This window comes from Cyprinodon tularosa, unplaced genomic scaffold (genome assembly GCF_016077235.1).
Source record: "Cyprinodon tularosa strain WSP-4 unplaced genomic scaffold, ASM1607723v1 ctg71, whole genome shotgun sequence".
Classification (NCBI taxonomy): domain Eukaryota; kingdom Metazoa; phylum Chordata; class Actinopteri; order Cyprinodontiformes; family Cyprinodontidae; genus Cyprinodon; species Cyprinodon tularosa.
This window is the reverse complement of record NW_024039463.1, coordinates 848,588-954,133: the sequence shown is the minus strand read 5'-3', so window position 1 is coordinate 954,133 and position 105,546 is coordinate 848,588. Positions and strand designations below refer to the sequence as shown.

General features: G+C 38.1%; 4 protein-coding genes across 12 annotated transcripts; all 4 read right to left on the bottom strand.

The window, feature by feature from the left end:
• Window positions 1–326: 326 nt before the first annotated feature.
• On the bottom strand, window positions 327–23,968 carry LOC119772378 (high-affinity choline transporter 1-like). Its single transcript, XM_038268759.1, has 9 exons — window positions 23,598–23,968; window positions 14,128–14,318; window positions 13,908–14,021; window positions 12,519–12,674; window positions 12,162–12,310; window positions 5,907–6,053; window positions 4,791–4,944; window positions 1,420–1,637; window positions 327–1,339 (listed from the first exon to the last, which is right to left on the bottom strand). Exons 2-9 carry the CDS (start codon window positions 14,309–14,311, stop codon window positions 821–823), a joined length of 1,641 nt encoding a protein of 546 aa, XP_038124687.1. The 5' UTR covers window positions 14,312–14,318; window positions 23,598–23,968; the 3' UTR covers window positions 327–820.
• Window positions 23,969–28,240: 4,272 nt separating this feature from the next.
• Window positions 28,241–66,905, bottom strand: cers3b (ceramide synthase 3b). Of its 8 annotated transcripts, none has more exons than XM_038268762.1 (13): window positions 66,830–66,900; window positions 66,627–66,701; window positions 66,049–66,094; window positions 64,009–64,185; window positions 63,719–63,836; window positions 60,841–60,959; window positions 60,692–60,749; window positions 59,855–59,905; window positions 59,675–59,767; window positions 59,373–59,501; window positions 57,602–57,708; window positions 57,364–57,517; window positions 56,994–57,272 (listed from the first exon to the last, which is right to left on the bottom strand). In XM_038268762.1, the coding sequence occupies exons 4-13, from the start codon at window positions 64,179–64,181 to the stop codon at window positions 57,144–57,146; spliced, it is 1,131 nt and encodes a 376-aa protein (XP_038124690.1). In that variant the 5' UTR covers window positions 64,182–64,185; window positions 66,049–66,094; window positions 66,627–66,701; window positions 66,830–66,900; the 3' UTR covers window positions 56,994–57,143. The 8 variants fall into 8 exon arrangements, with proteins under 8 accessions (XP_038124688.1, XP_038124690.1, XP_038124692.1 ...); XM_038268764.1 differs by having other exon boundaries at window positions 66,049–66,122; window positions 66,830–66,868; XM_038268763.1 differs by having other exon boundaries at window positions 66,049–66,122; window positions 66,627–66,866.
• On the bottom strand, window positions 49,412–56,845 carry cfap161 (cilia and flagella associated protein 161). The gene is made up of 8 exons (XM_038268768.1): window positions 56,491–56,845; window positions 54,471–54,560; window positions 54,173–54,390; window positions 54,010–54,091; window positions 51,254–51,289; window positions 51,042–51,164; window positions 50,871–50,944; window positions 49,412–49,609 (listed from the first exon to the last, which is right to left on the bottom strand). Exons 1-8 carry the CDS (start codon window positions 56,560–56,562, stop codon window positions 49,441–49,443), a joined length of 864 nt encoding a protein of 287 aa, XP_038124696.1. The 5' UTR covers window positions 56,563–56,845; the 3' UTR covers window positions 49,412–49,440.
• Window positions 66,906–70,133: 3,228 nt separating the features above from the next.
• LOC119772342 (anoctamin-1-like) lies at window positions 70,134–105,287 on the bottom strand. 2 transcript variants are annotated; one of them, XM_038268699.1, is made up of 29 exons: window positions 105,169–105,287; window positions 101,573–101,685; window positions 99,413–99,582; window positions 98,988–99,293; window positions 96,559–96,654; window positions 96,028–96,200; window positions 95,777–95,831; window positions 94,554–94,605; window positions 93,757–93,812; window positions 93,407–93,454; window positions 93,186–93,250; window positions 92,736–92,870; window positions 92,477–92,637; window positions 90,698–90,780; window positions 89,961–89,972; window positions 89,364–89,438; window positions 89,209–89,265; window positions 88,654–88,728; window positions 87,785–87,986; window positions 87,415–87,526; window positions 87,258–87,315; window positions 84,206–84,306; window positions 83,735–83,898; window positions 83,476–83,628; window positions 83,248–83,300; window positions 80,481–80,659; window positions 80,180–80,285; window positions 71,036–71,582; window positions 70,134–70,946 (listed from the first exon to the last, which is right to left on the bottom strand). In XM_038268699.1, exons 3-29 carry the CDS (start codon window positions 99,539–99,541, stop codon window positions 70,303–70,305), a joined length of 3,897 nt encoding a protein of 1,298 aa, XP_038124627.1. In that variant the 5' UTR covers window positions 99,542–99,582; window positions 101,573–101,685; window positions 105,169–105,287; the 3' UTR covers window positions 70,134–70,302. The 2 variants fall into 2 exon arrangements, with proteins under 2 accessions (XP_038124627.1, XP_038124626.1); XM_038268698.1 differs by lacking the exon at window positions 101,573–101,685 and having other exon boundaries at window positions 70,303–70,946; window positions 105,169–105,262.
• Between the last annotated feature and the right edge of the window lie 259 nt (window positions 105,288–105,546).

Here is a 105,546-nt window from a genome sequence, read left to right as displayed (position 1 = left end):
TATTTTTTCCTCAAAAGAAATGTTATCTTTTTTATTATATTTAACAGAGAAATGTAATAAAAATTTTTTTGTCATTGTCTATTATATTATTAAAAGAGTCAGTTTTTCTAAAATTATATCCATATGTTTGTATGATTTAAGCGTCAGTGGGACCTCTTCAGTTGTGAAATATTTATTTAACTATTATCTTTGCTAGTCATTTTTTGGCAAACATAAATTTTTTTTACTAATATATCTTATTTGTGTTATTATTAACTAACTGTAAAATACCTAATTGGATCTGGTACAAACTTGCCGGAGGCCACAAAAAGAGACTTGGGAAAAGGTTCATGTTTCAGCAGCACCGTGGCCCTTTATGCACAATCAAGCAACATCAGAAAAGACAGGTCAGGTTCATAGACGGACTCTGTGAAGTCTGACCAACCTTAAACTAGATTAACTGGAAACACAAATAGACAAATGTGGAATGAAATTAACATAAATGCATATCAAAATTTAAGAAATTTTATTTCATTTCAATAAAAGTAAAAAAAAAAGTATAATTTCTTTCTACTTCACAATTACCGGTATATACTACTTTAAAAGCCTAATTCAAACACTGAAGTTTGTGATTTTAATTTACGGAAAAAAATATTAAAGATATGAATACTTTTACCATGCATTGTGAAATATAAATTGGAACCATCCAGTCTTCAAATTGGTAATACAATTTTTCTTTAAAAAATCCGACCAATAATGGAGCTGCCTTGACTAATCAAAAAATACTAGTCAAAAACTGTGCGTAATTAGTTTAACTCTTTGGGTTGTAATGATATTTAGCTTAAAATTTAGTATTGAAAGCTTGGCTTGTTTCCAAACAAGGTTCAGATTCTTTGTCATCCTCCTCTGTCTCATTCTTCTTTTCAAAAAACTGCAAAAGGTCCCAGGACTCAGGGACAAGTTGACGATCAAAGATCTGGTCCAGCAGCCATGATACTATTACAGTGCTTATCAGAGAAGCCAACATGGCTACAGTTCTGTAAGGAAAGTACTGTATGATCCGATTATTCTCCTCCCTCCATCCAGGGTACCGGAGCAGAGGAGGGATCCCTAGAACGGGCTCGCCGCTCAGTCCACGGAGCAACAAACCCACCACGAAGCCAGTAATAGCTCCATATGTGTTTGCACGTTGGAAGTGCAGAACACAGACCAGCTGGGGGAAAATCACACAGTAGAGGAGATCTCCGCTTAGGATCCAGAGAGTGGCCACGCTCTTATCCTCAAAAGCCAGACCTGTTCCAGCCAGGCCCACAAGCAGCACACTAATACGAATCACCCACTGTAGTTCCCTTTCTGAGGCCTGCAGAGGAGGAAGGACAAGCAGATAATAAAAACTGAGTATCTCTGTATAAGATTGGATCAAACTATGCTTCCACACACCTTTTTCCTCAAAGTTGTCTTGTATATGTTTTGTGTAAACATAGATGCTGATGAAAGCAGCACAGAGTCCATGGAGGACATAACAGCTGCAGCCACAGAACCAATGCCTAACACTGCCACCCAGGTGGGTGTGAGGTGCTGCAGAGCCAGAGGCAGGATCTTCCCTGCATCTCCGCGTTCAAACGGAGGAGGGAGACCGTAATCAGTCTGGTTCCAGTCTTAGGGAAAAGAAGGGGGGGGGGGTTACACAGTTGAAACAAGATATTTTCATACACTGTATGGAAACACTTTATATATTTTTTATTTTCTTACTGTCCAGCCTGAAATAAAAGAAAAACGTTCATGTCTTAGGTTAGTTGGTTTATTGGTAGCTCATTTGTTAATCCTGTGTTATGAAGAATGAAACAGCTACTGATTTTATCCCTACCCACTTTTCTATGCCTTACCAGTCTGCTCTATATCTTGTCAGTATTCAAAGCAATTACTTTACTCAGTTACACCAGGATGGGGCCACTAAGCATGTATTTGTTGATTTGTCTTTTTTCTGTGCTGTGCACAAAGGATGAACACAATATCAATAACAACTCCCAATAAACTCCCAGAGGGGCTCATTTTTGTGATTAAAAGTGTGTATCAGGTTTACATGTGAATGTTCATGCAGCTATTGGGAGACAGGGTGGTGCAAGAGCCCCATGGCCAACTAACCTCTCCACTGAACCAGCGCCACTGGGACTAGCTATTCAGATAGGAGCTATTGGCCGGGCTTTAACTTTATGTATTCTTTTTATCTCACAGACTTGAACACTGACTCAGAGTTCATCTGCCTAGCCATGTTTCACTTTTAGATTAAGCAACTAGAGTAGCTACTACTGCAACTAACCTCCCACTTTTCTCTCACATAGAAAGTTTCTGATAATTGCATCTGTGTTACTGTTGTGTGTCTGTTCTGACTGTTTAAACCCCAGTTGGTAGCAGGAGAAGGCCGTTCACTTTGACCCTGGTTTTTCTGTGGAGGTTTCTTCCTGTTAAATGGTAGTTTCCTCCCCACTGTCACTATATGTATTATTAGAATGTGGGATTGTTGCAGATTTAACAACACAATGCCAGCTACTTTGGACAGGTATTACATACATGTTCATCCAGGAGGATTGAAATTTGTGCCTTGATGCAAACTGTTAGGTTTCCTTAGATAGAAAATGCTTATCCAGTCTAAGTTAAAGGGAGAATGCCAGTAAATTCTTAAAATTATTTTATTTGTTTTTAAAACTCTTAATGGCCTTTCCCCTCCTTATCTGTCTGAGCTGTTGCATTCTTACACACCATCCCGTTCCCTCAGGTCAGCTGATCAGTTGCTTCTGAGAGTCCCAAAGACAAAATGCAAGCTCAGCTGGAATGATCTGCCTCTGAGCATAAGACATGCCTCTTCTCTTGCTGTTTTTAAGTCCCTTCTTAAGACTCATCTTTTTTCTTAGGCTTTTGGCACAATTTGAGAGGTTTTACTTTGTTTCATTCTCTTTGCATACTAATATGGATTTTACACTCGGTTTTTTTCTATTTCATAATTTTATTGTATTTTATGATTGTGTACAGCACTTTGGTCCTGTCCGGTGCATAAAGTGCTTCAAATAATAAAGTTGGTATGGTATGGTATGTTAAAGCTACAGTGTGTAATAATTACAGGGATATAAAGTCAGAAATTTAATATATTATACATAACTATGTTATTTATCATCATCTACGAGCTCAGCCTCTTAACCTTAATATTTGCGTTGCCTTAGAATTCGTTATTTATAATTACATAGGAGCGGGTCTCGCAGCCATGGAGGCAGACATCTTTGCGCTACGGCAGCGCAGAGGCAACAAACTAGCGATTGCGAGATCTCCCATTACATTCGAAAATAACTACGGCAAGTTGAGAGAGATTAACTGAGACGGAACTGAACAGTAGATGGCAGTATTATGCCTGAGAAGCGTTTAGTCTGCCTGAAACCAAAGAAGAAGAAGAAGCAGGTATACTGCGCCTCAGTAACAAGAAAGGTGAACAAGGCGGCAGGCGTGAGTGACTTTGCAAACTGTTTGGCACTGTTTGGCCAAACATCAGACGAATGGAGGATCATGCCTACTCTGTATCACAAGCGTGACAAGAAACGACAAAAAACACGGATCAACATTGGCACGGCATTTACACGATGGAAGTCACTGATGGAGGAAAAAGGTTTTCAAAGTGACGCTCAAGTTGCCAGTTTTCTCTTGGACAGGTAATTAATCCTACACACACAATCGTCTAATATCACTGCAGTTTTTGGAGTACAGGATGCTCAGACCTGTCTAAAACAATAACATGCTGCGTGATGATGCTGTTACTCTCCAGTATACTTATTCAGCAACTTCCCTGACGTTTCACAGGTAATGATTCAGTAATTTTCTGTAAAATAATTTTCTGGATATATATCTCGGTTACTTCTCTCCGGCTCCTTTGGAGATCTTCAAGCCTTTCCTCCTCTGCTCTAGTCACCCCTCTGGCACCCCTCCCTCGCCTGGCCCTAGCTGCACGCCCTGCCCTCTTCCTCTCCCTCTTCCTCGCCCTCTTCCTCGCCTTGTAACCCCTGTGCCACAAACAAGACTTGGACTCTGTAAACGGGGAATATATATTCTTCCAGCGAACACAATCTCGCTGTTAAACTAATGACTACAATTACTTCGTCTGTTTATATCACCATGCAAAGCAGCTCACCAAAACGTCACAACGACATAGAAAAAATAACGGGTATATTTATTATCTAAAGTCTACATGAAATCTATACCCTACACAGACTAATGAAATACTATCTGTAAAATTATCTATGTAAACAAACCTCATCACTTGAGAAGGTAGGTGATGCGGACGTCGTGGAAGACATTTTGTCCCGTAACTCGCCGTACTGTTGGGGGGGAGAAGCGGTGGGGGGGGGGGGGGGGGGGGGGGGGGGCGTTCATGTTGCTGCAGTCTGCAGTCTGACCGCTAGATGTCGCTGAAAATTACACACTGTAGCTTTAAGAAACTTTTTTTATTTTATTAAAATTTAGAAGAAATTACTAAGGGAATCCTAACTGACCGGTGGTGTGAAAAATTGATTTTGATTTAATATCAGACAGAGCAAAAAGGTTTATGTCTATTTAAACAGTGTATGTAAATATCTGGTTTTAGATGCCTGTGGACAAACATGTCATGGGAATACAATATGTTTTTTTTATTTTTTTTTTTACAACTTTATTATCTTAGGAATTTAGGAATGAAGCAAAACCGTGTCATGCTTCATAGTGTACCTTGGTCTTTGCATCACAGTGTAAAAGACAGTCATCTTATTTAATGTGAGGGTGTGAGAGGTTACCTGCAGCCGCAGCCATGACACCAATAACAACGGAGGGGATTCCTGTAATGAAAACAGTCCCTGCAGCAGCAAAACAGGTTATCTGAGCCTGAGCAGATGAGGCTGCAGAGAGGATTCTTTGGTAAAGGGATTGATATGAAAGTCCCCCTAAAGCCTGCAATAAACACAGAACAAGAGTAGGATACTCAGATTACTTCACAGTTGTTAAACAGACAGATATCACTTCATCTAATGAACTGCGTCTAAATATAAACTCAATATCTGTACTCTGGAACAGGCACTGCAGAAGTGATCAGCTGAGGATTTAAAGGACAGCGAGGGAAGACTGCTGTCACCTCAAATTTGAAAATAGCTGCACAACACAAAAGCAAGCCCACTTAGAGTGATGCACACCACCAGTGCCTATATTTGCAAGAAAGTCTGCCTGTTTTAAGAATTGATCACACAGACGCAGCTCTATAAAAAAGATTCACATTTGTAACACTGTGAATAAATTACAGGGAAAAAAAGAACTGGTTCTTCTATGCAGTTGTTTTATCTATTCATTTTGCATCATATACAATAAGTCTATTCTAGCTCAACTGCTCTGCTCCCATTGTCATACTTTTATGCATTTTATTTGTCATTGGAAAAAATTTAATTTAATGCTACCGTATATTAAAAATGATTAAATTCCACGATGACCAGTGCAGGTTCAGGAATTTAGTGCTTGGTATTATACAAGTACTATCAGACATTTTTTGAGTGCCCTTTGAGATTATGATCTCAAAGGGCACAATTACTAATTGAAAAAATGTTGTTTCATTAACGACGTTCTATGTTCTATGTAGCGTCTATCTAATTCATTCACTTTGGGAATAAAAAAAAATAAATAAAAAATTTTGATAAAAGGGTCCCATAACAAACTAACCAGCCTGATTTCCAAAACACAATAATTTTGAACCCCAACATAAAGATTGAAACCGATACATTTCCTTTAAAATTTCACTACTTTATAAGCACTACCATTCATATTCATATTAAGTGTCTATAACAGAAAAAGTAATATATATATATATATATATATATATTTTTTTTTTTTTCTCCGTTTATGTCAAGTTTATTTATTTATTTTACCAGCAGCAGGAACTCATCCACCCATTTTCCAGAATCAGCCATGTCCAGGTGTCCTATCCAAGCATGTTCATGTGAGCCGTTGAGTGGGAGTGTGTGGGAGATGGCAGTAACAGCTGGACTAAGCACCATAAATGGAACACAGAGCCACTGAAAGAGAGAAATCACAGTCTTAACAAAAATCCTTTTCAGATTGGTGCAAGCTTATGGATTTGGGAATAACTTACTTATACTTGATTCCTTCTCTTCCTATAGTCTTACTCATAACTGACCCAATAGTCTATGTTGACTTATCTTTACTCCGCTTAATTGTTTCAAGGTTTTAAGAAGAGTAACTTCATTGAACAATATTTGCATTTGCAGCTTTATTTAACTGTTGGATATGATTTTTAAATAGTTTTACATGTTATATTTTTAATTAGCATCATTTTACTTCTGTATTGAATTGCTTTTTATATTAGTTTTACATTAATACTTCCAGTATTTAAATGCTATGTGTATTAGTATTTAATTTGTATTTGATTACACATCCTATTATCAGTAATTTTGTTTTTTAAGGCATCTTAACTACACTTTATATACCCTACTACTAACTTCTGTTGTGTGCCTTGTGTCTCATCATCTTCACACAGTATGTTTACTGAATCCATCTAACAAGAATCAAATCTGCTAACAACAAATCAAAAATCTGTTTAATCTTGCATATCTATTTCATGGTCCACTGTTGGGCATATGTGTTCTAAAAACACCTATGAATTTATGTGGTCTAATAGAAAGACTGAGACATTGGGCAGTTAGCCCAATCAGTTTACAGTATTGCCCTGTTCATAAGCAATTCAATAAAATGTACTTTAAAACTAAATTATCTTTCAAGACAACAGAATCAGTGTTTCCAGTTGTGTAAAGTTTCTAGTTCAGCAGCTTTCAAGCATCAAGTTGTTTTGGGCCAAGAAGATTACAGGTACAGGGAAGATCAAAGGTAGGGATTTGTACTGTACATTTGCATCTCATTTACATGGCTACATGGACAGAGGGAGCCTTCTGCTCTCATTATTTGATTCATGAGGCAGTGAAGAGGAACTTAAAAAAATGTTTAGAAAACTAATTTTACTATAACTACAGCAGCCTATGGGATTTTGGATGGAGACTTTAACCATATAGAAATAAAGCTGTCCTCCCCAAACTCCTCAAATATATAGTTTGTGACCTAAGAGTTCAGTATACTAGACAAGCTATTATGTAATACTCCAGTAGAGTGCAAGGCTGAAGCAGCTTGTTACTTTTGAATGTCAGATCATAGCTCTGAGGACCTGTTCCCTACCAAAAAACCTCTGATCTGCAGAAACAAGATTAGGGCTGGGTAAAAAAAATCGATTTACTCGATATTGAATCGATTCCTTTATATTTTTGCAAAATCGATGTCTAGGGAATGAGATCGATTAGTTTTATAGTGACCCACGTAACGTTCACATTCAAATAATCAGGAAAGATGCACTCAAGATTACTTCAAGCCAGATAGCTGCAAATATAGCCAATAGGTTGACTGAAGACATTAACAAATTGGGGCTGACCAGAAAACACTCTGTAGTTGTTACAGACAACGCTGCAAATATGGTTTGTGCATTGAAGATAATGCAACTCAGGAATGTGTGCTGTGTAACGTCTGCTCGCTCGGGTGAGGCTTCACTTTTTCACTTTTCACAAACAAGTTTGCACTTATGAGACAGCTTTGTTCACATCTAATGTTTAAACTGTCTGATTTACAAGTTTGCACTTTGTGTTTAATGTGACAGGAGAAAACAAAATACATGAGTATTTTGAAACACAGTTGAACCACTTTCATTATTGTAAAAACAGTTTGAATCGAAATTAATCGATTTAGAACTGTATGAACTGTGGGAAAGTCTTGAATCAAATCGATTCATATCTTTGCCGAAAAAACCCAGCCCAAACCAATATGCCACTGAAACCCTTCATGCTTTAACCAGAGAGCCCCACTCAGCCTTATAGGATTACATTAAGCACATATACTCTAGTGTGTTAAAAGAAGATGGAAATCTTGAGGAATGCACATCTGCTCTGTCCTAACTTTGGGTCTGATGCTCTTCTAGCAACTGAGACATTTGTTTTGTTTTCTAACTAGAAACCATGGGTAGACAGCACAGTGTGGTCCTTCTTTAAAAGGACATAGCACACAGTTTAAGAAAAAACTGATATTATAAGCAGCCAGGAATTACCTAGTTTTGCCCACCACCTTACACAGCTCTTTAAGCAACTGAGGGTCTTAAGATCTTCCTCAGGTACAACACTATCCATCCAGACCTGCTGTTCCTTAACTCCATAATCTTGACTTATCTGCACTACAGGTCCTCGACACTGGCACTCAATAGGGTTGTGTTCTCAGCCCTACGTTCTTTACTTGCGTACATGACTACATAGCTACCATATGACAAACAGACTTTGTAGTGTGAGATGACATACACAAAGGAGAAGAGATCCACACTAAATATCGAGGAATAATTTTATCCCACACACAAGTAATATAACATCATCGTTGCAGTGTCTGGAAGCAGCGGCCTGATACATCTCTCGGCAATTCCACCAAATGTGCCACCTAGACGCTACAAACCAGGCCTCAATCCCACATCTTCGACTGCCAGCTCCTGCAGGAGCAATGGTCACAAAACTTTTTTTTCCCGCACTCCTAAATACAGTCACTCTTGAACATTTAAAAAGCTGCACAATCCTTCTATCCAACGTCCTCTCACTGGATACCAAATGGATAATCTCTGACTCAAACTCTCTTCAAAAAAGGAGATAAATAACTGCTGTGCCATCATCCTGACTGAGTCTTGGCTTCATTCATCGATACAGAACAATGCTGTTAGCCTGAACTTAGCAACTCCCTCCTCTTTGGACTTCCTCAGAAATCACTCCACAAACTACAACTGGTCCAGAACTCAGCTGCTCGAATCATAACAAGAACTCCCTCTATCCACCACATCACTCCGGTCCTCCGACAGCTCCACTGGCTCCCCATACAGTTCCGCATTCAATATAAAATTATCATGATGACTTTCAAGGCACTTCACCATCTTGCCCCCCCATATCTGTCAGACCTCCTGCATGTTCCCACCCCCTCCCGTGCTCTTAGATCCTCATCTGCTTTGCACCTGTCTGTCCCCTCCGCCCGTCTCACCACCATGGGGAGCAGAGCATTCAGCCGCTCTGCCCCCCGCCTCTGGAACTCTCTACCACCCCAACGTCGAAATACGGACGCAATTCTCCATTTTAAAATACAACTCAAAACCCATCTGTTCAAGATTGCTTATTCTCTTTAAAAATATCAATTTCACTGTCACAGCCTCTGTATTTTTAAATGTTTTTATAATTATAATTTTTATTTTTTCTGACACTTTTTGTTTTGTACGGTGACCTTGAGTGTCCAGAAAGGCGCCTTTTTAAATAAAATGTATTATTATTATTATTATTATTAGCGGTATGAGTAGAGGAGGTGGGGTTTGTGTCTACATACACACAACTGGTGTAAAATGCTAGATCGGTCGCCAGCTTCTGCTCTCCAGACATCGAGTTTCTGACTGTTAACTACAGACTGTTCTATCTGCCCAGAGAGTTCACTGTGGTTGCCATCACTGCTGTTTATGTCCTCCTTAGTGCTAATACAAAAGAGGCCATGAAGATTCTATACCAGGCTATCACTGAGCTCAAATCTGCACACACAAAGGTTTTTTTCATTATTGCTGGGGATTATTTTTACCAGGCTAACTGGAAGACTGTTCTCCCTCATTTTTACCAACATGGACACTTTGGATTCAGCCTACCAACCCCCACTACCACCTGGGTCATCGGATCATATATCTCTCATGCTAATTCCTGCATAAAGGCCTCAGCTAATCAAGGCAAAGCCAATAGTGAAGGAGGACAGAGTGTTGACTGAGGGAGCCATAGAGAAACTCCAGAACTGTTTTGAACGCCCTGACTGGGACATGTCCTCACAGACATTTTTAACACCTCGCTGGACCAGTCCATGGTGCCAGCATGCTTTAAGTCTGCCACCATCATTCCGGTCACAAAGAAGCCTCAGGTCACCTCACTCAATGACTACTGGCCTGTCACAACGACTCCTGTCATGATGAAGTGCTTGAAAAGGCTGGTTAAAGAAGACATTGTCTGCAGTTTCCCCTCAACATTCAACCCTTTCCACTTTGCTTGACGGAACTAATCTGATGAGGACGCCATCTCCTCTGCTCTTCACCTGAGCCTAGCACACCTGGAGGAGAAGAACACCCATGTGCGGATGCTGTTCCTGCACTTTATTTCAGCTTTCAACACCATCATCCCACAGTATCTGATAGGAAAACTGGAACAGTTGGGCTTCAATACACCCCTCTATAATTGCTAGTCTTCCTGACAAACAGACCTCAGTCACCTCTGACGTCATCACCCTAAGCACAGGCTCCCCTCAGGGCTGCATCCTGAGCCCCCTGCTGTTCACCCTGATGACACATGACTGGGTCCCCAGGTTCACCACCAATCACATTGTGAAGTTGCAGACAACACTACGTTGGTGGGCCTCATCAGAGATGACAACAACCAAGACTACAGAGAGGAGGTGGAGCAGCTGGTGGACTGATCCTGAATGTGGAGAAGATGAAGGAGATCATCGTCGACTTCAGGAAGAACTGGCCTAACCATGCTCCACTGTTCATCAACAGCTCAGCTGTAGAGGTGTGCAGCACCACCAAATTCCTGGGGCTGCACATCACAGTCAACCTCACTTGGACTGTAAACACCACCTCACCGGTCAGAAGGGCACAGAAGTGCTTGTACATCTTGTGGAGGATGAGGAGAGGCCACCTGCCCCCACCCATCCTCATCACCTTCTACAGAAGCACCATAGAGAGTGTTCTGACCAGCTGTCTCACTGTGTGATGTGGAGGCTGCAGCGCCTCAGACCAGAATAAAGTGAAAGGAGTGGTGAGAACAGCAGAGGATCATCTGGGCTCCTGTTCCCTCCATAAAAGACATTTCATCACAGCACTGTGTGTCCTGAGCCCGTAGATAAATAAATGACCCCTTCCACCCCCACCATGGACTGTTATCCCTGCTGTCCTATGGGAAGAGGCTTCGCAACATTCGATGCAGGTCCAGAAGATTCCGCAACAGCTTCTTCCCCAGTGCCAACAGACAGCTGAACTGTTGAGAAAACTCTAAATCATATCTCAGACTCTGCGTCACACTAATTATACCAAACCAAAATTCTGCATATTTGCACCATACATATTTAATGCTCTGAACTTCCATATCAATGCACTTTTTGCACCATGTCTTTTCTTCCACACTGTTTACATTTGATAACTGCTGCACTACATGGACTGAAAATGTTCTGAAAGCTGTAAAACGAAATTTTGTTTTGTATACACTTTGTGTAAACAAAATGACAATAAAAGCTATCTTAGTCTATGTCTAAAGTCTAAGTAAACCCAAGGACGTCATAGTGGATTACATGTCAAATTTATACATTCTTTCTCAGACAAACAAAAACAAGATGAAACACCCTGGCCCATACTCTGGCACAAGCGAGATATAAATGCAACATGATACATTTTGAGGTGCACTTGAAATCTTCAGCAAAAAAATTAGCTTCTGTTGAAGAATAAGCTCTATTTTTTCTATTTTTCCTTTTTCAACTTTCTCTTATGGTGCTATTTTTTGCCTTTGAGGATAAAAAAAAAAAATCTCATTTAACAATGTTTATTTTTTTCTACTAGTCTTTGTAATTTCTGTCTAGTTAGTATGTATGCATCCTGAATTGGGTGTCTTGTGAAAAAAAAGAATCATGGTTTTTAAAATGACAAAGATTCTAGGTCAAATGTGAAATATAATGAATCTTTATGTAAAACTACTCTGGGTAATAAGGCTTTCCCTTTGAGGAGTTACCATATCAAATTCCTTACCCCGAGGTTTTGCCTTACCTACTAAGTCAAAACCTTGACTTCCAAAAACAACGGGAACAGATTGTAGTCATTAGGGGGTGGCACCTTTTCCTGCTTAGTTAGGCATCATGCTTTAATTATTTATAGTTTTGAAATGGTATACTAAACCTTTTTAAGCTTTTCTGTATTTAGGGGTATTCTTTAGTTTTTTGACATATGGTAAAAATGATGAAATGTACAGTTTGAGGTACTACTTAGAGTTTTATACAAATCTAACTAATTGTTTTTTTTTTTTACTTACCAGGCTCACAAATATAAAACATAGCTGGAAAATATCTGTGTATGCAACTGAGTAGAGGCCTCCTAAAAACGTATAGATGATGGAGACAGCTGCTGAGATTATAATGGAAACTGTAGATGATATTCCAAGAATTATACTCATCGTTCCACCTGAAAAAAAGAAATATTTAATTAATGTAATATATTTTTTACAGCTCACCACAAAGTTGAATTTTCTTGTTTATTTGCTTCAAAAATGTTCATTAAACAGGCTTCAGCAGGCTGTTGCCTACGTCACAGAATTACAATAAGAAATTGTTATCTTTTTTCTGAGTTACATTTTACACACCAATGAAAGAGAAAAAAATTATTGATTTACCCAAAGCAGCAAGGATGCAGGCAACCCATAATATATCACTGAACAAAGCAGGAAGCATAATTATTGCAGTGAATATGTTGCCATATCGATTCTGAAATGGGTCCAACATTGTCACGTAACGCTTTGATCTCATAGGTCTTGCAAAGAACAGTCCACCTAAAACAAAACATAAAGAAACCAGATAATGTTTTAAAGTATCACTGCAAACTCTGGTCAAACAGAATTAAAAAGGAGATCTATTTTCTTACAGTGCACTTTAGACCTGTCTTTACCTCCTTCCAGGCCTGCAGTTTGAAAATACAATGCTGGCTGCAATGGGAAAAGTTGTTTCAGCAAACTATCTGGGTTCTGTTAAATATTGATTGATGTAATATCTATGAAACCCTATGTTGCTTTGTTATGAGTTGCCTTTTACTGTGCAATCAAAACATCAACTTTTCAGTCCAACTTTACTTTAATTTTTAACCAACTTCTCTTTTTGAAAATCTTATATTAATTATCATACTTTGATCAATCACTTTATTCTCTTGAACTACATAATTCATTCATGCCACCAAATTGTTTGTTTTTCTTTTTATTTATAACACTTATGCTGCTATAGGCTTAGGCTGCTGAAGGACAAGGGGAGCATTTTTCATTATTTTGCTTTATTATAATCCTATTCTCCAAATATTCATTATTTTTTTATTCAACTTCTAACTAAATGTTCTCTTTGCTTTTTCTCTTTATAGCTACATCTGGCCTGGTGCTATTTTTAGCCGTGACACCATCCAGGAAGGAGACATCAGTTTGGCTACTGCCTTAAAAAACTTAAATGAGTTGGACATGTTTTTAAGTGTTCAGTTTTCTTCTGTCTTTGACATAGCTATTGGCTCAGCTTTTATTGTGACTTTCTGTGTGTGCTCTTGAGCTGAATTGTTTATGTCATTAAATGTTTATGTTTTAATTAAAATCTATTGTGACTCTTTAGCATATGTGTGCAGAGATTTGTTTGACAATATTCATGCTCACATTTATTTTTCCATCTGTTGTCCTAACACACCACCCATTTTGGTTTGTGATCACAGTACAAAATATAACAGAAAGCATTTATTGTAAAGCACAACTTAGTGCATGCAATTCAAAGTGTTATACGTGAATTAGACAATAAAACAGAAAAAAAGCAGAATAAACGCAAATAAAGATAAAAATAAAAAGAGGAGTAAACCTCTTAAAATTAGTTGCAATGGAAAGGCAGATTAAGAGTCCTGAGTTATTATGCATTGAATATCTAAAAACTAAATACACAGGTACCTTTTCTTAAATAGATTGACTTTTTGAATATAAATACAGTACCTATCAGCTGGAGTCATTTTGAAGATAAAAAAACAGATTTGTTAGTTTACTTACCCAACAAAAAATTCATGGCAAATGCTGGGGGCCCCAGAGCCCACACAAGGCCTTGAGTAGGAGTATAAACAGACTCAGCAGTTCCCATAATGTAACCACCACCAACCCATGTTGCTACAAGAAAAGCAGAAAAGAAAAACAAAATAGAAAAATAAAGAAAGGAGGTGCATAGAGAATAGGCAACAGTTACCATTTTCACATTCTAACTCAGAGGCTTTACCTGTCATGGTAAAAATCCCGACCAGAACACTGATGTTGCGGCCACCAATGATAGAAATTTCGCTCTTTGGTCCTGTGCATGTCTTCTCCACCTTTTTGGCTTTATGAGATCCCCAGAATCCAATTGCCAGGATAAACAGGTAAAAAACGATCACAGACACGAGTCCGGGGACATCCACTGTCATGATGACTCTAGAAAAAAGACAGTTGTGCAGCACTTATGATGACATTTTTATATATAAAACGACACAATCTAAAACATTTTGACAACATGAAATTATAATTTACTAAACAATATATCTGTCAGGCAAACAAGAAAAATTTATGCAGCAAGGCAGGGTGAAGATCAAACTAAGTTTTTTTTTTTTTTTTTCCAATGAATCTAGGTCATTACACTGCAAAAAATTGAAATATTTTTTCTTAAAATAAGTGCATTTCTTCTCGAATTGAGGAGATAAATGAGACACTTTTCCAAGGGAACAAGACAATTTACTTTTAAAGGTATACTATGCAACCGGTGTTAATTTTCCAGCGAGGCTCCCCCCAGAGGGCGAAAGTAAAAGTGCACTGTCGTAAATATGCACAGCTGTTCTCCTGGTTTCTCCGTCAAGCCAGGCGCGGTTGTTTTGAGCTTAGCAGACAGGCGAACACAACGAATGACTAATGCTGCGTTCACACCGCAGCTGGCGCGACAGAAGCAGCGAGTTTACATGCAAAGTCAATGGTTGACGCGCGTCAAGTCGCAGCAAAAGGTCGCGCGGCGCGTTTTGAGCAGCAGGCGCAGCACGTCTGAGCAGCTGAAGCAGCGCTTCGAGCGCGTTTAAGCATCTGACGCAGGGAGAGAGACACAGCGCTGATGATCACTCCTCTTAAACAGTTTATTGACGCCTAAATTAACTTAAAATGCAGAAATCTGCCGGCAGAATATGCAGTTTGGATTATTTAGATGAAAAACACCTACCAGCTGCCGCGGTGAACCGCGAGGAGGCGACCCGGCCAGAGGCTGCTGATGAAGGGATCCCTACTGTCGGCGCACCGGTGGTATGTGGGGGTCTGAGCGGCTCCGACAGAAAAAATATTGAAGGCAGGATAATAATCTGAATGAACTGACGGCACTGATTACGTTTTCAGGTGTATTTTCTCACTTAAACACATATTAAAACTACTTTATTCCCACTGATCACAGCAAATATAGCTGCAAGGCAGAGAAAGGATAGTGAAGCTCCGCCCAACGCGCGTCAGACACACTTTTGCACCACGCAGCCAGAACAGCAAAGCTGCTTCAGCCGCGCGTCAGAACTAACTGGTACAAGCAGCAAAAATGAAGCAGCAGACGGGATTTTGCTGCGTCCGATGTGAACGTAGCATAACTGCACAAAGATCGCCACTGTGCTAGCAACGAGTATGCTTTTAACTGGGGGCATGTAGCAGTTCTCGCCGTAAACAAGACTGACTCTCACGAGACTTCTGAGCCTGTGGGTGCGGGTCGGTGCTCCTGCAGTTGCAAGTGCAGTATTTCCCCCACAGACCACCAGGGCGGCTGAGAATACCTTTGTTCAACCTGAAATGACTCATTTAATCATCCATAACGTTATGGAGCACATTAATTAACTGAAAAATGTTGCATAGTGTGCCTTTAAAATAAAAAAAACAAAAAAACAATTGCATTGTCTTATTTTAAGTGCATATCATCAAATTATCTTACTTTAAGAGTAAAAATACTCATTCAATTGGCAGGTCATCTTATTTACTGACTGAAATTAAACACATTATACATATTTTTAGATGATTTTTGCAGTGTAGACTGAAACATCTGTTGGCCGATCATTTTGGCCAACATAAGCATTTTTTTTTTTTGTATTGGAACGGACCAATACGTACTTAGTTTGGCCTATTTATGTGGCCTATTAGGTGCATTCAGCAGCAATGCTTGAGATTATGTGGAGTACATGCATTCCCACTCCCCTCCATTCATCATTAATGTAAATGGGGATGCAAATATACTGTAGCACCATTAGATTGGTGTCAAGATAATGCCTACAAAGATGTACTGGTCGATCTCTAGTCATGAAGTTGGAACTACAAAGTGAAATGTTTATCACTGAGTGGTTCAATAATTTTTACATTGAGAGATTACGTCAACCAGTACAACATCCCTCTACATGTACCATTTCCAATGATGGGAACCTCCTGAAGAAGATATTTACTTCAATCCCCACATGTAATTATGTCAGGTAGATCACTGGTGTTAACCAATACATGTCACTAGATAGAGGTGAATGACTACAGTGTGTCTGAGAGTTATACTTAAAAGTTTGACTGGAAACAGGGAGTTTGTTTGTTCTTTTGAATAATGCATTTGTTACTAAAGTTATCTGCAATCCAAAAATGATATGACTCTTTTTAAAAAACTTTATATTTTCATTAGCTATTTATCATCCCAAAACATGAATTCAAACCCAATCTGAAAGACAGGCTTGTCTAGTTTATTTTCCAACTGTCACCAGTCAAAATCTACTCTTACAAAGCATAGAAACAACAAAAGCAAATACATTAATAATAAATCTTTTTTCATGGACCACAATGCCAAAACATAAAAAAACAGTCTGCTAATTTCTTGTTAAGTGACAAAAATGCAATTCCGGTGTCAAAATATTAGGCAATATTTCTTTGGTTGGTTGGGTAGTGGAAAACATACTTTTTATATAAATGTGGGACAAAACATCATATTAAATCAGGTTATTAGATCCAATTCAATTCAACTCAAAAATATGTTATTAAGGGGAAATTAAATAAATAGATAATTCATAATATTTACTAGTAATCTAATAACAGGCCCATGTTCATGTTGTTTCAGACAGCACCATATAAACACCCAAATCACTCCCTTTACAAAGAAAAATACCTTTATTGCATTCATATCCCAACAGACTTAATGTCCCCCCTGGAAAGATGTAATAAATGCATTGAAATAAATATTCTAGGGAAATTATTTTTTTTTTGGTTAAATCTTATTTCTTACCCCTCTCCTAAGCTGAGCACTCTCCCTAATTTTTCTATTTTCTATAAGACATTTCACTGGGTATTAGAAAGGCTGTAAAACATGCTAACTTTGTGTTATGTGAACATATGGTTTAGATCCTCATCCTGCTGAAAAACCAAATGAACCCTGTGGTGGTTTGTGGATTTTTCGCTCAGCTGCAAGTAAGACATTAGGGCAATGGGTTAGGAACAGTGTCCAGAGAGATTATTACCACAGCAGTGAAGGTTTCAGTTTTAATTTCTCCTCTTTCAGCTGTGGTGTTGATCTTGGATCAAGGCCAAAGAAATGGTAAGAATGTCTTGTCTGCATTGAACCCTTAATACAACTATCACTATTGATGTCCAAGATTGTTTTAGGGTGTCATTGGACAAGCACAACAATAATAGCTACCACTGGCAGCTCTGAGGCAACATTTCCAGGTAATCATCAAAGGCAGGCAGAGAGGGGGTTACTGAGATCTGAACCTTGTGCAAACTAACAGAGAAGATGACCCAAAAACCAATCACCTGCTGAGCACCACCTGCATATTTACTTTTATATTCTAATTTATATACTAATTATATTTGATTGAAGCAAAAGTCTTTATAGATTTTAAGTTATGAAATAGAATCCAGCACTAAATTCAAAATTGTGAGCTCTAGATAGATTGTCCTAGAAAAAAACAACAAACTATAAATGCATTGTCTGCCCTTATTCTGGGTTTTAAGGACTTGTTTTACTTCTGTTGGTAGAATGCATTACCAGGATGGAGCGTGTGTGGTTGGTTGCTGTGGTGCAGAGGTCACTGAGGTAGAAGCGGCTCACCCCAAAACTAGAGGTGTCCCAATACAACTTTTTCATTTTTGATACAATATTGATAGCATAGCATCTCTGTTAGCAAATATGTTGGCAGCTGTTTTGATCACGTTGGCGTTAAAACACAGGGCTGCTAGATAGAAATGCCAGGTCGCACAGAATTATGGAGTGATAAACTGGAGCAGAGTGCTTCTATCGGCTTATTTCTTTAGATGCAAGGCAACATCTTTCGATAAGAGACACAGGATACATAATTCGGCCAATATTTCTAGTCAATACTTGCGTTTTTTTCTTTTATCAGTATCGGCCAATTACTGCATTATCTGTGCAATTACTTAGAGCATTCAGCAGCAGACCTTAATATCATGAAGTTTATTTGTTGATAAATGTTTCCTTTTTGTCAAACTGAGACTGTGTAACATTTTTTTATCACTGTTTTTTCATTATGTGATTTCTGTTATATAAATGGCGGAAGGAAAAGCAGTATGGGCTCTAAGAAACATCCCAAAACAATCTGCTGCACATACTAACAAACTGGTTAGACTGATGTTAAAATAATCAATATCACCATCAGCTTTAAAAACACGTATCAGTCCATCTCTACTTTTGATTCTCACTTTTTAAGTGGTAGTGGACCTAATTCCAAAATCAATATTAGATAAGTGCATCCCTAGCCATAACTGATAAGGAGAGCTACCAAACTGTCAGGAATCCAGTTTGTGTGGTCTGTTATTTTGTGTTTGTCTCTCCCTCCACCAGCAAGTGGCACCCTTTCCTCATTGGTCTTCCCTGCACACCTGGATCTCGTTGGATCATTATCTGGAGGATTACTTAAGCAGTTGACTGTCACTACATCGACGGCAGCGTGTTTGCCAGTTTTGGGAAGTCATCCTGCAAGCTGGATGTGTGGCCTTCTTCCCATGGAAGGATTGTTTGAGTCTCAAACTGAGCAGGGGATTAACCTCCACAAGTTCTGTTCAAGTCCTCCTGGTTTTCCGAGTGACAGTCTGCTCAAAAGCTCCACCGGGTCCAACAAATGTCTACTTGTCCACTCTCTAACGAGTCACTACCTCTGGATCAACCTACACTGATTGGATACAAAGTGAGAGAAGAACCACCCCAAACGTGAGTCCCTTACCAGCGTTATCCTTACGGCATCCAAGATTCCCACAGTACCTGAACTCACCTCTGTGAACTTCCCTCCTCCCTTCCAGTTCTGGTTCACCAGCCCTCTGAGTACCAGATCTAACCCCTCAACCCCTTACCACAGTAAACCCGTTAAACCTTTGCCTTGCTCTCTGAGTGGTTCTCTGCATTTTGGGTCAGATCCTTAAATAAATCAGGACACAAACAGAGGGAATAGAGTCTTGGTTAAGGTGTCGGCGCTCTCTTCAGCAGAAAAAAAGTAAATGATAATTTTTAACTTTGTTCCAAAAAGCACTTGCAGGCAGAAAGTTATAGGATTTGATTATGTTTAAAACCTTTGGTGGGATTCACTGGTTGCCAGGAACCCAATGGTGGTTAACAGCTGTAACAAAAAGTATAAAAGCAGCACTCTATGATATCAATAGGATTTAATATGTTGGCCTTCAACAGCTTATTACATTAAGATGCTTCCTAATCTCTCTGTAGATAAGTGGATTATCTTAAAGCTGACTACAGCTCGTAGCCTAAACCTATCAATTTAATCAATAATAAATACATAGATTTATCTATGGTTATGGAATTTCTGAAAGCAATCATTCCCCATCTCACCATCTGCATTGCCAGTTTCCTATTTCCACAAAAGGAGAGAATGAATCACAGTGGCCATGAGGGCCACACATGTTCCTGTAGGCCTAAAGTTTTTTTTTTTTTTTTTTATAAATCACAACACTTGCATGGAAAGTGACGTATGACAAAGGCCTTGCATGCATATGCAAGCTATTTTTCACTGGTACCAGCTCTATTTGTATTGTCTCTGTTAGTATTAACTCCCTTTGCACAAATGGTTTACCATCACAACTGAGTGGGCTACTGCAGTATATAGGCAGGGTCGTCACAGTAAGGCCACCCTACTGTTCGTTTGTAACCCAGACACAAAGCAACAATGGATGACCTTCTGCAGTTTATGGCTCTTAGTCAGAAGGAGTAAAAAAAGAAGGGCCAAAGAAAGGTGCAGACAGCAAGACAAAGCACTCTGAATAGTATCGAGAGGGGGAAGTAAGATAGCTTTATCAAACTAAGGAATACAAGCTGGAAGACACACAAGGGAAAGCTAATGTTGCCTGCCGGTCTGCTATGCTGGTCATAAAACGCAGTTTTGTGGGTGAAGTCATCTGTTCTTATAAAAAGGCTATGTACAGTGAGCTGTTACATACCACAAGAAACTTCTGTCTCTCATTTATCCTTTAGGATGATGCATTCCACAGAGGGCTTTTGTTTCTGTAGGTAAGCAGATGTCAGCTTTGCTATACCTTATTTGGAAACTATCAGGTGAAAAGATGCTTAGTAGACCTGAATAAAGGACTATAAATAAAAGAGTGATAAAGAAGTATCTAGCAGCCCATTGATCAGTCTAAACCAATGTATGCTGCATCCTCTTCAACCAACATACTGTAATTTCTGTAGGGCTGCAACAACGAATCGATAAAATCGATAAAAATCGACTTTTAAAAGCCTTGGCAACGAATTTCATCATCGATTAGTTGTGTCGCGCGATTATTGCGTCATCTGCCGCGCCGTCATCACTGCCTCTTGACTGAAAGAGGAAGAAAAAAAAATACGGCAGAGCGAGTCAGCGCCGCAGGTGCAGTGTTGCCAACTCCGCGACTTTTCAGACCTCTCCAGCGACTATTTTTCAAAAAAGCGACTACCGACAAATCTGGCGACTTTTTTCGGTGTCACTGGCGGCTTTTGGAGACTCTTACGTGAAAGCATGCATCGTTCCTACTCTGCCGTGGGGCGCCTCCCCCACCCCAACCGCGTTTTCCCGCAGGAGTCCCTCTCAGTCAGAGCCTCAGCGTCCAGACTGCAAATGAAGCGCGCATGCACCGGGATTGACGGCGCAAATTGATCACAATAATTAAAATAGCCTGCGCTTTGTAAAGCGAAAAAAGTGATAACATGCAACTTTTTTCAAAAGAAATTAACATGGCACGGAACCACCATGTTTGTTTGGTTTTAAAGTGGGGAAACGTAACGTTAGTTTCTCAGGTAGCTCATCTGATGCTTTCCTTACCGTGTTAGTAGGTTACAGACAGTGATAAGGTTGGCTACTTATTTTACTTTTAATTTCATTTGAATTAGCTTAAGCAGCGTTTATATTTACTTTATAAATAAATTAACTTGCAAATTATGAGGGCAAGACTTTTAAAGTTTAAATCTTCTGGCAAAGATAAAGTAAAGATGATCCTGCAATTTATGGAAGTAAAGCAGAATAAAATCCAGCAAGATCAGTAATATGTCAATTAATTATATTTGCCACATTCCCATGTAAATATCTGTCTTTGGAGGATGTGTTTTTTAGCACCCCTAGTTCTCTCATTTTTATTCCAAATACAATTTATAATTTGAATCACAGGGCTATTTTTATCTCTATGGTTCAGTATTTTCTCAAGTAGCAACTTTAACTGCTATACTTTCCTGTCTTAAAAGGCAGCCCTCTTCTAGTCTAAAAAAAACTCATTTGTTGAAATGGGGGGGCCTATTGTTTGAACCCCTTAGAGGCTTTTAAAAACAAAAATGTCTTTTTTTGCGCTTTATGAAACAAAGTACCCTATATTTTGTGGATGTACAGCTACATTTCTCATGTAAGTTTGCGTAGTTTTAACACAAACATTTATTTTTCATATTGCACCAGTACAGTTAATGAGCAACCTGTACTTGTGTGCTTGTTTGTTCTGTCTATAATGTTTATTTTGGAATAAAGAGGTTAATATAAAAAATATTTTTTGTCCGATTCATCGATTAATCGAAAAAATAATCGTCCGATTCATCGATTTTTAAAATAATCGTTAGTTGCAGCCCTAAATTTCTGATTAAACTCGTGGAGGGACAAAAAGGTAGGGATTATCCACTGACATCTAGTGTTCCAGCCCTTTTAATTCATCGTACATCAGGGGCACGGATTCCAATAGACAGTGTTATAAACTGTAATAACTTTGACTCAATGGCTCTCTCGCCAAATTAGGTAACTGACAAGAGTCCCAAATACCGAATTAACTCTACAACAGAATGGCTGAAGTAAAAAAAAGAATCAAGATGTATAGTAAATCACTCAAAGCCCAGGGTTAAAAAATTAGCTTCATAAACCAACAGTTCATCTAATGAAACAACTCAAATAAAGTTTAAATGCCTTTTGCAAAGGCAAATGACTAAGTGTGACAAGTTGAGTAATATGTTTGCACTGATCATCACAAATTAATCGCTTCAATTTGCACCTACTTCAGAGTGGAATGAACTGCAGAAAGATTTAGGGTTGGATTTTCTGTTAGTGTATTAAGGTCATTTTAACCCAGTTTATAAATATTGTTTATATTTGCAAATGCTTTCACTAAAATAATATTTTATATTGTTATTTCTATTTAATCTGTTTACCTAAATGAACCATAAATGTAATTTGGTGTGGTGTCTGTAGATTTTTGGATGTTTATGTCTTCCATTTAAAAACAGATTTTAATTCTCACAGATCTATATGGATAAATAAAGGTTACATACATATGACGCCAGCCCTGAAGGATTTCTAAATACATTGCTGCATATATACAATCCAAGTTTTTTTTTTTTTTTTTTTTACACAATAACCTATTATTTTCCGTAAGCAACATTATCTGTGTGGGTCCCATATGAAGTACAACACTCTGGATTACCCATAATTCCAAGTTGTAGTGTAAAAAATAAAATATCCAAATACATTGTTCTTTTAAGATATTTATTGCGGTTTGAAACATATTTTATAAGCGTGTTTTTTACCAACCGTCTAATGAACTATACATAGTTATTAACATAGTAATTAAAAGTACCACTGTATTGGTGTCATGTTTGAACCGCTTACCATGATTTTGAAATTGGGCAAGTGTTGGGGTATAAAAAGGGACCGGTCAGTCATATTAGGTGGGTTTCAAGTGGAATTTTTCGCACCATTACGTCTGCAATCTGACGTCCTAGTACAAAATTGCAAAGCCCCTTAAGCAACTGCAGTCTCTGCTTACCGATAGTTACACCGTTGCTCACTGTATCACAGCCAGGCGGCTAAAGGACGCAGTGTGGCATTATAACAGTGTGCTGACTGCAAGAGGAGGAGGAAGAGGAGGAACGGAAAACTACTGCACGTGGCTTTATGTAAAATAAATAAATAAAAGAGTGTTTTAAAACACGCAATTAATCGGCAGACATTTATAATTAAAAGATTTAAATACGAAAACGCCGCACAATGAAATTATCTTAATTGTGGTTATAATCCAACTCCGCTTCAACGCAACCGCATCCCCAGAGCGAACAATAGCATCACTGCCATTCAGCCGGTTATACATAACCACGATGATACACAACACCAATTCCGGTTGTTTTCTAACTCTTGCGCTGTTTTGTAAAATGTCCGATTCAAAACCATTTAAGCAAAGGCACGTGAAAATATTTGATGTTTAACTTACCCTTCAGCAGAAAGAAAGTATCAGGTATCCCAAATCCTTCCCGTGTAATTGAAGTCGCTCTGCTAAATTATAAAACTGACTGGGCGGGATGAGTTCAGCGCTGCGGTTCCGTTTCTCTTTATAGTCTGCTTCTTACAAAAGCATCATAGTGTTAACCATGGAGTGGCTTAAGTTCAAGGTGTCCCCAATATTTAGTGTTTTCTTTCAAATGTTGCTTGGCGGCACATCAATCGGATAACGGGGCTGATTTGGTGAATGTAGGGAGCGACTATTTAAATAAATAAATAAAAATCGCTGGAATGGAAAGATGATCTGGAAGCAGCAGGTCGGATGCTGCCCTTCTTCAGTTTAGTAACACGGTCTTTTTTTTTTTTTATCTCGTGAGAGTCAAAGAGAAGTACCCACTCAGAGCGATATCGTTTCTCTATGCTACATATTTAACCCTGTGTTACCGTGACTGCGCTGAGCTGAAAATGATGCTTCCTCAAAGCTGACACCACATCCGTGACGTCTATTTTTAAAATAGCTAAATCCTCACAGATATGCCCCTAAGCCGCTACAAATAAAGAAAGAATGTACGCACATTCCATGCAGATAGATAGATAGATAGATAGATAGATAGATAGATAGATAGATAGAGAGATAGACAGACAGACAGACAAGCAAACAGATAAATAGACAGACAGAGCTGAGCTTGAAAGTTTTGATACCCTCCCATTATAGAAAATGATAAATTCATACTAGTAGTTTAAAACTGAAATATCATGTTTTCCAAATTTAAATATATATATATATTATTAGTTTGTCACTTACAAGTTATTTTACCTGCAGCTGATTTTTTCTGTCTTTAAAGGAATTATATTTCAATGTTTAAGCAAAACTGTTGATATAGATAAATGAAATCTAAGTATAAGTCCATTGTCATGAAATAAGTGACTGTTTCCCTTGACTTCAGCAGACAGTTACAATAGACAGTTTTAAGCCTACTTTTAAGGCCAGGCTTAAAACCTTCCTTTTTGATAAAGCTTATAGGTACAGTGGCTCGGGTTATCTTGAGCTATCTCTATAGTTATCCTGTTATAGGCTTAGACTTCTGGAGGACATAGGTATGAAGGACCAACTCTGCCATATTTAAAAATAAATACAGAAATAAATAAATGCTCAATAAATGTATAAGCATACAATTAATTGCCAACAAAAAAGTGAGACATAAATGTATATAACTCTTAATTAGCTTCTTTATTTATTTGCCTTTGTAATATTTACCTTATTTATTTTTCTGTCCTTTATAATCTTCAACTTTATTTTTTAATTACTTATATTTTTAAGTATTTATTTATGTGCATGTTATTATATTTTTGTCTGTTTTATTCTTCCTTTGTATTTTTTTACCTTAGTTATTTCTTCGCCGCTGTTTATTTCTCTCTACCCTTTTTACATTTCTCTCTGCCCTTTTTACATTTCTCTATGCATTTCTATCTCATTATGCAAATGAGGAGGGGGTGTGTCCTAGAGAGTCAACTTCTGCTCATTGGTTGGCTTGGCGGCCCATCTTCTTAACTCACAGAGCTCAGAGTACTAAGTTAAATGTTCTCTTTTCTGTTGCTGTTGTTCAATTAAAGTATGTTTTAAGATCATTTGAGGCGAGAACCTTATACTTTTAAGCATCACCATATGGCCCATTCACAGATTTAATGCATAATTTAAAAGAAAATGTGACGAACTTGAGAGGACCGTGGCAACCAGCGGAGCTCCGAAGTGACGGCAGCCAGACACGGCTATTCCGAGAGAGGGCCGCTGCACCAAAAAATCGCCATCATCACCAGCGATTCTTCACACACGGCTATGCTGAGAGAGGACCGCTGCAGATGGGCTGTGATTAGACCTGGCTGCCGTCAGCTTCGGAGCTCCGCTGGTGCCACGGTCCTCTCAAGTTTGTCACATTTTCTTTTAAATTATGCATTAAATCTGTGAATGGGCCATATGGTGATGCTTAAAAGTTAGTGCTGTCAATCGATTAAATTTTTTAATCGCGATTAATCGCATCAATGCCTGAGTTAACTCGCGATTAATCGCATTTTAATCGCACATTTTTTTCCTGATTGAAAATCATTTAAATACTCTCGATGACATACAAAAAAATACATACAGGCTAGGTTTGTGCCAATGTTCTTTTTTTAAAATGAAAACAGGTCACAGATACTGATTTATGCCATAGAAACATATGGCAAGAAGATGGGGAGGCATGTAGCAAAAAATAACAAATATGTAGCCAAAAAAAAGGCCCTGAAAACAGGCTGATGTAAAAGACAGTCTTTACAGTTAATACAGTCTTTTGAACAAAGACAAGCATTTTACCCTACCGCTATAAAATGCAGTAGAGTTAACATTAGATGTTAATTAACCAAGGTAATAATGAACAATTTTCAATCAATACATCAAAATCAATAGACCGACATCACTAGATGAAGGTAGTCTATGCTCTCTAGAAAGTTACTTTTCAGCCTCTTAACAAAAATGAGAACACACACACACCCACTCACCCACACACAGACACACCCACCCACACACACACACACGCGATACTGACCTGTTGCGTACACAGACGGCAAGAGGGCTGCTACGAGATTCCATTTCACCTCAGTAATCAGTTTTCTCAGCGTATTTCAGGTTGCTACTAGTTACCAGACACTCAACTTGTTTGTTGGTGGTGGGGCTTAAAGAAAAGGCACTAGCGTCACCCAGTGTATGCGCGTCTTTTTCCCTTGAGGAGCTCCGCTCTAGAAGCCTATGAGAAATGCATAGACTGGGGGAAAATAGCCCCGCCTTCCCGCAGGCTGCAGCGGGATGTACTTGGAAAAATTGTACCATAAAACCACATAGCGTTAATCTCACGTTAAAAAAATTATCGCCGTTAAAATGGCCTCGCGTTAACGCGTTAATAACGCGATAATTTTGACAGCACTATTAAAAGTATAAGGTTCTCGCCTCAAATGATCTTAAAACATACTTTAATTGAACAACAGCAACAGAAAAGAGAACATTTAACTTAGTACTCTGAGCTCTGTGAGTTAAGAAGATGGGCCGCCAAGCCAACCAATGAGCAGAAGTTGACTCTCTAGGACACACCCCCTCCTCATTTGCATAATGAGGTAGAAATGCATAGAGAAATGTAAAAAGGGCAGAGAGAAATGTAAAAAGGGCAGAGAGAAATAAACAGCGGCGAAGAAATAACTAAGGTAAAAAAATACAAAGGAAGAATAAAACAGACAAAAATATTATAACATGCACATAAATAAATACTTAAAAATATAAGTAATTAAAAAATAAAGTTGAAGATTATAAAGGACAGAAAAAAAATAGGTAAATATTACAAAGGCAAATAAATAAAGAAGCTAATTAAGAGTTATATACATTTATGTCTCACTTTTTCGTTGGCAATTAATTGTATGCTTATACATTTATTGAGCATTTATTTATTTCTGTATTTATTTTTAAATATGGCAGAGTTGGTCCTTCATACATAGGGACCCCCATTTCATGATTCTGCTTTGTTCTGTCTTTATCCTCCCACTCTGCAGAATCTGTTAGCTCAATCTTTAACGTTATGCTCTCTCTACTTTTTCTCATAGTAGCTTTGCCTCATCTGTTCCTGTTTGGCTGTGACCTCATCCTGGAGAGAAATATCAGCTGTGCTGCTGCCATTAACACCTTTGTTTATAGATGTTGGAGATCTGCCTGTTTTCCAGTGTAGTCCTGTTTCTCTGACTGAGGTTGGCTGGGTGTGCTCTCTTCATCCTCTGACATGGGTGTTGGCTCCAAGCTCGTCTGATTGGCTGTGTGTTTCCTGGCCTTTTACAGCTGCTTTTTGCATCTCTGCTTCTGTCTCCTTGAACCCCAGTTGGCCTCAGCAGATGGCCAGAGGTTGCTGGAGGTTTCTTCCTGTTAAAAGGGAGTTTTTCCTCTCCACTGTCGCTACAAGCATGCTTAGTGTGAGCAATCTTATTCGAGTCAATGCAATCACCTGGTTTTCCATAGATAGAAAACTTTGAATCAATTTGACTGTATGATCTGGTGAACTGCAAAGTGCCTTGAGATGACATGTGTTGTGAATTGTCGCTATATAGATAAACTGAATTGAATTGAAATGTAACTATTGGGTTGTCAGGCTGCACCTCTGCTGCTCTAACAGTCTCCTTACAAAGAATATGAGGAGGTTTAGTTAAGTCTTCAATAGCTACTGTCAAATTAAAGATGGAATGAAAAAAAGATGTTGCAATGGAAGCATGGAGAAATAAGTATATATATAAAAAAAAAAAAAGAAAGAAAGAAAGAAACACAGAAAAAAGTTTTGAAAATATTTATGCAAGATGCTGGTGAAGAATCTCAGCTATCCAGGTCATAGTCATTCCAAAAAAGTAAAAAAAAAACAATCCACTGGACTTTAAGTCCAAGTTTTCCAAGTTTAAGCAAGAAAGCAATCATTATGAAACATACAGGAAAACCATGTAACCTATGAACCTTTTACTATAAACATTTAAATTTTCTTGTTTGTAAGTTTGACAAAATCGCAATTATTTTAGCAGAGTAAGAAACTGAAAAGAAAAAAAAAACTTTTACTCTTTAGATAAAAATCTATATATTAAAAAAAAGAAACAAGTATATTTCAATGAAACAAACACCTTGTTTACTTACACAAGAAGGCATAATTATTTTCTTATGTAATGTAGGGTGTCCTTATATTTACTCTTGTCTTTTTTCTAAATACAATATTTCCTTTGCCAATATCTTGCCTCGTTTCACTGAAATTGTTTAAAGGTACAGTAGCTGTTGTAATTAAAACACTGAGGGATAAACAATTTGAATGATACATAATGGGCTGTAAGCAGTAGGGGTGGGCACCAGACACCCCTGGCTGTAAGTGTTGGGTTTTTAAAAAACTTTAATGATAAAAAAAATAAAATAATGTAGTTATGGGGGAGATAACCAACAAATAATATAACCAATTCAATATCGAGCATTTCTAGAGACTTTCAAATAAGCAGACTTTGCAGTGTGGTTTCATAACTGCAAAACAATGAAAGGTAAATAACTGGCGGTCTTATTTTACAGACTTTAAAAATCTCAAGTAAAATCAATCAGACAGTGTATAACCAACGTTGTCTTACAGTAGTTTATGTAAAAAAATGAAAAAAAGAGAAGAATTCAAATACCTGATACCCAACCCAAGTCCTAAAACCAACTACTTGTGATAAACTGCGTATGTTAGTTGTACTTTTAAGTTGCACTTAATTTTCGCTCAGAATTTTGTATTGTGATCTTGGTTCATTTCCTCACTAGCTTCAGATTCTTTGTCCTGCTCCTCGGTCTCATATTTCTTTTTAAAAACCTGCAGAAAGTCCCAGGACTCAGGGACAAGTTGACGATCAAAAATTACGTCCAGCAGCCATGAAACTCCTACAATACTCACCAGAGAGGCCAGCATGACTACAGTTCTGTAAGGAAAGTACTGTATGATCCGATTATTCTCCTCCCTCCATCCAGGGTACAGGAGCAGAGGAGGGATCCCTAGAACAGGCTCGCCGCCCAGTACCCGGAGCAACAAACCCACCACGAAGCCAGTAATAGCTCCATAGGTGTTTGCATATTGGACATGCAGAACACAGACCAGTTGTGGGAAAATCACGCAATAGAGGAGATCTCCGCTTAGATACCAGAAAGCTGCTACACTGTCATCCCCAAAGGCCAAACCCATTCCAGCCAGACCTACAACCAGCACACAAATGCGGATCACCCACTGCAGTTCCCTCTCTGAGGCCTGCAGGCAATGAAAGAGAAGGAGATAAGAACTGAGTTACTTTATCTAGAGTGCATCAAACTACACTTAAACGCACCTTTTTCCTCAAAGTTGTCTTGTATATGTTTTGTGTAAACATAGATGCTGATGAAAGCAGCGCAGAGTCCATGGAGGACATAACAGCTGCAGCCACAGAACCAATGCCTAACACTGCCACCCAGGTGGGTGTGAGGTGCTGCAGAGAGAGAGGCAGGATCTTCCCGGCATCTCCACGTTCAAACGGAGGAGGGAGACCGTAATCAGTCTGGTTCCAGTCTTAGAGAAAAGGAGAAGATGATACAGAGGTGGAGGACAGGAGATAGAAACCTTAAAGGAATATATATATATATATATATATATATATATATATATATATATATATATATATATATATATATATATATATATATATATATATATATATATATATATATATATATATATATATATATTTAGCATTTCCAACAATAAAAAGAAAAGAAAAAAACTGAAGAAAAATAAGGAAAAATGACAAAAATGGAAAATTAGTAAATATTTCCAATAACAGCAATTACAATTAAAAAAAATTATAAGGTAATGTATACATTTTAAGCTTAAAAATAAGCTAAGATTCACATATTTAAATTATTGGTTGTATTAAAACAATATGATACAAAAACTCGATAGACATAGAAAAATGTAAATCCCTTTATTGTCCCACATTGGGGAAATTCAATTTTGGCATTTAACCCATCCCCTTGGGGAGCAGTGGGCTGTCATTGTTTGGCATCCGGGGAGCAGGGTGGGGTTAAGAGTTTTGAACAGGAACTCAGAGTGCAGGCTGTGGGGATCGGACCGGGTACTTGCAACCTTCTCAGAGCACAAGCGCACTGCTCTAACCACTAGGCAAACACTATGGGACTAAAAGGGACTAAAAGTGTAAAAACATGCACTGCTTTTTCATGTCCTGGTGTGACAAAATACCTGCAGCAGCAGCCATTACTCCAATCACAACTGATGGGATTCCCATGATAAAAACTGTCACAGCAGCAGCAAAACAGGTGATCTGTGCCTGAGCAGAGGAGGATGCAGAGAGGATCCGTTGGTATACAGCTTGATAGGACAATCCCCCTAAAGCCTGCAACGGCAACAAAACAGAATGAGATGGTTGAATTGTTTTGGAGTCATTACACAGACCATACAATTGAACAAAATTAGCTTTATACGTATAGACATCTTCTCTTTTCAGCCATCACCATAACGGCACAATAAACTGAAAGAATGGATGCGTGTAATAATTCTGTACATTTGATTCACTTTATGAATTAAGTAGGAAATCTAAGCAAAGTTTTCCAGAGTATTCTTAGCAGTTGAATATAACAGTTGTTCCATTGCCATACTGTGTTGAAATCGCTTTGAGTAGGTTGTATTTTATCCCTACAGACCACCAGAGGGCCGTGCTGAAAGCAATGAATGTTCATTTTAAGCATGCACTGTTTGATTAATTTTCCCAATACGGTTACACCTGTGACACACCGGATGACCACTCAGAAGCTATATACTGTATGCTGGCATCATCCAATGCTCTGTAAATCCTTTTGTTTCACGTGCAGTTTGTGTGTACGGCACCGGCCTATGAGCTTTTGCACCATATTCATTTTACTTTCCCATTGCCTGGTGCCCTGTTACTTGTTGGTTAGAGTGCGCTGAATACAGTGGATTTTTTTGTTTTCTTTGTTATAATTACTGTCTGTTTGACCCCCTTTTCTTTGCCTGCTCAGCTATAATTGGTAATGGCAGCATTTGTGACCCCTCTCCTGGTTTTAGAGCTTTTAGTCTAATTTCTATTCCCATCTAAATCGAGCTGAGCTTGGTTGTCATTCTCAAACACAGATTGCTCCCACTGCATCAATTGTGCTGTTGCACTTCAGGCAGTTGGTGGCGACGACCTGTGGAGACACTGTCTGAAAATCCCTGCATGAACTGCAGCTTTATTTCCCATGCAGTGAGGGTGGTCCTGTTCATCTTTCTCTGACACACGTGATGTAATCTGTTCCTTTACTGCTATGCTACACACACAACAGCCAAATGCATTTGTGGCAGTAACTGGTGATTTAAATCCCACCTCAATTTCTGCAAATTTAAGTGTTGTCTATAAAGAACACATTGAACCAAGATGCGATAGCTCATCCCTGGCCTAGGGTTCTCCTGTATGCTTTCCCACCCCTCTCATTGATTTGGGGTACTCTACAGAAGGTTTTCGAACAGGGCCACAAGTTGTTGCTGGTGGCTCCATTAAGGCCAGCATGACAGTAGTTCCTGCTGCTTCAAAGTCTATGTCACACCATCTCTTGGTGCCATCAAACCAGGACGGACATGCTGTCTCTGATTGGGGGCAGATATTGGACCCCAACCCTAATGTCCCTAAGCTCTGGGTATGGCCACTAGGAAACTGACTGGGATTTCAGACCTTGTCAGGCGCATCATATGGAGTGCTACAGTACCCTCAATCCCTTAATAGGATTGATAGAATTGTAGTTACATACGTTACTTTCATATCATCTAGAACATTTAGAAAAGCAAAAAACTTAAAACACTAAGGAGAAATGCTGTATTGTTTCGACAATATGCTGCCATTGTACGCAGATTTTTTTCATAGGCATGGTAATCATAGCCAGACAACATACACTCACCGGCCACTTTATTAGGTACCCCCGGGTTGAACCCCCTTTTGCCTTCAGAACTGCCTCAATTCTTTGTGGCATAGATTCAACAAGGTGCTGGAAGCATTCCTCAGGGAGTTTGGTCCATATTGACATGATGGCATCACACAGTTGCCACAGATTTGTCGGCTGCACATCCATGATGCGAATCTCCCGTTCCACCACATCCCAAAGATTCTCTATTGGATTGAGATCTGGTGACTGTGGAGGCCATTTGAGTACAGTGAACTCATTGTCATGTTAAAGAAACCAGTCTGACATGATTCCAGCTTTATGACATGGTGCATTATCCTGCTGAAAGTAGCCATCAGAAGTTGGGTACATTGTGGTCATAAAGGGATGGACATGGTCAGCAACAATACTCAGGTAGGCTGTGGCGTTGCAACGATGCTCAATTGGTACAAAGGGGCCCAAAGAGTGCCAAGAAAATATTCTCCACACCATGACACCACCACTACCAGCCTGAACCGTTGATACAAGGCAGGATGGATCCATGCTTTCATGTTGTAGACGCCAAATTCTGACCCTACCATCCGAATGTCGCAGCAGAAATCGAGACTCATCAGACCAGGCAACGTTTTTCCAATCTTCTATTGTCCAATTTCAATGAGCTTGTGCAAATTGTAGCCTCAGTTTCCTGTTCTTAGCTGAAAGGAGTGGCACCCGGTGTGGTCTTCCGCTGCTGTAGCCCATCTGCCTCAAAGTTCGACGTACTGTGCGTTCAGAGATGCTCTTCTGCCCACCTTGGTTGTAACGGGTGGTTATTTGAGTCACTGTTGCCCTTCTATCAGCTCGAACCAGTCTGGCCATTCTCCTCTGACCTCTGGCATCAACAAGGCATTTCTGCCCACAGAACTGCCGCTCACTGGATGTTTTTTCTTTTTCGGACCATTCTCTGTAAACCCTAGAGATGGTTGTGCGTGAAAATCACAGTAGATCAGCAGTTTCTGAAATATTCAGACCAGCCCTTCTGGCACCAACAATCATGCCACATTCAAAGTCACTCAAATCACCTTTCTTCCCCATACTGATGCTCGGTTTGAACTGCAGGAGATTGTCTTGACCATGTCTACATGCCTAAATGCACTGAGTTGCCACCATGAGATTGGCTGCTTAGAAATTAAGTGTTAACAAGCAGTTGGACAGGTGTACCTAATAAAGTGGCCGGTGAGTGTATGTAAAGATGTAAAACCATCTGGGTAATGCACTTACTAGAAACCCAAACCTGTCACTAACTCAACACATGCTCTGCTTTCTGAAGTAAACAGAAGGGAGACGTATCTCAAGAAGTGTTAGGAATCCAGTTTGTGTGGTTTGTTTGTGTGTTTCCTTCTCCCCACCACCAGGCGGTGCCCTGTCCTCGTTGGGCCTCCCTGCACACCTGCGGCTCGTTGGACCATTACTGGAGGAGTATTTGAGTAGTGGGCTGTCACTGCATCCAAGTGACAGCCCGCTTCTTTACTCCTCCGGGTCCAACGTATGTCTACCTGTCCGCTCTCCAACCAGTTCCCTCTTCTCTGGATAATCCCACACAGACTGGGTTCAAGGATTGACAAAAGCCTGCTCAAACGTGAGTCCCTCTCCTGCACAATTCAAACTGCAGTCTCAATTCCATCGGTCCCTGAAATGATATCTGTGATCTTCCCTTCTGACTTTCCAGTTCGGGTTCACCAGTTCACTGAATACCAGATCCAACCCCTGTTCTCTTTACCTCAAATAAACCTGTTAAACTTTTCTCTGTGTTCTCTGAGTGGTTTCTCTGCATATGGGTCAGATTCCCTAAACCAATCATGACAAGATGTATAATAGGTAAGGGCAAACGCAATAAATCAGCTTTTATTAACTTGTTTTAGGATCTGCAGGATCAGGAGTGCACATGATCCAGTGACTGACGTCTTGTTCAGCTTTATGTGAGTCAAGGAATGTGTGAGTTTTCACTTCATATTCTTTCCCATGAGCCGTCCTGTAATAATCAGTAATAAATAATCTTTCGTGTTTTGTTTTTTACCAGCAGCAGAAAATCATCGATCCATTTTCCTAGGTCTGCCAGCTCCAGTTGTCCTACCCATGGATGGTCATGTGACTGGTTGATTGGCAGCGTGTGTGAGATGGCAGTAACTGCTGGACTAAGCACCATAAACGGAACACAGAGCCACTGAAAGAGTGAAAAAAAACCCCAGCAAATTCAGTCTTTTTTCAAATTAGTGCACCAATCTTTTAATCTCCAGTCCTACATTATCTTTTTGCTTTTCCACAGATTATACTCTCACATAGTTTCCCTTTTTATCTCAATTCATGTCTATAATTCGTACCAGGCTTATAAAGACAAAACAAAGCTGGATGATATCCGTGTATGCAACTGAGTAGAGGCCCCCCAGAAATGTGTAGACAATAGACACAGCTGCTGAGATGATGATGGAGATGGTGGAAGATAACCCAAGAATTATACTCATTGTTCCACCTGAAAAACAAAAAAAATAATACTCACTCATGATGTCTATATCCATTAGTATTATTTTTTGTATAATAGGATTTTACTCTTAAAACTCTCAGAAATATATATAGTTTTAGACTGTAACAGCACTAACAGCATGGGGAAATAACATTGGTCAATTTATTAAAGAAAATTCGTTATTAAAATAAACTGAGAGAAAAGAAACACTATCCGAGGAAGGTCGAGAGAAAGTTTATTTACCAAGAGCAGCAAGGATGCAGGCAACCCATAATATGTCACTGATGAGAGCAGGAAGCAGGAGAGTCACAGTGAATGCTCTGCCATAGCGTTTTTCAAAGGGATCCAACATTGTCACATAACGCTTTGACCTCATTTGTTTTGCAAAAAACAGTCCACCTAAGACCAGATAAAGAAACATTAAATTCTAATTATTATTTATCATTTTAACATAAGCTCTGTACCAGGATCCTTATCAGTGTGAGTCGTTTTAAAATTACATTTCTATGAGGCATTCTTTTAAAAAGAAACAAAACAGGTCTATTACACAGTTGTTAAGTAACGAAGTAAAAAATACTTTGTAACTGTACTTAAGAACACTTTTTAGGTATCTATACTTTACTCCATAAGTTACTTTTCTTCCTACTTCGGACTTCTACTTATTACATTTTCACACAAGTATCTGTACTTTCTATTCCTTACATTTTTTAAACAAATGTTACTTGTTACACTTGGCTTCAGTTTAATATTTATAATTATTTATTTCACGTCATGTGCTCCATCCAATGCAGATCATTGGCGCCATCCACATCTAGTGAAAACTAGTGTAATTGGATGTGTGATATAACTCAAACATTCTTTGGTTAGCTAAAGGAAATCATCAGAAGCAAGCAGGTGTTCTTCACAGTGCAAACACGAATTGTCTATGCCGTGCTACAACGTCGGAATTAGAAAAAGATGTTGAAATGTCTGAAAGGTCGGACACAGGCGAGAGCATATCGGGAAATGGAATGATACACGGATTGTAGTGGAATCCGTGTAAATCCGTGTATAATCCGTGTATCATTCGTTCTTTCTATTTTCAATTGCCAATCAAAAAACAAAAAATAAAAAATTGACTGGTTATTTTGTTTTTTGTTTTTTATCGTTAAACCAAAAACGAAAAAAGGATTGGTTTTTCATATATCAATTCTAAGCTCAGATCAAGAATACGAAATGGAAAAACGGACAGCAACGCAGAATTTGTTTTTAATATTTAATCGGTACAGTTTACGTGACCCGGAAATAGCTCTTTGCGCAGCAGTTGGGGTAATGAAGTGGCTACCATGGCGACGCTAGAACCATACACTATGTTGATCGAGAAGCTGTTTGTTGTTGCTAGTTAAAAGTACAGTGCACAGAAAAGTTTCAAGAAAAAAGTTATACCTGGAAAATCCTGCAAATTTTCTCCGTTGTCATGTCCTCCTCAAGAGTCACACGCTTGGATCCTCGAAATAAAACGTAACTGTCCATGGCTGATAGGTCCGACTGCCTTATCTGGTGCAGTTTGATCGAACGTGGTGGGAGTAAGCCAATTGTTTTTTTAGCTAACGCTCCACCAAACTTCCGGGTCATGTAAACTGTACCGATTAAATATTAAAATCAAATTCTGCGTTGCTGTCCGTTTTTCCATTTCGTATTCTTGATCTGAGCTTAGAATTGAAATATGAAAAACCAATCCTTTTTTCGTTTTTGGTTTAACGATAAAAAACAAAAAACAAAATAACCAGTCAATTTTTTTTTTTTTGTTTTTTGATTGGCAATTGAAAATAGAAAGAACGAATGATACACGGATTCACTACCATATGCTTTATGTTTTGATTTAGTATACAATATGTAACTTAAAGGGTATCTCTGCTACACGAAACTGAACAAAACTAAATCATATCTTTAACAAAAAGGGATTACACTAGCATTAAAATATAAACGTTCAAAAACATTCTAATATACAAATTAACTATTAGATGTACAATTTTATCTCTTCTAATAATGTTAAAAATTTCTATTTAAAAAAAAGCTTTTTCAGATGCAAGGTTGAGGAAGCAGCTGTGTACATTTAAAGTGAAGTTGTTATTCTTAGTTTGACAGATGTTATTGTGAAAGTGTCATTAAATAAGTCAGAATTTTGAGATTCAACTAATTTCTGATTTCTAATGTGATCAGTCTGTTTAGCCCCCTTCCAACGGTTTACTGTTTTTACTTTCTGAACAGAATTTTTGGTGACATTTTGCTCTGTGCATGAAGAACACAAATAACTTTATGTGACCTGATACAAAAACAAACTTACCAATAAAAAAAGATAGAGCATACGCAGGGGGGCCGAGAGCCCAGACAAGGCCTTGAGTGGGCGAATAAACAGACTCAGCAGTTCCCATAATGTAACCTCCACCAACCCAAGTGGCTAGAATCAAAGCAAAGAAAAAATATGGAATAAAGAGCACTTCAAACATAGACAAAAGTCATGCTTTCACATTAAAAATTAAACTTTCCACCTGTCATTGTGAAAATCCCAACCAGGGCACTGATGTCGCGCCCACCAACAATGGAGATCTCACTTTTTGGGCCATCACATCTCTTCTCAGCTTTTCTGGATTTATGGGACCCCCACACTCCAATGGCCAGGATGCAAACATAAAAAACAATTACAGAGACCAGTCCAGGGACATCTACTGCCATGACGATCCTGGTAAACACAGAAAGATATAAAGTCCATAATATTTTGGGGGGGGGGGTTTATGACACATCTGTTTTTTTTTTTAAGCTCACTCTCTGCTGTCAGGAATGTGGCCTGTTCACCTTTGTGTGGGAGTCGATGATGTTCGGGTTTCACGTTTTCACAGAGCTTCCATCACAACTGCAAGTAAGGAGCCAATTGTGTTTAAAAACAGCGTTTCTGTGGTTGTTAACATCATGAAAAGTGAAAGTATTAGCATAATTCATGCTAATAATTGTCCATTGTAATTTCTAATAGTTTCAGCCTAACAAGCATCTGTACTGAAATGTGGAGTGGAGGAAGCCCAGAAATCGAAGGACCGTTACAGTGCCAATGAATGAATGTATCACTGATTTTCAGGGGAACAATGATTTTTTTTTTAGTGGTAACTGAACGTTTCCTGAACCCAACAGAAAACACCTTATTTCAGCGATTGCCTCAAAGTGTTGCACAACAAAGTTTTAGTTCAGGAGCTACATACCTTTTGTCAGTTTTAATTTATTTAATTGGCAGATGATTTTTGTCTTTCTTTAATGGAAGGGTATGTAAACCTTTAAGCACGACTGTATAATACAATAATTTTTTTTATACATATGCTGCTAGTATTAAGAATACCATAAAATGTGCTTTTTACATAATACAGTTGTTTGAGGTGTAGACTAAACATGACCCATCTAAGAGCAAAGATGGACTGTTAGACCACATAGAATTTAGCTGATAAGCTCAGTAAAATGTCACCACAGAATTAGGTTGTACAATGAAATAAATAAATACAGTTTATTGATGTCTTTCACAACTGATATAACTAACATATGACATCTGACCTAAATTTAAAAATTCAAATTAGTAAAATCAGTAATCATTTGATATTATATATATATATATATATATATATATATATATATATATATATATATATATATATATATATATATATATACACACTCACCGGCCACTTTATTAGGTACCCCATGCTAGTAACGGGTTGGACCCCCTTTTGCCTTCAGAACTGCCTCAATTCTTCGTGGCATAGATTCAACAAGGTGCTGGAAGCATTCCTCAGGGAGTTTGGTCCATATTGGCATGATGGCATCACACAGTTGGCGCAGATTTGTCGGCTGCACATCCATGATGCGAATCTCCCGTTCCACCACATCCCAAAGATGCTCTATTGGATTGAGATCTGGTGACTGTGGAGGACATTTGAGTACAATGAACTCATTGTCATGTTCAAGAAACCAGTCTGAGATGATTCCAGCTTTATGACATGGCGCATTATCCTGCTGACAGTAGCCATCAGAAGTTGGGTACATTGGGGTCATAAAGGGATGGACATGGTTAGCAACAATTCTCAGGTAGGCTGTGGCGTTGCAACGATGCTCAATTGGTACCAAGGGGCCCAAAGAGTGCCAAGAAAATATTCCCCACACCATGACACCACCACCACCAGCCTGAACCGTTGATACAAGGCAGGATGGATCCATACTTTCATGTTGTAGACACCAAATTCTGACCCTACCATCGGAATGTTGCAGAAGAAATCGAGACTCATCAGACCAGGCAACGTTTTTTCCAATCTTCTATTGTCCAATTTCGATGAGCTTGTGCAAATTGTAGCCTCAGTTTCCTGTTCTTAGCTGAAAGGAGTGGCACCCGGTGTGGTCTTCTGCTGCTGTAGCCCATCTGCCACAAAGTTCGACATACTGTGCGTTCAGAGATGCTCTTCTGCCCACCTTGGTTGTAACGGGTGGTTAATTGAGTCACTGTTGCCCTTCTATCAGCTCGAACCAGTCTGGCCATTCTCCTCTGACCTCTGGCATCAACAAGGCATTTCTGCCCACAGAACTGCCGCTCACTGGATGTTTTTTCTTTTTCGGACATTCTCTGTAAACCCTAGAGATGGTTGTGCGTGAAAATCCCAGTAGATCAGCAGTTTCTGAAATACTCAGACCAGCCCTTCTGGCACCAACAATCATGCCACGTTCAAAGTCACTCAAATCACCTTTCTTCCCCATACTGATCCTCTGTTTGAATTGCAGGAGATTGTCTTGACCATGTCTACATGCCTAAATGCACTGAGTTGCTGCCATGTGATTGGCTGCTTAGAGATTAAGTGTTAACGAGCAGTTGGACAGGTGTACCTAATAAAGTGGCCGGTGAGTGTATATATATATATATATATATATATATATATATAAAATCCACAACTGCATTAAGTCGGTGGACAATGTTAAATGATTATAATAGATGCAAAAATCATGGAAAAGATTATGATAGCTAAAATGTGTTGCCAATAAGTAGAGCCCTGGAATTACATCTTAGTTCGCAAAAATATTTACTGTTTTTCTCCATGATCATACTTTTATGGTAAATATCTATTTGCTGAGAATTAAAATTTTTAGTTCTTATCATTATCAGTTACCCTTTTTGTTTCCCTGGAAAGAGAAAAATTCAAATCAGTCAAAACAATACACTCCTTCATCTCTACAAAGGGTAAGTCAAATTATTAATCTGAGCTTCATTAAAAGTAAAAAAGATCAATCTCTATGCAAAATGTTAAAATCATGACACAAAGATATTTCACACAGATGACGAGTTCAGCTCTTCAGAATCAGGGTCAGTCAAAGCACACATTGAAAAGTTGGAGGATTTAATATCAGCGCTCCTCTTCCCCAATGGTAGCTGAGATGACCCGATCATCAGAGTTCATTCTCTAATCCAGAAATCTCTGCCAATACTTACCATCAGCCATCAGGTGGTCATCTAACAAAATACAACACATTTCCCTTCTAATTCATGTCGTATAATCAAATAATCAAAAAGCCAAAGCTGATGTCAGATATCTTCAGGTGGGCGTCTTCATCTTTCTGTTGATGTTGGTCCCTTATACAGGCGACATTTTGAACGTGATTCAAAGGGTGGTCTGCAGAGCAGCTGGTCCTCAACACATCAGGTGGAGTACTGATGTGTTAATTAACCAATCAGAGGGGATTATTCTGCCCCTTTATTCTGATTTGCTTTGTTGAAGCTCTTCCTGGTTCCTTCCTGATGAGCTCAGATGAGCTCTGATCACTTTCTTTTGATGACTTTGAGCCACACCTCCTCGTGCTGAAGGAAAGAAGGTCTTTCATGAGGGTCTCCAGGCACCTTGGTCCGTCTGTAAAGCCGTTTATGACTAAGGGGAAAAAAAGGTCTTGTAGGTAATTTTAATGTGTCACCTGTCAGTCCTAGTCTGGCCAGAGGTCTGGTCCGTTCTGTGGTCCAGGAAAGGGTCGACACGTCATGAGCTCATGAGGAGGAAAACTGGGAGTCAAAGTTACCAACATGCTGAATTAAAGGAGCTGAGGGAAGGACAGATCAGATGTCATCTTACCCTTTCACAAACAATAGTAGATAAAAAGTAGCTTAAAGAACTTCAGATTAAAATTTGAACTTTGTCACAAATTGTTGTCGGAAAATTTATCTTTCTTCTATTATATATTAATTTATCTATTTACTCACTATAAAAGTTTTCACTCAGTCTGTTTCTCTCTCAAGGCCACACATTTCTCTCCAGGCTGGTGTTTGTAGACCAGGCCTTGCTTTTTTCCATAACAAATCAGATTCTTTCTCAAGGTTCATTCATAACATGTTACTGTTAACCAAAGTGTGTGTAATTTGTTTTGACTTTGACTACTTTTGCAGTGTTCTAAGTAGGGGGTGGGGGGGGGCAAACCCTGCTCTAGCAGAACAGAGCAGAATGCTGTACCATAAGGACTGTATGATGAACTGTTCTCTCTTTGCAAAGATATTAGTAATTCTGCTGACTGAGTGAAATCCATTGATCTCCGTTTATTTAACTAGGGTGCATAGTTGAATACTTTTTCCCCAGACAATTTGGCGTTGTCAAAGCAGGATTCTCTTTGACTGATTTTTTCTGAGGACAGCGATTTTCAGAAGTGTCAGGTACCACCTGGATGAAGCAGTCTCCCGGCCTCAATACCCCGTTAGAAGGTTAAGGGAGTGAGGACTTCTGGCATCGAGGATCAACCCACTCATCGGTTACCATCCAATGGTAACCGATGAGTGGGTCGTTTGGTTCCATTGTTACCCTGTAATGTCTGAAACCTGTCTATGATTCTGAAGGTTGGTCATTAAAGGGGGGGGATTGCCGTTAAGAGGGGGATTGTCTCCTTTAATACCTGAAACCTGTATATGATTGTTAAGGGTTGGTCGTTAAGAAGGTATTGTTCACCGGCGGATAAGTGCTTCATTCCTCTGTGATGGGGTGGGGGGTGTAGTATCTAGAAGGGATCATATCTATGATTGAATTGTATGTTTTTGGAAGCTGGAATCTGAGTCCACCACCTCTGTTTAAAGTTGTTTTTTCTCTCTTAACATAGATGGCTTCCTTCACGCCCCTCTCAAACCACCTATTTTCTTTATCCAGAATGTGGACATTCTGGTCCTCAAAAGAATGTCCTTTGTTCACAAGGTGTAGATGTACTGCGGAGTCTTGTCCAGAGGAGGCCGCTCTTCTGTGTTGGGCCATGCGTCTGTGGAGAGATTTCTTGGTTTCTCCAATACAACACCTACCCATAGTACACCTACACCTTGTGGACAAAGGACATTGTTTTGACGTCCAGACATTTGAATTGAGAAAGCTTCCTGGAGAGGTGGCGAAACGTCTTCAAATCTTAGAAACCAAGTCCAGTGGGTATTTTTTGAACTTTTACGGAATGACTATGACCTGGATGACTGAGAATTTTCATCAGCATAAGGAGAATCATGCTTTGACAACACCAAATTGTCATGGGAAAAAAGTATTCAACTATTCATCCTAGATAAATAAACGATTTAAATCGATCCTAGATCGATCGATTTATTCATATCTTTGCAAAGAGAGAACAGTCATCATGAAGCCCTTAATAGCACAGCATTCTGCCTGGTTCTGATCTGGGCAGCGTTCGTTCCCCATTACTTATAACAATGGAAAGTAGTCAAAGTAATAAATTACACACACTTTGGTTAAACAGTAACATGTTATGAATAAACCTTGAGAAAGAATCTGATTTGTTGTGGGAAGAAGCTATGTCTGGTCTACAAACACCAGCCTGCAGAGAATTGTGTGGCCTTGAGAGAGAAACAGACAGAGTGAAAACTTTTATAATGAGTAAATATGATAAATTAATAGTTAATAGATGAGAGATAAAAATTTTCCAATAACAGAGGCGTACGCTAAACTTTGCATTTCTTACATTTTATGGACATGCTCTGGCCTTGCGGCGGATGCAGGAAACTGCCATCTTAGACATAGGGAGCATCAGATAAAGTCTAAAGGGGCATATGTTTAGGATATATACTGTAGGAGGGAACCTAAAGGTGCAGTGTGTAATAATTACAGTGATTTACTGACATAATCAGTATAAATAATGTAAATGTGTTATTTATTATCACCTATGAACTGAAAGTCTCAATTTTTATGTTTGCCTTGCCTAAGAAATTTATGTTTTGTAATTACAAAATTTGTGGAGGCAGATATATTTTGTGCAACGGCAGCGCAGAACTGTCAAACAAGTTACTCAAAGATTGCCATTATGATCGAATGGAACTGCTGCAAGTTAGGCCTAAATACAATCCTTCAAAGACTAATAAAACACTATTTAAAAAATTATCTATGTAAATTACAGTTCCACAGGCCACGACCAGCAACTGGCTGGTTATTATGAAGAAGACCAATTAAAATTGCCAGTTGCATCTTTCTCCTTCCCTCGGCCGATGTTTGTTTTGGTCAGAGTGCCCAACAGAGGGGGAAAAATCAACTGGGCAACTGACGTTGACGGTTTAAAAAAAAAAAAAATTTGTTCCAGGATTTTTGTATTATTTTGAGGCTTAATGATGTCCCACCAGGATTATATCTTTCTTCAATTAAGCTTCGATGACCACTGTTTTGTTCTTAGGCTGCCAACTGTTGGTGCATACACAGCGATATATGATGCTACAAAGATGTAATATAGAAGAGGAGAAGAAAAAGGAAGATAGTTGAAGTAGCATCCTGGCCTGGGATGCTTTACTTACAAGAAGAGCAAGTTAACTTTCATTCTACTGCTTCCTAAAATGTAATGAGTTTCATATTTTAGTCACATCTTAAAAATGTAGCCAGTGTATAATGTATTGCATTAAGACATATGACTTCCTGGTCCTTGCCCTTACCTAACTGCCAACACTTTGAATGACACTTATGTGGTGACTGTGGGCACACTTCCGCTGTGGCTTATCAATTTGGACAGAGCCCAAGTCTGTGTTGGTTTAGCCATATGGTTGTCATTATTATTTCTTGTTATAAAAAAAATAATAAAACAGTTTATTTTTATATTTATTCTAACAATGCTCCAAGGAAGAGACAGGAGCCAACAGCATCATCGATCCTTAACAAACAAAAACCCTTCTGAAGCTTTTTATAAAGAAAATCTCCCAGACCTTCAGAAATGCGGCTGAAATCCTTTGGGTCGCTTCAGTAAAGTGTTATGCAAGTTTACATTCCACAAAAGATTGTAACATCTCAGTCAATTGAACTTTGACCTGACCAAGATAAGGTCAGTACACCTGTCCCATAATTGAAAGTCTTAAACCACAGCACAGAATTTCACATTTCCACAATGGTGACCTGGTTATTATATACCAAATAACCAAGAATAATGACAGTGAGTTCATGCTTCCTGCTTTTTCCTATTACATTCTTTGTGCACCAAGTGATTTGTGCACAGAGCAATGTTTTGATTCTTAATGTTTATAATCCTCAGTTTGCATAGGCTTCTTATTCAACAAGAGGCAAGGCAGATCTATCTCAAAAATAGCCAAATTGCTCTGTTCATATATCCATTGTCTTACATAATCTGCATTATCATTTAATGATTTTGAAATGCAATTTCAACATGAAGTTTTATGGAGTTAAGCCTCATAGCATAACCCGGAGATCTTAAATAATATAATAACAAATAGAATATGCATATATATATTTGAAGTGGTGTTTGGTGCCCGTGTGAATATTGCTCATATAGGCTGGTTAGGGAGGGGCTCCTACACGTGTTGCTCTCTGAGTACAATGCAGAACCAAAGTGAATATCTGTAGAAAAAAAATGTTAAACAGTTTCTATGAATAACATCACCCGAAACCCACTATAGGGTGTAAAAAGGCATAAAATGTCAGATAATCTAATTAAACTCAGTTTGTTATTCTTAGCATGAAATTACAGCAAGTTCAACCAATTCCCATTAAAAAAGAAAACAAAACAAAACACCAACAATAATCCACCCGAGTATTTTAATGAGCAGCGTTAAACTCACCTCTCAGTAGTTGCAGAAAAGTAGCAGGGGACAAGGTATCCTCTCTTTCTTACTTCTGGGTATGTACTTCAACCTGTATAACTGGCTGCGTTCAGCACCCTGTAGTGTATTTCAATTTGCATACACGGCTGTGTGGAGACATATGGAGGACCGTGTGTGTGTGTGTGTGTGTGTGTGTGTGTGTGTGTGCGTGTAAATATAAAAAAGTTGTATCATTTAACTATATAAAACCCAGATAAACATTCTTTCTTAGCTGTATTTTGTAAATCTTCACGTGAACCCACCTTGTAGCAGGTGATGACGCACCAGTTCGACAGCAATCTATTTTACATTTATGATAACAGTCCTTTTTAACTCCTGACAGTCTGTGTGGGTTTGTCACAGTATAACCATGTGCGTGTTAAACCCTGAGTGAGTAATGAGTTGAAAATTATGCTTTTGGACAAGTGAGACACACAGCATTCAAAGTCTAACAGCGCTTAGTGGGGATGTTAATGTGCAATATCTTTAGGGTAAACTGGAAATGAGAATCATCTTTCAAAAGCTAAGGAAAAATGGCAGATGTGGTTTAAATAGGGGTTGAAGAAATATGTTGTATAGGTTAATAAGGCAAGAGAAGAAACCTGAAAAATGTCGCAGAAAGGAAAGAAAAGATGGGATTTGGACATAAAAGATAAAAGATCAAAAAATATGACAGCATACAATAGGAAATAGCCCTTTATCAAGGACTTTCAATTGCTTAGTAGGTTAAAATTACCTGTACCTAGCATGGGGTCAAATATGTGCCAAAAACTCAACTACCCATTTACGTGTTAATGCAATTCAAATTGTGTTTTAGATTTTCTTTTCTTTTATCACATTGTTTATTAACTGAAAATTGCATTTGCAAATCGTTTCTCATTTGTGCCCAACATGTACTTAAATATACTGCAGCAGTAGCCTACTCAATATGAAAAATGTATATCAATTCCAAGTTTAGAAACTGCTTTGCACATGTTTTTTTTTTTGTTTTTTTTTTAAGAATCTAATTTATTCTCATAGTCTGTGGACCCCTACCTTTGTGCCCCTCTGATTCTCACAAAAATAACAGCTAAGCTCCACCAGTGGTAATTCATACAAAAGCAGAACAGATCCAGTATTGATTGCCTATACTTTGTAGCAAATAAGCTTTGCATAGGTCTAATGTAAGTTCTAAGTGAACACGTTTTGGCTTGTATTGACTCAGGCGATGTAAGGTAATTGGTTTGGAATGTATGCACTTAGTAGTGCTTGTTGTCTCCGGCCTTATCTTTAATGTATCGCGTGTGACACCTCATTCACAAGAACTCCTTCAAGGACTGTATCAGGGAATTACAACTCCGACAAACATTTCCTGTCAGTGTTGTAATTTCTAACGACTTTGTTGGGCTGCAGCATGATGGACTGCTCCCCTTTGTAATCCATCAGATCAATGCTTTAAGTGAAAAAGAAAGTGCTGGTACTCTTTTAATTGCCATACAAATAATGCAACAGAAGCAAGGGTAATAATTCATACAGATCTATTAATCTATTGATCAATGGTTTTACTCTACAGAAATTGAGGGGAAAAAAAGGACAAAGTCTGTTCTAAATCAAATCTAGAGGAGCCAAATTCAAAGAGTCATGAATCCAGTTTTATTAATTGAGAAAATAAATATTTGCTAATTATATTATCATGTTTATATAATATACTATAACGTTTATACAATATATTTAGCAAAAATGTATTTTCTCAAGTGACAGCAATATGCTTCAAAACTATGGTTTTAACATTGAAATAAAATAATTAAGAAAATTAAAGATGGTTTAAGATGTTTTTTCTTCGAATAGGGCCTTACCTCAACCAGCCAACATTCCTTCCACACAAGTCACACGCCATGCCTAAGGCACAAAGCAGTGATGGAAAAAAACAAAAAAAGTTTGCATGAGAAAATCCTAATTTAGCAATCATAATAGCTAAAAGGCAATGCACAGATCCGGCATGAATCATGTGAGGATTGCTGCACGTCAAGTTTTGATGGTGGTTGACGGATCAGACATGAGGGGAGGTATATGTAAAGCTGGCTTGTCGACTTCATTTTCTTTTTAATTAAATTTTTTTATAGCTGTTTTATTGTCATTACACTGTCACAAGTACGGAGCAACAAAAAAATTAATTCTCTGCATTTAACCCATCCCCTTGGGCAGGCTCGGACTGGTAATCTATGGTGGGCCTGTCCTAATTTCAGTGTGCGAGGTCCGGCCTTTCTTTAATCATACCGGCCCCAACACTTACTCTCCGACCAAAACGCCTACCTGTGACAGTAAAAAAACTCAAGGAGCTCAGTAAGTAATACAATATTGACTACCTAAATATTGCATGCAGTGTACAGTATAGAGCCCTTCCTTGTCATGCACATCCTTGTGACGGTTGGCATATGGTGTAATTTTCTATTTCTTCAAACTGTAAAATCCTTGCAACAAACTAAATTATAATAAAACCAAAATGCTGTCTTTAAACCAAAATATGATGGACCTCTTATATTTGGCGAATTTATGTCTGAATATTTTGCAAAAATATGTTGCGGTGCATGATGGGGTTTTGCATCTAAAGACTAATCATTCTAATGTGAATGAGCAATGCAAACACAATCCATTGCTTGCTAGCAGTGCTGTCAAGGTGTGTTAAAATGTGTGGATTAAAGTGGAAACTGGAATAAATTGCAACTTGCAAAAAGTCCCATGATCAAGAAGACAGCGTCAAGGTAGACCGTTTGGTTTTTTATTTTGCCAACCGGGACATGTTGACTTGGGCTCACAGGTTTTACTTAAATGGGTTTGCACTGGAGAGTGGGAAAATCACTGTAATTCACGTTATTTCAATGCAAGATGGAAGAATCGTGTGATGCTTGTAACCTAGCGTGAAGACTTTGAAGGCATTCAATCGACTGTGACGGCTGTGTGTCAAGGTTCACATTTCACCACATCACCACTACTATTCTTAATAGTAGTAGTATCAGTACTTTTGGTTTCGTTGATTTCGGTCTGTTGACTGATGGAACCATGGTGTTTACATTATTCCATTTCATTGCCCACATGCCACCTAGACTCGCAGTGAATGCTTACACACCACTGAGCTTTCATTTATTCATTCTTGAAGAACTGCCTCTCTTCCTCTATATTGTATTGTTTAATGTTGGTGTTTTTACAACACTCAGGCTTGTGTTTCACATTTGAGATGCATGGTTTTGACTGTGGTCCATAAGGGGACAGGATGGAAAAATGCCAGGGCCGAAAATCATTCTCAGTCCGAGCCTGCCCTTGGGGAAGAGTGGGCTGCCATGGTGCTTGCATGGGGAGCATTGAGGAGTTAAGGGTTTTTGCTCGGAGACCCAGAGTGGTAGTCTGTGGGAGTGGGGCTCGAACTCAGAACCTCTGGATTCCAATGTCTATGCCCTGACCACTAAGCCACCACTCCACAAATTTTATTGTGTTTTGCGGATTGCGAATACTAAACAGCTTTGGAAATAAGCCTGCTTGGGAGCACAAATCTGACTGAGCCAGACCTGTTTTCTGACTTTGACAGGAATTTAACAACATTTAAACAGCATTTAAAAACCCAACATTAAACCTATTCAGAAGAGGTGAGAAAAAACAGGCTTCATATTTTTATAAAAAACCATGCTCATTTTCTTTGACAGTGAATCAGGAACTGCTCGTTTTCTATAAGGAACGTTTTTGCTGCATAAAAGCCGCTTAAAGAAAGCATCCTTATCACTAACCAGGTGCATAACTGATTAGTGCATGTTGGTGTCAGTTGCTGGACAGAATCTGGTTATGGTTTAAGAGTGTGTCCTATGTAAAAATCTAATAAATCAGAAATTATTAGAAATATTTGTTATGGGTGTGCAGGTGGAGCAGCAGTTAGCATGCACAACCCATGTACGGAGGCCTTAGTCCTTGAAGCGTCTGACGCGGGTACGAATCCGACCTGTGGTCGTTACAGCATGTCTCTCCCCCTCTCTCATACCCCCTTTAATGACAGCGTACTGTCGAATAAATGAGCCACTAGTACAGCAAAAACAAATATATATATATGTGTATATATATATATATACCGTATATATCTGTTATACATGGTAAATGCCTCCAGAAGATTTATGTCACACGTCAACTGCCTACTGATGATATGATGTGAATCAGCGTTATATTAATATAGCGACATGTCTTATTTGTGTGATGCAATTTCCTTTATAACGGAGCTTTAATTCTAAACAGTTTATCTCCTATTTTTCTTGATGGAATTAACTAGAGGGACTTTCTTCTGGTCACAAAAAAAAGAGCTTTTTCCCTTTTATTTCAGTAACATTTTATCTGGTAGCTTTACTGGTATCAAGTAAAATGTACTTTTAGTACATTTTTTTTTGGTACTCTTTCCACCTCTGTGTAGCTTAAACCACTGCACGGTAGTGACCAGGTGCTTGAGACACCAATAACCAGAGGGGCGCACCTATTTTTACCTGAAAATAGGATCGTGGAACACTTTAGCTTTTTAGTATTTTTTTTCTAATCCAGATTAATAGTGATGGTTTGTGTTTGGATGTATCATATAACCCTATCACAGTAAATATAATGCAGCGAAGAATCTCCTTGAGGATAAAATAAAAGTCATAATCTAGTTAGAACAGATATCTTTTATTGTGAAAATGTCATGTATTTTCAATGGTGTTTGGTATGTTAAAATAATTGGAGGTAGTAGATGGAAAGCCTGGATATGTCTAGGTGAACTGCTGGTCTTTTGTTGCTGGTTGGACGCCCCGCAGTAATACAAGTCCATCCCCTGCAGGATCAGAAGTGCACATGATCCAGTGATTGGCGTCCTGTTCAGCTTTGTGGGAGTCAAGAAATGTGTGAGTTGTCACTTCATATTCTTTCCCATCAGCAGTCCTGTAAGAAATTTTTTTTTTTTTTACAGTTAAGTGCAACATAAAAGCCACACAAGGGCCAATCTCTTCATCACAGTTAGCTTTTAAACAAAGGCAGTGGAACATATTTCCCCTGAACCCAACTTTGAAAGAAACTGCCTTTTGGGAACTGCTGGAATCACAGTAAAACACCCTTATATAAATCACATTCTGTATTTACAATATCAGTAATCAGTATTTTCAGAGAACACCATTACAGTATGACAGCATTTTTAAATTTATAGTTCCTCTGTAACAAAGCAATAACATTATTGGCATGTTTAAGAACATCACAGAGTTTAAAATCATAACCACATTTCGGCTCCTGAAAGTTTCTTAAACATTTATTGTGTTTGTTTTAATGGTTCAGGGTAAGGTGTGTAAAAGCTTTAAAATAAATCAATCTTTTGTTGCACTAGCATGATCACAGTGACCCCAAAGGGCTTCAGAGACTTGGTATATACTATTGAAGGCTTTGTTTTCTAGTTTATTCAGCAAAACTAGGAAACAACTTAGTTAAACTATTTACAAAAATGTCCTAAGATAAGAGGATGCTTTAATGGCTCTCTCCAGTGTGCATTGAGCCTGCATACTTCACATTGGCCTCATCAGCTGCACATTCAGGGGTTTTTAAAAACTGGCCAGTCATAAGGATAACCACTGGCATGGCTTGGCCCAGGATTGACTGATTTGGTACTGATTGGTCTGACAGCTCACACATCAAAGTCGTTAGTAACCCTTTTGTCGATCAGCGGGTGGAGTTGGGTATAATATCACAGACAAGTAAAAGGTCATTTTATCATTATCTTGAGAATTTATAAAGGTGACTTAAGTTTTGATCCATAATTTTCAAGGTCAAGATACTTCACCGTAGGCCAGAATAATAAATGCTCTATTTATCACATTTGTAATACACTCTACTAATAAAAATATGTAAATAGTTTAACATTCGATGTTTTCTAATGCATGCCCTCTAGATGTCGCCATAGAGGCCACTGGAAAGTAATGTGAAATGTGAAAAACACCGGCTTTGAAGTTGGGCTGAGCACTGACTGTCAATAAGCCATAGGACGCAAAATAGCTCAAAGTCTGGAATCTTTCTTTTTTATGTGTGTGTGTGTGTAAAATGGTGATACTTTAGTTGAAATATTATTTGTAGAAATAACAATGCACTGTAAAATCACAGTCCTTAAAATAACTAAACCATCTTTAGTTGGAGTTTATAATAAAGGTTGGAAAAATACCACAGAAGCTGATCCCCCAGAAAAGCAAGGGCTTGGTTCGTCTTGCAGTGTATGATCAGCACCTTCTCATTAGCCTGTAAAACAAGCATGGCAGATACAGTTAATCTAATATCTTACAGGCAGCCTTAAGAGGTACATTTATCTAACATAAGAAAGCAGTTAATAACCCACAGGAACTGGCTGACCCTCATATTCAAGTCTTTCTTGGGGGTCAAAGTGCACTATCTTCCACCATGACAGGAAGCTTGTGCTGTCATCCAGATACACTTCTTGGAAGCCAGACTTCTTTGCATACTTCAAATAAAAACACAGTATTTATTGCAGCAGATGTTTTTTTGCCTCATAGTTTTTCAGTGAACATTGTGTAATAAAGATTGACGTACCTTTTGGAAACCTTGTAGATCACTGGTCAAGTAAAGCTGAGGCAAAACATTAACAGAAAAAAAAAAAAAAAAAACAGTAATAAAGTGAAAGATTAAAGATTGTGTTAAGGTAAGCTAACATCCTCATTAAGGCAATACAAAGCTTACTGGACCATTGTTTCAAAGTTAAGCTGTTATGTACAAGTTCCTATATAGTAGGGAAGTTAACTCACATTATAAAGAGTTTGTGTTATGCTACAAAACACAACAATAATTTGTCATTCCCTCCCCCCAATACATTACTGACTGCATAATGAAGGCGTCGAGGTGTGACTTCAACCCTTTCCAGGTAAACTCAAGGTTAACTTGCCCTTAGGTGTCAATTATTAAAAAGACTCCATTCACATAACACCCTTTCTTCTAAATAGATAAGCATAAAAATGTATTTGCTAAAATCAGAGTAGTATTTAAGGCATAGCATTTTGCTTTTATCATTTTAGCGTTTATTAGGAACCAACACTGTGAGATAATAAATTGTTTGATCAGATTTTACAAAAAAATTGTAAAAAAAAAAAGATTTTTTTTTTAGCAGATTGAGTGAAAATAAAAGTTGACCAAAATATGTTCTGTGATGTCGACTAATTTAAATTGTACCCAGTTGTGTGATCTGGGTTTTATTTGATTTTTTCTGTGCCTACAGATTTATAAACAGAGCTCAGTATGGTAGAGAACAGGAAAATGTTAATATATTCCTTAAATTCCATAACTCAGCTCCTCTCTAACCACAGGTGTGTGGATCCAGGGTAAATCCCTTCTAGACTAGTGACCAAAATCATCTCAGACATTGTTCTGTAAATTTTTTCAAACAAAGTTAGATTAGAGATTGAAGTAACAGACATGAAAACAGCAAAAATCCCATGTTAAACTGTAGAAAAAAGGGCTCTGGTAGGCCATTGTACATCTACTATGTCATTTAAAGAACTAAAAGGTGAATTTGTTTTATTATTTTTTTTTTAAACAAATATAGCACTAAATGTAAATGTTACATTTTCAGGTAATGTCAGGTAAAACTGATTTGAGTAGCAAATGTTAACTGTTTTTTTTATATTTTTATTATACATTTAAATAATTATGTAAGTTGAACACAATGTTTACACTTATGCCTTCAAGGTCCCATATTATGCAAGATTCCTTGTATAAAATTTTTTTTAACCGTCATGTGTCCCGGAATCTGTGTCTGAGATTCAAAAATTAAATAAAAACCTCTCTGCACCTCTTAGCTACGATGAGATCAAAATGGTCTGTTTGAAAATCATTCCCCTTATGATGTCATAAGGGGAAGGCGCTGTCCAGAGCAGCTGTAGCAGCCCATCGGTCAAGCTATGGCCTTCATCTACCGTAGTGTTTCATGCTCCTAGCCCCGATCTTTATGAACTCTGACTATTTTTTACGCTTGCAGGTTTTGGGTACGTGGCCTTCGGGTCGACAGGGCGTGGAAAGCCAAGACTGCTCATCCAGTGGAGGGTCGAACAAGGAGATATTTGGTACATGCTTTCTGCCTAATCTGAGAGGAATTTGCCTGCAGTACGACAAGAACATGCTCTGGAGGATTCATTGTTAATATTTTCAAATGCAGCATAATGTGGTACCTTTTAACTAACGTAAACAAAAAAAAGAAAAAACAGCTATGCCAATTAAAAAATGAATAATATGCATAAAACACACTAACAAACAGCAAAATAATACAGAGTTGGCTTCTTAGAAGTTGAGTTCATTGCCAAGATATAAAGATAGAAGAGAAAAAAACTACTGTAGTCTGAATATTGGGTACGTTAATCGATATACTGTTCTAAAGTTTTGGTACAGCTAATCTAACGGATCATTTAACTTTATATTTTGAGTAAATTTGGAATATCCTGAGTGCTCTTACTGGTGTGAAAAAGCAGAGGAGATCCATTAAATAAGATGGGTCCAGACTATTAGAAGTTTTGAAAGCTGATAATAAAACTTTAAACTAATACAGATAATAGGACAGAAGCATTTACTCATTTTAATGCCACTTAAGAGACAAGCTGCAACATTGTCATAGTACTGAACTTACACCAGGAAACACAGTAGAAGTAAATATGATTAGATATGAGCTTTTGGTGTAAATGCATGCAATCTTCCAAAGTTCATATACCTGATTCAGATGATCAGATTTATAAATATAGGTATAACATACAGATGCTGTTTATTTATACTGTTTGGATTGATAAACGGTAAGAAAGACAATAGATGTGAGCTGCTCTTTTTAGTTCCTATAGGTTACATAATGGGTCTAAAGAGTGGTTACATTTGGGGAAAGGTGATGGTGCCGTGGTAGGGCACACAACCCATATACGGAGACCTATTCCATTCAGTATGCAGATGCACATTACACTTGTTAATGGGGAGGTCTGTAACTCATACATTCAGGCGGGATGACATAAAAAACAAAAAACAAAACTGTAGCTGTGTTTATACCTTATCTAGCTAACTGACTTTGAATCTATTTATACAAATGGCCTGTACTGACTATGTTTTTCTATATATAAAATAAATGGGAAGTGCCATGAGATGACCTTTGAGCTACTGTATATAAACAAAATTTATTTTAGGACTTCCTGACATTCCTAAGCCATGACAAATAAATATTATATAATCAAAGTAACATTAGTGCATTGGTTTGAATACAAAAACAGAAGTAATAGATCAACACTGAAAGGGAATTAAGCTCCAGTAAAGGTTTCACTTACTCCTCTAGCAAAGCCCCCTGTTGTTCTCAGTGCAAAAAACTGGTCAAAACACAGAGTGGATCCTTCAGGGCTGCCGTCGACACTGTACCACACAGACAAAATGAAATACTGCCAAATGGTGCAGGTTCTAAGGTTTCTGTTGAATTCCTTTCTGGGTGCTTACCTGGTGATGATAAAAGCAGTGCGAATGCAGGGCTTAATTTCTCCTCCTGCGCTGACTCCACAGGGTGTCTTGATGCCTGGTGATGGTGTCTTGGTAACACTGTTTATGTCGGCATTGATACTGAGAGAGCTGAACTGCCTCTTTTCTCCTCCTATATTCACCAACATCACGGTGTCCCCAAAATGCAACTGTCCATCGTTTGACACAGAGAGATCCACCTGCACATGTGGACAGACTGTCAGCGCAGCTTCCCATGGGTCACTAGAAGAGCTTTGAAATGAGCTTAGATCAATATTACCGGCCGCAAAATGTTTTCTTTCAGGAAGTCCACTCTCTGGACAAGAAGTTCTCCCTTCTCCTTCTTTTCAAAATATTCCCTCATTGCCTCCTTGGAAAACAATAAAATATGCAGTTTTTCAGTACAGCTTCATGTTACTTGTTATTACAAGGTAATTAAGTTTACAATCATCTTTACAATCTCTGAGAATATGTTAGGTAGGAATAATGGGATCAATACCAGGGAAGATATTTTTACTGATTAACAGCAGAGTGAATTCTTTTTTGGAAAAAAGTTGGGTTGCAACATTTATCCTAAAAAGTAAGTAAATAAAAGTGCAATCTATTACTAATTGATTCAGGTTTAAAGGGAATTATTCGCACTGGTTTTATAAGCTATATAATCGTATAACTGAGAACATGAACTTATCATAACGTCATCACCTTATGTACCAATGTAAAAATGCCTCAGATAATTTTATAACAGGATTTTTATTGAAAACAGGACAAAATCTCACTCGAAAGTTGGGCTTGAGTTTTTGATTAAGAAATGCGGGGTCTTGAGATCTACTACAGAAATTAAACTAAACAATACACATTTTTTTAAGTTCTAAAAGATATAGGCCTACCAGACAACGCTGGCACCACTTTGTGGGTCAGAAGCTGTAAAGTAACCAGCTCTATTATTGGTTAGCCTGCCAACCCTGTTTCCAAAAATGACCAATGAGAGAACATCTGAGGAGCAACTGTGATTGGTTTAGCTCGTTCCCAGAGACTAGAAGGGTCATGGAAAAGGTAAATGGAGGCCCAATCCCAAATCAGTGCCTAAACACTACCCCTAAGCACTTAAAGTTTGAGCATTCCTTTGGTGACTCTGGCTGTGCCCGAATGTCCGCCCTAATCACCATACAGGGCACTATATAGTGGTTACACCATTTTAAATGAGTGTCCTTACGTCTAGCCTTTTAATTGTAAAATGTTACATTTAAAATGGGTGTTTTTCCTTTTCACTGACACTTTTGGTCCTCCATAAAATGTGGCTTAAAATAGTGCAAAAATAACTCCATAATAAGCCAGACTTCAGCTGATGACTAGAGTAGGGCAAAACTAGTTATCCATAGAAACTTATTCCTCTGCTGTTTATCAGTTAAGAAAACATGAAGCAAATTTAACCAAAAAATAAACAAAAACAAACATTAAATGAGGCTACTGATTTGCATGGAGTCCTTGTTTGTACTGTACGACAACTCGGGTAGATTACATTTACAAGACGTTTCTTGCTCTGCAATTTATTAAGGGATATCAAAGTTAGCTTTATTTTTATTGTTACAACATTTAAAAAAAAATGGCATTTCAAATTGGACTAAGTAAAAAATAACATTTCAGATAAAATTCGATTGTGCATAGCTTTCTAATTTTAGTTATCATTCCGCTGATTCTTTTTTTATTGCTGTTGATTAGATTAATCTAATGTGCCCACCTTACTGTAGGCTCTAAGAAATGTGGCTAAAACATTGATACCAAACTATTAAAAAGCTTTTTTTTTCACAAAATAAAACATTCGTACTTCACCTTCAATTCTAGACCAAGGGTCACCAACCTTTTTAAGGCTTAGAAGCTACTTCATTGGTACTGAAGTACAACTAATACTGACCTATGAAAAGGAGGAATCAAAGTTCATCTAAACTTCATGCATTATAACAACAGGACTATTTTTGTTGTTCCTTTTCATCTCTAATTTTCGCTTAGATATTGAAATTTTGAAATCTCTATAAATGTTTAAATACACTTTAAGTTTAATATAATGATGAACTATATAAATTATTAACAAAGACCAGCAGAATTAAAATTTTAAAAAGCCCACTGGTGAGTTGTTCAGTTTTCAGAAGAGGCTGAAAGTAGAGGTCCTTGAGGGCCCCTTGGCCCCGCGCTGGTGACCCCTGTCCTAGATGATGCACGTGCCTCTGCATCCTTAAAATTAATATATATGTTAACGTGATGGCTAGCTCAGATAACACGCCCTCTATTTATTTTCAACAAACCTCCTCTATGAGCATGTCTTCATTCCAGTTTCCTGTTTTCGCCCGAGGCCGATTGATTCTCTTATAAGACATTTTAACAACAACAACAAAAAAGTTGAACAATCAAAACAAAGAAAATATCCAGTAAACTGTCAGACTTCAAACGCTAGACGGTTTGTGTAACGGTTTCTATAGCGACGGTTCCACAGATCACGGCTCCGGCCGGTTCATATCAGCTGTCACTAGAGGGCGTGCTAGCACTACAGTGGGCGTCCATTATTTCATTGCCAGCCTCCCACATTGTTAACATGGAAACTATAAATACTGATTTACAGTGTCCTAAAAACAAAAACAAAATCATAACATGTAATAAATACATATAGCCTGATCAACCGATGCAGTATAAAGTTTACAGTATAAACTTGTGATTTTAAGAATCAAAATTACCTTCTTTTTTTAATTATGCCAGTTTTTATCCTCATATAAAAATAAAAGCAAACATATTAAAGAGCTCCTATATATTGTATATATGTCAATTAGGGCTAAAATAAAATCACACTATGTAGGTTCCTTCACAGTTCCATCAAAATTAATATTCCTCTGCTAGATCAAAAGTTGGAGCAATAAAAAGTCAATTTATCCGTTGTTGATACTATTCTTCTTCTCTGCCTGACTCAGTGACCGTTAGCTCGACCTCTGGCACCGTTCATGGCACCATTCATGTGACTCAGTTTGTGTTTTATATCCTTGGGTGAGTCACTGTCATCCTCCTCTTCATCGCTTCGGACATCGCCGTCTAGTTGCTGGATAAAAACATGACACAGCGAAGATTTTGTTAAAAGAAGCACATGTATAAGAGCATGGCACATGCAAACAAATCTCCTCTGAATTTACCTTATTGAAAACAAACTTGTAAGCCATTCTAGATATTAGAAAAGCCCAGTAAATGTGAAGAATCTGCAGAACCAGCAACATGATGTTGAAGAAATAGTAGCCAAAGAAGGCATCAAACAACTCCAGTGGGTACACCCACGTACAGTGGATGAGCCTATAGATGTGGACATTTGTTAATTTCACTCATCTCCACGTCATACTGCATTATATAACATCCTTTGCTTTTTTATTTACTCACCAGAAAGGAAAAATAATAAGTCTTGTCACCATGAAGACAATGGTAAACAACACAAACATGACATCAGCAGTCTTTTCCCATTTGGCGTAGTTAAACAACTTTCCCCCCTGTAAGCAGCAAAGAGAGAAATAAAATATTGATACACGTGGGAGCAGAAAACTTAAAACTACAACAAATGGGACAATGTATTTGACCATAAGTTTTGTTGCTAACTGTGTTGTTGTTTCCCTGCTACTATTTCTATTCTTGTAAAAGCATTCAAATGCTGTTTTGTTTTTTTTCACAAATTACAACCACAAATTTAATTTTATTTGAAGTTGATTTTATGTGGGTATCTGTGTGGAATGCAATTTATGCACACCGTTGTATTAAAGGCCATATTTGTTTAATTTCGCTGTTTAAAAAAATTCTCTCACTTTAGCTCTGGATCACATCCAGAGTTTCCCATTGGCGTCAGAGCTGCTTCCCCGACTAATGCTTCATTGTTCAGGCCTTTAAGGTATGTATTAAAAGTTTAGTCATTTCCTTGACATTTACCAGTGATGATCTGAGCAGATGCAATGATCAAACCTTGGGTATTTTTGTTTAAACTAATAAACTTCTATCAAAACTTCCCCCTTGACCTGTCTGATGTGTTTCTTAATCTTAATGATTTTATGAAGTAGTTTGCTATTTCCTTCTTAGGCTTTTAACGAACAAGTTTATTTACAAAGATACTAGATCACACAGAGAAGGGCAATATCAACTAGTTAGCTGCTCAGAAAGTCATATATATACGTATGTGTATATATATATATATATATATATATATATATATATATATATATATATATATATATATATATATATATATGTATGTATATAGGGGGTATCACCCTAGTACTGTGTGCACTTTAGATTGGTATATCTATTAAACACTATTCCATAGAGAATTCAACAAAATATATAAAACAAATAAAAGCAGAACAATCATTTATTCTCAAATATGATGCATACGATTTTCCACATGGGAGGAATACAATATTTGTTGTGTGGCTTAACTTACTTGTGAAGAAGATGATAATTCCTGTTTGAATTCATTCTGTAAACTATTTTTACCTGACAATCTGTGAACACGGAAGAGTTTCTGATGGCTCTTGAACCTATTTAGAATAGTAATGTAACAGCTGATCAAATAGAAAAATGTTCCTACGTTGTTCTAAATGAAGTTCCTAACTTATTTCTTTTTGCATTTTCAAAAAGAAATATCTAATACCGGAACGATTCCATATATAATCCCCGGAATAATTGCTCTACTAGCTAAAGTTGTGTGCAGCACCCACTGACTTTAGTCATTGACTCTTACTACGTTTCACCTTTGCACCTTGGGCTAAAAGGCTGGATTTTGGTAGCTCTGACAAAATCTTCCATAATATTGTTTTTTCCAAATATATGTTTAATGTTTAAAATGACAACAAAACACATTTATGTAATTAAACTGGTATTACTCTGCCCATAGATATCTGCTATTGAAAATGGATCTCAAATTCAAGTGCAAACAGGATACATCTCATTTTTATACTCACTTTGTGAGTATAAAAATTTCCTGAGTAATGACTTACCTCATTATTTTTAGTGACCCATCTGAAGCTATTAGCTCCTGGGTTTTTGTGTTCAAAAATATATCATACTCAGTCAATGAATAACACACGATTTAGCAGCAAATAGGCTTTCTTTCAGCAATAACTAAGACACACAATAACTGTGACCTAAACATAACGGAAGCACTGACCTCAAGCAGTATATCAGAAGAATCATGAACCGCCATCACCAGGGTTCCGATACGAATGTAGTTAGAAATCCAGGAAAAACTCAGAAGTGTCAGTGTGGCTAAATGGTGAATCACCTGCTCTTTAAAGTCCTGCCAACATAGATTGAAAACAATACATTCGACCATAGATTAAAATGAGTAGATTTTGTAAACACTGGTACTTAGATGTGAGATCTAAGAAAAAATATTAAACAATTAATTTAGATTAAACTAAACAATGCATCACTGATATATTTGACAAATCACCACAGCTGTGCACTCACTTTCCTTTTCACATCAATTGTCAGGCTGAGGAGCAGAGAAAGGTAGAAGCCCATTTCCAAGATGTAATACCAGTACTGCGACGGGAGCATGGACTGGAGGAACATTTAAGAAACATAACGTTTATAAAAATTACTGTGCCTACATTTATGCCTATGCAAAAAAGAACAGAATATAGTTACCTGTTTAGGAAACCCTGCCCAAACCGTCCTAAGGTCATAAAACCAGGGCTTCTAAAGACAACACAAAACAAGATGAGAGTCATAAGGATTATAGTTCATTTGAGTGGTGATTTTCTGGCAACAAAAGTCGCTGAAGTGCAGGAATTCAGTATTCAGTGGTGACGTCTATTAAAGTTACAGTGATTTTAAGAATTTTGAACAAACGAAGAGCAGTAGCTACTCACAATGCAGCCAAGACATGGGAGGGATAAATAAATACTTCCTCATAAAAATAATTTTGAGCTGTGGCATTAGTCAGTTTCAGCCTATAGAATAAAACCTAGAATGTTTTGAAAGTGAAAAGAAAATATGGGACAAGATTTTTCTTTACATACATTTTGACGATTTCCAAAAAAAAATTTAAATTAATGTACATTTTTAAATTTCAAAAAAAAAAAAGAAAGAAAAAACAGCAAAGAACATTTTATAAAATTAATTCACTACCTTTTTCATGAACTGAACTTTAGAAATTGGTGTTGGGGACACTTGATCTCTCAATGCAAAATGCCCTATAAATTATGCTTTTATATATATGTATTAAGAATACGGATATCTTAAACATAATTTGGAGTTTCAAAAGATTATTGCATTAACTCAGTAAACATTTAATATTTGTATACTTATTTGTTTTCTGAATTTATTTTTCTGTTTTGGGGACAGGAGTTTGCATCAATTCTGTAGAAATTATCTTATGTAAAATGGCATATATAAAACTGTTGTTGTGAAAGGGCAACTATCAGATAATAAAAAGTAAACAGCTACACATTCAAGTCGGAAAAAAAATAGTTGGAAACTTACATCATATAGGGCCAAGAGTCCACCAAGAAATGCACAAAGATAAAATCCACATCTCCAACTGATGAGATACAGAGGTAATTAAATCAAAATTCCTTAGCAGATAGTCATCTCCCACTAATGTTAGGTCTTTATATTTACACAAGACCAACCTCGCCTCACAGAACCTCTTCCGAAGCCCAGCTCGATCCTGGTTTCTCCTCCTCCTGAACCACACTTCTACTCTCCTCTCTGGCCAACCAGTCTTCTTACAGAGGGACAAAATTTCAGCCTGAGACACAAAACAAACAATCCATGGTTTTACATTTATAAAGGTTCATGTACCTTAACTTTTTTGTACATTGTCTAAACAAACCGAGCACTATATAAAAATAAAATGATTATTTCTTCTCTAAATACTCCAGGATTTTTTTTTTTTACCAATCCAGTCAGACCATCTGAAGAAGGGGCAGCCAGGAGTGAACCACCTGTCCTGGTGGATTCTGGACTGTCTCACTGGCTGTCCACAGTATGTGAAGACACAAGGCTTTGTCTCTGACTTATTTGGCAGTGGTGGCATTAGCCATGTGTAGTTTGTTGGAGCAACCGCTTATCTGCAGCTGAAAGGAAGCGGTTGGATAAGCTTATCAGCAAGGTCAGCTTTGCCCTAGGCTGCCCCCTCGATCTAGTACAGGTGGTGGAAGAACAGACTTAAGTAAAAATAAAATCACTGTTGGACAATATCTCCCACCCCATGCAAGGAGCTGCAGAACTGGAGAGCTCCCTCGCTGACAGACTTCACAGATGCACACAGCATGTTATGGCAGATCCTTTCTCAGCAGCTGTTAGACTTTATAACAATTACTGTTAATATTCCTGACTAGTGCATTTTTTCACTTCTCCAAGTTAATGGTATGATGCTGTTTTTAAAAGCATAATGTTTTGCACATTATTTTATTACAACAAGCCCAGTTGTGAAATTCATTGAGTATTCTTTTGTTTCTCATTGTTTTTTATTTTTGTTCTGCATGCTTCTATTCACTTTGCTGCTACAGATAAAGCTGAGTTCATTGTGATAAACAATGTTTGTAGAGTAGTAGTCAGGGTGGATTACCACTTGACCTGCAGAATCAAGAAACCACTTCAAAAGAACATCACAGATGACATGAAGTGGAACAAAAAGAAAATAGCAAGAAACAAAAGATAAGAATCAAAGTCATTGACATCATGCTGGTGTGACGTACCAAACCAATTCTAAGACTGAGTTAAGAACTAGGTGCAATATTTATGGTTATCTAGCATGTTTTAAGAGGAAGAATAAGGGGTTTATTTTTTTCCCAAGTAATTTTTTCACTCTGTCATTCATTAATTTACAAAAAAAAAAAAAATTTTTAGATAATTATTTAGTTTGGAGCTAAATATTTAGTTTGCAAATTAAGTATTTAGTTTTTTTAAAATAAACATTTAGCTCCAAATTAAATATTTATTTAACAAAGTAAGATTTTTATTATTAAATGAATGAATGATATAGTGAAATAATGATTGGAAAAAATAAACCCCTTATTTTTTCTCTTAAATAAGGGGTTTATTGCTCCTAATATTGCTCCTAATATTTTACTGCTTTACTTTACCAACGGCACCCCATAAAAATTGGCATTCCCCTGGGAGTTCCAAGGATAGAACCATTTAAAAACAAACAAGAAAAACACATTTGTCAAACCTTTAAAGGAAAAGTCCAGTCATATTCAGAATTTAAGCTTCTGGAAGTACTTTAAATATGAAATTATTACATACTGTTCAATACATGATAAGCTTTTTTTAATTAAGAGTAATTTCATTTGACTGCGCTTTACTGGATGCATCCATGGTTGTCAAAGAACACTACTGCCACCTACCGGTTTGTCATGTCACGGTGCATAATCGGGTGTTGATCAAGTCCCAATGCTGTATCTGGTGTTTGTCACAACGTGCTATTATGCAAGTCATCTTGAAAACATTCTTCTTCAAAATGTTGGCTACATATGATGTGTTTTTTCTCTGGCCAGAAGTTCGATGGCAAATCCTCCCTCTTCAAGTTGGCAATCCAACGACAAATCCGTCGGTGGAGGATCATGAATTGGAAAGGTGAAATAATAAACATTTTTTTCACTTTTACCCGATGTATTGCAACATCCAGCTGCCATGCATATAGGCATTGTCAGTTTAACTATAGCTGTTGCGAATTTCAATGATGAAGTCCTCTCAAAATCTTAAATAATTCTTGTTGATTGCAGATGTGTCTAATAGTTCCCATTGATGTTGCTTGTAAAGTGGGGAGATTAGCACTAGGCCTACAGCACAATGACGTCACTGCCGGAAGAAGTGAGGTGTTATTATATTTGGGGAAAAATGGCTGGTCCTAGACTCGGTGATCGCGAAAAAAAAACATTTTAATTTTTTTACTGATTAATGCTAAATTCATTAAATCAAAGCAAATAAATTGGTTTTAGGTATAGATAATGATCCCTTTATTATTCCTTGCTGACCAGACTTTTCCTTTAACATGTTTGAAGCTATCAGAAAGATGTAGATCATATTATATAGCTGACAGTTACGTAAAAAGATGCAAAAATGCATGCATAAAACTAACAACTTCTTAAATTAGAGAGAGTCATGCTTACAGTAAAACATAGTGGTGGTAGTGTAGTGGTATGGGGCCGATTTGCTGCTTGGAGAAGGCAGAGGCATTAAGTTTTAGGGTGCAACAAGGATTATCTCAAATTGTAAAATGCGACAAAAACAAGAAAAAAACTAAGTAAAGCCCTGTAATGTTATTTTAAAGGATACAATATTTTTTATCTTTATTCATTCTTGATGTTCTGAAGATCTGTTAGCTTTTTATGGCTGTTTCTTTTAGATTTTCTTTAAAATAAATGGTCTATTTATTTTGTACTACATTTTTCTTTATTTACTGATGAAAATATGTAAAAGTATTTTTGTGAAAACTTATGGTAACACATTAAGGCCTGGAATTAATGTATGTAAAAAAAAAAAAAAAAAAAAAAAAGATACCTGTGATGGATTCCGGGCTTTGCTGCAAAAGTGCTTTTCTAGGATTGGGTTTTGCTCAGCTTTGAGTCGCACCTTGTCTCTGATCTCAAGAACATTAGCGAGTGGCGTGGCCAAGTACCTGAAACAGCACACAGAGCTCTGTAAATCTCCTTTATAACACAACACCGGCAGGTCTTTGGAATTTCTTAACATTGCTTTAAACTTGTGCAACATAATCCGGGTATAATCGGATAAATGCACAGCTGAAGTCTAAGTTACATTTACTCTTTTGCTGTACAGTAAATCCTTGCCTTTCAAATAGATATCTGACCACAAGAAGGCAGAGAGCACAGGGCACCGCGGCATAAAGCTGAGAGGCTTTGGCATAAATTCGATCATCTTTGTCCACAAGATCTGCCCAGGAGACTCCAACTGGGAGCCATAGACGTTCCCACCACAGCCACTCTTGGATTGTCTGCAACATGATGCTAAAATGTGGGGGGAAAATGTTACACAATTTAATACAATTAACAAGTTTGTTTTACAGTCAAGTGTATGGACTCACAATCATTTCAAATATGTTAAGATTTCCTTTGTACAGATTTGATATTTTGTAAAAGAACCCTGTGTTTTGATCTGATCTTTTTTTTTTTTTATTTAAAGTATAATTTATACAGAAGATAAAATAAAGTACAGTGGAATCTGCTTATAGTGGTCACGGATATATTAATCGACCGCTTATATAGATCAAAAGGATTGGGACAGAATAATTTCTATACAAATGATGTTTAAATAATTTGTTTATAGTAATCAAAAAGTGAGAAGGGGGAGGAGGATGAGGATGAAGAAGAGGAGACTGTTGTCCGTTCCAGAGCTGGGACGAGGAATGCAGTTTGCATATTAAAGACTGGTCTCCTGCATGTTTGTTTCAAAAACTTTGACCTTTTACATTGTTTTGAAGAAGAGGTGAACTCGGTGTTGAACAACACTCTGATCCAGGGAACTACAGATAAATATGTTAAGTGATTTCATAATGCTGGGCAGCAGATCCGCAACACAAAACAGAGGTAGGCTTGCTTTAATTTTCTGTAGCCAATGCAGTTATCTTCTATATTGTTCTATGAAACTTTTTGTTTCAAACTTACATGTTAAAAAATGCACTGGAGGCACAACAGGGCCGACGCACAGAATAAATTACATAGGCCTACTGTAGGCTACCAGAGTTATGTCTGCGCACAGCGCAGTATACTGTCATTAAACTTGCATGGTACTGTAATAAAAAGCGGAAGCTATCGGTTTCGTTAAATTTTTCTAATTGAAAAACAATACAAATGGCATTTAGATTATATTCTGCATAAAAAATAAGTGAAATAACCGTAAATTTAGTTTTAGTAATCAACCTCTTATAGTGTTCAAAATGGCTCTGGACCAATGTGACCACTATAAGCGGATTCCACTGTACTTACAGTAAAAACCAATAAAAGAAAAGGGGTGAAGAGAAATTACATTAAAATAAGAAAAAATTTAATAATATTTGGTGATATTAAGCATCACATAAAGGTGAAGAAAGTAATAAAAGGTGAAATGCAAATTTACAACAAATAGCTACCGGGTATGCTATTACAGAAATGAGCTGGTAAGGTAACACTGTCATGAAATCTATGGCAAACAGTAATGTTTTAATTTATTTAATGAAGTGAGCCTTCAGGAATCTCATGGGACCTTTGCCCATTAAGATTTATAAACACCATAACAGATAAAATTGTGGGAGTTTGACAGAGAAGATTTTTGGACCAATCAAGCATAGCAACAGACAGTCCTACTTATAAAGTCTACCAAACAGCATGGTAGGATCAGCTGTGTCAAACTCATTGCTGAGACCTAGTAGTACCAATGCCAAAGTTCTACATGCTTCACTGTTATCAATGGTTATTAAAAACTAGATATGATGTGATTACTTGATATCAAAGCATATATTTAGGTCTAGAATATGTAACCAATTCTATGTCGTAAGGACCTGAAGTAAAGGCAGCCAGCTCTCAGGAGATGGAGAACTCCTGCAGATATCAAAGGGCAACAAGATAAAGAAAGGTGAGGAACAATTCATGGAAGCAGAGATTAAAGAGAAGTAAAGTCCTTCCTCATATGGACTCTGCCCGTAACAGCACAGATGAAAAATAATACTTAGGCGCAAATAAACTGGACTTTTTATCAGCATTTAGGCTACATTCGAGAAGATGACCAAGATTCTTTTTAATTAAGTGTATTTACGAAGGCAGTATACATCATATGAGTGTGTCCCTTAATCTCAAAAGCGGTTAATAAGTCAGCATGGGAAAAGGCAGACATACCTGCAGGCAGTGTTGTCTTGACAAGTTTCAACAGCAGGGATAGAAGCTGAAGCAGATACAGTGTGTTAGCAGGTCTGATGAAAGTAAAGTAAAAGAGTACGCAACCGAAATGAACCTCTGCTTCATTGTCTCTTTCAACAAAACAAATCTCTCATTCATTTTCCTTCAGTTTTCGACATGATCAACAAAAGGCTGCTTCGAGAACACATTTGTGGAAATAAAGGTATAGTAAATAAGTTCAAAATTCACACACTTACCTTTACGGTGTGCCCAATGCAGGTAATGCTGGGTGTTGTCTGGAGATCTACCTAACTGAGGTCAGCCTATTACTCATACCACCCATATAGTACACCTAATCATCTCAGATAACAGTTCTGCTATATCATAGACATTCTTGGATACATCCTGGACTTTCAGAAGTCCAGGAAGTTTTTACCCCTCACGGAGGGGTAAAAAGTGAGATTGATATTTGATTGAAAGTTGGTGATCTTTCTAACCTGCACATATACCCAAATGTGTTTCAAGAATCTCAAATAAGCATGTTGAATAGATTAAAAGCTCTGTGTGTGGTCGCTCACCTGGTGTAAAAGTCCTGAATCCTTCCCTCCCACTTTGCAAGCTCTCTTGAGCACTCCCTTGCAGTTGCTACAAGTCTTTAGAGATATGGAACAGCAAACAGCTTAGCACTTTTAAAGCATTTTGCCGGTAGTTTCTTTGTTTAACTTGTAAATTATAAGCTGCAACAGTCATCCAAAGGGTAGGATTGGGATGGCTTGCGTACCTTCACCTGCAACAATTCCCTTGGAATGCATGAGCAGCCCCCACAAAGGCCCCATTCACTGGTAAGGCAGCAGAGGAGGAGGAGCCAAGTGGGAAAGAGGAACTCTCTCCCACAAGAACAAAGAGTGAAACATCATGTTGTGGAGATAGCTACCTGAGTTAATAATGAACATATAAATAGAGATTGAGCTATCCAGGGAGTGGCGAAAATTCTCCAATTCACTTTGTTTTCCTTAAGGCAGAGGTTATTTTTAGGAACTAGTTGGAAATGTCCTGCTCTTTTATGTTAAGGCACATGAGTCAAGTCTGAAACATGCCAGGTTTTAAACATAAAAGAAAAGCTTTTTTATCATATATCCATCCATTCGTCCATGTTCTCCCACTTAGTCCTGTCACGGTCACAGTGGGGACAGTCTCTCATATGTGATATATATATTTATATAAATATATGTTTGTACATTCTCGTCTTACAGCATGCACCAGAGGGCAACAGAGACAACCACTCTTCTGGTGATATATACATTTACAATGGCTGAATGATAAGCAAGGTTGTGTTTCTGTTTTTTTTCATTTTAACTAACACACTTGTATCTCACACTGCAGAGCACTTCTGGTGTTTCATATAATTAGTTAGAGTTGCAGTGAATAGAGGTCAAATATTACTAGGGTATATATATCTCAAAACTGAATTTTAAACATTTCCAAAGTTGAAATGTGATATTGTCGCTCTCTTATTGTGTACATTCTCATGAAAAAGACTGGCTGGACCATCTTTGACTAGAATAAGGGTAGATTATATCACTGGGGAATCAAACTGACCTGACCCGAACCCTTCAGAGACACTATAGAGTGTTGTCAAGAGAATACAAGACAAGACCCACCAGTGTCAACATGCTAAAGAGAGCTATTAAAGCAATCTCGGCTTCCTCAGACCTTCATCCTACGCTGCATTGATGCAATTATTCTTGCAAAAGAAGCCTCAACCAATTATTCAGTTCCCAGAGTGAGCAAATCAAAAACAAATCCGTAATACCTTTTTTTTTTTTGTAAAGAAGCTGAGGAGATAATAATCAAATAAACACATCTGACAAATATCACTGTACATGAAGTCCAAGTAAAGTACTGTATAAGTTTTAGTTCTTAAATTGAAACACTGAATAAAACGGCAAATCTTAATCCAGTTTATTGAGATGTACAGGAAGTAATGAACTTCTAAATGCATGTTGCTTTAAGCTCTTTTAGAATGTGTATCTTGACAGGATAGAACAATCCCTATTAAGGCAAAATAAAAAATGCAATGCCAAAGAGAGAAGACACATCAAAAATAAGTGGTTGTTTATTTAAATTTCACATCTTTTATATATCAAAATCACTGAAAATAAACAGAAAAACTACAAGCAGAGCTACTAGAATAGCAGTCATCTTCCCCTGGTATACACTGCAGCATGCTGCATGTGTGAAAAACAGTAACAATGATTTAAAAAAGCATATAACATAAAGCCTCTTGAGATATCCAAGTGATTAAAATAACCAACCATCAAAATAGTAAGAAAACTGAATGAGAGTCTTTATTGGTCATGGCAAAAAAGAAAAAAAAATTTTCTGAGGAACTTTTCCCTTAACTGTTCTGCACTAAAGCTATAATAAATATATAAAAAAGATATAAATAGTGTTACATGCATGAATACAGGTGCTGGTCATAAAATTAGAATATCATGAAAAAGTAGATTGATTTCAGTAATTCCATTTAAAAAGTGAAACTTGTATATTATATTCATACATTACATACAAACTCATATATTTCAGATGTTTATTTTGTTTAATTTTGATGATTACAAATGACAACAAATGAAAATCTCAAATTCATCATATCAGAAAATTAGAATATTGTGAAAAGGTTCAAAATTGATGGCCCCTGGTGCCACACTCTAATCAGCTAATTAACTCAAACCACCTGCAAAAGCCTTTAAATGGTCTTTCAGTCTAGTTCTATAGGCTACACAATCATGGGGAAGACTGCTGACTTGACAGTTGTCCAAAAGACGACCATCGACACCTTGCACAAGGAGGGCAAGACACAAAAGGTCATCGCTAAAGAGGCTGGCTGTTCACAGAGCTCAGTGTCCAAGCACATTAATAGAGAGGCGAAGGGAAGGAAAAGATGTGGTCGAAAAAAGTGTACAAGCAAGAGAGATAACCGCACCCTGGAGAGGATTGTGAAACAAAACCCATTCAAAAATGTGGGGGAGATTCACAAAGAGTGGACTGCAGCTGGAGTGAGTGCTTCAAGAACCACCACACACAGACGTATGAAAGACATGGGTTTCTGCTGTCGCATTCCTTGTGTCAAGCCACTCTTGAACCACAGACAGCGTCAGAAGCGTCTTGCCTGGGCTAAAGAGAAACAGGACTGGACTGCTGGTGAGTGGTCCAAAGTCATGTTCTCTGATGAAAGTAAATTTTGCATTTCCTTTGGAAATCAAGGTCCCAGAGTCTGGAGGAAAAGAAGAGAGGCACTTCATCCACGTTGCTTGAAGTCCAGTGTAAAGTTTCCACAGTCAGTGATGGTTTGGGGTGCCATGTCATCTGCTGGTGTTGGTCCATTGTGTTTTCTGAGGTCCAGGGTCAACGCAGCCACATACCAGGAAGTTTTAGAGCACTTCATGCTTCCTGCAGCTGACCAACTTTTTGGAGATGCAGATTTCATTTTCCAACAGGACTTGGCACCTGCACACAGTGCCAAAGCTACCAGTACCTGGTTGAAGGACCATGGTATCCCTGTTCTTAATTGGCCAGCAAACTCTCCTGACCTTAACCCCATAGAAAATCTATGGGGTATTGTGAAGAAGAAGATGCAATACACCAGACCCAACAATTCAGAAGAGCTAAAAGCCACTATTAGAGCAACCTGGGCTATCATAACACCTGAGCAGTGCCACAGACTGATCGACTCCATGCCACGCCGCATTGCTGCAGAAATACAGGCCAAAGGAGGCCCAACTAAATACTGAGTGCTGTACATGCTCATACTTTTCATGTTCATACTTTTCAGTTGGCCAACATTTCTATAAATCCTTTGTTTTTATTGGTCTTCAGTAATATTCTAATTTTCTGATATGATGAATTTGAGATTTTCATTTGTTGTCATTTGTAATCATCAAAATTAAACAAAATAAACATCTGAAATATATGAGTTTGTATGTAATGTATGAATATAATATACAAGTTTCACTTTTTAAATGGAATTACTGAAATCAATCTACTTTTTCATGATATTCTAATTTTATGACCAGCACCTGTATTACACAGGTAAAAAGGATATCCATTGGATGGGCTCTTTTGAGCCCTGGGGTAAGCAAGTGAGAAGGACAGCAGGAGGTTTGAAGCCTCAGGCACAAACAGGAGAGGCTAATCTTGTTAGTCCTCCCTATCCTTCTGCAGACTATAGCCTCCATTTGATGCTCTGCTCTCTCCTTATAATGGAGTGTTATTATGCTTTAGCTTACTGGGTGAAGGAGGAATGCAATCACCAAGCTTCGCACAGCTGGAAGAATGACTTGGTCTTGAGGCTGCCTCTTCGGGACAGGCCACTCTCTGACGAGGAGGCAGGGTGGAGCAGCGGCTCTTACCCCTGGAACGTGGCAGCTGAGTTGGAGGGCCTTTTAGTACAAAAAGTTCACTTGAGGCTTGGGGCTGTTGAGTAAATGCTGACTGTGGAGATGAAAGGGACACTGAACTGTGTGAGGGAGAGGATTGTTTGGGGGATATGCAGCCCAAAGGAACCAGGGGAGTAAGCGAGGGCTGCTGCTGGAGCTTTGTCAGGCTGGTGGATTGGCTAGGCCGGGGCAGGCTGTAGCAAGCCTCAGCTGCTCTGTAACGGGAAGGAAGGGTGGAGCAACGAGATTTTACTCTCGGGTCTGGCTCTTTGGGAGGAGGAGCTATTAGAGTCAACATCCTAGTTTCAACGTTTGATGTTGTAATGTCTCGCCTGGAGCCTTTCAGACTCTGGGACGAGCCTCTTTGGGATAAGGGTCGGGATGCAGGCTCCTGTGGACCTTGTTTGGATTCTGAGCGGGGAAGCTCCTTTTCCACAGCTGTGCTTGATACAGGCTCTTCATCTATATGAATAGAACAAAATAAATGGATTTGACATAGTATAAACTGTCAAGTAAATGATCAAAGAAAAGGGAGAGTTGACTCATCTTACCTAAAAGACCGAGGTCACTCATGAAAGAGTCCAGATCTACGGTTAAGTTCTCCTCCTCGCTTGCCTTTGCTTCATAAACTTCCCCTTCATTGCTCTCTGTTGTTTGATCTTTTTCTCCTGTACCCTCTGTCCTTGCTTCTCCATTTTCTTTCTCATCTTTGCTTTCCATCTTAAAGTCCTCCTCACACTCTTCCCCTCCTGGCTCATATTCTTTATTTTCAGCTTCTTCCAATAAATTATAAACCTCCATGTCAGTATCAAACCTTCCTGGTTCATCCAGACTGATTTCAACACAGACTTCCTCCTTTTTCTCACCCACTTGGCACACAACCTCCTCTTCTGGTGCCTCCTCCACTACAATGTCTATGTTGGCAGGAAAGGAGGGGATTGAGCGTTTTGGGGACAGTGTTTTGGCACATGCTTCTTGGTCTTGTTCTAACAAGAACTCCATCAACGCCATGTTTTCTTTTTTCAGCTGTTCCCGCAATGATCGTGGTACATCTGGGATCATCCAAGCTACCAGCATGCTGAGGAACATGGCGAGATTCTATCCGGGAAAAAAAAAAGAGATGAAGAAAAGCTGTTTTTCCCTTTTTTTATGTTAACATTATACAAAGTATTAAATAATCTTAAAATCGAATGAAAATGAGACATGGTTTTTTAACTAAAAAAAGGATCTGGAAAATGTGTTGGTTTGGGGGTATGGGATTGTTCAGCTTTTTATCCTTGGAACTGCCAAATATTTACAAGTACTCAAGTAAAACCAAACCCCTTCGGAAGAAGTCACCTCATCTGGAAAAAAGGGGGCACCTATAAGTAATTTAATTTCCATAGAAGTCAGCTTTTCTGTGGAGGCCTCAGAGGGTTGTTAGAGAACATCAGTAAACAAAAAGCCACACTAAGTCCAAGGAACACAGCAGACACGTTTAGGATAAGGTTAAACATGGTTATATAACAAAATAACATTCTGAACTTTAATGATGATTGACTGAACAGCGTCAAAGCAAAAAACTTAGACATATGCAACTAAATTAAAATCTTGATAACAAAGAACAACAATCAGAGGAGCTGCCAGAAAGCACATGATACCCCCAGCAGCTCCGAAGATCCACAAATCTGGTGGGAAAATATTTGACAGGATGCTGTGGACTCAATAAAAATGTTCTCTGAATTGAGAGTAAAGGCCATTGTTCAAGGAAAGCCATAAGAATTTGTAAAACAATTGCTGTATTTAGATGAGAACAAAGTATAACTAATTGACATGCACTCAATATGTTATTTGTCCTCGAAAAGCAACATTGCACGTCACTTGAACATACAATCCCCCCAACAATACATGGCGACTTTTCAAATCCATTTAAACAGAAATAAACTTGGTGTTGTACTGCATTTATTCACCATATTTATTTATATATCTTGCAATGCTCTGAACCTTCCTTATGAATGACTTTTGCACCTTGTCTTTAAATGGGTTTTCCTCCTCTCCTACACTGTTCACTGCTAAGCTGCTCTTTACCTGTTAAAAAGTTTTATGCATCTAAATTTTGTTTTGTATACAGTCTGTGTATACAGGCTAGTATACATATAGTAATATACATATATTGTAATGTGTATATACATATGAAGCTCTAGCGAAAGTTCAATTGAAGAAACTCTGACTTACCTCCATCAATCAGAAGCCGATCCGTCTCTGAAGCGAGCCAATCAGCTTCGAACTACTCCACCACGAAGCCCAATCAGCGTCCTGCTTCCACTTTATAAACTCCCTCAAATCTCACCACAGCCGCTATCCTGCAATCGCTGTCGGATTTCGATTCAGACGACAATTCAATTTTCCCCGCTCGGAGAAGCTCCCGTCTAGCCGCTCTCATCTCCTTCTTCCGCGTTACACTCCAAGGGTATATTGCCAGGCTCCAACCTAAACTCTGCTCAGATGTCTTAACGAGCCTCCCTCCTACCTCCTCGTGATTCATCTCCCTCGCCTTCCGCTTCAATCCGCTCCGATTCCTGGCCGCAAAAGACATGCAAGTCCTCCGCTCCCCTCGCCAGGCGCAGAAGGCCTCCCGGATCTGTCCCAGCAGCAGTCACCGCTACGCCCGCTCCTTCTCATCGTTTCGATGCAGCCTTGGACCTTCTTCAGCTTCCTGATTCATAGCAGCTCCCCCGTCTAGTCCTTCTGGCGTTTAACAGCTCTCAGCCTCCCTTCGCTCCACCGGACTCTCTCACTCAATCCTTCGACGCTGTCCGCACGCTCCAAACGTGGGAATCCCTGCACTGCCACGTCATCCCTGCCGCTGTCTGCTCAGACGGACCTCCCCCTCCCCTCATTCACATTAGGGAACGCCCGCCGGGCCAGCCTTAGGGTAAGACGTATTCAACCATGTTTTCATTCATAATTTTCTATCTATTTGAGTTTGCTGTTATGCTTCGTCTGCCTCAATCAGGCATACTTATGTTAACACACATGCTGATATTTTCACTAGCCTCGTTCTAAATTATTCAGGGGAATATTTTAATTTAGTCTCTTATTCTTCCCTCCCCTGAAGTCGATCAGCAGGTCGCATCAGCAGGTGACGTCACAGTTTTCCTTAAATCATCCGATCTCCGTCTACCAGAGATCTTCTATTGGCCAAATTTTTTATTTTATTTTTTTGGCCGCATTCAGCATCTATCGTGATTACTCAGAGCTTCTGCAGTAGGGCCATCCGATCAGTCTGTCCCTGCCTGTCCCTGCCGTGCACGCTTTATATATCGTACCTCAGTCTTAGCAGCCCGTCATCTTACCACCCCTTATTATTACTTCTGATTATCGTTCTGTCTTCTTCTTCTTCTTTAAAAAAAAAAAATACACAAAACTGATGTTCTACATCAGTCATTTCTAAATGCCAATTGCGCTCCTTGCTAGGTCAGCTAATTTGCCATGCGCTTATTTCTCAAGGTCGCGCTTTCATTCCCAGTTGCTTGATCCGGCAATTTCCGTCCCTCTCCTTGGTCAGATTACTGAACGTAGGCTGCCGTTCGGATCCTATGGTCTGACTGCTTCTAAATTGGAACAAATTTCTTTTCTATGTCGACATTATCTATCTCCTGCCATGCTTCAAAAATTTTACGGATGCTGCATCCGTAGGTTTTGGGGGGTTCTTCAGGACAGGTGGTTCACGGGTTCATGGCCTCTTTTATTCACACCCATTATGCTTGTGTGAGGTCTAACCCTAGCTAGCTTGCATCGTGGGGCTTGGGAAGGAATCGCGTCCGCCCACTGCGATAACTTCGTAGTAGTTGAAGCCACTAATAAGTCACTCCTCCTCCCAGTCTCTCATGCCTTCATCAGAAGCATCACTGGCAGCAGTCACTAACGTTTCATCATCTCGGCGCGTCATGTTCAGGCATTCAAGCACTTTTATCCGCCCAAGCGTTACCCTACGTCCACTCATGGTTCCTTCATCACCTCAGGATACTCTTAGAATCATGTGGCCTTCCCTCTAGTAGGTAATCTGGGCATTCGTTCTGGACCGAGCAGCTGCATTGCAGCTACTCGCGGGGTTCTGAGGCTTCCCTCAGCTCTGGGCCGATGGTTTACCAGCCTATACCTCATTCATCCGCCCAGAACTCTCACCATTCTCTCAGCTCTGTGCTCTCTCTGCCTCTAGGTAACTCTATTACAAATACTGGTGGTGGTTCAACTCATTTTCATAATTTTCTGACCTAATCACGACCATCCTCTAACTCATTTTCTACTCCCACTCCTTATCAGTTTTCTTCATTATTCCCTGCTTCATGCAGTCTTCCATGCTGTCTCCTTGCTATTCATGCTATCTTCATTCTGGCTCGCATTCATGCAATCTCACCTTTATGACGGGCATTTATATGCATTCTCCTGTGTGTCACGTCACGTCTGGTCTGTGTCTCGTCATGCATCCTTGACACCATTTAGCATGCATTCCCTAATGCATCAATTCTTCATATATGTTACCATCGCAAGATTCATTATCAGACTCATCTGCAAGGTTCATTATCAGACTCATCTGCAAGATTCATTATCAGACTCATCTGCAAGATTCATTATCAGACTCATCCGCAAGATTCATTATCAGACTCATCCGCAAGATTCATTATCAGACTCATCCGCAAGATTCATTATCAGACTCATCCGCAAGATTCATTCCCTATGCATCACATGCTCCCTATCTGTGTCTCGTCGTGTCTCGTCATGCATCCCTTACGCCATTTTGCTTGCATTTCCAATGCATCAATATGCACCATGTCTGCGTCTTGTCATGTCTGTATCCCGTCATGTTATATGTTCTATATGGACTCATCCGCAAGATTCATTATCAGACTCATCCGCAAGATTCATTCCCTATGCATCACATGCTCCCTATCTGTGTCTCGTCGTGTCTTGTCATGCATCCCTTACGCCATTTTGCTTGCATTTCCAATGCATCAATATGCACCATGTCTGCGTCTCGTCATGTCTGTATCCTGTCATGTTATATGTTCTATATGGACTCATCCGCAAGATTCATTATCAGACTCATCCGCAAGATTAATCATCATCATAATGGGATGCGTCGTCGTCGTCGTCATCATCATCATCATCATCCGCAGGATTCATCATCATCATCCGCAGGATTCATCATCATCGTCATCATCATCATGGGATCATCATCGTCATGGGTTCATCATCGTCATCATCATCATGGGATCATCATCGTCATCATCATCATCATCATCATCATGGGATCATCATCATCATCATGGGATCATCATCATCATCATGGGATCATCATCATCATCATGGGATCATCATCACCATCATCATGGGATCATCATCACCATCATCATGGGATCATCATCACCATCATCATCATCATGGGATCATCATCATCATCATGGGATCATCATCATCATCATCATGGGATCATCATCACCATCATCATGGGTGAATCATCATCGGTAAGTTCTCGGCGTCAACCGTGGTCGCCATCCTCATCAACAACCTGCCTCGGTAAGTTGTTCGCAAACCTTCTCAGCATTTCATTACGCATTCTTTATTCTGTCCCTAGTGTATGCCCTACGAGCATACGGACTCTCCGGCCTCGACCTCGGCTTTTTGGGGGAACATCCCTATTCACATTCATCTACTCATGCATGTTAAAGCATAATTCAGCATGAATGTTCCTGCCGAGGTCTGAGCGCCAAAGACTATACTTTCTTATCAATAAATTCTTCTAATTATCTTTTCTCTCTGTGTGAGTTTTTCAGATTGAAATGAAGCTCTAGCGAAAGTTCAATTGAAGAAACTCTGACTTACCTCCATCAATCAGAAGCCGATCCGTCTCTGAAGGGAGCCAATCAGCTTCGAACTACTCCACCACGAAGCCCAATCAGCGTCCTGCTTCCACTTTATAAACTCCCTCAAATCTCACCACAGCCGCTATCCTGCAATCGCTGTCGGATTTCGATTCAGACGACAATTCACCCACCTCCATCCCCTTCTCCGCCATCGCAGTTGAATCGTCCATGACACGACTTCACCTCAACCTCATCAGAGAGTATTAATCCCAGTTGTCACCATCCCTCGCCTCATCGCATTGGTCCGGCAGAAGACCACCATGTTGAGCCCGGTTCTGCCAGAGGTTTCTTCCCAAAGGGGAGTTTTTCCTCTCCACTGTCGCTTCATGCTTGCTCATCATGGACACTTCACGGTACCTGCATCACCGAGCAGGACCTCTATATCCCGAGTCTGAGTGAAGCCCCGGCGTCAACTCCCTCAGTCTTCTAGTCCCACAATTCTGCCCAGCAGATCACCTTGTCAACCAGCTCGGATTAAACCACCACCAGTTTCAGGCCCGGGGGGAACATCCCTATTCACATTCATCTACTCATGCATGTTAAAGCATAATTCAGCATGAATGTTCCTGCCGAGGTCTGAGCGCCAAAGACTATACTTTCTTATCAATAAATTCTTCTAATTATCTTTTCTCTCTGTGTGAGTTTTTCAGATTGAAATGTATATATATATATATATATATATATATATATATATATATATATATATATATATATATATAGATAGATAGATAGATAGATAGATAGATAGATAGATAGATAGATAGATAGATAGATAGATAGATAGATAGATAGATAGATAGATAGATAGATAGATAGATAGATAGATAGATAGATAGATAGTAAAGGTATAGTAAGTAGCATAGTAATAGTCTGGGTCTAAGTCATAAAATATGGTGGTAGCATATGGATTTATTTTTATATTTTTATTAAATTCAAGAAAAAAATAATAAAATAAAAAGTATTTTATATTTAAAATAATTTTAAATATGAAATACATTTGGTGGAGTTACATTTTAAAAACGTTTTTTGGCTGGGTATTCGGGTGGGTTTTCCCTCCTGGAGGCATGGCGGGGCTGCTCTGTTCCCACTGATCGCGGCGGGTGGGGCTGCGGGGCGGGTGTGGGCCTGGGGTGGCTATGACCGGCGCGTGGTGGGGGGCCGGGGCGGCGGAGCTGCTCTGGCCGCGTGTCGGGGCCTGGTGCGGGCTGCGGGGGGGGGGTGGCGGACGTGGCTGGGCTGCTTTGGCATCGTCCGGTGGGGGGGGCGGCGCGGTTCGCTCCGCTCTGGCTTTGTGCTGCCCCTCGGGCTGCTGGGGGGGTGGTTGCGCCGGCTGCGGTCTGCTCCTCTTGCGGTTTTGCGCCGGGCGGCTTTTCTGCTCTCGGGCTGATTCTGTGCGCGGTGTGTTTCGTTGCGCGCTGTTGGCATCGGTCTTGGTGGGGTGGGGCTGCGCTTTTGGCCGGGGGGGCGTTTTGGGGGGGGTCCCGCGGCGCTCGTGGCCGGTTCGCGGCGGATGCGCATGGGCCCCGGCCGGGGGCGGGGCCGTCTTAGTGTTTTCCTGGGTGGTGCGGTCGCGGTGGGTGTTGCGGCCGGTCGCCGGGGCTTGGTGCTGGGGGGCGGGGCGTGTTTCGGTGCTCTGTGGGGCTGGGGCGTTTCGGTCGGCGCCGTGGGGGGGCTGGTGTTCGGCGCCCGGCCCTACTTCGGGGTGGCCGGCTGCCGGCGGGGCCCGCGGACTCGTCCCCGCGGCTCCCCGGGGCGCCGGCATGGCGGTGGCTGGGGGGCTTCCTCGTGGCTGTCTCTCCTCCTGCCTTGGTGGGGTCTGATTTCCGGGGCTGGCCCCGCCTTGGTGCCTTCGCTTCTGGGGTCCCCTTGGGCGCCTGGGGCTTTGGGTCTCCCGGCGCTGGACTCAGTGCTCTGGGGGGTGTGCCTCTCCGGCTCTCCACAACCACTATTGAGCATTTTTTTCTATGGTTAAAACTTTACATGCACAAGTTCACCCTCACAAACAACTACAGGTGCTAGGCTTCAGGTACTTAGAGATTCACTTCCAAACAGAAACCCCACATTCATATCTTCAGGTAACACAGAGTACATGTCAGACTTAATAATATTACTTTAGTGATAGTTTCAAGGTGTTTGCTTTATTGTATATCTCGTACCATGTTTTTTGGTTGTGCTGTTCTTTTTTCTTTTTTTTTTTTTTTTTCTCCATCTCATTACAGGTGTTGAAGCAGACTGAAAATGTTTTGTCATTGTCTCCTTCCTATCTCCTCTTTCTTTCATCTTTTGTCCTGTTTTTTTCTTTTTCTTTTTCCTTCTTCTTCTTCTGTTTTTCTGCTCTACTTACATTGCAGTGTCCATATGAACTGTAAAACTCCCTGCATAATTATAATAAAGCAATTTATATACATGAAACAAGTGGAGCGGTATGGCAATTGCGATACCGCTACACTTGTGAAAGTAAAATCTGTTGGGCTCCTTTTGGCATCAAGACAATTATTCTTATTGCCACCTTGCCAGACAGGACACTGTAAAAAAAAAAAAAAAAAAAAAAAAAAAAAAAAAAAAAAAAAAACGTTTTTTCTTCTCTCTCTTAAAACCTAAGTGTTTGTTTATTTTCTTTCCATGTGAAATAAGTGTCATAGTTCCTGTTGGCCAGTCTCAACAGTCTTGACAGCTAAGTGGTGATATTATGTGCATTTGGGACGTGCATCCAGGCCTTGACTGGAATGCAGACGAGAGCTTACAGGTGTTTTCAATGGGTGGGGTTAAAAGTCAGAAGAAACCCCAATGAGCGACTGCAAAATAATTAAAATTGGAACAGATCCACCTCCATACAGAATAACAGTGGAGGGGTTTACGTGGAAGCATATTCGTGGTTTTGAATGGCCTAGTTTAAGTCCATCCAGTATTGTACTGTAGCAACAACAAGAAATAAAATGGTATTGTTCTAGTGCTGTAATACAACACAATACATTGCGTAAAACCTCTTCACAACTTTAGTAATCTTCTGTTAATTGCCTCAGACAGTTTAGCAGAGTGGAACTCTGTGCCAAGACAATCTTGCACGAACAGTATCAGATACCGAGGGTATAATGGACAGACATGAGCCAAGTTTCACTAAATGCAAATGCTGGGAATTTGCCAGAAGGCAGTTCAATTAAGCTCTGATTCCAACAGGTGTACTCCTCAGACCCGATCTGCTCAATACATTTGGCCACAAGTTTCTGGAAAAAGGCATGGATTTTGCATAATTGTTTTGATGTGACCTCTCAAATCAAGCACATTTACAGAACAGCCGCAGGTATACATTAAGAAAAGCAAAACACTACCGTTACGAAATAGATATATAGGAAAGCCCTGGATTAACCAAGTTGGGTCCTGGATCTGTACCTAGTAGAGCATTTCCATTGAGAACTCAAAATGAGTTACATTCTCAGTCCAATCAGGTTAAGCTTGTATGTCCCTGGCAAGAAGACGCAGAATCTCCCAAAGGAAGTCTGCCAATGTTGTCGGATCATTCCCCAGACCTCAGTTTAGCTTTGCTGCCAAAGATGCTTAAAAACTTTTCTCTTAATTGTCAAACTGATACTAAATCTAAGATGAATGGAAATATTTGCTTAGTTTTTACAAGACTTGTTCCAGGAAACCATTTTTAAGTAGCCTAGTTGGCACCAAGGGAAACCCCTTGTCAAATAAATGACAATGCATGTATACAATGTATACAAAAGAGAGAAAAGTCAGATCCAGGCATATTACAACAAAATACTTGATTTTGCAAACATGATTTACCTGGAAGAATATTACAAAGGCCAGCCGGGCAGCAAGGACAGACCAGTATTGTTTGGAGAACGTATAGGCATCTGGTGCCCATGGGGGATCTCTGTAGTCCTTGTACCTAAAAGAGAGAGAGAGATGAAACACAATCTTATCTCATTAAAGCAGAATGGAAATGAACTCTACTAATGCTGAGTTGCTCTCAACAGGAACCTGAAATCCTTGCCAAATTGTACACCAAAGGAAGCTTTAAGCTGCTAGCTAAGGGATTTAAAGGGAGATCAAGGTAGGTCAAGGTTAGGAGAATCCCTCTAACCTGCACATGGTGACACCGGTAATGAGTGTGGTGGTTGGTGCTGTCCCAGGTGGGAAGTTGCTGACATTGAAGTAGGACAGTGAGTGCTCCGTGTAGCCACTCATGGTACCGTTTCCACTGTACATGTACTGGTAGACCATTCTTGGAACAAACTCTGATGTGAAGGAGATGACGAATGCCTTTCAAGGCGAACATGGAAGAATGGTTAAACACTTGCAAGATTCAGCTGGGTCATGATAGTCTAAAAAAATCTCTCAGTTAAGAAATATTTAATACTAAGGTTTAAGTATGGTCTGTTGTCAAATATGAAACGTCCATGAGGAATATATTAGCCTGTGATGCACTGCAGACCTGTCCAGGGTGTACCCTGCCTTGCGCCTATAGACTGCTAGAGCCCCAGAGCGACCCTGACTGATTAAGCTGGAGAAAATGGATGTTGTATTAACCTTAGATCAGATGATATATCATATTGTTTACATTATGCTTCCAAAATATCAGAATTGTTGGTGACCTAATTATAGTCACACTCTATTCAAAGATCGGCTGATTTAAGACTTAACTTGGTAATATTAGAAAAATCTAACTTTAGCTTCAATACTAATGCATTGGGACTTGACTTGGGCTTGGGGGTCTGTAGTTGAAATAAAAAGTAATAACTTGCTGATCTGATGAAAGTAAAATAATTAGTCACTTAGAAATTTACTAAAAAAAAGTAAAACCTTTTTTCTTCTAGTAATAAATCTTTTAGAGATAACTGATATGAATTGCTAGACTTGAAATAAACCATAGAACATAAACTTGAATTGGAGCTGTAGATATTGATTTGTCACTGAGTTTGAGATTGCTAAACTCAACTTGTGACTCAACCTGACACTTGGTTATAAAGACTTGCAACTTGCTTGTGACTTGGAAATAATGACTTGGTGCTATTTCTGTTAAACACTGAATAAAGCTGTGCCAAGTAGAGTCAAACTGTACCAGTGAAATGAACCACAGAGCCACCAGAGCTTTTAGTTCTTAAAACTCCTTTGTTAAGGACTTTAAGATATTCAATATGAAAGAAAGTTAATTCACTAAGTACTTAGTCTTAGATCAGACACAGAAAAATACACTCCTGAAAAAAAAATCAATTTGACAAGTAAAAAAATATCCCATCTGGTGGTTCTTGAACACTAGGTTGTAAGATGAAATTAAACATGTAAATGTATTTCAAAAAAAGTATTATTGGTTATTTCCACTCTTTGATGGGCGCTTTAGGAACATGTGTGTTTGTGTCTTGTGTTTGACCAGACTTGTAGCACTGTGGTGATGGCTACATAAAGAGCAGCCAGGGTCCAAAAAGAGATTCTACCTTAAAATGTCTTTCAATAAATAGTTTTTATGGACTTGTTGGAATGAACAGACTAGGTCATCCCCTGGCAAAACAAACAACAGCCCTTAGTTGAGAGGAATGCCTGCTGTGCCATATCCAATTAGCTAACAGCATTTTTCACCTTAAACTCCATTGGTACAATAAAGGGAAAAGCTCCCGAGACCAGGATAAAGACTCCTTACCTGTGGTGTATAGAAAACATCTTCTTTTGTTGTATAATCTTAACTCTTTCAGATGCCCTGGATAAGGATCTGCCTACAGACTCATTTTGATTCTCTAACTTTAGTTTTTTAAATATCCTTTAGGCTGTTTAAAATAACTGTCTTGATAATGTAAATGTTGTAAATGTTGGAGACCTTGTTGGTGGAGCTTAAAAATTCTAGTCTTAAAAGACCGAAAAATTCTTTTTTACTTTGGCCATCAGAATGATATAAAAATGAAACAAAAGCCAAAGTTGTTTGGATTTTGACTTTTTATGGTAATTCTTTTTTACCAAATTATGAAGGCATTTGAATTTAAATATAGTTCTTAAATATATCTTATTTTATAATCAGTCACTTCTTTCTCTTCTCTGATCCAGTAAAGATCCATTGTTCAGGTTTGTGTAGGATGTTTTAGAACATGATTAGCATGTATCACATTGCCTTTTAAACATTTCTCACTCTTTTGTTGTGCTGTATAGTATCTGCCCTTTTTGGGCAAAAAAAGCCCTCTTCACTGGATGTTTATGCACTAACCAGGTGTTTAATTTCCTCCATTTTTAGCATATTGTCATTCAGACATTTTATTTTAAACACTGGTCATAATTTGTTATGTTTCTTAGGAATCGGCTGAAAACGATCAGAACGAAAAATTAATAGTAACAGGACACAATATAATATAATGAGAAGATATAAAATTGCCTGAAATATAAGTTAGAGTAGTACAGTTTCATGATAAAACCCTTCATAATTTGTTAGAAATACCTATTCCCAAGAAAAAAATAACCCAAAATGCAATCGCAAAATAAATGAGTAAGAAATGGTTTGTTCACAGAAAAGACATTGCAGGGGGATTGGACAAAATGGCAGTACTTTGTTTGGAAACGAGTGAAGGACAAAGCTGAAGACAAGTTGCTCCAGTCTACAAATACATTATTTGATTTGCAATTTATCTTCCCTACCCCCGAATTATGATTTTTTGTTTATTTTTTTTCACAATTTCCTTGGTGTTAATCTGAATTTGTACTCTGTCCAGTAAAATCAGCTGCAAGGAAAAAAGTTCAGTCTGTTTGTATAAAAAACAGACAGACTGTAATATGCAGTGTCCTTAGATTCTGACACATATTAGGGAAAAAAGCAATATACACACACAGTGATGCAGAAAAACAATCAGGACAGATGTAAGCAGACTTACATTGGTAATGACAGAGAATTTGCTGATTCCACACAGAATGTTGTACCAAATCCCTGGAGACAGCATGAGCAAAAATACAAGAAGGAGAATGAAAGAGAGTGGACATATGTGGGAGGATGCTATGGTATAAAAAAAAAAAGTTTCTTCTAGCATGGACAACAAAAAGAAGGGAAGCGGATGAAGGGGATGAAAACTTAGCACAGAGACAGAAAAAAAATGTTTCTGTACCTATGTCCTTACACCTGACTGCATCTGGTCGCCTGATCTCTGTGACAAATTTTGCAGCATCCAAGCGAATCTCAATGACGTTGTTGAGCAGAGCAAATGCAGGTGCCAGCGGAAAGGAAGCAACAAACAGTGACACAAATCCGTACTGGATAACTGAGTGAAATATTCAGACACAACCATAAATAATTAAAATTTGATTTTATTAGAGCAGCAGTGTATTATTTATGGTATAAAGAATGACAAAAGAAAACAGACTTACTCATTTCCATGTACTCTGGACTGACACCCTCAAAGGGTTCAAGAGCAAAATCTTTGTCAAACTGTTGCTTTGGTCTTATCTCTTCTGTTTCGTTCTCTTCATTCTCTGCTGCTCTTTTCTTTCCCTTTTCTTCCTGAATTGTTCTGTACATCTTTTTCATTTTACTAACAAAAGGGATTAGAATTACAAACAATAAAAACAAGTTGAAGAGATACAATAAAATAGTCTGAATGCTAATATATTAATTAAAACATGATGCAAATATCTAATTGGCTTTCATAGAAAACTTGTAATGCTGTAGATAGGTTGCGTAAGCGAAAGTGTTAAAAAAGAGAACCAAAGGGACGACCCTGTCCGGAAGTGGGAAATATTCTAGATTTAACCTGACTAAAAGGTTAATTTGGTTAAATATGTTTTTACAAGGCACTTCAAATCTAGATATAGAATAAAAAGACACTGGTGTATACATACGGGATGACAATCTCAAAGACATTGTTTTGAATGAGCTGTTTTCCGAGCATGATCATGCTAAGCTGGATGCACAGCTCGATGAGGCAGCCTGGAGGAGCGCACTGTGGACATAAAAAAAAAGAAAACGACGATCATCAGAATGGCGATTTTTCTTCTTTTTCTTTTAATTTTGTGTTATTAGGACAAAATTTGACATAGATGGGCTTAAAAAAATCAAACAGAAACCTGAACATTACATGATAAAAAGTTCATTGCAGGAGAGGAGCTCAGCCAAGCCACCATCAACAAAATAACCAGCCAGCGATTAGATATGTTATATAAAATTCACCACTTATAAAGGTGACCTTTTTAACAGTAAATACACCTCTTAATTTATCAGGAAAATGCAAATTCCTGCGTTTTGAGCTGGTCCTTTATAGTGTGACCTAATGTAGGTTTAAGAAAATGTTTAAGAAAAAGTTACTGAACCTATTTAATTAAACCAGCAGTTCATTGGATTTGAAAATGAAACATAAAGGAGGATTTATTACATTTCGTAAAAATTTTACTTATGCCGCTTTTTTGCATCTGGGATGACATTCAGTTAAAATCAATTTAAGGATGGAACCAAAGATCAGTTCCGTAAAAATAAAAAATAAAATGTTTGAATTTTTACGGAATGACTATGACCTGGATGACTGAGAATCTTCATCAGCATAACTAAAGATTAGGCATTGGAAGGCCTCCTTGCTGTCCCCAAAGGACTTCAGAATAGTGGAAGATACTAGGGAAACATGCAAAAGGCTTGACAAAAACTGTAAAACATGTTCAATTTACAAATACTTCACTCTGTCATTGAGCACTATGCAGGGTATTGAGTATTATATAAATAACATCAATTTTTCTGTTAATACAAAAACCCATTGTATACCTATTGTATATTGTCTTGCTATAATCCACTGCAACTTGCACACTGTCTCTTCCTCTGCACTGTTCACACTTTGACCACTGCTGCACTTTTTGTATTTTTCTATAACTTGAGCCATTTGAAATATCAATGCAACGTTCATAAGCTGTATGTAACGCAATTTCGTTCTGTATGCACCCTGTGCATACAAAATGACAAATAAAGAAGTCTAAGTCTAAGTCTAAAGTCTAAGTCTATAATAAATTTCATACCTCAAAATCTTGGATGAAGAAAAATCATTTTAAATCTACGTCTGCTGGAGGCAATGTCTCAAGATAAGATATTTTAGTAACTCATTGCCTCTTTTTCCATTAAGACACTCTGATGTTGGTTAATAGTCTGATCAAGAGAATGTTCAATGTTGTCTAGAAAGTTCCTTATTTGAAAAAGAATTCATCTTTGTGAAATCATATCCAGTGATCAGAGCCAGGCTTCTTTATCAGCTTGTTGAACTTTATTTTTAAGTCATCAGCTCTGATTCTCTTACTCCAGCTGATGATGGAAGAGGAGAGCCCAACAGCATGTTGCTGCAAACACTGAAGGAAATAAGCTTCCTTAAGAAGTAAAGTCTGCTCTGTCTCTGTAGACAGTCAAATTTGTTGTTCCGGCTAACAACAACGTATTTATGCTCCTCTATTAGCTGCACTTCTTCTACCAAGTTAATAATATTCAAAGTGTTCCTGTTTCTTTTAAAGTCTACAATCACCTCCCTTGTTTTGTTTACATTCCAGATCAGATTATTGTTTTCACAACAATAATCTATATTTAACACCATATATTTGTAGTATTTGTAGTCAGTCACCCACTCAGTCATTGCAATGACGCCCTCTCCATGTGACTGACACAGGGCATTCAAGTATGTAGCCTAAAATAACCTTGCAGGGCTTCTTCCGATTCCTGTGAACATCTTTCACAGTTTACAGTTGTTTTTAATAAAGGTTGTCTCTTTTGAAAAGGGCTTATAATCTGAGCAGAAAAAGATGGATAGTGATCTCATTTTCCAACAGGAGGTCTTTGCAGATGAATGAGTCAGTAGTATTTGCATAAAAACAAGTCCAAAGCTTCGTTTTCTCTGGTACAGCAGCTGTTTGAAGATTGGCAGTCCAGAGAGACTGGGGCATAATTACTGCAAAATCACCAGTTAATGGCAAAAAGTGCAAGTCTGTAGGTTAGCAACAATGAAACTGATGACATCATGTGTAGTATCTGCAAAAGCAGAAAATTGAATGTAAACAGAATGCTGATCTTCTGGGTCCTTGGTAGAGCTTGGAGTTCTTCTAACTTGATTTCTTAAGATCTCACATTGCCCATAATGATCAATGGAAGAGATGGCTTGTATTTCTTGCTCCTCTCTCGTCTCCTTGCTCCGGCTCTGTGTCTTTGCTGCCTCCTTTTCATCTCAGCTGGTATTTGCAGAGATGGTTGAAATATTATTTTGGGGTTAGATTTGTTATTGAGATGCTCATGGTGCAAACAACCAAGTTACTGTTTTTGTTACGGCTATGAATAAAAAATGTCCAAAAAGGGAAAAAAAGTACTGGCAAAATCCTTCTAGTAGCACAGCGTTTAACACCAAAGGGCAAAACAAAAATGGGAGAAAAAAAAAATTCTAATAATTAGAACGTCAGACTAGCTGTGCAATTCCACAGTGCAGCCACCTTACTCATGGTAATTCTTGAGCAGAACTGGTCAAATAAGTATTCGATTTTATCACCACTAACAGAAAACAAGCTCCAGATATCTTGAAGGCCTGCAGTTCTCAACAGTGCAGACTGAGGTTAAGCATAATGAAGCATGAGATTCAGTAACAGTGTAATCACATTATTGTTACATTTGGATTGCCTTTATGTATAATTTGCAGCAGTGTTTGTAGCAGCACAATAATAAGTCTACTTTTCATCTTGAAAATAATCTTAAACAAGATACATGAAATAGAAATTCTATTTCTAAAGCAGTGAGCAAGGTAAAGTCATACTTTTAAAATGTTTTAAAAAGCAGGTGTCTGGTCTTTTTTTCTTTTTTTGTTATGTGCTTATTTTTATGTTAGGCAAACATTTCTCTATGTTAATAAGAATAAACATTATCTCTATGCAAAACCAGACCTACCTCCTCCATGCGATAGTCTCCGAAAACGTAAACATAATCACCTGGCCTCCCAGCAAATCTGTACAAACAAACCAGATTGCATTCAATGAATTTGATGCCTTGTCTTTTTTAAATTGAGGGGAAAAAAATAATAAAAAATAAACTGGTTGAAACCCACCTGCCCTTGAAGAAGGCAACATAGAAAATAGGGGCAAAGGCGTTCATGGATTTCAGGAAGAAAGACTTAAAGATTAACCGCTCTTCAAACTCTTCCTCGGTCTTAGGAAGTTCTGGTGACAAAAACAATTTCAATGTGTTAACAATACAGTGAAATCCAATGCTGTAACAAACTTGTACAACTTAACCGTTACATAAATCTAATTAAATTATTCAAATATGCTAAAGTGCATACATATTATGTGATTCATTGTTTTCATCTGTAAATGTTTCTCTATATAAACATCATGTCTGTAGAGCGAAATAAACCCTGTGAATAATTAACCACCCTTTTTCAGTGGTTTGCTTTATAACAGAATTAAACAGCGTACCAAGCTCAGTCAGCCACACAGCGATTGCTCCATAGACCTCTTCCAATACCAGAACGACCAACATGTTGAGGACGATGCCTGTGGTGGTTACGGTCATTCTCACACTGGCCTTGGCTTCGGGATCAGGGTTCATGGACCAAACACTTAACATGCAGATGCGATAAACTACCACACCAAACACTGCAGAAAAGGTGACAAAAATCTAGAAATAAACAAAAAAAATGGAGAAAAAGACATGGTTAAAAATAATTATTTAAAATGAGAATGCAATTAAAGTCATGGTGCATTTAAAGATTTTGTTTTGGACAAGATTTTCTGTTTTCTTTAAAAGGGGTCAGGCTTTCCTGAAGATTTTTCAAACTTTCTGAAGATTTCCCAAACATTTTCAAGAAAAACTTTTTTCAACTGACTTAATTTAAAAAAAAATCAAAATCAAAGAATTTTTTTTCAACACATTTAAAAAATAATAAGCATTATGATCACAGGCTTTTTTTTATCTAAAAAAAAAAGAAAAATAACTTTACAAATCCATTTAGATACTAAAAAAGCGAACATTAAATGAAACAAAATAAAATGCAGCAAAGAAATATAAAGTAAATATTGCTCTGAATCACTTTAAATACAATAACATAGCAGCTGATTGAAAGCAAATGAAAGCAAAACAAAACAAAACAAATAGATTGTGATATTCGTAAGAAATGAATCACCTGATTTTGATGAACTACCTGTTACATCAAAATAACCATAATAACCCTCTGTCTATTAATCCACCTAACCCTTCTGTTTATCAAAAGATTAACTATAAGGTCGACAAAGAGACAGATGGCAAATAGAAAGGTGAGAACATGAAGAGAGTCTGAGTGCAGTACCAGCAGCAGTAAGGTGGACACATTGATGAGATAACCTGACAGGTGATCCTCAATGTCCAAGGACTCGGGTTCTGCCTGTTAAGGCAAAGATACTTATTACTTGTCCACAAAAACAACATCATCCTTCAAATTACATTATTCTGTGTGATGGGAAGTACAGTTCTGCATAGATAAACACTTTTCAACGGTGGGGAGGTTGCATGTTTGGCTTCTGAAAGGACAGAAATCTCCTCCCCTTTCTCCTCTCCCTCCTCCGCTTTATGTCTCTGTCAGTAATCTGGGCTAATCTCAGCCAGCTAATCTGCTTTGGGCTCAACCATACACAGTGCAGGGAGGGGGTTTATTGTCTACTAATAAAAAACTAATATACTACTAATATAATAAATATGCCCTAAAATTATTTCACAATAAGTTCCTATTATAAACAATATCAAATGGTAGAGTTTGTCCTAATATCAAATGTTACTGTGGTAGCTTATTTGTATAAATGGTTCAATAATATATGTATGTGCTTCATCAGTAGTTCCAGCCGTTTATTGTGCAGTGAAGAGGTACCTGTGAGGTCAGCATCTGGTCCGTTTCTCCATCTACACCTTCTCCAGAATGAGTCATCTAAAATAAAGGACAGATGGTAGAGCATGAGAGAAAACCTTTAAACCATTAAACGTTTGATAGCTGAAAGGAATCTGAACCTTTAAATGTTAACAAACCTTCTTTTTAGCCAGTGATTTTAATTTTGCCTTCTTCTCCTGAAGAGCTTCTTCATATTCAGGTCGCAGTTCATCCTGCAGTGTGCATGCAAACAAGTCAAATTACAGCATATTTGAAGTCTATATTTCAGGTGTGAAAAAAAGACAGTCACTATAAGCCAAATGTGGAGAAATATGTTGAAAATGTTAAGAATATTTATACAAAAAGGCCTTTTTAGCATTTACATAGCAGATTCTTCTACGTTTTTGGATAAAACTATATTTAACCAGTAAGAATAAAAATAAATAAATGATTCAAATTATCAGAATTATTACACATTTTTATTTGAATACATTTTATGAAACCAACCTCCAAGGAGACATTGGCATTAGTTTTATTTTGTTTCTTTACATTTCCAGTGACTGTTTTGTTGTTGATGTTGTTTTGATTAAATCTATTCTATTCTATTCTATTTTATTCGATTCTATTCTATTCTTTTCTATTCTATTCTATTTTATTCTATTCTATTCTATTCTTTTCTATTCTATTCTATTCTATTCTGTAATACTCTATTCTATTCATGTTAAAGAGTTAAACTTTTATATGAAACATCCTACCTGAACTCGCTCCTTCAGGCAGGAGAAGACATGAAAAAGTCAGAGAGAACACAGGCGTTAGACTGTTATGTTTTGAGTTGCAACCTTGCTGTGCCCTTTAAGGCCAGGATCAATCAGGTTACTGTTCTTTAAAGCGTAACTGTCTGGCAGCAAGAGCAGTGTTTTGCTATTGAAAGGCAAGTAAGAGGTCAGGAAGTAATGAGAGACTTCCAGGAATAAGAGCATTACGTCTGTGCTTTCTCTATGTTGTAAAATGTTCTCTGAGGCCATTACAAGTTTCCTTTTTTCAAGGGGAGAAATAAGGGTAGGATTCTTTACTTTTATGTGACACAAAAACAAATACATGTTAGTGTGTGTGTGCTCCTGTTTTAGAATAAGAATGAAGACAGGTTTCAGTTTTTAACCTTTGCAGTAAGAACATTTTCATGAAGCGAAAACATTTTGGCTGGTCCTGGGGTGCTTTTTGGTAATAGTTAGGTTTAGGCCTACAGTAAGGTGTGAATTGGGTCACGGTTAGGGTGAGGTATGCACTGGTAAGGGTTAGGCTAGGGTTAGTTTAGGCTGAGGGTTATTGTTACGGTTAGGGCATAGAAAGGTTTGGAAATGACAGAAAATCAGTGGAAGTCAATGGGAGTGAACTCATGGTTCTCGCTACCTATACTCAATGAGAATAAGTGTGTGTTCTCAATGGAGTGTGTTGGTAATGTCCAAACATGAAAAACAACCTATTTTATTACCTCTTCATGCTCTAAGCTCGTCAGGTCCCATGAATGTTTCAGACACATCTGTCTCCTCTTCCAGTGTTCAAGGAAACATGCAGCTAAAAAAAAGATTATATACATAAGATATAACCTTTCACAGAGAAATGTAAAATCTGATGTTTTTTATTTACATCAAGCTTGAAAATCCCCACTGTGTTTATATTTTTAAAAGCATTAGAGGGCAGCTGGTTGTGTTCAGCTCTAATTGGAAATTACTAAGCCAAACTTAACCAATCATTTCAACCCAATCATTTCACTCACCTCACTACTTAAACCATTTGCACATTTTTATTTTGTTACTAAAATCAAATTGTCATCTTTTAAGACTTTATAATAGTACAACATCAACCATGCTGTGGATGTTTGACTTTCTTTTTTTGTAAAAATGATTATCTTAAAGCTACAGTGTGTAATTTTCAGCGACATCTAACGTTCAGACTGCAGACCGCAGCAACATGAACATCTCCCACCCCACCGCTTCTCCCCCCCAACAGTACAGCGAGCGTTACGGGACAAAATGTCTTCCACGACGTTCGCATCACCTACCTTCTCAAGTGATGAGGTTTGTTTACATAGATAATTTTAATACTGCCATCTATTGTTCAGTACCGTCTCAGTTCATCTCTCTCAACTTGCCGTAGATACTTTCAAGCGTAATGGGCGATCTCGCAATCGCTAGTTTGTTGGCTCTGCGCTGCCGTAGCGCAAAGATGTCTGCCTCCATGGCTGCGAGACCCGCTCCTTTGTAATTATACATAACAAATTCTAAGGCAACGCAAACATTAAGGTTAAGAGGCTGAGCTCGTGGATGATGATAAATAACATAGTTATGTATAATATATTACATTTCTGACTGTATATCCCTGTAAATATTACACGCTGTAGCTTTAAATGTGTTGCATATACTTGTGTTGAGCACCCCCTGAGTTGATCCTTTGTAAAACAGCCTCTCAAATGTATAACAGCTGTAAGTCTTTTTTGGAGCGTCTCCTCATTATAAAAATTTAGCCTAAATGTTTTATCTTCTTATTATTTTGTAAAACAGCTCAGCCTCAGTTTGACTAGCTGGAGAATATTGGTGAATAAAAAATATTATGTGTTGAAATAAATTACTGCAGACAGTAACAGACAGAGACTTATTTCAAACTTTTACCAGAGTCAGACTAATGCAACTAAGAAAATGACTGCATAGAAAACATCTCAAGTACTGCACTGAGTGGAGCCTATACAATATATACAGACCACTGTACTTAGTGCTAAAGTATTGGACGTCTAATCTAATCAAGGAGAGCAGCACAAACAATAGATCAGTTGTTGTTGCATTAATTGAGTGAGGTTAGGTTTTTAAAAGATGTAGAAAAAATGTATATGTATTTATAAAAAGAAAAAGATTAAATGCAAGGCAAGCATTTCAGCACTTAATAAAGAAAGATATATTAGTATACTCTTATAGTATTTCAAAAGGTTCATCTATGTAGTGGTAAAGAATAATTAGATTATCATCTTAACACCTCCTGTCTGTTTCCAAGCCAATTTAAGCTGGGAGAAGATTTTTTTCTGTCCTGCATCTGCTTTTCTAATAATGAGCCGAAAACATTATTGTCGCTGAATTCTTGTAACCTCTAACCGTGGTCAAACAATGGATTATTTACTAATTGAGGGTGTGGGAGCCTTTCTGTCATTGGCATGTTAATTGAACTGGTCCTACCTGCATTAACATTTAAAAAAAAGTGCATAGTAGGTGTATATAGTTACCCCACAGGGACATGAAGATAGCAAAGAGAACAGTGGCGCCATTGTCGAACAGGTACGAGGCTCGGGCCAGTGAGCACACTGAACTCAATCGCCAGTAATCACACACAGCATCACACAGTGGACACATTGTGATGTTCAGGTTGTCATCACAAGTCTCCTGACTGAATAGTACAAAGTTAAGCAAATAGAAATGCATGATTTTAATCTCTAATTGTTTAGACGTATTAATTTTGATGAGCATATTTAAACTTCTGCCTACCTTGGCACATTGGTATCTACGGTAAATATGCCATACAGGAAGACAATGATGCCCAGCACAGAGGGTGGTATGAGAAGCTGAGTATAGACACCCAGCCAGGCAAAATATAACCCAATTTGCTCTCCAAAGTACTTCCTGTAGAGAGAGAAGATAATTAATCTAGAATTAATCATATTTTGTGTGTCATTTAGACACAGTTTAAATAACTCAAAAACATTTTTTTATGGTATTGAATCAAGAAGTTCTAAAATACTTGTATCGTGTTATCTGTATGTTTTCATACCAAGCAGACTTTAGAATGATTGACAATTAGGAGGACCACTTATTTTGATGATCCACCCAGAAAAAGAACACCCTTCACTATACCTTTAACTATGTGTGACTATACTGTAAAATGCAGTTACAAGCAATCACAGAATAATAAATGTGGTTGCTAAAGCTTCTCCATACCTGATTAGGTCAACAGGCTGATATTTGAACATGACACCATAGTTGGCCCACTCTTCATGGAGAAGCTGAAAAAAAGACATATTACACAGAGGTATAATATATCTGTTTATAAAACTGAAAGCTGTTTGTGCCTCATTGCATCTTGATTGACTCCAACAAATATATTGAACCAATTATTTACAAGGTTTTTTCCAAAGAAAGTAACTTCTATTGAAACTTACCTGTCTGTCATTCCGTTGATCTTTTCCTCCTTTCCATGTAAATGAACCCTAGAAGCAGTCAATATTTTAAGCTCATGCATATTCAGATATTGCAATGGTAGTCAGACTGCAAACTGTATTGGATTTCCCCTCTACAATGTGTGTGCTGTTCCTTTTGGGTGGTATATGTTAATTGGACTGTGATAACTTTGATCTAATATAAACTAATATAATTTGAAAACATAATATGCTGTTTGATATGGAGGTAACATTTGTTTTCAAATGTTAAACTACAAAAACGCAAAATAAAAAAAATAAAAACACAGAGAAAAACCAAAGAACAGTTGGATAACTGTTTTCAGTTTACTCACATCGTGCAGAGGGAAGGCAGAAATGTAAACACCTCGAGCCAGCAATGAGTTGATGCCTTAGGATGCAAAAACAGAGGATAAAACAAAATCTATACTGAAACCACTGGGAATAGATGAGAAAAGAATAAAACATTTATGAAAACTTTTTTAACAGCTGCTGAACTAATGCATACAGTCTTAAAACACTGCCTATTTTCTTGCTGGTTAATGTGAAAGAAGGTTAGATGATAAAAGCCTTTTAACAGTGACTTTCGTAACAGCCAAATGACAAGAAAAAAAACAAAATAGGGTTATCCCAATTTTGCTATATTACAGCCTTTTAAAGATTAGGACTTTTTAAAAGTTATCAAATTCATTTATTGTGGGTCCCCTACGCAGCCTACTTAAGTAAATTCCATCCAGGTCCCTTAGAAATCGGAAACCTACAGCCCTTATAATTCATTTTATACAAAACATTGTCTCTTATTTTGAAGTGAATTGCTCTGCTTTACTTTGAAAGTCCAACGTTTAAACCTTTCCTGTCAAACTTTCTTAAAAGTGAGTAAAAGCAAGGCCTGTTGACTATAGTCTACAAAGTTACAATTTAAAAAAAAAATCTAGCTCCACTTCAATGACATATTTAGGGAAAACCTTAAATGTGCTATAATTGTAGACCCATAGATGAAGCGCATCTACAAATTAAAGCAAGATAACGAATCAAGACCTAAAATAGAGGCTGTGCCTAATTGTATTGCATTGGAAGCTCGCAGAGCCAGGAATTTTAGACATGTCTAAATCTATCAAAAGTTTAAACTCACCTGTGGTTTGGCAAGTGCGTGTGCAGGTAGTACGTGAAATTATCTCAGCAACCTGGTAGCAGACATATCATTAGTGATCTACCTAAATCAACAAAAATACTTAGCAGCATTTCATCATACTACCCATAGTTTCACAGACTTAGAGGTTCTATTCCATGAACTTTGCCTTAGTTTTGCCTGCTACTTTCAGTAAAATTCTTGCAACAAACTGGTTACCTTCATGGAATTTGGAAGTTAATATTGAGAAGTTAAAGGATTTTTTTAAAGAACTCTTTAGGAACTTAAGAAATACTTCCCATGACTTTCATTGATCTTCCTAGAAGCTGTCATCAACCTCCATTCATGGAACTTTTCTGGTATTCACCAGGTACTTTCCATTAATTTAAAGAAGCTTTCATGGAGGTTTATCTTAATTATTGCATACCGGTTGTTTGTGGAATCTTTATTCAGCTTCAATGGAACTTACTCAAGTTCTATATGGTATCTGGAAAGTCCCATGTCAATTTCAGAACATATTTAATAAGTTCTATAAAAGTGGCTGGTTGTTGTGGGACTGTCCACTAAAAACATAAAATTAAAGTACAGCAAATGTTTCTTAAAGGTTCCAGAAAGAACCTCCAAAGTAAAAAAAAAAAAAAAGTGTTGAAGAACATTCAGAAAGTTCAGGAAAGTACCTGAAGAGTATCAAGGAAGTACTTCATTGGTTTCTGAAAAGTTCCACACACAGTCAGAGCTTGAGAGCTTCATAAAATATCTGACAGATTGCTCTAAAGGTTTCACAATGGTCACTTTAAACACAGTTCTCAAAATACATACTCCTGTTTCCTAAGAATACCTTCGAGTTCTAGAAAGTAAAAAGTAAGTTCAATGAAAGTTCTGGAATTGATTTAAGTAGGTTCGAGGAAAATTATTTGTAGTGTGAGGGATTGCCTTTGACTCAATGATGCAATCAACGATGCAATCAACTGGTTTTCCTTAGATAGAAAACTTTGAATCAATTTTACTGTATGATCTGGTTGCATTGTAGGGTGTCTTGAGATTTGTGTTGTGAATTGGTGCTATATAGATAAACTGAATTAAAATTGAATTGACAGCACCTTCAAATGTCAAAAATATATTGGGGTTGTTCATGGAAACCTCAAGAAAAGTCTGGCTAATAGTATAAAGTGCTACAAAATACTCTATTCAGAAGACATTTGGAAGATATGATCTCATAGACTCACTATTCTGCTCCTTGTTGCATTGTCAAATAAAGTTGCTGTTGACTTGATGTCATACCTGCAGGAAATGGCAATATGAGAAGGAATTACTATCTTTTGAACTGCAGGTGTGTATTTATTTCGGTTTTGCATTTAAAAGTTTTGAAAATTTGGAACAATGTGAGAGGCAAACAGCCTGTTATATAAATCAGTACTAAACATTATTGAATTTAACCATAAAAGAAAACCAAATATATAAAGGCCCAGGTACTTACAGGTGCAGCTTGTCTCTGATGAATGAGTGTTTGAGGGTTTTGAAATGGACACGCGACTGCGAGTCTTGGTGGATGTCATTGTTGGGGACGTGGGGCTGAAATGGTCTGTTAAGTTGGTTGACAACAGTATCCCACATTCCAACAATGCCTGTCCTTTTCCGCAATTCACATTTCTGTTTAAATGAAACGAAAGTAAAGAAAAAATAATAATAATGTTTGGTTCAGAGATCTAATAGTTATCTGCATTTTATAGATTTCTAAAAAGTAGATGGTAAGTAGCTATGACTTTATGAACATTTATATTACTGTTTTAGCAACTTGGACCGACTTTTTGGGGGGATATTATGGTTATAGTGATAACAGTATCCAGAATATTCATATAGTCTTATATAAGCCAGGATGCTGCAGTTTTAGCATATTATAATTGATCAGTCTCTATGTATCCTGCTTGTATTGATAATCTGCAGAAATCTGCCAGCAAGTGTCTAATAAAACCAATATATTCACTATTCAAAGTGGAAAACCCCTTACCTTTTTCACAGCGACCTTAATCTTCTGTAACTCTGCTTCACGACTGAGAATTGACCATGGGATGTGCAGTCGAATAAAGCTGATGCCATTTGACTTCTACACAGAAAACACATAGAAAAAACAATAAGAAGAAACGACACAGAAATTATGTATCACAGATTAAGCTGACAGTGCAAAAGCGATCTAGAAATAAGTATACATTTCAATCAAATTAAATGTATTTACCCTTAATTTGATTAGGAAAATAAGAGGATCTGCCTATGGAATGGGGATTTTTATTCTTAAAACAAAATATTTAGATAATATGCACTTCAAATAAGACAACACAGTTGTTTTTCTTATTTCAAATGTAAATTGCCTTGTTCAATTGGCAAAGTTTCTCACTTTTCCATTTCAAGAAAAAATGCACTTATTTAAAGAAAAAAATACTTATTTAGATTAACTTTTTTGCAGTGTAAATCAATACCTAACATTTGTTTAGCTCTCTGTTCAGTACAAAATAACCATTTAGTGTTTCAGTAACGTTTTCTGATAATAATCATATAAGATAGACGTCTAGAGGTTATTATTTCCTGCTGCTGGTTTTCAACAGAACACCATGCCAAGAGAGGAGAATCTTTATCAATTACCTAAAAGAGGGAGGTTCTAAATATTCTAAATAAGAAAACATTTCAGAACAATTTGAAGTCAAACCTTTCAGGAAGAAAAATATCCATGAGTAAAAACACATTTAGGACAGTTGCTGTTCTAAAGGAACTGCTTTGAACTTAAAGGTTTGGGAATAAACATTTTGCCAATCATTTTATACTCTTTCTGAAAGTTGCTTATTTTGAAATTTGGCCATGGCAAAAAAAAAACCACAACAATATATAGTTAATTACTTTACAATTCTGGTAAAAAAAAAGAAGAAAAAAAAAGAAAATGGAGACCATTTTGTTTAGAGAAATTTTCCAAGTACATATCAAAAAAGGTCTGCAATATAAAGGTTTTCCTCTGGACAAATTAATCCTAAGGTCAGATGGCTGATGGCAGCAAGCTATACCTGTTTTGCAAAAAAAGAAAAAAAAGAAAAACTAGCAAAATAAACCAGACTATCAGCACAAATATTTTATATCGACAATGAAGTGTGGGGATGAAAGAGACATTGATTTAGGCTTCTTTGCAGTCAATAAATAACGATCCAGCAAAACATAGCATAAAATCTACAACAGACTCAGCAAAAAAGAAATCAAACATTTTTCACATGAGAAATGCTCAAGGTACACAGACGCCAATTGTTTAATAATAAGTTACCTTGTTCTGATCCTGCACAAGCAGCTGAATGCTTGAGTATGCTTAGTTTTTACCTTGACTACAATACCAAACTCAAGGTTTCAAACAGAATTGAATACATACACAATTGAATACATGCTGCATGCCCAACGTATTTGCTCCTTAAATATTTTCTTAGTACTTAAATTATTTAGATCATTAAGCAATCTTAAATTAATCATCACATGAGAAAAGACAGAAAAACAGTTTGCAAAGAAAGTTATGATTTAATAATGGAAAACAGCTGCTGCAAAACCCAAACTGCACCCTATCTTAAGCTCATGAAGTGATCGCCGGACATTGTGCTTTAAGGGGAGTGGCGGTCTAGTGGTTAGGGCTTACAGCTTGGAATCCTGAGGTTCTGAGTTCGAGCACCACTCCCACAGACTACCACTTTGGGTCTCTGAGCAAAGACCCTTAACCCCACAATGCTCCCTGCTCACAATGGCAGCCCACTGCTCACCCAAGGGGATGGGTTAAATGCAGATGTAAATTTCTCCAATGTGAGATTATTTAAAGTTTATTATCATTTGTCCAAATAGTGATCAGAATTCATGGTTTAGCTAGTTAGGGTATATTGTCCAGGGTATAAGGTAGCGAAATGGCATTAAAATATTGCTACCTTTTAAATTTTTGTTACAATGCTCCTTTTCTGAAAAGTGCCACTTTTGTATCAGTGCTCCAAAAAACATTTTAAAAAACTCCTGACAGCCTTTTAAATGGTAGGCTGTGAAATAGGGCTTTGCACTCATTGCTTAGAAGTGCAGCTCTTTCAGACACACATCAATGACTTAGTTCAGAGTTAATGGGTTGCTATATATTACCAGTAGATATGTTAATAATTTGAGAACTAATCAGGTACAACCTTGTAATCAGGGATCCTAAATAAATGCTTAAGTGTAGCATCCCTTCAGCATACACTTTCAATAGTGAATGACTCCCTAAGAAGGTCTTGTAATCCAGCCCTTGGCTCAAGTTACTTACAGACAGGGTTTTTTAATCCACATCCAAAACAGCATCCAATTTAACCTACCAGCAAATGTTGTTCAGAGACCAACACAACAAAATGCTACAATGTAGATTTTTTTAACATTTCAGAGACAGAAGGTTGTACCCACTTCTTTGTCACGTTCAATCTGTAGTCCAGCCTCCAGCAGTCCAGCTTCAAACTCCTCCCTCATAAGAGCCTTCTCCTCCTCAGAAAGCTTTGAGTCTTCTGCATCTCCCGCTGCTCCGCCTGCCTCCCCAGATTCTGCTTCAGTCTCCAGTCGAACTGGTAGAATTATTGGCAAATTCCCATTGGATGAAATTGATAATCTGGGTTTAGAACCCCGCCTCTTTTTGCATTTGTAACAAAGTACATAGTCCACTTTTCTCTTCCCATCAGCAAAAAAGAGTCCAGGTCCAAGATCAATGCCAGAATCCTTACAAACAAACAAACAGACAAACAGGTATAGATTTAAGTGACTAATTGATTAACACTATGAAACCAATTTCAAGGTCTTCAAAGGCAATCTATATTAATTCTAAACTGTTATCTTACTGGTGGTGGGGGCTCATTGCTGTCAGGTGGGGTGACAGCTCCTCCATTTGCAGCATCAAGTCCAAACCCAGACAGCGATCGTGCCAGTGACACAAGCTTTGCTGAGTGAAAGGCCGATGACTCACTCATTGCTTTGGTAAAGGATATCTGCTCTTTTCCGTTTCATCCCTCTGTTGGAATGAGAAAGGTAAAATCTGCAATGCATTTACTTTAAATATGTGATGTGGTTCACATGGGTGTAGTGGTGGAATCGTTCGTTTTTTTGTTTGTTTTTTGGGGGGGGATTTGAAAGCATAAGATATTTTATATAATATTATATATATATGTGTATCTAAAAAATATTAGCAAATCTTAAATCTTTAAAAAAAGTGAGACTCTATTTATAATTGCACATTCCTTTTTTATATTTCTATCCTTTTATTTGTAGATATCAGCTCAAAGTCTATGGATTACTTCAAAACAATGATATCAACATTTAAAATCTTTGTGTACATTTACATATTTAGCATTTAAACGGTAGTGAAAATGGGAATTTTGAACATTGCAAGAGAATGCCACATGGAACACCATAGAACATTTAAGGAAAAGACAGAAAAAAAAATCCTAGGCAGTCTTAACAATTTTCAAAATTATTGTCATGACAAAGATTAAGTGCTTGTGGTCGCTCCGCAGTATAGATAAGGAGCATTAAAGATTTAAGATGTGCCAAAGTGGCAACATGTAGCTGGTCACGCTGATAAGATGTAGGTGGCCATTCCTACCGAATGAGGAACCTCACCTGAGCAGTGACGACCAGGGAGATGCTTCAGATCACAGTTTCCAGCTAATAAAGAATGTCTTGGAAGTGAATAATATCCATTTCAACCATTTAGTAAGATTTGCTTAATGTAAATTTGAAGGAAAGTTAAGTTTTGAATGACACGATCCACAGTGAAAGTGTGCTTGTTCTAACATAAAAGCTCTAGAGAAAATCTAATCTGTCCTGTCTTTCACTAATTTGAAGGTGCAGGTTTAAGATTAAGCAGCTGCAGCTTTAATCTGTTGGGGTAATTTGGTAAGTGGGCACATTTTCTGGATGTAAGAATAAAATCCACTGTTGCTTGTCATTACAATGGGGGAGCGGCTGCCCCTTTATTGTGTCCAAATAATTGAAAAATGAGCGCCCTCAGTGATGAGGACACATTGTATGTTTTTTTTATTTTCATACGTGCCCTTTAAAAGGCTGTGCATGCAAGTGCCAAGTTCTGCTACTTTCTTTCTCCTTTTTGTCAGCTGTTATTTAGAATCCGCCACTTCTGTCTGTTTCTTTCCAGAGTTCAATGTAGTGCTCTTTAAACTCAGAAGTGAGCATTTGCGAGAAGTCTGGCCAAAGCTTGATGGACTGGAGAGAACAGAATAATGAAGTCTGTATTTTCAAGGAGTCACGAAGAATGTAAAACAACGCGGAAACAATAAAACAGATTAATAAATTATTTTAATAATCGTCAACTAATTTAGTAATGGATTAATCCTAACATTTTGCATTCAGGTTGAGAAACAGCTTTTGTCTATATATATGCTTTATCCAATAGTCTTCTAAGAGTGAAGTTTTAGCTTTACTTGGTTTAAATTCTGTGTTAAATTCTCTTTAAGGAATTTAATTTTGGCACACAATTATGAATCGATGAATCGAAAAAGGAATTGACAGATCAATCGATTAGCAAAATAATAGTTAACTTATTAATTAACTCAACAACATAGAATGGGGGAGGTAAGCAGGATGTGGAATTGGAGTGTCAAAAACCTAACAAATTTTTAAAGATAGACCTTAAATATGTGGCTTTGCCTAGTCTATTTCACATCACAAATTAAAATATTAACATTTACAGTATAAATATTTAAAAGTAAGAAAGTGCTCCATAAAACACACACAAAAAAAGAAACAATAAAGAAAAATTTTCTATTTTAACTGAAATGTACCTTTTTGTCACTGTTGCTTGGGATTTATTTAATGCAAAATACTTATTTTACTTTTTTTTTTTTTTTTTCTTTTTTGCATGAATTTGAAGCTGTTTTACTTCTTTACTGTTTTGTGTTTGACCTGAAACCCATAAATCCCCCAAAACTTAAAGAAAGAACTTTCCCTCAGGCAATAAGCGGAAGGTCTACAAAGACACTTACTTAAAGTAATGGTCGAAGAGAAGCTCCTACAAAATACTCAGTAATCCACATACATAATGGTCCCAGGAAAGATCTGCACATAATCTGTCCATCCACTTCGCAAACAGGAAAAGCTGTGAGACATGTAAACACAGCAACAGTAAACCAAACTGCATGTGCTCACTATGCACATTGCTTTAACTATCAGTCCTTCTACACATGTGTACCAACTTGACCGATAATCCTAATTAACCAAGCATTAGCAAGAGTAGAGCCAAGATGCAACTGAAGACTATCACCTCAGACTTAGCCCTTCACACTTAGTGCACTGAGACTGCTGCAGTCTGTTCCAACTCATGTGTTGTTTTGACCAGATGAGTCTGAAGTTTAGAAGTCCAAAAAAAAGTATTAATTTATATTATCAACAGACAACAATGGTAACTCTGCATGTGATCAATTTTACTTTTCAGTAGAAACAATAAGAAACCAAACTGGTCTCTTTTAACATCCAAATGTTAAACTTCTGTGTGTTTTTCATTAAGTTTGTGTCTTGTTTTAAATTTTAGAATCACAATGTCTCAAATTGATCCCCGGTAAAATGCTCCCTTAACTTTCTTATTTTAGGATTGGGTTGATGAAATGGTGTCTTTCCTCTGCTGATGATCATTGTCCTGTTAATAAAACAAGTTTCAAGTCTCAGATAACAGAGGACACCGAGTTCAACAATCTACTTCCCTGCTGTCTCTAAATGTGACAACTTTTTGCTGAAAAATTGTACAGGTTGACAGCACCTCGTTAGTGACATAATGCGTTAAAACATGTTGGGAGGCTGATCACAATTTACAACTTCTTTATTCAGTTTAATATCTTGAATTGGATTCATTAAATATGTTCTAGATAACACAGATTCTATTTTACCTATCAGCTCTGAATTCAGACTGAATTTATTGTTTTACTTCTACGCATCTAGATTAGATTAGAGACTTTGGACCTGTGAACTTTGGTTTTGTAATCATTCACTGTTCCATCATTCCCCGCCCTCTGGTTCAAGTCATTGTCCTGTTTTTTCTTTTTTTTATTCTCCCAGGTGCATTGTTTCTGTCCATTTGTATGGATACTACAGACTTTTTTGTATGCCCTTTGTGTTTAAAACACCATCTATCACCTACATTTTTGAGTGTCTTGGTAAAAATGTTAACTATCTGATAGGAGTATTGTATTTTGATCACAAATAGGTATGCAAACATCCAATCCATGATCATACAATTACTTTTTTACTCTTTTTTAAATGAAAAATGTTTATAAAATTTTTTTTTTCACACATTTAGGTTGCTTTCTCGTTACATTGCTGGGGAAATAGCTATGAAATTGTAGAGTAATCTGTGATTAAATGTACACTTTGCAACCGGTGTTGATTTTCCAGCGAGGCTCCCCCCAGAGGGCGAAAGTAAAAGTGCACTGTCCTAAATATGCACAGCTGTTCTCCTGGTTTCTCCGTCAAGCCAGGCGCGGTTGTTTTGAGCTTAGCAGCGAATGACTAATGCTGCGTTCACACTGGACGTAGCTGGCGCGACAGAAGCAGCGAGTTTACATGCAAAGTCAATGGTTGACGCGCGTCAAGGCGCAGCAAAAGGTCCCGCGGCGCGTTTTGAGCAGCAGGCGCAGCACGTCTGAGCAGCTGAAGCAGCGCGTCGGGCGTCGGGCTAAGCATCTGACGCAGGGAGAGAGACACGGCGCTGATGATCACTCCTCTTAAACAGTTTATTGACGCCTAAATTAACTTAAAATGCAGAAATCTGCCGGCAGAATATGCAGTTTGGATTATTTAGATGAAAAACACCTACCAGCTGGTGAACCGTGAGGAGGCAACCCGGCCAGAGGCTGCTGATGAAGGGATCCCTTCTGTCAGCGCACCGCTGGTATGTGGGGGTCTGAGCGGCTCCGACAGAAATAACATTGGGAGGCAGGATTGTAATCTGGATGAACTGACTGCACTGATTAAGTTTTCAGGTGTATTTTCTCACTTAAACACATATTAAAACTACTTTATTCCCACTGATCACAGCAAATATATCTGCAAGGCAGAGAAAGGATAGTGAAGCTCCGCCCAACGCGCGTCAGACACACTTTTGCACCACGCAGCCAGAGCAGCAAAGCTGCTTCAGCCACGCCTCAGAACTAACTGGTACAAGCAGCAAAAATGAATCAGCAGACGCGATTTTGCTGCTTTTGCTGCGTGAACGTAGCATAACTGCACAAAGATCGCCACTGTGCTAGCAACGAGAATGCTTTTAACTGGGGGCGTGTAGCAGTTCTCGTCGTAAAGCAAGACTGACTCTCATGAGACTTCTGAGCCTGTGGGTGCGGGTCGGTGCTCCTGCAGTTGCAAGTGCAGTATTTCCCCCACAGACCACCAGGGCGGCTGAGAATACCTTTGTTCAACCTGAAATGACTCGTTTAATCATCCATAACGTTATGGAGCACATTAATTAACTGAAAAATGTTGCATAGTGTGCCTTTAAAGAAAATTGATTGAATTTATAAGTTAGATTCAATAAATAGTTACTCATATCCCCAATAAGAGAGAGAGAGAGAGCTATAGGTTTAACTAATCTGCAACAAATTCCCTGTGAAGAGCAAAGGTAATTGACCTAGAATCATGATACCTACCAGCCATTAATGCTCCTGCTGCTTTAAAGACTGTTTACACTGTGGACATGAGTCAACATCACATACATTTCTTTGAAAAAGTCTGCATCGCTGCGTCACAATTTGTGCGTTTATGTGAGTAGTTCTGTTGCTTTGAACTAAATATTGAACTTTACCCTGATGTGTGGTGGATTTAGGTAGATGCCCCAAACTTTAAAATATCATATTTGGTTCTGATGCGACGGTAAAACAAAATCTATTCTGGTCATAATAATGTTGCATATTATTATGTTTTATATTTAGGAGGCGGCGTTGGGGAGAGTGCGCCACTGCGTGTGCGCCTCAGCGCGGGGGCTTAAAGGCTTGTAAGCCTGCCGTGAGCGCAACCCTGCACCCTCACATTGACCCAAACAGGAACCACATCTCCAAATCCAAGCAAATTACACAACCCTTTTTAAAAAAACAAACAAACAAACAAAAAAAGAACAAATCCTACTGGATTATTTCACTCTAACAATGATACAAAGTATTTGGGTGGGATTTGTTTGAAATTAAACTTAGTTGATATTCAAGTCCTTCATCGTGTAGGCCTATAAGGTTTTTGAAAAGTCTGACAAAAAACAAAACAAAGCTAGGCTTACGTCACATTACACCATTTCCTCCTTTGCTAATTAATCCCGAGATAGATGCTTCACTACGCTGATCATCATATGTGGTTAATTAAAAGCAACAGTTGTGCGCACACAGAAAACATTCAGTGCACCGCTTTGAAGACAACATGTAATAAACAATTAAAACCCTGGATTAGTTTTATTAACTTCTCTGGCTAAGAACAAACAAATCACATAAAAAAAAAAACAATATGTAAAAAGATGCTGCAAATCTACCAGAGGGCATATAATAACCCAAAAGAGACTAGATGAATTAAGCGCACATAATAGCTAAGAAAATATAGACAGGAAACTCACCAGCGTCCGTGGGGAAACAGTTATATGTTAGGGGGATAAATGATAAGACATGTCACTGCCTGAAGCGCTGAGATGGTGGACAATCCGCGCGCGTTCTCGGAACCACTGGCTTATTGCGCGCGAGCAGGGCTGCTAATTCCCCGAGCAGTCCACGCAGAGAAGGAAGGAAGGTGTGGGTATATTACTGAGCCTTGCATGTGTGCGAGAACGAAGCGCTTAGAGGTGAACAGACTCTCCCACATCTATCTATCTATCTATCTATCTATCTATCTATCTATCTATCTATCTATCTATCTATCTATCTATCTATCTATCTATCTATCTATCTATCTATCTATCTATCTATCTATCTATCTATCTATCTATCTATCTATCTAT

Coding starts and splice junctions, on each gene's coding strand:
- LOC119772378 (XM_038268759.1), bottom strand. CDS start 14,311: ATGACAGTGGATGTCCCCGGACTCGTGTCTGTGATCGTTTTTTACCTG. Junction 6,054..12,161: donor GTTTTATATTTGTGAGCCTG/GTAAGTAAAAAA, acceptor TCTCTCTTTCAG/TGGCTCTGTGTTCCATTTAT. Junction 1,638..4,790: donor TGTCATGGCTGCGGCTGCAG/GTAACCTCTCAC, acceptor CTTTTCCCTAAG/ACTGGAACCAGACTGATTAC.
- cfap161 (XM_038268768.1), bottom strand. CDS start 56,562: ATGTCTTATAAGAGAATCAATCGGCCTCGGGCGAAAACAGGAAACTGG. Junction 54,092..54,172: donor ACTGCTTTTATCATCACCAG/GTAAGCACCCAG, acceptor TGTGTGGTACAG/TGTCGACGGCAGCCCTGAAG. Junction 51,290..54,009: donor CAGGGGGCTTTGCTAGAGGA/GTAAGTGAAACC, acceptor GTTTTGCCTCAG/CTTTACTTGACCAGTGATCT.
- cers3b (XM_038268760.1), bottom strand. CDS start 37,302: ATGGCAGTAGATGTCCCTGGACTGGTCTCTGTAATTGTTTTTTATGTT. Junction 34,291..34,447: donor GTTTTGTCTTTATAAGCCTG/GTACGAATTATA, acceptor TCACTCTTTCAG/TGGCTCTGTGTTCCGTTTAT. Junction 29,416..29,491: donor AGACAACTTTGAGGAAAAAG/GTGCGTTTAAGT, acceptor CATTGCCTGCAG/GCCTCAGAGAGGGAACTGCA.
- LOC119772342 (XM_038268699.1), bottom strand. CDS start 99,541: ATGAGTGAGTCATCGGCCTTTCACTCAGCAAAGCTTGTGTCACTGGCA. Junction 99,294..99,412: donor GCAATGAGCCCCCACCACCA/GTAAGATAACAG, acceptor TTTGTTTGTAAG/GATTCTGGCATTGATCTTGG. Junction 88,729..89,208: donor ACCAGATGCTGACCTCACAG/GTACCTCTTCAC, acceptor TTGCCTTAACAG/GCAGAACCCGAGTCCTTGGA.